At 38.5% G+C, this 144,179-nt stretch overlaps 1 pseudogene; it reads right to left on the bottom strand.

Moving 5' to 3' along the window:
- Positions 1-35,844: 35,844 nt before the first annotated feature.
- LOC149259232 (DNA replication licensing factor MCM4-like) lies at positions 35,845-138,426 on the bottom strand (annotated as a pseudogene).
- Positions 138,427-144,179: the final 5,753 nt, after the last annotated feature.

Raw genomic sequence — 144,179 nt, 5'->3', positions numbered from 1 at the left:
CTCTGTTTTTCCTCAAAACAGAGTTTTGAGGAAAGATACATCTCTGAGCACTTGATGATGAAATTTATTTATGTTGGAACCTCCTCTTGGCTTGCTAGTTGTTATTGGAGACTTTGAAACACTTTTTGATGAAACCCTAGACCTAAATGACAATGAAACCCTAAAACAAAAACCTTTGCAATCTTTAAGACAAAAGATGACTGTATATGCTTTGTGATGAAAAAACATGAATCAACAGGTAAATGACATGAGGGAAACTGTAGGAGAAACCACTACCGTAAGATGATCCACGCGCCTAATGGAATGCTGCTAACTAAGCGGGACACCTAATATGCAATGCAACAAGAGGATTTGATTTCTGATGGAGGGATGAAGATATCGACACTAACATTGGCTCCAATGGGGATGGTAGCTCCTTGGAGGTGCCAAGAATGACAGACTCTGGGAAAGCAGGTAGTGCCTTCGTCCATTGGGCTATGGAGTCAATAACTTCAACAAAAAAAAACTGAACTCTTGACTTAAAGACTCAATTTTCAGGACTGAACGTGACTCAAATTGACTCATTTTCAAGACTGAAATTGACCGAAAGACTTGACTCTAACAAACCAAACCAAAACTGAAATCAAACCTCAGCTTTATAGCCTTCACCTCGGGCCCCAAACTGAAGAATGAAAACAATACACACTTGCAATGGAATTTAAACAAACTGGTATATACAATGATGAATAGGATAGCAGAAAACAGTTCACACATAATACCATTTAAGGAGCTGACCGTTGACCGGTCCACCAGGATAATCTTCACTATTCAGCTCTTGCAAAAGGAAAGCATTCTGGCCCTGATGTGCAGCAATCTTGTACGACCCTTTCCAAATATTTTCAAATTTTCCATGTTTACCTTTCTCTTCATTCCTTGCATCCCCTTTCAGCACTATGTCTCCAATTTCAAACCTGTCCGTCTTTGCTTTTCGGTCACATATCCTCTTAATTATTTCCTGAAGCTTGGAAGTGTTCTGAAATACCTCCTCTCTTGTTTGTTGCAAATGTATCATTTGATTGATCCTCCGCTGCAAACTATCATCTTCGCTGCCAGCTTCTTGCAACAATTTAACCACCGGGACTACCAAAGAGGTTGGGAAGACTATGTCCACACCGTACACAAGCTCAAAAGGATACATGCCGATAGATTTCTTTTGACTTACCCTGTCTGCCCAAAGTGCATTGACCAGCTTTTTATGCCAATTCTTCTTGTTAGTTTCCAGCATCTTTTTGATAATGTTGACAAGAGATTTGTTCGAGGATTCCACCAATCCATTGCCTTATGGGTAATAGGCAGGCAAATGCACCAAAGTGATTTGATACTTATGACAAAAGTCAATCATTCTTTTCGATTTAAAGGCTACTGCATTGTTAGTGATCAACTTATTGGGACAGCCAAAACGAGACAAAATGTTGTTTTCAAGAAATGAGATAATTACCGAATCGGTGGCCTGCCTTGTAGGAATCGCCTCAATCCATTTGGTGAAATAATCTGTCGCTGTGAGGATCCACTTATGCTGTGCTGAAGAAGAAGGATGAATCTCACCAATAAAATCCAAACCCCACTGCTGAAATGGAGCACTTACTTCAATGGGCTTGAGTGGTAAAGGCTGCAACTTCCTCTTACCTTGAAAAATTTGACATTCATGGCAGCTGGCCACTGTTTTGTACACATCAGCAAAAAAGACTTGGCCAATAATACTCCGCTCTCAAGATTTTATTGGCTGTAGTTTTCCAGAAAAGATGGCCTCCGCAATCTCCCTTGTGAAAATCTTCCATAACTTGTTTTGCCTCTTCTTCTACTAAACAATTCAGCAGGACACCATCGGGATCTTTCCAATAAAGTGCACCATTCATGATACAAAACTTTGTAGCCTTTAATTTCAGTGTCCTACTTTTGTTCTTAGCCATTCCGGGTGGTGATGACAAATTTTGGAGTACATAAACAATGTCCGAATACCAAGGAGAAAGAAGGAAAATTTCTGATACCTGAGTGGGAAGATTTTCTTCATCTTCCTCGGACATAGCAGCAATTAGATTAATGTCCAAGGCATGCAGATTTGACTCAGCCATTAGTTTAGCCAGCCCTTGTCCTTTAATGAGCTTTGTCGGTTTGATTTCCACATCATATTCTAGCAAGGCAGCAATCCATTTGCCTCTTCTCCCCTCCGGATCTGTTTGCACTAAGACATCCTTGACAACAACATTAGGGACATAAGCAAGGATGTGAGAATGCAAAATATAAACCCGAAAATCTTTCAATGCTTTTACCAACACAAGGGCCTATTTTTCAATAATATTATACTTCAATGCCGCATCCCTTATGGTTCTGCTGAAGAATGCAATTGGTTTCTCGAGCTGGTCTCTCTTCTGCATCAAGACCGCTGCCATAGTATGATCCGAGGCAAATGAAAACAAAATAAAATCCTGAGTATAGTCTGGGCTGATCAAAACCGGAGCTGAAGAAAGAGCTAATTTCACCAAATTAAAAGACTTAACTACTTCCTCGGTCCACCTTACTGCACTATCTTTTTTTAGCATGTTTGTGATTTCTCTTAAATGTTTTGCAAGATTGGGCACAAAGCGACGTAAGAAATTTATCTTACCATTGAAGGATTGGATTTCTTTCTTACTTCGTGGGAAATCAATCTTTTGAATGGCCTCCACCCAAGCTGGATCAATGTGGATTCCCTCCTTTGAGATAATATGCCCGAGAAGCTTGCCTTCATCCATGGCAAACAAACTTTTCTTTGGATTGAGAGAGATGCCATACTTCCTACACTGCTGAAAAACAATCTTCAAATGATAGAGGTGATCTTCATCTGTATTGGAGAAAACTGTTAAGTCATCAAGATAAACAACTAGAAAGACATCTTTTTCATTAGCAAATGCTATATCCATCGCCCGCTGAAAGGTTGCACCAGCATTTTTCAATCCAAAAGGCATCTTTGCATAATGAAAAGTTCCCCACGGAGTGGTGAATGCTGTTTTGTCACGATCATCCTCATGGACCAGAATTTGGTTATAACCCGAATAACCATCGAGTAGTGACATCCGTGATGCTCCAACTACTCTTTGAAGTATGTGATCCATCTTGGGCAATGGATAGTTGTCCTTCAAGGAAACTTTGTTCAGATTTCTAAAATCAATGCATAACCGAATCTCACTTGTTTTCTTGCGAACAGGCACCAAGTTTGAAATCCAATCTGAAAATCTTATGGGGACTATGATACCAGCTTTATACAACCTATTCACTTCCTTCTCGATTGAGGGCAGCAACTTCAGATTTATTCTTCTTAGCTTTTGACGAAAAGGCTTTTGATTTGGCTTGATCGGGATGACATGCTGAATTATGCTTGTGTCATATGCCTTCAAATCTGAATAATCCCAAGCAAATACATCAGTAAAAGAAGATAACAAACTGATATACTTTGCTTTTACCTGTGGGGGCAATGCCTTTGATAATTTCACCATCTTGGGATTTTCAGCTGATCCAATGTTCACATCCTCAACTCCCTTTTCGGTTGGCAGCAAGCTCGGTTTTCTAGCCACATCGTCCTGATCGAAGAGCTCCTCTAAAGGTATTAGACCTTTAGGAATGATGTTGTCTTTGAGCTGCAAAACTTCCATCTGATTGACTTCCATATCCTCATCACCATCATCATACTCCACATCAATAGAAGTGTCCTTGAATTTACCTTTATTTTGTAGAAATTCATCGATCTCATCATCATCTTGAAACACTTGCCAATACCTTTGATTGTCAGGGACAGCTGGGCGATGCTTCATGTGAATCTCAAACTTGTTGTTTGAATTCATCGGAATTTTCAAATTACTTGCTGCTATTGCAAGCGAATATGCAATGACATTATGAGCATAGGGGACACAGGTTATAGTATAATCAGAAAATACTTTCAAGATATCCAACACCGCATTGCGGTAGGCTCGCATTCAAGGATGCTTAGCTTGGTATTCCCCTTTCACCTGCTTGATAACTAACTCGGAGTCACCATACACTGAAATCCTTTTAGCATTCAATTTTCTAAGAACTTTCAAACCGGAAATTAAAGCTTCATATTCAGCCTCATTGTTTGAACAATCAAAAGCTAGTTTATAAGAGTAGACCCTTACATTGCTTGGCACTTTGTTTGGGGCGAAAACATGGCTGCGTATCCAAATACCAATTCCAGCACCTTCCATTCCTACCGTGCCATCAAATTCCATGCTCCATAGGCCTGTTTCATCCTCTTCCAAATGCTAAAATTCTTTTTCTTTTCCGTGCTATCCATCAATATGTTGTTGTTGTTGGACGGCTGATTGCTCAACAGTACTATCAAGTCTTTGCCTTTCTTGTTTTAAGACTTCTATGAAATTTTCAGTGATCTCGGGAATGTCTTCTACTTCAGCTATTTGGCTATTTACATCATTAAAGCTATTTTAATACAAAACAAATGATTCTAGATCAGTATGTACATAGTTGATTGGATGATTTACCGGTTTCTCCTTGCTAGTGATCATGTACTTCATTTTCTGTTCCCGGTATAGTTTCCTCATTTGACCGAACATGGGAATGGTAGCATAGGAGAAAACAAGCTGTATTGTCCCTTTAATCTTTGTTCCCCAAGATCTGGAAAGCAGCATGCCAAATTTAGGAGGTATATCCGCCACCACCACGTCCATCAAAACATTTTTGGCCGGAATTTGATCCAAACTGACCACCAAATCCTTGATAAGACCAATGCACCTTACTCTACCGGAATCGAAAGAGTAAAGGTCATGATATTTTCTAGTGATATCCAATCCCAATTTCTCGATGATGGCCTTAGGCATGATATTATGAAAGGCTCCGGAATCAAACATAGCATTATGTAACACAAAGTCATGCACCTTGAGACTGATATAGAAAGGCGAAACATCACTATCTTGAGACTGACCTTCCAATGCTGGCCCAAAGATTAGCTCGGGACTGTAATCGTCCACGTTTACCATGTCGGATGATGGATCTAAATTCAAAATTTTAGACACTTGACCTTTATAATTGCTGTTATTCATCAACTCAGTTAAAGGAATGGATATTTTCAACTTAGCAATTTCGTTTTCTAAGTTAAAAACTGAAACTTTTTCTACCTCTTTCGTTGGAACATCCTTATTTTCCGTTTTCTCCTTTGACACATTTGGTTGATTGGGTCTTTCACTTGCTGATGTCGTTTTGCTGGTGTTAGGATCAGCTGTCTCTTTTCCCTTTTTCTGCACATTGGAAAGATCATTCTTTGACGCTGCCGCCTCCTTCCTTTTCTAAATTGGATTTACGGGCACATCTCTGTTTTGGAGTGAATATTGTCGCTGATGAGTTGACAAATCATTCATGTATCCTCTTTGGTATTCATCGGAATCTTCCTCAAGAACTGTCTCATTTGCCAAAATGAATTTTTCATCCCTTTGTTCGGCTGAATTCTCGGAGTACTCCTCATCTTCAGTGATGAAAATTAGCATATCATCGGGTGTAAAAAAATGATTTTCTTCTCCAATCACATTCTCCTCTTCATCTGATTCCGGACCATGTACAAAATTCTACTGTAGAGGTGTTTGCACTTGTTGTTGCGCTACTTGATCTTGGGCTCACTGCTCTCTTTGTTTGATCCTATATTGTGGCTGCTGCTGGCCATGGAAATTAGGATTTCTAACTTGTGGTTCAGACTTGTCAAGTTTCATTCTATCAAGCATCTGCTCCACCTTTCGAAGCACTTGATCTGACGAGGAAGACTCTTCTTTTATTGTGACTTTCTTTTCAGCCTTTGCTCTAGCTCTCTTGGCAAGTAGATTTGCTTCAACGCTGACTGCAATCTTTTGCATGTCTTCCAAAGTAGCCAGATCTCTCTCTCTTAATTGATAAGCCATATCAGTATCAAAACCGTCCAGAAACTTAATCAAGGCTAGCCCCATGGGTGGCTTTATATGATCAGGAATTGCATTGTAAACTGAATTGAATCTAATACAGTAATCTTGAACAGACTCACCAACATTCCGCTTGATGTGCTCATATTCGAAAAGGATTTGAAGAGGATTTTTCTTCACTTCCCAGTGGTCTAAGAATTGTCTCTGTAGATTGGCTAATGTAATGATGCTTGTAGTCGGCAAAGCCCTGAACCATTTCCTTACTTCACCACCAAATGTTTGTACAAACAGTCTCATTGTTACATTTTCTGCATCAATCTCATGAATATTGAAGAAATACATCATTCTGTCCACATGTTGCTGAGCTGTAACACTATGAGGAGTGCCATCAAACAAAGGAATTTTGCTTTGATAATCGGCGGGAATATCATCCAAATTTTGAGGCAGTACAAGAGGTGCAAAATGAGCAGCCATTGCTCTTGGTGGATTTGCAATTGGTCTTGGGGATGTTGGGGGAGTGGGTACAGCTGATGTATGGGGTGTATGAGGAGGTGTGTGTGGAGGCGAAGCAATCTTTGATGTTTGAGGAGTATAAGGAGTAGATGGAGGCGACACTACTGTAGATTTTTGATCAGAGGCAGTAGGCTGCACAGGAATGGTAGGAATGAAAGGAGGTTCGGTGGGAATTCTTGAGCTAGATGCAATTGCAGATGACCCAAGGGTTGCAGAAGCAGTCTCTAAGAAATCAGCAATATTAGAAGCCACAATTGAAGTCTAGAGCTAATTCAAGATATAATCGTCAATGGATTTATTGGCCCTTTTAGTTTCAAGATTTCTAATAAACTCAGGATTTAAGGTAGTTGAAGCAACAACACTTTCAGATTTGGTTTCAAACAAAGACAACTCAAACTGCTCATCAAACTCAAGATCCTCAAGATACTCAAAGCCAACAGGACACGATTGAGCTTTGAACACAGGAATGACAAAACTTCCTTGGTGAAGGATTCTTGGAATAAGATTGGGATTTTCGTACACAGGAGGGGGATCAGGATCCAGATTTGCTCTGGTATGTCTTCTGGAAGCCAGTGTGCTATTATTTCCAGGAAATCAAATGGACATTAACAACTTGTTTAGCCTATCAAATCCTAAACTTATCATCCAAAAGTTTAGAATTATCAGATGTACGGGGGTGGTCTGGAAGTTAGATATTCCGTTTATAAGACTAGACCAGAGATTGACTGAAGTAGCATTTATCTACTTGCGCTAATGCAAAGCAAAAGCGTTTCGAAGGCTACCTGGATAATCTTAAGGCTCTGTCTGTAGTTTATAAAATGAAGAACACTAACAAACAAAAAATCTCTTCCCCAGTATGGTCGCCACTATGTTAGTGCCTAGATTCACCTTAGGCTAAGGAAGGTAGGATCCAAGGCCAACATCAAACCACGCTTAACCTGGTAGCTAGCCCTACCAGGTCAGGAGAGGGATCTCTCCGGGTCAATCTAAGCAAATTATGATCGATGAGGGCTTGAGATGACTGATAGAAATACTGATCTTAGGCTAGGTATATGTGTGAAAAGGTTTGATTGAATAAAATGATGTTTTTGTTGGCTCAGATGGAAAGGTAGATTTTGGGTGCGGGGATTGAGGCTCAGTCTTGCAGAGGTCTCAATGGGGAAAGGTAGGCAATTGATTTTGGCACTTCAAATCGAATGTGATGGAGGGATTAGACAGGTGAGGAGTTGAAGAGGGCAAGAGCAACCATGGATCCTCTCCAAACAGTAGAAAACATCAAGAAACTAAAGCAAACCTCAAGTAGAGCACTGCAATTTCAATGGATTCTACTTACACTCTTGTTTGTTTAGTTAAGAAGAAACAAGATAGAGAATGGCATACATAACACATAAGCAAATTCACAATTACAAAAGAAATCACTGTACCAAGACAAATCGCCACATGGATCCCAAAGAGTGCTGCAAACCCTGGTCTCAATTCCTTAGCCAAAATGTTGATATGAGTGTACAATTAAGCTCCTTGCTTTCTCAAGAGTCCAACCATGCTAATGACTAAAAAACAACATAATATAGACAACCATAGCTCATCCTTGCCTCTAGGGGTTGAGCTCACATGTTTAGGCGCTGTTTCAACCAATTCTAAACTAAGAACTAGAAATTAGGCAACAGAACAACATGCCTCTAGAAACAAGGGAACTGATTCATTCAATTTCAAACAACTTTTAAACTGATGAATCTACCTCTACAAGTGAAAATTTGACATATTTACATCATGATCCATCAATGTACATTAAATTACATCACAAATTTTCCATTAAGAAAGTGAAAAAGTCAAACTGGCCAAAGTTGGGCGAAAAACAGAGCAATACTTGGTCAAACTGGCAATTTTTCCTCTATGCGCCGCGCCTGATTCTCTATGCGTAGCGCCTGTTTGGACCCACTTTTGGAGGCCTTTACGATGTCCAAATTAGTTCCAAGTGTGCTTGCTGGAAAGGTCTACCTGTCTACTTTCCAACCCAAGTGGAATTTTTCAATTTGGTCTCCATTTGCCCCTCCAAAAGCTATTTCTCCCAACACTTCTTCTTGTGTGTCAAAATAGGGGCAGTGAGGTCATTTTTTGAGTGTTTTTGACCTTTTTGAGGGCTCAAAACCTGTCCAAATTTCTTGGCCATTGGTAGGAAAACATATTTTTTCATGAAAAATCCAAAAATTCTGAGTTTTTGTCATTTGGAGGCTCCTAGCAAAAGCGAGCGCCACGTGACGCGACGCATAGGGCAGAAAATCCTATTTTTTGTGCCAAAAATTTAAAAAATGCAAAGTGTCCCAAATTTTTTGAAACTTGGGCCGAGTCTTCTCCATAAAACATTGTGTTGGTCCAAGGAAGCCTCAGCCAATATCTGAAGTCCTTCATGCTCTTTTTTCCTCCTTGATGCTCTCTTCAACTTTGCCTTTAAGCTCCTGATTCTAGCTTGGCACACCATGTTCCTCGACAAGTAATGATATGACAGGTTTCTAAACATATTATTCTCATTGATGGCCTTTTCTAGCTTCCTCTCCAAGTGGATATTGGCTCTTTCAAGCCATGACTCCCGATCGGCATTAGCCTCCTGCTCAAGTGAAGTGAACTCTACCCTCCTCCTTTGGGCAGCTTGGCGATTCTCCCAAATGTTTTGCAACTCTGTAATCACTTGCTGGTCTTCAAGCTGCTTATTCCTTTGCTCCAGGTACTGTATTGTCCATTGGGCTCTATCCAAGTTGATGGACAAGGCATCAATGTCTGCCCGCTGCTCTCGAATGATTTCTTTGAGATTTGTGCTTTGCGGTCCCATATCAGTATCATCACCCTCAATGAGAATGAAATCAGTCTCACCCTCACCTGATGGTCCTTCCTCCTGTAGTGGCCTCTTGCCTTTGTCCTGAACCTGTTGTGCTGATGACGAAAGCGAGGCCCCTTCCACCCCGGGTGGAGATAACACTCGCTTAGCTGTTGCAAACAACTGTCTAGTGCCTGTTAGCGCTGCTATGCAAAAGGCATAAAAAATGAATTTAAACACTCTCGAAGGCTGCAAATACCTTCATAATCATCCCGAAGGAACCATTGATGCTGTCAAAGTCCTCATTGTTGGGCCAAAATGATCCATCGGGAGGCCTGAAACACTACGAGACAAGCAAAAATTTAAAATCGCAGGCCTAGCAGTTCAAATGAGCGACAACTGTTTGATCCGGCCGATCATCGGTCCAGATCGCATCGGCGGGTCGCAATCAGAGGAGGTAGATCGGCGGGTCGCAATCGGAGGAGGTAGATCGGCGGGTCTTATCGCATCGGGGGAGGGCGGCAGCGGCAGTGATGTGGTATCACCGATGAGCGATCGCCGATATCGCATCGGCATATCGCTATCGGCATTTCAATGGAGCATGGCCTGTGCATATATGAGTGACCGCCGATGGGCCGGACCCGGCGACCATACAACGTTGTCTTCTATAGTGTTTTCGGATCCGCAATGTTCGCTGATATCGCATCGGCATTTCGCTGTCGGGATGCCAAAGTGGACAAGGTCTTTACCTTCAGTTATCTGCCGATGCGATGGGCCGGATCCGATGGGTGTACTGAGGTCCTTTTTATAAATTTCAAATCCGCGCTTAAGCCACTTTTAATGATTTTGGGCGCATTTTCTGTGTTTAATGAAATATAAAAATACAAGGGGCGGACCCGATAGAAAAGATATATGTGTGAGGGCCTTTGACATTTAAAAAATAGTAAGGTGGGCAGTATTTATAAATGGCGCGGAAATGATTAATGCAAGCATGCAGCAGTACAGCGCAGTAGGCAGCTGTCTTCAATCGACAGTATGGCCTAGCAGGAAAGAAGATGTGCCCAAAACAGATCAACATTTATCAGTCATGATTGACCCGTGGTTGGGACTTTCAAGTCCAGATGAAGCATGGTGGGCGGGAATGAACAGTGTAGCAGTGTTTCAGTGTCGCCAAGCCAGGCAGTCATATTAGAGCCGTTCAATAATTCAACAGCAGCATTTAATCAGCAGTATGGCCGAGGAGGAAATAGGACGCCACAGATCCAGTCAAAGCATTCAGTGGTTATGGGATTTGCCCATACTTCGTCTCACTTGCCCTAGAAGGATCGCAGAGCACCAGAGAGGGACAAACCTATTCAAAGCACTGCCAGATTTGTACCAGAGGCCCATTCTTGAATGTAATAATGGTTGGTGGGCATTTATAGGCTCCTCCACGCATTGTTCAGCAGAGATATTTTGTATTGTAACAATATATATACCCAGAACAGAGATGTAATGGATTGATGAGTGTTTGATGAATGAGAGCTTATTGTAGCCTTTTAACTTCTGGAGACTGTAAATACTATGAGACCTGCAGCTTCTGGTCTTGATTTCTATTAATACAAGCTTCTTTTGCTATCACCTGCTCACTTTCCACTTCTTCTTCTTGTTCTAGACTGCGCCTGCTTGCATTTATTTGATGTGCTGTGAATTTTTGGCATCGGAGGGGCTGTCATCCCACCTCTATGTTAAAATTTAGTAGTTTATTGAAACTTGTTTGCAGGTTGCTATTGTTCAAATAGCAGAGAGCTGTCATCCTCACTGCCTATTGAATAATAGTCGTGCTGATCCTCTAACTGATTGCAGCTGGCCATCGCAGAGCTCTGTGCATCTGCTGGTGCAATCAGTCTTCTCCATCATCACCTTAACTTTAAGCTGTGAGTAGTTGGTGGTTGAAAGCCTTGTAGTCTGGGGGTCTTCACCCATGTCTGGGGTAAATCATAGTAGGAGTGGTTATCTGGCTTAAAGGTGCTGCACATCTTCCATTTATCCATCATTTTATCCAAAAAAACTGTTGAATTTTTAATGTTCCTGAGCATCACTGATTTACAACCTAGGTGAGTTTCTTGGGGCGATAACATTAATTGGCGCCGTTGCCGGGGAGAGGAGAATCGAAGCTCAACTTCCCTGGGAGATGACACAGCTTCAAACTTTGATGACAGACAAGGTTTGAACACAGATTTTGGTTGTAATCATCTGTCTGGCGACTCCACTGGAGGAAGGCCATCCTTTGGCGACTCCACATTGAAGTTCTGGCGCAGTTTGTGAGGCATACTAGAAGAAATCCACAGAAGTCTTCAGCTGTTCCAGTGCCTGACCCTGAAAAGATAGTTAACTCGAAGAAAACATCGCAGAAAGGAGCATCAGGATCAGGTAAGCCCAAGAAATCTAATTTGTCTCTGTATGAGGAGTTTTTAGTTGAAGATACACAGTTTGAAGATTTAGAGCCTAGTACTGTTAAGGAAGAAATACCTACAGAGACTCATAAAGCTCCTTCTCCATTTAATTCCCCTTTGAAGCTGAGTCCGAAGAAAGTTTCCCATACTGTCCAAAACATCCCAATATCGTTCCTATCCATTACATTATCTCCTACTGTTCCATCTGTTAGTATTCTTCCGCATATTCCAAACATGGCAGGACAACAAGCACCTACTAGGATTGAAAGGATTGTTGCTGCTAGATATGGACCTTTGATATTGCCTACACCTTTAAATGCCATGCCTACAGGAGAATATCAAAAATATATGCCCAAATTTACTGGAACAGAAGGAGTTACAGCAGAAGAACATCTTGAAGCTTTTTATAGTTATGCTGATAATTTAGACATAAGTGAGAACGATGTATGGATGAGAGTTTTTGTCCAAAGTCTCGATGGAGAGGCTAGGAAGTGGTTTAGAGAACTACCCCAGAGATCTATAACAGATATAGAAGCATTAGATGAAGCATTTTTGAAGCAATGGGGAGATAAGAAGGACTTGCTGTATTATCATACAGAGTTTGGAAACTTGAAAAGAGAAAAGAGTGAGTCTTTGCCTGACTTCAATAAAAGATTTAATAGAATGTATAGTAAAATACCAGCTGAGGTAAAGCCTACCCCTACTGCTGCCAAACTCACATATGCCAATGCTTTTGATTTTGACTTTTGCTTATTGTTGAGAGAAAGACGATGTGTTACGCTGGGTGATATGCAAGAGGCAGCCTTGGAGGTGGAATCAAATATTATGGCAGCAGAAAAGTTAAAGAGTCAAGGTGACAGAAGAAGGCATAGAGCTGAGGCTTCTTCTTCCACTGCATCAACTTCCAAGCCTAAGTTAGACAAAATGAACAAAATGATAGAGTCATTGGCTGCTGAAATTTCTAAGTTAAAGGTTGATCAGACCTCAGGCAAAACAAGGCAGCAAAACACATTTGTCCCAAGAAATCCAAACCCCTTCAGAAAAGCAAATGAACAGCTGCAGATTATGCAAAGGGGTGAAGAAGCAAGAGAAGATCATAAAGTAAAAGCTCCCTTTCAGAATGCAGTCATGGAGGGTGAACGATCCGAAGAAGACGAGGATGAAATTCACTGCTTGGAGGATAAAGGGAATGCTGCATTTTTAACATTGGCCGAGTATGAAGAGTCATTGCTGCAAGGGCAAAACAGCCAGAGGTGGGACAGTGGTGCTGTTCTGCAATCTGATGAACAGCAACAAAGATATAATCTAAGATCCAATGCAAAGAATGTCAAAGAAAATACTGCGCAAGAAGCAGCTGCTCGAACAGTGCCACAAAATAGCAGGCAAAGAAGACCAGCAGCTGATCCTGTCACCCTCAGAGCTCCAGTTCCAGAGGTAAAAACTGCTGATAAAGTATCCTCTTCTTTTAGTTTTGAGTCAGAAATTCAGAAATTGAAAATAGCTGTGCCTATTGCTGAGTTGGTGAAGAGTGAATTATTTAGGAAGACGATCTTTAAAGCCCTCGAGCTAGAGCCTAACCAACCCTCCATTGACTCTGTCAATTTGCAAGACGACAAACCTGCTATTGTGCTTAGCCCTATGATTGAACCTGCAGATGATACTTCTCCATCTTTTTATGTTTCATTAACTATCCATGATAAAATCCTCCACAATTGCCTGCTAGACACAGGGGCCAGCCACAATCTATTGCCAAAAACCATCATGGAAGGGTTAGGCCTTGATATCACTAAACCTTATCATGATTTGTTCTCGTTTGATTCAAGGAAGGTAAAATGCCTTGGATTAATTAAGGATCTGGCTATTACCTTAACCCAGCTGCCCATGAAAAGTATGATGATGGATATAGTGGTGGCTGATGTTCCTCCTAAGTTTGGTATGCTGTTGTCTAGAGGGTGGATTAAGAGACTAGGAGGGACATTACAGAATGATCTGTCTTATGCAACTGTCCCAGTGTTTGGAGGAGAAAGCAGGAGGTTATATAGAGAAGCACAGCTGGCATATGTTATTAGTGATGAGAAGAATCCTACAAACCATCCCATATATGCAGTGGACACTAATTTTGGGGCTTGCATCCTCCAAATAGAAGAATCTCAGAAGGCTGCATTGCATATCTGGAAACCGACAGCTCAGGCTGAACATGACATGGGTGTTCAGATTTGGGAAATGTTTTTTGATGGAGCATGTACCAAGGAGACTGCAGGAGCAGGGGTGGTGCTACTGTCTCCACAGCAAGAAATAGTTCAGTTATCTCTAAAGCTGGTTTTTCAGGTGACAAACAACGTAGCAGAATATGAAGCACTGCTGCTGGGCCTTTATGAAGCCAAAGATAGAGGAATAAAAAATCTGAAGGTTTTTGGAGATGCTGATCTGATAATTCAGCAAGTAAACAGAACGTTCCAAGCAAAGCACCCAAGGCTGAAAGCTTATAGAGATGAGGTATGGAGAGTCAAAGAGTTCTTTGATTTTTTCTGCATTTCATATATTCCTAGAGCCCAAAATCAGCTTGCTGATTCCCTTGCTGTCTCTGCTAGTTTGTTCATCCCTCCATCGCCTCCCAAACTAATTTATGAGGTACAAATGAAGTATAGACCCTCTGTGCCTGATAATGTCCACCATTGGAAGGTTTTTGATGATGATAATGAGTTAAGTAGGTTCCTTCAAGTCATTGATGAGTTCTCTGAAATGCAAATTGACCAAAACGATGATGCTTTGTTAGAAGATCCCAAGTCCCAGCTTAGAAATAAAATTGGCAAGAATAGCATAGTCCAGCTTCCTAGTAACCATATTCCTAAGGGTCTAATTCCTCTGGAGAAATTGTTTGACCACAATGATGTGCCTTACAGAGCTGCCCAAAAAGAAGATCAGTCTCAAGTCTGCAAGCATGATATAGGAGGTCCAGGTCCGCCCAAATTCATAAATTTGTCCACTAAGCTATCTGCTGATCAGAATGCTGAATATTGCAAATTAATGAGGCAATTTGCTGATGTGTTCGCTTGGGAGTACAGTGATCTGAAAACCTATGAAAGGAGTATAATACAGCATAAAATTCCGCTTGAAAAAGGCACTATTCCTTTCAAACAGAAGCTGAGGCCAATGAACCCTATGCTCCTTCCTCTGGTCGAGGAAGAAATTAAGAAGTTGTTGGCGGCCAAAATTATAGTGCCTCTCAGATATTCTAAATGGGTGGCCAATTTGGTTGTTGTGAGGAAGAAGAATGGAGAAATCAGACTGTGTGTTGATTTCAGGAATCTAAATAAGTGCTCCAAAAAAGATAATTATCCCTTGCCCAAAATGGAGCATTTGTTGCAGCAGGTCTCAGGTGCCAAAGTGATGTCTTTCATAGATGGGTTTTCAGGCTTCAATCAAATCGCTGTGCATCCAGACGATCAAGAAAAGACAACATTTACCACTCCTTGGGGCACGTTCATGTATGCAAAAATGCCGTTTGGGCTGATGAATGCTGGAGCCACCTTTCAACGCGCTATGGATATTGCTTTTGTGGGTGAAAAGGATAAATTCGTGTTGATTTATCTTGATGACATAACTATTTATTCTGGCAGCCACCATGATCATTTACAGCATTTAAGAAAGGTGTTTTTGAAGTGCAGGAAGTTTGGAATTTCACTCAATCCCAAAAAGTCCCATTTCGCTTTAGAAGAAGGCAAACTGTTGGGGCATGTAGTGTCTGCTGCAGGTGTTCAGATTGACCCAGAAAGGGTAAAAGAAATTCAGGCCTTGACTCTTCCACGATCAAAGAAAGATATACAGTCTTTTCTTGGCAAAATTAACTTTGTACGGAGGTTCATCCCAAATTTTGCAGAGCTGGTCAAGCACATAACCTCTATGTTGAAAAAGGGAGCAGAGGTGAAGTGGACTGATGCGGCCAGAAGATCTTTTGAGTCCATTAAGATGGCTATTGTAGAAGCTCCCACTTTAATAAGCCCTGATTATAGCAAGGAGTTTCATCTATTTTCATTTGCCTCCAAGGATACCATTGCAGCTGTCCTGTTGCAGCAAGATGAAGCAGGGCAAGAGCATCCAGTTGCCTTTTTCAGCAAAAATCTGAGGGATGCTGAACTAAGGTATGATATTATTGAAAAGCAGGCTTATGCGCTTATCAAATCTTTAAAGGCTTTCAGAGTATACATATTGCATTCCAAAATAGTTGCATATGTCCCTTCTGCCGCAATAAAGGATGTTTTAACGCAGCTTGATGCCGATGGAAGAAGAGCGAAGTGGATTGCAAAAATAATAGAATTCAACATAGAGCTGAAACCCACCAAGCTGGTAAGAGGTCAGGGGCTTGCTAAGCTGTTGGCTGAAGAAAATTGCAGGTCTTTGGACATTGATTTCTTGTTCAATATAGCAGAAATTGGCCAAATAGAAGAACATGAAACAGCCGAAACGCAGAAAGGACAGTCAGTGGCCAAGAACCTAGCCTCATGTAGCTGGTATGCTGCAATAATTAATTTCCTGCTAAAGCTAGAAGTTCCTTCAGAATTTTCTCAAAGTCAAGCAAGAACGTTAAAGCTCAAGGCAACGAAATATTGCATCAATGGTAGCTTGCTTTATTGGAGGGATCCATCTGGAGTGCTTTTAAGATGCCTGGATAAACAACAGTCAATAGAAGTTATGCAGCAGTTCCATGACAACATGTGTGGAGGACATCATTATTGGAGGACAACAGCCCAAAAGATTCTCAGAGCCGGGTACTATTGGCCCTCTCTATTTTCTGATGTATTTGCTTTTGTTAAATCTTGTGACAGGTGCCAGAGATTTGAAGGTAAGCAGTAGCTGAAATCCCTGCCCCTAAAGCCAATCATTGCGAAAGGACCTTTTCAGCAGTGGGGCTTGGATTTCATTGGTGAAATCAACCCACATTCCAGTGGCCAGCACAGGTGGATATTAGTCGCCACTGATTATTTTACAAAATGGATTGAAGCAATCCCAACAAGGAAGGCTGATCATAATGTGGTAATGAAATTTTTATCAGAAAACATTTTCAGCAGATTTGGTTGCCCACATAAGCTTATAACAGATAATGCAGCAGCCTTCAAGGCAAAAGAATTGGTGGAAATGTGTGATTCAATGGGCATTAAACTTGTTCATTCCACCCCCTATTACCCCCAAGGGAATGGTCTAGCAGAATCCTCTAATAAAAGTCTGATCAGGATTATAAAGAAGCTGTTAGAGGAAAATAAGAAGAATTGGGATGCCAAGCTCAAATATGCACTTTGGGCAGACAGAGTGACTATCAAAAGATCCACAGGTTGCTCTCCCTTCAAGCTGGTATATGGTACTGATGCCGTTTTTCCCATTCAACTTACCCTCCCTGTGGCAAAGTTGCTCCAAACAGCGCATAATGAGGAAGATAACATGGCCAATAGAATCACTGATTTAACAGAATTATATCAGATCAGAGAGCAGCTGATTGAAAAGGCTACATCACATCAACAAAAGGTCAAGGAAGCCTTTGACAAGAACACAAAAAGTAACAACTTTCAGGTTGGGGATTTGGTCATGAAATGGGATGCTTTTAAAGAAAAGAAAGGCAATCATGGGAAGTTTGATGCTCTCTGGACAGGTCCTTTCATCATTTCACAGATTCAAGGGAACAATACCTTCATACTGAAAAGTATGGGAGAAGACAGAGTCTTTGATGGCCCAGTTAATGGGCGATTTCTGAAGAACTATGTGATTTAAGGTCTTTTGGCCTTAAAAGATGTAAATATTCTGCTTTTATCAGTTTTTAGTGTAGCTGTAATAGACTCCATGCCCAATGGAACACTAGGAATTTTGGCTAATTTGATTGCTGCTGGAAAGGCATTGATCTGCAGGTTCTTGAGACCTCACAGGGAGGATCTCATCCCCAGAAGGAGCCAGTGTTAGCGCTGCTATGCAAAAGGCATAAAAAATGAATTTAAACACTCTCGAAGGCTACAAATACCTTCATAATCATCCCGAAGGAACCATTGATGCTGTCAAAGTCCTCATTGTTGGGCCAAAATGATCTATCGGGAGGCCTGAAACACTCCGAGACAAGCAAAAATTTAAAATCGCAGGCCTAGAAGTTCAAATGAGCGACAGCCGTTTGATCTGGCCGATCATCGGTCCAGATCGCATCGGCGGGTTGCAATCGGAGGAGGTAGATCGGCGGGTCGCAATTGGAGGAGGTAGATCGGCAGGTCTTATCGCATCGGGGGAGGGCGACAGCGGCAGTGATGTGGTATCACCGATGAGAGATCGCCGATATCGCATCGGCATATCGCTATCGGCATTTCAATGGAGCATGGCCTGTGCATATATGAGTGACCGCCGATGGGCCGGACCCGGCGACCATACAGCGTTGTCTTCTATAGTGTTTTCGGATCCGCAATGTTCGCTGATATCGCATCGGCATTTCGCTGTCGGGATGCCAAAGTGGACAAGGTCTTTACCTTCAGTTATCTGCCGATGCGATGGGCCGGATCCGATGGGTGTACTGAGGTCCTTTTTATAAATTTCAAATCTGTGCTTAAGCCACTTTTAATGATTTGGGCGCGTTTTCTGTGTTTAATGAAATATAAAAATACAAGGGGCGGACCCGATAGAAAAGATATATGTGTGAGGGCCTTTGACATTTAAAAAATAGTAAGGTGGGCAGTATTTATAAATGGCGCGGAAATGATTAATGCAAGCATGCAACAATACAGCGCAGTAGGCAGCTGTCTTCAATCGACAGTATGGCCTAGCAGGAAAGAAGATGTGCCCAAAACAGATCAACATTTATCAGTCATGATTGACCCGTGGTTGGGACTTTCAAGTCCAGATGAAGCATGGTGGGCGGGAATGAACAGTGTAGCAGTGTTTCAGTGTCGCCAAGCCAGGCAGTCATATTAGAGCCGTTCAATAATTCAACAGTAGCATTTAATCAGCAGTATGGCCGAGGAGGAAATAGGATGCCACAGATCCAGTCAAAGCATTCAGTGGTTATGGGATTTGCCCATACTTCGTCTCACTTGCCCTAGAAGGATCGCAGAGCACCAGAGAGGGACAAACCTATTCAAAGCACTGCCAGATTTGTACCAGAGGCCCATTCTTGAATGTAAATATGGTTGGTGGGCATTTATAGGCTCCTCCACGCATTGTTCAGCAGAGATATTTTGTATTGTAACAGTATATATACCCAGAACAGAGATGTAATGGATTGATGAGTGTTTGATGAATGAGAGCTTATTGTAGCCTTTTAACTTCTGGAGAATGTAAATACTATGAGACCTGCAGCTTCTGGTCTTGATTTCTATTAATACAAGCTTCTTTTGCTATCACCTGCTCACTTTCCACTTCTTCTTCTTGTTCTAGACTGCGCCTGCTTGCATTTATTTGATGTGCTGTGAATTTTTGGCATCGGAGGGGCTGTCATCCCACCTCTATGTTAAAATTTAGTAGTTTATTGAAACTTGTTTGCAGGTTGCTATTGTTCAAATAGCAGAGAGCTGTCATCCTCACTGCCTATTGAATAATAGTCGTGCTGATCCTCTAACTGATTGCAGCTGGCCATCGCAGAGCTCTGTGCATCTGCTGGTGCAATCAGTCTTCTTATCATCACCTTAACTTTAAGCTGTGAGTAGTTGGTGGTTGAAAGCCTTGTAGTCTGGGGGTCTTCACCCATGTCTGGGGTAAATCATAGTAGGAGTGGTTATCTGGCTTAAAGGTGCTGCACATCTTCCATTTATCCATCATTTTATCCAACAAAACTGTTGAATTTTTAATGTTCCTGAGCATCACTGATTTACAACCTAGGTGAGTTTCTTGGGGCGATAACAGTGCCCTTTTGATAGGTGATAATCACTGGCATACTAGCGGTCTGTGTCTCATGACCCTCATGCTGATAAGAAGGTCCACCTGTCTCATGTAAAACCTCTGAAAGTCCCGGAGGAGCTGTGAAAAACTCATGAGAGATGAAGTCCTCCCAAGTGATGCCCTATAAACCAAGCTGATGAATGACCACAATTTTGATGAGGGCAAAATGGTAAATATTATTGAACTGTTGCTGAGGAGTCTTGTGCTGCACAAGGGTGGTCATCTTCTCAATATTTCGGCACATGAAGTAAGGGATGTTCATCATCCTTACCCTGGTAAAATGCATTAGCAGCCTAATATGATAGGCATATAAACGTGAAAACCGGCCCTCACAGCTGAAATACCTCATTATCAATTTCATCAAAGGAGCATAAGAATCTTTGAGGTACCGGAAAGGAAACACTCTCTTGAGTTGTCTCAAATACCCGGGTTTGATGTACGGTTCATAATGGTGCTGATCAATTTGCTGCCTCTTGTTCCATTGTTCTCCAATGTTAGGAATACCGGTTGCTAGTGAAATAGATTCTGGTGTTAATGTGAAAGTGACACCAGCTAGAGTGGCTTGACCATCATGTAAATGCAACACAAACAAATGAGCCAACTCATGATGAAACTGAATGCTAGCAACCTTCTCACAAAATTCATAACAGGACTGATGTTGGAAACAAGAGATGGCAAGAGGGTAGGCCTGTAATTCAGTAAGAGTGGTTGGTTCTTCTCTAATATGTTTGCCACCTCTATGAGGCCTCCTGGGTCCAAGTAGCTCTGTAGGTGAATCACTGTGGGTCTCCTCTTCATAATCATATGAGGGATCAGATGCCATGTCTGTTAGTGGATGGACTGTTTTGGAGTTGTCTTGATGAGAAATAGGTGAGTTGTGATGTGTTTTGACTTTTGCCACCAAAGGAAACAGTGATATGAGTGACTGTGGAGGGAGAAAATAGTAAGGGATTTAGGGACTGTTGGGGTAGGGTTTAATTAGGGAAATAGGGAATTAGGGAATGATTTAGGAGTTTTTGTATAGGACTAGGGTTTGGGAGTTTGTGGTTGAGATTTTGGGAAATGGGAATTGGGGTATGGGATTAGTGAATTTAGGGATATGTGAATGTAGGGAATAGGGAAATCAAGGGAAAAATGGAATAAGGGAATGTGAGGTAGGAGGAATAACTTGGCAGCCAAACAGTTGATACAAAACCCTAGCACTGTTTTCCTTGGTAGGGTTTAATTTTTTTATCCAACACCATAAGACAACCACCATCAAACAAGCACTAACCTTGGATGAAAAGCAATGATGGAAGCCCAACTTACTTGTACAAGTGATGATCTACAAGTTTTGGGTGATTTGGAGCAAGTTTTTGAAGTTTTCGGGCTTGCCGGCTGTATGCGCCGCACATCAAACCCAATGCATCACGCATCAAACCCAATGTGCCGCGCTTAGTGAGTGTTCCGTGCCCGTGCAATTTTGAATTGGAGGTTGAAGCCCAGTGCACCGTGCCACCTGCCCAGTGCGCTGCGCCTCTGTTTTTTGGCTGATTTTCACCAATTCCTTTCACTTGCTCACCAACATGACTTTACCTTGCTTCCACTTTGTCTTGGAGTGCAAATGAACTTTTGAAATTGAAGGAATGACTTATAAACAAGGAGCTTTTAAATTTTTGGCTCATAAAACCCATTTTACAATGTTATGAAAATGACTTTGTTTTTGACTCTGTTTTGAGCTTTTTCACTTTATTAGAACTTGCGATGGACTGAATGACTTGTACTTTGTTTGTTTTGCAGGTGATTGGAGCTACTGGAGCTAGGGAAAGAGACTAGGGTTACAGGTGGAGTGATTTACATATGAAGAAAATAAAATTACATAAATTTGTACCATAAAAGCAAAAATACTCTGTTTTTCCTCAAAACAGATTTTTGAGGAAAGGCACATCTCTGAGCACTTGATGATGAAATTTGTTGATGCTAGAACCTCCTCATGGCCTGCTGGTTGTTATTGGACACTTTGAAACACTTTTGATGAAACCCTAATGAAACCCTAGACCTAAATGACAATGAAACCCTAAAACAAAAACCTTTGCAATCTTTAAGACAAAAGATGACTATATATGCTTTGTGATGAAAGAACATGAACCAGCAAGTAAATGACATGAGGGAAACTGTAGGAGAAACCACTACAATCAGATGATCCATGCGCCTAATGCAATGCAGCTGACTGAGCGGGACACCTAATATGCAATTCAACAAGAGGATTTGATCTCTCACGAAGGGATGAAGATACCGACACTAATAGAAGGCCATACATATTTTGTGATAGTAGATAAAGAAGAAAGTATTTGTGATTGTTTCCTTTATGAGAATGAAATGCTGCTCGATGATGGTGTCACAGGAAACATGAATTCAAATCTCAGGGTATCAGAGCCAAGGGAAGATCCAACATTTTCCCGAGATTTTGGTACCATTCCTAAAGGAATTTATGTACATGCTGACCTAGAGTCATTCATTGAAGCCACAAGGGTGACGAGCAAAATATGTTAAATTGAATGAAGATGCCAAGCTAGAACTTGAATTGTTGTCACCACGAATAAAAAATTGAATTGTTCTCAACCTTAATTGTGAAGTTGGGCTATTATTTTGATGTGACTAGTGAGGAGGCCGACCCATTACAGGTCAATGTTCTAATGCACCTTGACTACTTTACAACAAAGATGATATCTCTGTGGAAGTATCTATGATATTTCGAGACACAATACCTGATTGCAGAAGAGAAGATGGTTGGTGCTCTTCAGACTCCTACATTAAGAAAAATATCATTGTCATATATCCTTTATCTTTACATGCTAAGGAAATCACTAAAACAATAAGAATGAAAAAAGGAAATGGGTAATAATTTGTCATTGAGATAATTAGATCAAAAAAGAGAGTAGGGAGAAAGGAAGCCTACTCTTCTAGGAGGTCGCCTCTCCTTCTCACTCATCATAGGTCTGTCCACATGAAGGGTCCATGCATATGCCAATCACTATCAGGAAGAGCAAGTTCCAAACCCATTCTCTCTCTCTCTAAGCCTAGCCAATTCTTTAGATCACCAGGAAAATAATCATCTTTCCTTGAGTTATCACTTCCTCTTCCATGATTTTCCAATCTTGGGCTCATATCCTCCCACAAGTATTCTTCTTCCTTAGAATTTCACCAATTTCTAGACACCATTCTACTGTGTATTATATCAATTTCCTGAGGTGGTTGTACAAGTGAAAGTAGTCCACGCAAAGATCTCTAGCCCCTATAATTTCCATAGGCATCAATTAGAGCACCATGCATTGGCTGATGCCTCCAATCATAGCCATTCCTTGAAACATATGCCACACTCGTATTAGTAGTGTCAAGTTGCCTAAGGTGATCTCCATCACCTTTCCAACCCAAGGCCTTTCCCACCCATTATCCTTCTCTGCATTCCTGTCATTCAACCTTCCAACAATCCTTGATGGAGAAGGAGTCCTTCCAACTCCAATTCTTGATGATGCCAGAGGAGAACTCCTTCCAACAACACTTAATAGAGAAGGATCCCTTCCAATTCCAACTCTTGGTGGAGAGGCAACCCTTCCACCTCTTAACCTAGAGAGTGGAGAGGAAGGTTTTCCAACTCCAATCCTTGACAAAGGAGAGAGAGGCCTTCCAAGTCTAATGATTTATGGAGAAACATTGAAATTGTAATCACTATAGCTTGTAGCAGGCTTCTGTCCATATCCAAGTTCAAGACTCATATCCATACTAGAGAAATTCATGTTAGCCTATATAAAGGATTTTCTTCATTTCTTGCAACTTCACTCTTCTTTCAGCTATAATACAGAAAAATGATTGCCTTGTGAAATTAATCTCTTTCATTTCAGTCTATCACAACTTACAACTTGAAGCAAATTATAAAGAATGGCATTGAAATGCATTATCCTGTCAAGCCCACTGGAATTGTCTTCGTAAAAAGATCATTATGGTTGTGGTGAATTTTTTTTATGGATCCCAAAATGATTGGGCACAAGATGGATCATAAACATCCCTTCCCACCAATGGTATTTCTAGCCACAAGGCACTATTAGCTGTTTGGTGGAAGCCATTAGCTATTTGAAAAATATTGGGCCTATGTAAAGAGCTTCATTATCAAGAATCAGATTCGTATCAAACATCAAAATGAGAATTCCACCAATAAATGGAATTTAAACAGAGACACATAGTATAAATTAGAAAGATTCCAAAATTATATTAGCGTAGCTTTGCAATGTAATTGGTTTAGAGTCTAATAAAGTTATTTTCCCAAGGATAATTGTAGTCGAGTGAACATACATTGACTAGCAAACCTTGAAGTAACTAAGAACATAGACACCCTTCACAAGCCCATGGTGTTGCACAAGAATGGCAAATGCAATATGCTAAAATATTTTCTCAAGGTGTGCCTAGTAATAGTAAGATATTGAATGACATCAAATACGATTGTGTGGCATGTAATAGTAATATATTGAATGACATCCAATAAGATTCTACAATGTTATTGTTGATGGCATTGATCTACAAAAGTTATCCATGTAGCCATAATGAATTTCTAAAGCATTTGGCTAGTATGGAAGGCATAAGTACTTTTGTTTGAGCAGAAAAAGTCAATGTTCATTTGTAATTTCATGCTTATCAGGCACCCACATTCTCACCATGGCTTCAATTATCCGCCCATAAACATATCCTAATGGAAGTTAAAACTCAATCAAAAGTAACTATAATGGTCAAATGGGTCTTGGTATGATGATAAAGAGGGTGTGTTTCATACCCTAATTGAGGTACGAAATCTCAGATCCCTTTGCCTCCCATGGGCCATCTCGCCCATCCAAGAAAGTCATCATGCCTGTGTATGCAAGTCTTGTTGGATATGGGACTAGGTGCAAGCCCTTGGCATATATGGCAAAGCAAACTCCCCATCTATGGCTGCTTAACCAAGAGATTCTTTCAAAGGTTGTAAACCAACTATATTTCATCGTAATATTCCCATACTGGAAAAGGACATGCTTGCAGCAAAGTTGAATTACCCAAATAAATAGAAATAATTTAGTCTCTATAGTTGTACAAAAATATCCCAATTAGCTGGAAAAATCCAGATAAATTCCATATGTGTTGTGATACAAAATCAACCCAACTATCTAAAGCCCATGCAGTCTTGATCCACTATGATTTTCCCTGTTTAAAACAAAAAGTAAGAAGGGAACACTAAAATCTCACCATGGAGATTGTTGAAAGGACTGTGAAGAATGACCTTGGGAATAAAGAGAAGGAAGTTGAACTTTTGATTGACTAGGCTTCATGAAATTAGTCTAATGTTGATGGTTTAGTGTTTGAAACTATTGATGTTGAAGGGGTGGTGCAGATGGAGGTAGAGGTGGCAGAGTTTGCATAGAAGGCCATACAAATTGTGTGATAGGAGACAGAGAAGAAAGTCTTTGTGATTGCTGCCTTTGTGAGAATGGAATGTTGCTTGATGATGGTGTCACAGGCAACAGGAATTCAAAGCTCAGGGTATCAGAGCCAAGGGAAGATCCAACATTTTCCCAAGATTTTGGTACCATTCCTAATGGAATTTTTGTACCTGCTAACCTAGAGTCATTCATTGAAGCCACAGGGTGACCAGCAGAATATGTTAAACTGAATGAAGATGCCAAGCTAGAACTTGAATTGTTGTCACCAGGAACAAAAAATTGAAGTGTTCTCAACCTTGATTGTGAAGTTGGGCTATTATTTTGATGTGACTGGTGAGGAGGTTGACCCATTACAGGTCGATGTTCTAATGCACCTTGACTACTTTGCAACAAAGATGATATCTCTGTGGAAGTATCTTTGATATTTCGAGACACAATACCTGATTGTAGAAGAGAATATGGCTGGTGCTCTTCAAACTCCTACATTAAGAAAAATATCATTTTCAGACATCCTTTATCTTTACATGTTAAGGAAATCACTAAAACAACAAGAATGAAAAAAGGAAATGCGTAATAATTTGTCATCGAAATAATTAGATCAAAAAAGAGAGCAGGGAGAAAGGAAGCCTACCCTTCTAGGAGGTTGTCTCTCCTTCTCACTCATCATAGGTCTATCCACATGAGACAAGGGTCCATGCATATGCCAATCACTGTTAGGAAGAGAAGGTTCCAGACCCATTCTTTTCTCTCTCTCTCTCTCTCTCTCTCTCTCTCTCTCTCTCTCTTTAAGCCTAACCACTTCATTAGATCACTATGAAAATAATCATATTTCCTTGAGTTATCACTTCCTCTTCCATGATTTCCAATCTTGGGCTCATATCCTCCCACAAGTATTTTTTATTCTTCAGAATTTCGCCATTTTCCAGACACCATTCTATTGCGTATTATATGAATTTCCTGAGGTGGTTGTACAAGTTAAAGTAGTCCACACAGAGATCTCCATCCCCTGTAATTTCCATAGGTATCAATTAGAAAACCATGCATTGGTTTATGCCTCCAATAATAGCCATTCCTTTTACCATATGGCACACTCATATTAGTAGTGTCAAGTTGCCTAAGGCAATCTCCATCACCTGTCCATCCCAAGGTCTTTTCCAACCATTATCCTTCTCTGCATTCCTGTCATTCAAACTTCCAACAATCCTTGATGGAGAAGGAATCCTTTCAACTCCAATTATTGATGATTCCAGAGGAGCACTCCTGCTAACAACAATTAATACATAATGATCCCTTTCAATTCCAACTCTTGGTGGAGAGGAAACCCTTCCACCTCTTAACCTGGAGAGTGGAGATGAAGTTTTTCCAACTACAATTCTTGGAAAAGGAGAAGGAGGCCTTCTAAGTCTAATGCTTTATGGAGAAATGTTGAAATTGTAATCACTATAGCTTGTAGAAGGCTTCTATCCATATCTAGGTTCAAGACATATATCCATACTAGAGAAATTCATGTTAGCCTGTATAAAGGATTTTCTTCATTTCTTGCAACTTCACTCTTCTTTCACCTATAATATAGAGAAATGACTGCCTTGAGAAATTAATATCTTTCATTTTAGTATATCAAATCTTACAACTTGAAGAAGATTATAAATAATGGCATTGAAATGCATTATCTTGTCAAGCCCATTGGAATTGTCTTCATAAAAAGATCTCTATGGTTGTGGTGAACATTTGTTCTATGGATCCCAGAATGATTAGGCACAAGATGGATCATAAACATCCCTTCCAAACGATGATATTTCAAGCGACAAGGCACTTTTAGCTGTTTGGTGGAAGCCTTTAGCTAATTGAAAAATATTGGGCTTGTGTAAAGGGCTTGTTATGCAACTAGCTCACAAAATAGAAGGAAAGATAGAGTAATGACTTCAAATCAGCCTCTTCGAGGGAGAAACCTCCTTTACATTATACAAATGAACAATTCTTGGATGATACAAATGACAAGACGTACTTTCTATATATAGGAGTCTAAGGGGTCACAATATAGTCAAAACCGACATAAAAATAATAATGTAATGGCACAACAATAACAATAGTGGGATTCTATGGGGCACAATAATAAAAATATGGGGACAACATGGGTACAAAAATAACAATAAGGGGCTACAATGACAATAATAATAAGGGAATACACTATTATTATAGGGACCTAACATGCCCTTCTCCTTTAGAAAAGTGTTGTCCTCAACACTTGAGTAGTTCTTGATACTTCTGTATAAAATTCTCATCCTCCCATGTGGAATCTTTAGCAGGTAAGTTCTTCCACTTGATGAGATACTCTGAAATTGATTGATTTTGTAGTTGTCAAGTTCTTGTTTCTGTGATTGCTTCAGGTTCCAATATGAATTTTCCTTCCTTTTCAAGTTCTAGAAATATTTCTTGAACTAGGAGCTTGTCACCTATAACCTTCTTTAAGCATGAAACATGGAGAACTAGGTGCACTCGGAAAGCTGTAGGAAGCTCCAATTTATATGCCATTGTACCAATGTTTTTCAACACCTTGTACGAACCATAATACTTTGGTGATAATTTATTATCCTTCTTAGCTTTCTTGAGGGAAATTTGTTTGTATGGTTGTAGCCATAAAAATACCCAGTCACCTACATCAAAACTTCTTTTGCTGCGATGTTGATTTGCCTATTGTTTCATTCTATTTTGTGCCAAAGTGAGGTTATCCTTTAAGAGTTGGAGAACTTGTTGTTGATGCTCGATGTGATCTTCCATTGCTTGAACCTTATAATTTTCTATTAAATATGATGTGATGGACGATGGATGATATCCATAAAATGCCATAAATGGGGTCATTTTTGTTGCAGTATGGAAGGAAGTGTTATACCACCATTCATCCAGAGGCAACCATTTGACCCATTATTTCTGTTTATCGGATACAAAGAAATGAAGATATCCTTCCAAACATTTGTTCACTATCTCAATTTTCCCATCAGATTGAGGATGATAAGATGAGCTATGAGCTAACTAAGTACCCAGACAAGAAAATAATTCTATCCAAAAATTTCTAGTGAAAATGGGATCTTTGTCACTTACAATAATCTTTTGGTTTCCATGTAGCTTTTGAATTGTTTCCATTAATGCAGTAGCAACTGTACTGGCTTTAAAGGGATAAGATAATGCACAAAAGTGTGCATACTTAGTAAATCTATCAACTACCATCATGATGACACTCTTTCCTTCGGACTTGGGTAAACCTATGATAAAATCCATTGAAACCTCCTCCCAACATTGACTTGGAATCGATAAAGGTTGTAATAGACCTGGGGTCTAAATTGTTTCAACTTTATTTTGTTGGAAAACCAAACATTCCACCACAAAATTTTCAATATCAGATTTAAGGCCATCCCAAAAAACATTCCTTCTTAACCCTATGGTAAGTTTTTAAAAATCCTGAGTGCCCTCCTAAGGGAGAGGTGTGCAATTCCATAAGAATCTTTTGTTTGAGTTGGGAATTCTTATAGAGGTATAAGAGATCTTTGTATCATAACAAATCATTTTTCTAGCTAAATGTATTTGATGTACTCGGGTCTTATTGTAACTTTTGAATGAGTGCCCACACTTCTTCGTCATTCTTCCATTCATCCCTTGCTTTGTTTATCCAATCTAGTTGGATAATAGAAATGTCGCTAAGAAATGCTTCCACATCCTCATCCTTTCTTGAGAGTGCATCTGCAACAACATTTTTCTTCCCTTTCTTGTAGGTGATTTCAAAGTCATAACCCAACATCTTTGTGACCCATTTTTTTTGCTCTTCTAAATATAATCTTTATTCTAAAAAGTATTTAAGACTATCATGATCTGTTTTTACCTTGAAGTGTCTTCCCATTAGGTAAGGTCATCATTTCTTAAGTGCATGTAGTATTGCCAAAATTTCCTTCTCGTAAATAGCTTTGTGTAAATACTTTCCTTTGATTGGATGACTTTCGAAAGCAATGAGTCTTTCTTCTTGCATTAAAACAACACCAATTCCATTTCCTAAGGCATCATATTCCACAATAAAGGTTTTTGTGAAGTCTGGCGTAGCTAAGACCGGTGCTTGGCACATTGCCTCTTTAAGATGTTCAAAGGATTTCGTTGCTTTTGGAGTCCAAGAAAATGCATATTTCTTTAGTAATGTTGTTAGAGGTGCTGCTATTCTCCCATAATTCTTACAAACTTGCGATAATACCCTGTCAACCCGTGAAATCCTCGCAGATACTTTATGGATGTGGGGATTTTCCATTCCTTAATGGCTTTAATTTTGCTAGGGTCTACCTTAACACCTTCATGAGATACAATATGACCCAAATATTCCACCTCTTGTACTCCAAAGAAACATTTGAAGGTTTTTGCATATAATTGTTTCTCCTCCAATAGTTTTAGCACTCTATCAACATGTTGAAGATGATCCCTTCAAGTCTTACTGTAGATTAGTATATCATCAAAAAATACTAACACAAATTTTCTAAGGAAAGGTTTGAAAATGGAATTCATCAAACCTTGAAATGTAGAAGGTGCATTGGTAAGGCCAAAAGGCATGACCAAAAATTCATAATGACCCTTGTGAGTTCTAAATTATGTTTTCAGAATGTCTTCAGTCTTCATTCTGATTTGATGATATCCTAAATGAAGGTCCAACTTGGTGAAGTAAATTGCTCCATGTAATTCATCCAATAATTCATCAATGACATGAATGGGAAATTTATCTTTAATAGTGAGCTTGTTGAGCTCCCTATAATCTGGACACATGCACCATGATCCATCCTTCTTGTGCACCAATACTACTGGAGTAGAGAAAGAACTTTGACTAGGTTGAATTATACCAGCCTCTAGCATTTTTGCAACCATGTGTTCAATTTCACTTTATTGGGCATAGGGATATCTGTAAAGCCTGATGTTTGGAGGAATTAAATGAATAGCATGATCATGATAATGAATAGGTGGGAGGCCTTTGGGAGTCTCAAATACCTTGGAATGACTGTCCAAGACTTTTTGGAGATCTAGAGAAATAGATGATTTCGACGTGGGAACCTCTAGCGAACATAATTGTGCAATTACGCCACATTGTTATTTCTTTAGAAGATTTTTCATGCCATTAGAGTTGATTATCTTTCCCAGTTTCCCTGTGATACCCCTTAATTCAACTTCCTTTCATTTTGAAAAAAAATTCAAGAAAAAATATTGAAAATTAAAAGCTATCGTACCCAAATATTGTATCCATTGGACTCCTAGTACAACATCAGCACCACCCATTGGAATGGAAAGCATTGGACTATTCAACACATATTCTCCCATGGATAGCTTGATATTATGGCACTTTCTAGAGAAATTTATGGTTCTTCCATTTGAAACCATCACTTGACTCTGGTGCTGGATATAGGAAGCAATTCAATTCCTTCGCTATCTTACAATGAATAAAATTATGGGTATTGCCTGGATTAATCAACACTATTACCTTTTTCTTCTTGATATGTCCTTCTATCTTGATAGTTTGAGGAGTGGTTATTCTGGCCAATGCATTACAAGATATGGTCAAATTCATTTATTCTTTCTCTAGTGCTTTGTTCTTGGTGTTTATCCTCTTCTTTTTATTTTTCTTGTTCCTTTTCTTCTTCCTCTTCACAATCTATGTAAAATAATTTCTTCTCAACACACTTATGAACTTTAGTGTATTTGATATCAAAACTAGAACAAGCCCTTTTGCTCTTTTTTCTTCCAATTATTGTGGTGTCAACCTTGTAGGTTGTGGAAGGATAGGAGCAACAACACTTCCATGTTTATAGTTATGATTGGTAGGATTCCTTTCTTTCAATTTTTCTTGCCAACCTGAATTTCTTCTCCAATGAATCAAGTTCCCAAAGGCGAACATCATGTTGGATGTTATCCTTTAATGTCCCTATGAACACATCAATCATATGCTCCTCTGGAATACCTTTTACCCTTATATTCAATTTTTGGAAGTCTTCAATGTGCTCCACCATTGAACCTTTTTGTTTAAGATTTATCAATTGGCTAAAAAAGGTGTTTCTTTTTGTATCCTCATAATGTGCTATCATTTCTTCCATAAAAATTACCTAAGTGATAATTTTTTTATGAGAGAAAATCCATCAATACCATACAAACGGATTGGGTTCCAAATATAAAGTCACAATGCATGCCTTTTGTGTGTTTCACACATGATGGAGATCGAAATATTGCTCCATCTGTAGTATCCATGTTACGGGATCCTTGCCATCAAAATGCCTCATATTGATCTTTGGAACATGGTGGGTCTTCAATCCAACTTTAGAGTCTATGAAATCATGACTAATATTTCTTTTGTTCTCATCATGAGTTTCCTCTACTACCTTTTCGCATTAGGAAGCATTTCTTGTAGCAACTTTGCCAAACCTCCTTTCAAACCTTCAATGTCTTTCTTCAAATCTTCAATGTTTGCTTCTAAACCATCCATATTAGCTTCCATGTCATTCTTTAAACCATCCATCTTAGCTTCCACACTTTTCTTTAAACCATCCCTCTTAGCTTCTATTACATTTTGTGAGAGTGAAATTTGTTGCACTTGGTCTCGTAATTTTGATATATCATGTTGTATTTCTTCCTCTTCTTCATGAGTCATGCTAGAACTTTCAGGCTACTTACTAGGTGTTTCCATTTTATTTCTTAGGGGCATCAATTAATTATAATTATGCTTCGCTATGTCCTTTGAATTCCTTCAAACTAATTTTTCAAACCAAACTTATGCAAAATTTTAAAAAGACTACACACCTTTTTTGGCTTTGTACAAGCACGATATTGAATCTGTTGTATCTATATAATTTTGGATCTCCAAGGTCTGAAATTTCGTCCTGTGTTATCCCCCTGAGTCCTTGTTCCAACCTTGCATGTTTGATCATGATTGGATTCTCCAAGAAAGAGTTATTCCAAATCTCCCACGATGACTGGATTATAGACTGGTTCAGTAGAGAGAATTTGTACGAAGTTCCAAGTGTCATTTTTTCGACCTTTAGACCTACAACCAATACAAAGAATACTACAGTCAGTCCTCTTTCTATACCTTTTTACGAAATTTGAATCTGATTATGAGAGAGAAAGTTATGATGATTTTCCCTAGGTCACATGTTTTAGATATAATTTGGCAGTCTGTAAAAGCCCTAACTTCCTTGTATCATATCTCCAAACATATAGAGAGAAAATATCTGAAATTTAGATCCGATGTTCAATAAGATTTCAACTCAAATGGGTTTTAGTTTTAGCTTCTGAAACGTCGTAGAACAAAAGTTATAGAGAAAATTCTACGATGATGTGTTTGAAGCGATGAAACCCTAGAATCCAAAGCTTTGATACCAATTGTTATGAAACCAGCTCACAAAATAGAAGAAAAGATAGAGTAATGACTTCAAATCAGCCTCTTTGAGGGGTAAATCTCCTTTACATTACACAAATGAACAATTCTTGGATTATACAAATGACAATACCTCCTTTCTATATATAGGAGTCAAAGGGGTCACAATATAGTCAAAGTCGACATAAAAACAATAATGTAAGGGCACAACAATAACAATAGTGGGCTTCTATGGGGCAGAATAATAACAATATGGAGACAACATGGGCACAAAAATAATAATAAGGGTCTTCAATGACAATAATAATAAGGGAGTACACTAGTATTATAGGGACCTAACAAACCTTCATTATCGAAAATCAGACTCGTATCAAACAACAAAATGAGAATTCCACCAATAAAGGGAATTTAAATAGAGACACGTAGTATAAATTAAAAAGATTCAAAAATTATATTAGCATAGTTGTGAAATTTAATTGGTTTGGAGTCTAATAAAGTTATTTTCCCAAGGACAATTGTAGTCGAGTGAACATACGCTGACTAGCAAACCTTGAAGTAACTAAGAACAAAGACACCCTTCACAAGCCCATGGTGTTGCACAAGAATGGAAAATGCAATATGCTAAAATATTTTCTAAAGGTGTGCCTAGTAATAGTAAGATATTGAATGACATCAAATAAGATTATGTGTGGCATGTAATAGTAATATATTGAACGACATCCAATAAGATTCTACAATGTTATTGTTGATGTCATTGATCTACAAAAGTTATCCATGTAGCCATAATGAATTTCTCAAGCATTTGGCTAGTATGGAAGGCATAAATACTTGTGTTTAAGCAGATAAAGTCAATGTTCATTTGTAATTTCATGCTTATCAGGCACCCACATTCTCACCATGGCTTCAAATATCCACCCATAAATATATCCTAATGCAAGTTAAAACTCAATCAAAAGTAACTATAGTGGTCAACAGGGTCTTGGTATGATGATAAAGAGGGTGTGTTTCATACCCTAACTGAGGTACGAAATCTTACATCCCTTTTCCTCCCATGGGCCATCTTGCCCATCCAAGAAAGTCATCATGCCTGTGTATGCAAGTCTTGTTAGATATGGGACTAGGTGCAAGCCCTTAGCATATATGGCATGTAGTCTCGATCCACTATGATTTTCCCTGTTTAAAACAAAAAGTAAGATGAGAACACTAAAATCTCACCATGGATATTGTTGAAAGGATTGTGAAGAATGACCTTGGGAATAAAGAGATGGAAGTTGAAATTTTGATTGACTAGGCATCATGAAATTAGTCTAATGTTGATGGTTTAGTGTTTGAAACTATTGAATGTTGCTTGATGATGGTGTCACAAGAAACAAGAATTCAAAGATGAGGGTATCAGATCCAAGGGAATATTCACCATTTTCCCAAGATTTTTCTACCATTCCTAATGGAATTTCTGTACATGTTGACCTAGAGTCATTCACTGAAGCCATAGGATAACCAACATAATAGGTTAAATTGAATGAAGATGCCAAGCTAGAACTTGAATTGTTGTCACCACGAACGAAAACTTGAAGTGTTCTCAACCTTGGTTGTGAAGTTGGGCTATTATTTTTATGTGTCTGGTGAGGAGGCTGACCCATTATAGGTCGAATTTCTAATGCACCTTGAATACTTTGCAAAAAAGATGATATATATGTGGAAGTATCTCTGATATTTCGAGACAAAATATCTGATTGCAAAAGAGAAGATGGATGGTGGTCTTCATACTCCTACATTAATAAAAATATCATTGTCAGACATCCTTTATCTTTACATGCTAAGGAAATCACTAAAACAACAAGAATGAAAAAAGGAAATGGGTAATAATTTGTCATCGAAATAATTAGATCAAAAAAGAGAGTAGGGAGAAAGGAAGCCTACCCTTCTAGGAGGTCGTCTCTCCTTCTCACTCATCATAGGTCTATCCACATGAGACAAGGGTCCATGCATATGCCAATCATTGTCAGGAAGAGTAGGTTCCAGACCCATTCTTTTCTCTCTCTCTCTCTCTCTAAGCCTAACCACTTCTTTAGATCACCAAGAAAATAATCATCTTTCCTTGAGTTATCACTTCCTCTTCCATGATTTTCCAATCTTGGGCTAAAATCCTCCCACAAGTTTGCTTCTTCCTCAGGATTTTACCAGTTTCTAGACACCCTTCTATTGTGTATTATATCAATTTCATGAGTTGGTTGTACAAGTGAAAGTAGTCGACATAGAGATCTCTAGCCCCTATAATTTCCATAGACATCAATTAGAGCACCATGCATTGGTTGATGCCTCCAATCATAGCCATTCCTTGAACCATATTCCACACTCATATTAGCAATGTCAAGTTTCCTGAGGCGATCTCCATCACCTTTCCAACCCAAGGCCTTTCCCACCCATTATCCTTCTCTGCATTCCTATCATTCAGCATTCCAACAATCCTTGATGGAGAAGGAGTCCTTCAAACTCCAATCCTTGATGATGCTAGAGGAGCACTCTTGCCAACAACACTTAATAGAGAATGATCCCTTCCAATTACAACTCTTGGTGGAGAGACAACCCTTCCACCTCTTAACCAAGAGAGTGGAGAGGAAGGTTTTCCAACTCCAATCCTTAACAAAGGAGAGAGCGACCTTCCAATTCTAATGCTTTATGGAGAAACAAATGAAATTGTAATCACTATACCTTGTAGCAGGCTTCTGTCCATATCTAGGTTCAAGACTCATATCCATACTAGAGAAATTCATGTTAGCTTGTATAAAGGATTTTCTTCATTTCTTGCAACTTTACTCTTCTTTCAGCTACAATACAGAAAAATGATTTCCTTTTGAAATTAATCTCTTTCATTTTAGTCTATCACAACTTATTGCTTGAAGCAGATAATAAATAATGACATTGAAATGCAATATCCTGTCAATCCGACTAGAATTCTCTTTGTAAAAAAATCATTATGGTTGTGGTGAACATTTTTCTATGGATCCCAGAATGATTGGGCACAAGATGGATCATAAAAATCCCTTCCCACCAATGGTATTTCCAGCCACAAGGAACTGTTAGCTGTTTGGTGGCAGCCATTAGCTATTTGAAAAATATTGGGCCTGTGCAAAGAGCTTCATTATCAAGAATCAGATTCGTATCAGACAAAAAAATGAGAATTCCACCAATAAAAGGAATTTAAACAGAGACACGTAGTAGAAATTAAAAATTCCAAAATTATATTAGCGTAGTTGTGCAATTTAATTGGTTTGGAGTCTAATAAAGTTATTTTCCCAAGGACAATTGTAGTCGAGTGAACATATGTTGACTAACAAACCTTGAAGTAACTAAGAACAGAGACACCCTTCACAAGCCCATGGTGTTGCAGAAGAATAAAGCTGATAGGTAAGATCCTCTAGCGCATTTCAACATAACCATGGGTAAGATCCTCTGTAGCCTCATCAAATATCTTGGGATGTCTGTGTTGTATTGTATGATTGATATATAATGAAGTTAGGGTTGATACATCCAATGTGTCCACTCTTAGGTCCTGTAACGAGAAATGATGTAATTTCAGTCATGTAAACTGGAATAATGCCCTCCAAGTATCATATGAAGCCATCCCAAGTAGTAGACATAATTCCATACCTCAAGCTCTTCATAATGCAATGCAACAAGATGCCTTGCAAAGTGTTGATCAATTTTCTCATCAACTTTATCAAGAACCAAGTAAATCAAATCAAACCTATAGGTGTAAACCATTAATTTTGTGGATTTGAAAAGTAAGAAAACCTCGTAAGGACTCATACCATGCCCACAACAATGACTAAACTTTACCTGGAGAGAAATGTTGGAGGACGTTGGACATTGCCACTGACTAAAAGTCTTTGATTGTAGTGTGAACCACTAGGGTTAACACATGATAACATAGATGTTTCGACATTAAGGGTTTCTATGATCCCAAACTTGGCAACTGACATGGTTTGTTGTTCTATCACCTGCCTCAAATAGCATACCACATTAAGAAATGAAAAAAAAGTGTAAGAAATACAATAGAATGTGGGTAATTTTGATTAAGAGAAAACCACCGAATGCATAATATTTAGTCAACTAATTTGAAGAGGTTAATCCCACCTCATGTAGCATGCTTCGAGAATTATATGAAATCTTGTCAAAATCATTTATGTTGTTAGAAAATTATATATTATGGAGTAATGGAACACATAAAATATTGCAGAAATATAAACACAGAAAGCGCATAAAACAAGAGAGACACAGATATACGTGGTTCACCCAGTTTGGGCTACGTCCACCCCGAACAGCCAGTCCTTCCTTTCTATTATCCAGCAAAATGAAGAAACAAAACCTACAGCAGATCTGCTGTAATATCCTCTGTTTTCTCTCACAGTCTCACCTCTCTATTTCCTACTCACAGAATACACACCTATCACACAGCCTCAAATACAATGCCCTCATACAAAGAGAGGGGTTGCCTTCTAGGGCAAAAAACCCTAAACTAAACATAAGTTCTACCGTTAGATCATCTGCCTAATGAACGACCCAGATTGACTAGAAATTACTATACTTTTACAAGGCAATTTTATAGCTATTTTTAGCTTCGGGGGCACTGCCCCCGAAACCCCCCGCCAGGGGGGGGCTCCCAAAGGTCGCAGCCACCCCCCCCTGGACCCCCCCTGCAGCGAATATTTTACGGGCGGAGTTGCCGCCCCCATTTCGAACTGGGGTCCAATGTGGCAATACCTTTGAATATAGAAGATAATCAGGCTCCACACCCAACATATGTAACAAATGCCTCTGTCACTCAATCCTAGTGCTCCACTTTCCAATACCTATTAAATTCAAAAACTAATCAATATTCCAGAATTTCAATGGATGTGACAGTTCCATTGTTGCATATTAAAAGATTCAATGATGCAACAATAGAGTCATTAAACATATAGTTTCACCAGCTTCAGGATCCTTTGACACATAAATAGTGAAACCAAATGCAAAGCTTCCTCAACCACTTGTATAAATACCTCAAGGAGTCAACTTGTGTACATACTGAAGTAGTTGATACTTACTCGTACCTCGGTCCTCAACAAGAAAAATGTTGATGTCACCACGGAAAGTGACACCTGTCGCTAACTTTACTAGAATCCCCCCAAAAAGTTGTTTCCAACAACAATAGTAACTTCAAGGGTTGGATCACAGTACAGGTACAAGAAATTACTAGAAATGAAAGAGATAAAGAGCAAACAAATTGGTTATTTTCTCGTAGATATCAGGGTGCCATGGTAGCTCTTTCAACTTCTCAACCTAAAAATCAGAAATACATGTTAATGAATTCAGTAAATGTATTAGTACGGTGAAAAGGTGAAGATGAGACTAAATTTATACCTTGGCTTCATACTGAGCAACTGAAATATCACCTTCTTGAAAAGAAGCAAAGCTGTCACTAGTGGCATCACACTCCATTGGATCTTCATCTTACAATCATGTCTAGTCTCCATTCTTTAAGTGAAGGCAATCGATTTAAGTCTGAAAACAAACAACATTTATAACTTTTGTTTATAATGCATAGTAAGAAGAAAAAATATCCAAGCACATGCAAAACAACTTTGGGATAGGATTATACCTTAAAAGGGGATTTCACTGTCCTCTAGTTTGTCCTAATCTAACACTCACGACCTTGAAGATTCCAGTTACCTACAAAATATTCACAAGTCATGATCAAAAATTCTTTCACAACAGTGTTTTTTCTACAAAAAACAATTTCCAGAAATCACTCTCTACCTCAACTCTATCACTAGGTTTGGAAGCATCCACTAGATTTTCATGCATTAACAAGATGACTGTATGTGGGGTTTCTCACTTTGGAATGGCATCGAGCCTTTCTTGTAGCCTTATGATCTGTTTGTCAGCAAACCTGACCCCAAAATAAATGAGAAGGAGAACGTTGTAATAATGCAAATTCAACAACTAGATTACTATTTAACTCAACTATATTGACAATTACCTACATCTATTATGAGCCAAAGTCATGAAGTTCATAGCAACACATTCTGGTCTTCCACATCGAGTAGGTTCGTCAATTCGACCTAGTAGTTAGGTTATGAGTAAAAACATGAGTTTCCAAATACATTTTTGAACCTTTTTTGATACACAACCATGTTCATAGATAATGAACAATATTCACTAAGAGAGGTTGAGAACTGCTTCCAATGGCATGAATAAATCATGAACATTGACGCATCACTCTAAAATTGAATTATTTTCCATATAGTATAAACTCTATTCTATGCAAGCAACTATAAAATAATGAAGAAACACAAGCTTTAGTGAAAAGATATAACTATAGAAAAAAATTATAGTATCACTCAAGTAGATGAATATCTTTATCAACGGGGACTGGTGGTGGAACATAGCCACAAACAAGGCATCTGAAAAATGCCTCTTTTATTTATGAAATTATTAAGCTACAACTTATAATCACCCCTTTCATTGAAATACTTTTCTCAATATCTAGACTTCAAGGCCAACACAACCCAGGCTTATTTTCTATCAAAAAGGGGCATTGAACAAAATGTCTAAAGAGATTAGATAGCATAGATAAAAAATGCACTGGTCACCAAAGCCTATCTAAGGGATTCAAATCTCACATGTTAACTGTATCTTTGAGATTGAATATTCTTGCCTGAATACAAAAGCAGTTATGTAAATAAAATAAATATTTTATACAATTTTATAGGGCAGTCAATTTGAAAGCACCATGCAAATGAAACCATAAGCTGAAAATGAGATATAGACTTGACACATGAAACTTGAGAGGATTGCAATCCACCTACCTATATGTGCTTCTCCCATAAAGGTTTAAGGTGAACACCAACATCCATCAAAATTATATCAAAAATAGCAAGAACTTCAAAGGGGTATATAACCATCTTCCCATAAAGGTCTTCATCATAATCCAAGATGTTCATTGCATCAATGTTCAAAGAATCACCTTCTACTTCCATTGTCTGTAGGGGTTGTCAACTAAATGTAGTCAACACAAAATATAAGACATCCACCCAAAGAATATATAGCAGGTAGAACCTGTTAATAAGTGGAGAACGATTAAAAATAAAAGCACAAACAATTATGACCTGCTTTAAAATCTGCATGTATTTTCCCTCAAGATATGAAGGATCATCTCTATAATTCCTAAGAAAACGTTGAACTGCTTGATTAACATCTTGAACACTGATGTTAGTCCCCCAGACAAGCATAGAAGGGTTCCCATCAAGATCGCTCTTAGAAGATTGATGCATCTACATATACCAACCCAAAATGTTTACTATCTATTTAACATTGTGTCTACCATAGGGAAAAAAATGATCATCTAAATTGACAATAATATACAAAAGATTCTTGCCTATTTGTAATTGTTAGCAAGTTACCTCCCTATTTGTAATGCTAGTTGGCATCAATGTTCAATAAAGTGAATTGTGAATATATAATCTTGTGAATGCATAAAATATTATTGACCAAATATTATCATAAATTTGTTGTTTCATGCCAAAACTTGGGATCATTCATGACTTAGATACCAGGACACCAAACACAACATCAGAAAATTGTTGTTTAATGCAACAAAGTGAATGGAGAAAACTATATCTATTAACACTTCTCCTTAAGATTGACTTCTAGACTCTATAATAAGAAAATGTACTAGAGTAAGGTCATGGCCTTCAACTTCTCTATGACTATTCAAGGCTATGACAACTAGAACTCCAATTAGCCTCAAGTCAAGTTAGTTTTCCAAACAACTTTCTTGCTCCAAACAATGTTTCATCAGACACATCAAACAAAAGAATCCATGGTGTGATGGTGAAGACCTCATCCTCCATTCTTATTGAGAGGGGAAAATCTATTTTTCTCTCACAAAGAGAAATTTTTAGCATATACATGAAATTCTAACATGTCAAAGGATTTTTACCCTAAAAAACAAAAAGTAAGCCTCGATAATAACTAGTGTTATCAGAATTGGGATTGAAACAAACAACATTTCTTAGTTTTTGCATAATTTTTCCATCTTTTCCCATTCTTTTCCTAACTTATTTTTCAAATCCTTGTTGATTTATTGTTGTACACTATTTTTTAAACATCAAAAATAAGTTAATAACCCACTCAATGTCTTTGTCTTCTATAATGGGAAGAAAGGCATAAAGTGTGAGCAAATCATATATGTACAAGGTTAGAAACTTACCACAATATTGACTAATGGTCAAAATGACTCAAAAAACAATCACTCTTTACATATCCTAAGCTTATGATAAGTTGTCATGAATGTGAGACAAATCTAGTAGTAGAGAATGAAATAGTTACAAGCTTACGATCAATATTGCATTGAGCCTTCTCAATGCTGAAAGATTCATGTGGATGTCAGAAAGTTATTTAAACTCCCTTAAATATTGCATAATTTAAGTTATTTAAACTCCCTTAATATTTTTATTTCTATGGTCTTGCATTTGACTCCCTCTACCTAAATGTTAGGAAATGGTTTTTCATTCAACCCATTTGCTCATTTCTGGTTTACCCTTATTCCATGTCAATAAATTTCATGCTGTGAATTTAATGTTGTACCTGTATTTAGAAGGATCAGGTAAATTCTAATGGTGGCAGGGAGAATAAATATATGTATTTTTTATTAAAAGGAAGAGGTCAATGCTTAAAAGCAGCTGACATATTCCAACACTCCTTTGTTCAATGGTAGGCAATCTATGGTAGGGTCTCTCCCCACCTCTGGTTTTACCATCTAATCTTTAAAGATCTTGTCAAAGTTTGACTGGTGGTAAAAAGGCCATCTCTAATCTGGTGAGCTCTAAGACATGTGAAGTTTCTGATACATACAAAGAAACAAAAAAAGGGCGCCTCCAAGAAAAGTCTGAGATTTTTCCACCTAGATACACACAATTTTGTAGAAACTTGAAGAATGCATGAGAAACGAAAAAGAGTCAGTGTTGTACATTATAATATGCACTATTAAGGGCACATGATTTAGCTACTATTGTACAAATAAATATAATGGTTTTAGATCACAATTCATCATGTACCTGCATCTGTATCTTTTGGGCATGCATTTCCCCAATTAATTTTGTCAAAGCCTATACTTACAAGGAGGATGAGAACAACCCTCCATGATCCCTTTTCTAAAATCTGAACCATCAAAATAATGTCATAACCCTTGTTTCAAATTATCATTCCTTCCATTGTTTACAGATAAAAAGTTAAATGGAGGGTGTGTAATTTAATCTTGTGCGCATATATGGGCTGAAGATCAGGTATAATGGAGGTGTAGTAGTAGCTTTCAATCTGTATGACCATAGTGGAACTCTAATCAATCCAGAAGTGGTACAGAAACTTGCAGAATGAAATAGGATCTCCCTTGGCTTGGGTTTTCTTAGTCATCTTTGTTTGATGGAAAATTATGCAGAACTCTAAGAAGCTTTGGATTCAAATAATACTTCTTTCTATGAGCCCATGGCCAATTCCCACTATGAAGGAAAAAATATGACAATTTGAGTGGGAGTTGTAACTGCATCTCTTGGATTTTTAACCAATTTTGAAGATGTGTATAGGATTTGGGCTTTTGTGGAAAATTTTCTCAATGCAAGTTTTGCAGAAGGAAATCGATTTGAGTTAGTTTTGTAATCTAGAAGAAGGTAAGGAAATTGTTAATTTTGGAAACTAGGGCCAAACTTCACATTGGATAGCTCATATGAGGTAGCTCATATTTTTCTTGGATTCCTCTCTCCGATAAGTGTAGGATTGATCTAAATATCATCCCATTATGACATGTATAAATGGAATTATGAATTTATTTTGATTATGGACAAATTGTCAAGGTCGGCCAACAAACTCATGTAGGCTCAAAAGCCCAATAGTCATGTCTCTTTATCCTCAACATTTGCGTATAAATACATGATGTGTTATGAAACCAGCTCAAGAAAAATATAGAAAATATAGACCAACGCCTTAGAATTCAGCCTCTTCGAGGGGGCAACCTCCTTTACATTACATAAATGAACAATTCTTCGATGATTCAAATGAAAAAACCTCTTTTCTATATATAGGAGTCTAAGGAGTCACAATATAACCCATCCAACCTAACAATAATAATATAAAGCCACAAAAATAACAATAGAGGGATTCTATGGGGCACAATAATAACAATATGGGGACAATAGGGGCACAACAATATTAATAAGGGGTACAACAACAATAGTAATGGGGTAATCACTAGTATTATAGGGACCCAACATGCCCCTCTCCTTCAAAAAAGTGTTGTCCTCAACGCTTGAGTAGTTTTGGATGCTTCTGTATAAAATTCTCATCCTCCCATGTGGAATCTTTAGCGGATAAGTTCTTCCACTTGATAAGATACTCCAAAATTTATCGATTTCGTAGCTGTCGAGTTCTTATTTCTGTGATTGCTTCCGGTTCCAATATAATTTTTCCTTCCTTGTCAAGTTCTGGAAATATTGTTTGGACTGGGAGCTTGTCACCTATAACCTTCTTTAAACATGAAACATGGAAAACTGGGTGCAATCGAGAAGCTGCAGGAAGCTCCAATTTGTATGCCATAGTACCAATATTTTGCAACACCTTGTACAGACCATAATACTTTGATGATAATTTATTATCCTTCTTAGCTTTCTTGAGGGACATTTGCTTATATGGTTGTAGCTGTAGGAATACCCAATCACCTACATCAAAACTTCTTTCGCTGCGATGTTGATCTGCCTGTTGTTTCATTCTATTATGTGCCAACACGAGGTTATCCTTTAAGAGCTGGAGGACTTGTTGTTGATGTTCGATGTGATGTTCCACTGCTTGAACCTTAGAATTTTCTCTTAAATATGATGTGATGGATGGTGGCTGATATCCATGAAGTGCCATAAATGGGGTCATTTTTGTTGCTGTATGGAAGGAAGTGTTATACCACCATTCAGCCAGAGGCAACCATTTGACCCATTGTGTCTGTTTATCAGATACAAAGCAACGAAGATATCCTTCCAAACATTTGTTTACTATCTCATTTTGCCCATCAGATTAAGGATGATAAGATGAGCTATGAGCTAATTGAGTACCAAGACAAGAAAATAATTTTGTCCAAAAATTTCCAGTGAAAATGGGATCTCTGTCACTTAAAATAATCTTTGGGTTTCCATGTAGCTTTTGAATTGTTTCCATAAATGCAGTAGAAACTGTACTGGCTTTAAATGGATGTGATAATGCACAAAAGTGTGCATACTTGGTAAGTCTGTCAACTACCACCATGATGACACTCTTTCCCTCAGACTTGGGTAAACCTGTGATAAAATCCATTGAAACCTCCTCCCAACGTTGGCTTGGAATGGATAAAGGTTGTAATAGACCCAGTGTCTTAATTGTTTCAACTTTATTTTGTTGGCAAACCAAACATTTCTCCAGCACCGCGAGCCTGGTATGAAAAACTAACTGAGCATCTTCTGAAACTCAATTTCAAACATTTTGATCTTGATGATGCAACTTTATTTGTCAAGAAAGTTGGCAAAACAGTTGTATATCTTGTGGTATATGTAGATGATATTTTGATGACATGGAACAATTAAAGCTACATTGCATCCATAAAGAAGGAATTGGGGAAAAGTTTTGAAATGACTGATTTGGGCTGTGTTCATTACTATCTTGGCATTGAAGTAACCCAACATCCAAAGTCCATATTTCTTTCTCAAAATAAATACATTGGAGATCTATTGAATAGGTTTGGCATGACAGACTGCAATCCTCTTACTACTCCAATGGAAAAAAACTTAAAGCTCACATCTATTGAAGCAAAAGAATTTGAGGATGCAACACAGTATAGACAACTTGTAGGAAGTCTCAACTACCTAACTACTACCAGACCAGACATTTCGTTTGCTGTTGGAATCCTCTCCAGGTTTATGCAAAAGCCTTGATGAGGGACATTGGTCTGCTGCAAAAAGAGTTCTAAGGTACTTGAAAGGAACTCAAGACTTTGGAATCAAGTATACACAGGTGGATGAATTCAGTTTGATTGGATACTCTGATTCAGACTTCGATGGAGACAAAGAAACTGGGGTATCAACTTCAGGATATGCTATGAGTCTTGGATCAGGAGCTGTCTCCTAGAGATCATGCAAACAATCAGTTCCAGTAGCTTCCACAACAGAAGCAGAATACATGGCAGCAGTTGAAGCAACAAAAGAAATTGTGTGGCTCAGGAAAATTCTTGAAGATTTGCAGGTAAAATAAGTACAATCAAATCCACTCATGATTAACAATACCTCTGCAATAAATTTGGCCAAGAACCCAAAGTTCCATGATCGAACGAAGCACATCAATACTAAATATCATCTGATTCGACATCATGTTCAGGCCAAAACAATCCATCTCCGTCATTGTTCCACAAATGAACAAATTGCAGACATGTTCACCAAAGCGCTTGGAAGAGAAAAGCTTGAACGATTCAGAATGATGCTTGGACTCACCAACATCCCTTCAGATTAAGGGGGGGAAATGTTGACACCTAATCCTTGTGATTGGGTGAATTTATGTAAATAGATAAATAGGAAATATGAAAAGTCACCGGGAGACGAACTGAACAGTCTCTCCCTCATGTATATAATGAAGACCTACCTGATGAAATAGAACAATCGAATCATTTTTGCCTTATGGAGTTACTTCCTGGCCTGACAGATTTAAGGCCATCCCAAAAAAATTCCTTCTTAACCCCGTGGTAAGTTTTTAAAAATCCTGAGTGCCCTCCTAAGGGAGAAGTGTGCAATTCCATAAGAATATTTTGTTTTAGCTGGGAATTCTTACAGAGGTATAAGCGATCTTTGTACCATAACGAATCATTTTGCCAGCTAAATGTATCAGGCGTATTGGAATCTTGTTGTAACTTTCGAATAAGTGCCCACACTTCTTTGTCATTCTTCCATTCCTCCCTTGCTTTGTTTATCTAATCTGGTTGGATAATAGAAATGGCACACAACAATGCTTCCACATCCTCATCCTTTCTTGAGAGTGCATCTGCCACCACATTTTTCTTCCCTTTTTTGTAGATGATTTCAAAGTCATAACCCAACATCTTTGTGACCCACTTTTGTTGCTCTTCAGAGGATAATCTTTGTTCTAAAAAGTATTTAAGGCTATCATGATCCGTTTTTACCTTGAAGTGTCTTCCCATTAGGTAGGGTCACCATTTCTTAAGTGCATGGAGTATTGCCAACATTTCCTTCTCATAAATAGTTTTGTATAAAAACTTTCCCTTGATTGGACGACTTTCAAAAGCAATGGGTCTTTCATTTTGCATTTAAACAACACCAATTCCATTTCCTGAAGCATCACATTCCACAATAAAGGTTTTGTGAAGTCCGGTGTAGCTAAGACCGGTGCTTGGCACATTGCCTCTTTAAGATGTTCGAAGGCCTTTGTTGCTTCTGAAGTTCATAAAAATGCATCTTTCTTCAATAATGTTGTTAGAGGTGCTGCTATTCTCCCATAATTCTTAACAAACTTGCGATAATACCCTGTCAACCCGAGAAATCCTTGCAGATGCTTTATGGATGTGGGGATTTTCCATTCCTTAATGGCTTTAATTTTGCTAGGGTCTACCTTAACTCCTTCATGAGATAAAATATGACCCAGATATTCCACCTCTTGTACTCCAAAGAAACATTTGGATCTTTTTGCATATAATTGTTTCTCCTCCAATAGTTGTAGCACCCTGTCAACATGTTCAACATGATCCTTCCAAGACTTGCTGTAGATTAGTATACCATCAAAAAATACTAACACAAATTTTCTAACGAATGGTTTGAAAATTGAATTCATCAAACCTTGAAATGTTGAATGTGCATTGGTAAGGCCAAAAAGCATGACCAAAAATTCATAATGACCCTCATGAGTTCTAAATGCTGTTTTTGGAATGTCTTTAGTCTTCATTCTAATTTGATGATATCCTAAATGAAGATCCAACTTGGTGAAGTAAATTGATCCATGCAATTCATCTAGTAATTCATCAATGACAGAAATGGGAAACTTATCTTTAATCATGAGCTTGTTGAGCTCCCTATAATCTGGACACATGCGCCATGATCCATCCTTCTTGTGCACCAATACTACTGGAGCAGAGAAAGAACTTTGACTCGGTTGAATTATACTAGCCTCTAGCATTTCTGCAACCATACGTTCAATTTCACTCTTTTTGGCATAGGGATATCTGCACGGCCTAATGTTTGGAGGAACACTTCCTGGAATCAGATGAATAGCATGATCATGATCATAAATAGGTGGGAGACCTATGGGAGTCTCAAATACCTTAGAATGATTGTCCAAGACTTTTTGGAGATTTGGAGAAATAGATGATTCCAATGTGGAAACATCTAGCGAACATAATTGTGCAATTACACCTCTTTGTTCCTTTTTTAGAAGCTTTGTCATACCGTTAGAGCTGATTATCTTTCCCAGTTTCCTTGCAATACCCCTTAATTCAACTTCCTTTCCTTCCACAAAAAATTTCATGAAAAGTTCTTGAAAATTAAAAGCTATTGTACCCAAGGATTGTAGCCATTGGACTCCTAGTACAACATCAGCACCTCCCATTGGAATGGAAAGCATTGGGCTAGTCGATACATATTCTCCCATGGATAGCTTGATATTATGGCACTTTCTAGAGAAATTTATTGTTCCTCCATTTGCAACCATCACTTGACACTCTGGTGCTAGATATAAGAAGCAATTCAATTCTTTTGCTACCTTACAATGAATAAAATTGTGGATACTTCCTGAATCAATCAACACTATTACCTTTTTCTTCTTGATTTGTCCTTCTATCTTGATGGTTTGAAGGGTGGTAATTCTCGCCAATGCATTACAAGATATGGTCGGATTCATTTCTTCTTTATCTAGGCTTTGTTCCTGGAGTATATCCTCTTCTTTTGACCTTTCTTGTTCCTTTTCTTCTTCCTCTTCACAATCTATGTAGAATAATTTATTCTCAGCACACTTATGACCTTTAGTGTATTTTCTATCACAACTATAACAAAGCCCCTTTGATATTTTTTCTTCCAATTTCTGTGGTGTCAACCTTATAGGTTGTGGAAGACTAGGGGCAACAACACTTCCATCTTTATAGTTGTGAGTGGTATGCTTCCTAGTTGCCATAATTTTGCTTTCCATTTTTCTTGCTAACCTAAATGCCTTCTCTAATGAATTAGGTTCCCAAAGGCGAACATCATGTTGAATATTATCCTTTAAAGTCCCTATGAACACATCAATCCTATGCTCCTCTGGAATATTTTTTACCCTTATGTTCAATTTTTGGAACTCCTCAATGTGCTCCATTATTGAACCCTTTTGTTTGAGACTTATCAATTGGCTAAAAAAAGTGTTGCTTTTTGTATCCTCATAATGTGCTGTCAATTCTTCTGTTAAAATTGCCCAAGTGATAATTTGTTTACGAGAGCAAAGCCATTGATACCATACAAACTAATTTGGTTCTAAATATAAAGTTGCAATATGTACCTTTTGTGTGTTTTGCACATTATTGAGATCGAAAAATTGCTCCATCTGTAATATCCATGTTGCGGGATCCTTGCCATCAAACTTCCTCATATCGATTTTTGGAATATGGTGGGTCTTCAATCCCACATTAGAGTCTATGAAATCATGATTAACATTTATTTTGTTCGCATCATGAGTTTCCTTTACTACCTTTTCACCATTAGTAAGTATTTCTTGTAGAAAATTTGTCAAATCTGTCTTCAAATATGCCATGTCTCTCTTCAAATCTGTCTTCAAATCTATTTTCAAATCGTCCATCTTAGCTTCCACGCCCTTTATCTTAGCTTCTATTAGCTTTTGTGAGAGTGACATTTGTTGCACCTGGTCTTGTAATTTTGATATATCATGTAGCATTTCTTCCTCTTCTTCATGAGTCATGCTAGAGCTTTCAGGTTGCTTACTAGGTGTTTTCATTTTCTTTCCTCGGGGCATCAGTTACCGATAATAATGCTCTACTAAGCCTTCTGAATTCCTTCAAAATAAATTTTCAAACCAAGCTTAAGCAAAAATTTAAAAAAATCTACACACCTTTTTTCACTTGGTAGGAGCTCGATATTGCCTCTGATGTATCTTTGTAGTTTCGAATCATCCAGTTCTGAAATTGTGATTTACAATAGCCCCCTGTGTCCTCTTTCCAATGCCACCAGTGTGATCCAAATTGGATTCTCCAAGGAAGAGTTATGCGAAATCTCCCACAGTGCCCTGATTATAGACTAGTTCAGTAGAGCGAACTTGTATGATGTGCCATGAGTCACCGTTTCGACCTTTGGCACTAAAAAAATATATAAAAGAATCTAAAGTTCGTCCTCTTTCTATACCTTCTTACAAAATTTCAATCCAATGCTTAGAGAGAAATTTATGACGATTTTCCCCAGGTCACCTGTTTGCAATGTAATTCAGGAGTCTGCAAAAAGACCAACTTCCTTAGATCATATATCCGCAAATATAGCACAAAAAGCTCTGAAATTTGGACCTGAGATTCAGCGTGGCATCTTCTCAAATGGGTTTTTTTTTAGCTTCTGAAACATCGTAAAAAAAAATTTATAGCGAAAATTCCACGATGACCTGTTTGGAGCGGCGAAACCCTAGAATCCAAAGCTCTGATATCAAATGTTATGAAACCAACTCAAGAAAAAGATAGAAAAGATAGATCAACGCCTTAGAATTCAGCCTCTTCAAGGGGGCAACCTCCTTTACATTACATAAATGAACAATTCTTCGATGATTCAAATGACAAAACCTCCTTTCTATATATAGGAGTCTAAGGAGTCATAATATAACTTAGCTGACCTAACAATAATAATATAAAGCCACAAAAATAACAATAGAGGGATTCTATGGGGCACAGTAATAACAATATGGGGACAATAGGGGCACAACAATATTAATAAGGGGTACAACTACAATAGTAATGGGGTAATCACTAGTATCATAGGGACCCAACATGATGCCTCCTCCTAATTTTGGACACTTCACTCACTCACATATTCTCTCTCCTTCATTGATTGGGTACAACATTCAGAGGTTGCTCTCCATACATGCAAATGAAAGAAAGGGTTTTCTATTTTAGTCATTGACCAGAGCTGACCAGAATTGTAGAGGCTGTTTTGACTTGCGGTGAACAAGCATTGACCTATTTTGGTGTAGTTTTGTGTGGAGGATTTCTGTTTGAGGAGGCCGCAGTTCTGGGCATGAAATCCAAGGAAACTTTGACTCTTGTGTGACCAGCGTTGATTGTGCTAGGTCTGGTTGTAGTGTTGACCTTTGTTGACCAGTTTTGATTAGAATTTTTTGGACTGTTTTTGGGCTGATTATACTTTCTGTTGGAGGCTGAAGTTGACTGGGTTTGACCGAGCTAAATTAAGGAAGAAATATGCCTTGTTGACTAGTGTTGACTTTCTAGTTAGGGCTTTCTGTTTTTGCTGTTTTACTGATCAAATTTTCACTATAATTAGACAAGTGAATGTTATACATTATACTCTCTCTTTGCTGAACTTTTGAAGAATTATAAGAAGAATTGATCAAGGGTTTCCCCACATTGGGGTTTGTCCCTGGTTGGTGCCATATCTTGTGTCCTCTTGTCTTGGCTAGTCTTCTACTATTATTGTTTATGTTCTATCTGCATTTTACTATCATGTTGATGTGATTTCTGAACTGGATATTGATATTGGGATAATAGATAAATTGAAGTAAAAATTCTCTAAGCATAGAACATACCATTGCTATCCTAAAATTAACATGGTATCGGAGTTGAGGTGAAGACAAAGCCCAAGGAAGAGTGAGAATAACAATCACCAAGAGAAGAAATCACTGATCAAAGACAAGATTCAATGGATTTCACATCCTACTTCAAGTCTGATGATAAGCTTCATGATAAGTCTGATTATCATGCATGGAATATGTCTCTTGATTTTCCATTAGAAGAGCAAGATGCGATGGACTATGTGCAGGGAAAGATTTCAGAACCTCCTAATGCACGACTGTTGATAAGACCAAGTACAAGAAGGGTGAAGTCAAAGCCAAGAAGATCATCAAGGATTCTATTCATAAGCATTTAGTTGCTCACATTTCTGATTTGAACACTTAAAGGAGATATATAATAGGTTGGTTGACATGTTCAAATCTAATAATGCAAATCAAATTCTTTTCCTCAAGAACAAGCTGAAGGATATAAAGAAAGGAAGAAATGAAGATATTCAATCCTACTTCATGAGTATTACAGAGATAAAAAATGATCCTCTTTTGATTGGAAGATATTGCTGATAGGGAGCTTGCCCTCATTTCCCTTGGAGGACTCCCTCGTGAATGGCATGTGTTCAACACTACTATTCTTAACAACGATAAGATTCCAAGTTTTGAAGAATTGTTGACTAGATTCTCTGAAGAAGAAACAAGGATTATGGAACTAGATATTCCTTCAAATAGGAATGATCCTACTGCATTCTCCACTCATGCTAAAAAGAAGAACAATGCAGGTTCAAAGAAGAAATGCCAAGAAAGGTTGTGTTTCAAAAATTGAACGAAGGGAAGGGATACACCTCATGATGATGACAACCACAACAACAACAGTTTCAGGGGAAACAACAATCAAAGAAATGGAAGATTCAACAACCAAGGAAAAAGGAATGCTCCTGCTTCTCATCAAGGAAATGGTCGCCCTCCCAAGAGATCAAGAAACACTAGGTATGATGAATCTAATGTTGTTGATAACAAGAAAAAATAATTCTATCTTATATCTGCCCTTTCTACTGCATCTCCTCTAGACACTTTGGGAAATTGGTTGATTGATAGTGGTGCCTCAAGGCACTTCACCTAGTATAAGGAAGCTCTTTCAAATCTGATTGAAAGGGATACAATTTTAGAAATTATCCTTGGAGACAATGCCACCTATCCCATGAAGGTATTTGGGAATGTTACTCTTCCATTGAATCAGGGTAATACCATTCATCTACAAGAAGTACTATATGTACCTGATCTAAAGAAGGACTTGGTATCTATCTCCACAATGCAGGAAAAAGGATTCAAGGTGGCATTCATCAATGGAAAGGTACGTGTGTGGAATAAAAATTTCAAAGATGCATTTACACTTGGCTTCAGGTTTGATAACCTATATCAAGTTGGAGGAAGCCCATTGGGAGCTATGTCTTGCGACACATCACTTCAATCTAAATTATGGCACCAGAGGTTTGCTCATCTACATTATAAGGTTCTATACGATGCGAGGAATATGGTGACAGGTATGCTCGAATTTAAAGTAGAACATGAAGGTGTTTGTTAGGGGTGTGCCAAAGGAAAGCATACAAGGAGACCATTCCCCTCAAGTGATAGTAAGACTACTAACATATTGCAATTGATTCATTCTGATCTATCTGGTGCAAAGCTCGTGAGCTCATTAGGAGGATATTTATATTATGCCATATTTATGGATGATTTATCTCAAAAGACTTGGATATATTTCTTGAAGAATAAGGACAAAGTATTCTCATGGTTCTGTTCTTTCAAAACTTTGGTCGAAAATCAAACCGTGAAGAAGATCAAAATATTGAGGACCGATAATGGAACTGAATACGAATCAAATGAGTTCAAATATTATTGTAGATAAGCTAGCATTAAGAGGGAGACTACTACTACATATACTCCTGAGCAAAATGGTGTCACTGAAAGGAATAACCATTCTATCGTAGAAGGCACTCGTGCCATGCTTCATGATCAAAGCCTTCTGAAGTTCTTATGGGCCGAAGCTACAAATACCAATGTGTATGTTCAAAATAGATTCCCTCATCAAGCATTGGACTCCAAAACTCTTGAAGAAGTTTTCATTGGTAAGAAACCTAATGTTTCTCACTTTAGAATTTTTGGCAACCCCATATATTTTCATGTGCCGAAAGAAAAGAGAAGCAAATTGGATGCTTCTGGGAAGAAAGGAATATTTGTGGGCTATAGTGAAACTTCTAAGGCATATAGAATCTATGTGCCTGGTCAAAGAGAAGTGGAGATAATTCATGACGTCACTTTCGATGAGGATGCTTCCCTTTGGAAGATTAGTAACCTTCCTCTTCCAAGGAAGGGCAAAGAATCAGATTCCATAAAGCAGGGAGAATCGCAGGATGAGCAGATGCCCGATACTGAAGGATCAATGGATCCCATTGATCCACCCCCTCATGAGCCCTCCTCCTTGAAAATTATACCTTCATGGCTTAGGGAGACTCTCGAAGATACTAAGAAACATGTTGCACCTAGGGGGACATTTTGTGAAAAAAAGAGGCCAAATAGGTATTGTTATCACTCCAAAATTTCTTATAAGTTGTTCAGAAAAAGAAATGATAGAGGTAACCACAAACCAACTTTGGAGATCAGGATCTAGCCTTCCTAATCTCAGAGAGGTCTCTCTCTTTATGATTTAACTTTTTTTTAGTTAGCTGATTTTAGGCTAATTATGATTGTGTTGGGGGTTTTGAATTGAATTTGGGTGGTGGTATCACTTACTTAGATGAAAAAATGTTTGCTTTTACCATTGGGATATGGGGTCGAATGTCAGACAAACTGGACTGGATCAAGCTTTAAAAACAGTGTCTACAGGGCAAGATAGGTGAGTTATTACAGATCTCAAAGGCTAGATGGTGAAATGGTTTCTAATCAGATCCAGGGAGAAATTAAGGGTTCCTTAGGCCGGATTATGAAGAGAATGAAAGAGGTCAACCGGGATGGGAGAGCAATTAAGGGTTCTCAAATCTGGATATCAGAGGAAAACATATAAATGACTAACTGTGCAAAACAAAGTGTACTTAAACAAATTCTAAGTTATATTTCTAGTTAATTCATTCAAATTTGAATAAAATTTAAGTTTATGAAACACATACGAAAGTAACAAAATCAGACAAAGAAGATACTTCACTGCAAATAGCTCATCTCATGGATCCTGTAATGTGATCTTTTTATTACTTTCTCCAGTCTATTGACTTGAAAATTGGTACAATCACCCTTAGGTTTAAGATCAAAATAGCTCTACAAATGTATAGTAATCCACACCTCAATACTTCGAATTATGAAGTATTTATACAAAAAGAATTTACAAAATATCTCAAAGTCCATTGAGAACTAATCTAGGAAAAGGAAATATCTTCATGCAAGAAGATAGATACATCTATTGAGAATTGAAGATAATTTTATTACTTGCTCCAGTCTGTTGACTTGAAAATTGGTACAATCACCCTTAGGTTTAAGATCAAAATAACTCTACAAATGTATAGTAATCCACACCTCAATACTTCGAATTATGAAGTATTTATACAAAAAGAATTTACAAAATATCTCAAACTCCATTGAGAACTAATCTAGGAAAGGAAATATCTTCATGCAAGAAGATAGAGACATCTATTGAGCTATTGTTTGCTGTCCCTGTTATTTAGGTTCTAGTGTCTTTTAGTCTTTGGTATTTTTCCCTTTAAGCTGCTTGACTGTTTGGTTTTCACGTTGGATTTCATATTTACTTATGACCTTTCATCTGATACACTTTCATCTGATACTCTTTGACCTTGCTGTCATGTCAATACCCTTTTACTGTGTTTTTTCACTTTTTACTGTACATTTATATTTTTACTGTGTATTTCTTGTAGTAAATCATTAGGTTTTTCCCATGTCTCAGCATCTGGTAATTGGATATTGAGCATATTTCTGTAAATTTCATCTCTGTGCATTTGGAAAAAGTATTCTTATTGACCAAAAGGTGTTTTACCTCATGCTGGAGGTAAAAAAATCTTTCAAAAGTTTGGTATAATGCTTTGCCTGTTGGTATGCCCTTCATGGATGAAGTGTTTACCTGATCTTTGGCCACTTCCCTGATCTTCTTATTGTAATCTTCCTGTGTTATTACGTTATCATTTATAACTAATGGATTTGTTAATCCCTTTTTCCTCAAAAGTTAGAACTTAAACACGAACCTGTCAATGACCAGTTGCATGGTTTGACACTTATCCTCCAAGTTCAACATCAAATTCCTCTTAGTGAGGACTTTTTTAACTTCAAAAATTGTACCTGTCCTATCATGTATCTCTAGTTCCTTGTAGCTCATAATTATTCTTGGAGTTAAGGAAATGAATGATTCTTGTAGCCTCCTCTGGCATATCTCCAAGTTCTTCTTTGACTCTCTGAATGGATTCTGTAGCTTGCTTTATCAAATCAATTTGTTCAAAAATGACCTGGATGGATGGCCAAATATCATTGATAGAGTCAATGATATTGGCCCATAGTTGTTCCTTAGCTTGACCCATGGGTTCATTGAGTGTCAGTTCCTTTTCTAGGATTTTGATTCTTTCAGTCATCCTTGTGGCCTTCTGCTGTTCTTCTCTATGCATGATTTGGGCCAATTTGTAATATGTTTCCAGGCTGGTGACTTTTTCCTTAAGTCTGTTCATCTCAGTGGTCTGAATGGACATTTCTTCCATTGCTTTGACCAACCTGTTTGCTTCATCACATGTGGAGCCTGTTGTTGTCAATCCTGTTGCTGATGTAGTTGGTGTAAATGCAGATAGTACAGTGGCCATTGGAGCAGGAGCAGTGGGCACTAAGGATGCTACCAAAGTAGAAGGTACAAAAATGGTAACTGTTGGAATGATAGTTGCAGGAGCATCATCAAGACTAGCTTGTTTGAGCTACATCAAGTTATCTAGTTCTTTCTCCATCTCCTTCAACTAATCATTCAGTTGCAACACTAGGTCCATCATCTCTTCATGATTGCTCTGACTTTCCAAGACCTCCTTTGTCTGTGGGTGCTGTGAATGAGGCAGCTTAAGCTGTTTCTTGAGGGCTGCTATGTCCTCATTCTTCTTCTTGATTAATTTATCTGTGGCCTTAATATCACTTGGGTCATGGCCCAGTTCAATGACCAAGTCCTCCAAGGATTTTATTCTGTTATATTTGGCCTGTGAGGAGGCCTTCTCCAATTTGTATTGGGCTGTCACATTATCCAATGAATCCTGCAGCTTGTGGGCAGCCATGGCCTTTCCTGTAAGGGTGGAGTAAATCATTTCTCCAACCTGCTTGTGGAACTCTATCTGATCAATGGGATGAACATCCCTAGCCAACACCTCAAAATTTGTCTTTTTATAGTCAGCAGAGGTTTTTGGTTGCTAAACAGTGGGCTGCAAAAATGACACCTGCATCTTGCCTGCTTTGATGTCAAAGGCTGACATCAATCTGCTCTAGTTTGGTGGAGTATGCTTGAAGTATTGGGCATATGTCTCTGCCTTCAACTTCTCATTCCTCATCTTTATCTCTTTGAATCTATCTTTGATATCCTTTTCCTTGTTAGCTGGCCTGACAAAGGAAGAAACCTCAACACTCTGTTGTCTCTCTATCATTTGTGTGTTGGAGGTTGATGGCTGCTGTGTTTCACCTGATGCAGCTACTTCTTTACTTCTCTGCCCCATTGTCTTAGTGTCAATTATTTCCTCTAATGCAATGTTCTCCTCCTATTTAGACACATGATTCAACTTGGGCCTCTTTCTTAGCTCAAACAACTCATCTGTAGTGTCCATGGCAGAGCTGGATGCCTCCTCCCTGTTCCTCTTAGGATTCTTCTCCTCATTGGCTGGGGTCTGTAACACAGGATGAACATTCATTGGTTCTCCTATTTCTGGAACCTACAGGAAAGAGTTATGGTCAAATTTCTTTTCTAAATCAATCAGTGTGTTCTCAACATCCACAACTGTGCTGTCCATATCAATCAATGTATTCTCCACCCACTCAGATTGGTTAGAAAATTGTTCAATGTCAGGTCTCGGGTGGTGGATGTATGGTCCCAACTTGACCTTAAGTCTCAACTTGTTTATGACCCCATGAGGGTCATACTGCCATATGAAGTTGTTTCTGAATTTCATTTGCTGTAGTAATATTTCAGCCTCTGGTCCAGCCTTTCTATTGTTGCAAATGAATGGGCCCTGTTAGTCCTGAGGTGCACTGCTACTATTTTAATGGAAATGTCCCCTGTTTTAGCTCCGATGGTCCATGTATCCTCTTGCTCCGCTTTGGCCATAAGCCAGACTTAAAAAATTATACACCCTCACTCATAAATATTGGCGGGTCCACTCTTGGTTCATCTCATTTCCTCTGTGCTCTCCATTCTCTGATCCTTGCCATCAATCTTCCCACTGATCTGACAGTCAACACTTCATCCGACTAACGATTTACGCTCACCCGCTCTGACCTTTACCAATTACCGCCCAATGACTGTCTGATATAAACCATATTCCACTCTCGCCACGACTTCAAGCATCCGGCGATTAATCTCCTCCACCCATTCCTTCCGATCCAACAGCCCCGTACCCTAATTCCCACCAGTCACCCAGGGAGGAAATTTGTTGGCTTTGTTAGTGTTTTTTATAGTCGGACCGTTGAACTGAAATAACAAAATGGATGGCTAAGAGGGAAGAAAACAACAACACGATGCAGTGGAACCAACATGAATGATCATAGAACATGCTGGCACGAGTGAATAACTTGACAACGTGGAAAAATTACCAGAATTTGATTACTGTGTTTGTTAGAAGTAGAGCTCTTTGAGCTCATGTTTATCTAGTTATGGCATCAAGTAGTTAGAAGACAGAGGGGATAGATTAAGACATCTCGAGCTTCAGTAAGTTCGAGAGTATTGTAAAAAGCCTATAAATGGCTGAAAATTTGAAGGAATAGAGGTTCAACCTTTGGAGACTGTGGATACTTTGTTCCTCCTAGCGGCTCATCTTCATTCCAGTAATACAAGCTTCTTTTGCTGTTACATGTTCAATCGCCATTTTCTTCTCTATTCTAAGCTTACACTTGAATAGGCTATTCATGTTTTCTTCTATGTCGAGTGCCAGATAATTATCATCTTATCTCTGTGTTGATAAATTAGATTTGTAAGCTTCATTTACTTTATGTAGCTAGCCATTCATATGTGTTTATGTATGTATCTACTGGTACAGTCAGGATTCTCCATCTATTCATTCAATCTATAAACTATTGAGCATTAATGGTTGAAAGCCTTGTCAAGCTGAGGGTGTTCATGCATGTCTTGAGTGAAAACATAGTTGAAACAGTCATCTGACTTGATCCAAACCCCAATCCATTCCAATAGTTCAGAGAATGATATTGAAGATTTATATGTTTCCAGGCATCTTCGAGCTACAACCTAGGAGAGTTTCCTAGAGTGCTAACATAATTGGCACCGTTGTCGGGGAGAGGAGACTGAAGCTTAGCTTCCCTGGGGGACGACACAGATCCAACTTTGATGATAGACTAAGTCTAGACATTATTTGGGTTGTAGTCATCTATATGGCGACTCTTCTGGAGGACGAGCCTTTTTGCGACTCCACTCCATATTTCTAGCTTAGTTTGTGAGGCATACTCCGAGAAATCCTAAGAAGCTACGAGCTGACCCAGTACTTGACCTTGAAAAAATCATCAAAGAAAGAAAGGCATTGTAGAAAGGAGCATCAGGTTTAGGTATCTCTAAACAATATTCTATATCTCTTCAATAAAATCCTATAATAAAACAAATACATGTTGAGAGTATAGCATCTAATACTAGTAGTGAAGAAAAAATATCAGAGATTCATAGAGCTCCTTATTCTTTAGGTTCTTCTTTCCTTATAAGCTCAAAGGAAGCCTCTCCTCCTATCCATCATACTCCTTTAGTCCTCTCAGTCACTCCTCAACCCTTTGTCATTCAGACTTCCAGTACCCTTATAACCACCATAGCTATGGCGGCACCTACCAAAATGGAAAGAATCATAACTGCTAGGTATGGACCTCTAGTACTACCCACTCCTTTGAATGCCATGCCTACTGGAGAATATCAGAAGTATATGCCTAAGTTCACTGGGACTGAAGGTGTTATAGCTGAGGAACATCTTGAATCATTCTATAGCTATGATGATAACCTGGACATTAGTGAAGATGATGTATGGATGAGAGTCTTTGTCCAAAGTCTAGATGGAGAGGCTAGAAAATGGTTCAAAGAACTGACCCCAAGGTCTATAGCAGATATTGAGGCTTTAGATGATGCATTCCTAAAGCATTGGGGGGATAAGAAGGATCTACTCTACTACCACACCGAGTTTGGGAACTTAAAGAGGGAAAATGGTGAGTTGTTGTCTGATTTTAATAAGAGGTTTAACCGCATGTACAACAAGATACCAGCTGAAGTAAAACCCACCACCACCTCTGCTAAACTCACCTATGCCAGTGCCTTTGATTCTGAATTTTGTCTACTGTTGAGGGAGAGATGATGTGCTACCTTGGCTGATATGCAGGATGCAGCCTTGGAAGTAGAATCAAACATCATGGCTGCAGAGAAGCTCAAGGGGAATGTTGATAGAAGGAGATAGAGGGGAAAATCTTCATCATCTTCAGATCCCAAGATAGATAAAATGACCAAGATGATAGAGTCATTAGCCTTTGAAATCTCCAAATTAAAGGTTGAGCAGCACCCTGGGAAAGGAAGAGTTCCTAATACCTTTGCTCCTAGAAATCCAAATCCATATAGAAGAGCTAATGAGTAGTTGCAGATTCTGTAAAGAAGCAAAGATGCCAATGAAGACCAAAGGGTGAAGACCCCTTTCCAGAATGTAGTCATGGAAGAAGAGAAGTTTGAAGAAGATGATGAGATCCATTGTCTAGAAGACAAAGGCAGTGCCTCCTTTTTGATCTCAGTTGCCTATGAAAAGTCATTATTTAATGACCGGATCAGCCAAGAATGGGATGGTGGAGCTGTTATGAAAACTGATGATCAACACAGATATGATCTGAGGTTGAAGATGAATAATGCCATGGAAACCCATGTTTAGAGAGCTGCTATCCCTATAATACAACAATCTAATAAGCAGAAACGACCGACAGTTGATCCCATCATCCTCAAAGCTCCAGCTCATGAGGTAAGAGGCCTTGACAAGTCTCCTTCTCCTTTTAGTTTTGAATCAGAAATTCAGAAGCTAAGCATACCTATACCTCTGATTGAACTAGTGAAGAATGAGTCCTTCAAGAGATCTATCCTCGAGGCCCTTAAGCCTAAAGCCATCCAAGCCTCCACTGACTATGTAAATCTGCAAGATGACAAACCAACTGTTGTTCTTAGCCCAATGATTGAAAATTGTGATGATAGCTCCCCATCATTATATGTCTCTTTGACTATTCATGACAAAATCCTTCACAACTACCTTTTGGACATAGGATCCAGCCATAATCTAATGCCCAAGGCTGTCATGGATGAGTTGGGTCTTGACATTAACAAGCCTTATCATGACCTATTTTCTTTTGACTCTACAAAAGTGAAATGTTTGGGATTAATCAAAGACCTAGCCATCACCTTGTCTTAATTGTCCACGAAGAGCATGATGATGGATATTGTGGTAGCAGATGTACCCCCCAAGTTTGGCATGTTGATTTCCAGAGGTTGGATCAAGAGATTTGGTGGAACATTGCAAAATGATCTATCCTATGCTCCTGTCCTAGTTTTTGGAGGTGAGAGTAGGAGATTATATAAAGAAGCTCAGTTGGCTTATATCATCAGTTATGAAAGGAATCCCACTAATCATCCCATCTATGCTGTCGACATTGATTTTGGAGCCTGTATTCTTTAGATTGAAGAATCCCAATTGGCCTCCATGCAGCTTAGAAAACCAGTTTGCCAGATTACAAAGGAAAAAGGCTCACAAATTTGGGACATGTTCTTTGATGGAGCTTGCTCTAAGGAAGCTGCAGGAGCAAGTGTAGGCCTTGTGTCCCCCCACACAAGAATGCATTCATTTATATCTCAAGTTAACTTTTCAGGTCACAAATAACATAACAGAGTACAAAGCCTTGATATTGGGCTTAAACGCTGTTAAAGAAATGGGCATCAAAGGCCTGAAGGTGTTTGGAGATGCAGACCTTATCATTCAGCAAGTGAACAAAACTTTCCAAGTAAAGCATCCAAGGCTGAAAGCATACAAAGATGAGGTATGGAAGCTCAAAGGTTCTTTTAATAGTTTCAGCATTTCTTACATCCCTAGAATGAAGAACCAGCTTGCTGATTCCCTTGCTATGTCTGCTAGCATGTTTATTCCTCCTTTTCCTCTTAAATTGAATTATGAAGTTCAGGTGAAATATAGACCATGTCTGCCTGACAATGTCAAATAATGGAAATTTTTTGAAGATGATGATGAAATTAATAGGTTTTTACAAGTCATTGATGAATTTTCTGAAATGCACATTGACCAAGAAAATGAAACCATTGAAGAATGCAACCAGTCCAAGCTAAAGGACGAGATTGGTCAGGATAGCATTGTTCAGTTGCCTAGTAACCATATACCCAAAGGATTGGTGCCCCTAGAGAAGCTGTTTGATCATAATGATGTACCTTATAATCCTGCCCAAAAAGAAAATGAGTCTGCAGTTCAAAGACATAATGTAGGGAGTCTAGCCCATCCAAAGTACATAAATCTGTCCACTCACTTGTCTTCTGCCCAAAGTTCCGAGTATTACACCTTGATGAAACAATTTGCTGATATTTTTGCTTGGGAGTGCAGTGATATTAAGACCTATGACACCAACATCATCCAGCATAAGATTCCACTTGAGAAGAACACCATCCCTTTTAAGAAAAAATTAAGACCTATCAGCCCTCTCTTATTGCCTTTGATTGAAAAGGAAATCAAGAAGCTGTTGGATGCCAAGATCATAGTTTCCATAAGGTATTCAAAGTGGATAGCTAACCTTGTGGTAGTAAGAAAGAAGAATGGAGAAATTAGGCTTTGTGTTGACTTCAGGAATCTGAACAAATTCTCTAAAAAAGACAACTACCCCCTGCCTAAGATGGAACACTTGCTGCAAAAAGTTTCAGGGGCTAGAGTCATGTCTTTCTTAGATGGATTTTCAGGTTACAATCAGGTTGTTGTACATCCAGAAGATCAGGAAAAGACCGCCTTCACTACTCCTTGGGGCACTTTCATGTACTCCAAGATGCCTTTTGGGCTGATGAATGCTGGGGCTACTTTTCAGAGGGCCATGGACATAGCCTTTGTGGGAGAGAAGGAAAAGTTTGTCCTTATTTACCTTGATGACATAAAAGTCTTTTCCAACAGTCACAAGGACCATGTGCAACATTTAAAGAAGGTGTTTCTAAAGTGCAGACGGTTTGGAATTTCGGTGAATCCAAAGAAGTCATAGTTTTCTCTAGAAGAAGGCAAACTTCTAGGACATATTGTTTTTGCTGAAGGTGTGAAGATCGATCCAACAAGAGTTCAAGCAATTCAGACATTATCCATCCCAAGGTCAAAAAGGGACATTCAATCTTTGCTGGGTAAGATTAACTTTGTCAGGAGGTTTATTCCAAACTTTGCAAAGCTAGTTGTTATCGGGAAATCTAGTGTCTATGCAGAGCTTCTAGTCCCACTAAGACTGGTAGCTATGTTAGAAACAAACAAACTAAAACTACTTTTGTTTTCCTTTATGAGAAGTAAATAGGAGGGGAATAAAGGAGACCAACCTCTATCTTGCGCTTGGTTCCTTGCTTGATTCCTCTCCCTTCTGATAGATCTTCGCCACTCGCTTCCTCGTCTACCCAGCTTCAAAGAGCACCTGTAGAATCAAAGCAGCATAACACTATCCAAGAACAGAGATCTACTATCATAAACAATATAAGACCAGATATATATTGACCACACAAATGCATATATCATCAATCATACAAGAATGTGGAGGAAAACTTGAATAGCTTTATTAATATCAAGAAAAGCCAAGAGGATTACAACCAATTGTTCTGACCTAGTGCCATCCTCTCAGCAAGAAAGCCCTTCTTCACCTCATGAAAAGCTTAGATCACCCAACACTATGATGTTGCACCAAGAAACCAGTAGCACTTCCTTACAAGATACAAAATTCCAGCCTCTGGATCTCTGGGATGAGGGATCCATATGTAGATGTTTGCAAGAGGGGTCAGTCAGCTTCTGAGATTTGATTAGTGTCCTCTCTTTGATAGTTCTTGATTCCACTTGGAGATTGATGATCTCTTACTCATCCCTGGGCGAATGCAGAGAGGCAAGTGTCATAGGAGAAGTTTCTGGAAGATTCCATGATCTTCCACCTCGCAAATTGACTCTGCCATTTGTCCACTCTCACCCATCACACCCCATAGAAGGGCTTTTTAGTATGCATCGCACCTCCCATGTGCATTTAGGTGGGATGCAGTGCACTTTGACCATGGAGCAGGTGAGATGGTCCAGTTTTGACCAGTTCTGAGTAGTTTTTCATGGAGAACTTCTGGGAGATGTTGTAATCAGTTGACCTTGTTCTTTTAGGGGTTGGAACAACACTTTTAGGGACTTAGGAGCCCTTGTTTTATGGACATTTATGATTGGGGTTGCAGTGCCCAAAAATGTCTATAACAGTTGCCCCCTAAAGCATGAGGTCGTTAATCTTTTGATGTCGGGTGAAATGCTTTATCATGAGGATCCGAAGTTTTTTTCAAGCTGGAAGGCGACCTGTAATAATATACAATACAATACATTATCTTCATAATATTTTCATGATCTAGCTGAGGCGGGCATTCCCATGCTTAGCTTTATAAATTCGTTTTCATGTACATAAGATAGAAAATCGTCTGTGTGCAGACTGATGATTCTGGTAGAGCCATCATCCCTTAGATTGGATGATTATCTGTGCAGAAATGATGTACATTTGATGTCTTTATTTTCCTGAATATATATCGCAGCCCGGATGGATGAAACTAGATTCGGGGTCTTCAATCTCGTTCGATCTTCACTCAAAGTACAAGTCGATCCATGTGAGAGATGTTCTGGAGTCGAACATGGAAAGACATCGCCTGATTACCAGCCAATGATGTAAGCTGTTAACAGGCGCGAGAGGAATCACTGATAATGATGATGACCCTCAAGGTACCACAGTACAAATCACGTGGTGTGAATAAGGGACTTGGCGTCGAACACCACGCAAAATCTTTCGGTCGAAATCCATTGATGTAAACCTGTCGCTAGAAGTGAGAAACTTGCCATTGAGGCATGAAAGCTTCAAAGTACTGAAAGGGTTGTTCCTAGATAAACTTCCTGGATAATGAGCTGATGTCTACAAGAAGTGATCCGTCATAGGAGGGCCTTAGTGAATCCCACATCTATGACACGGAACGGAGCAAATGATTTTGGAGGTGAAAACGGTCTGATGATACAAGGTTCAGGGTGGCGGTCATGAAAGAATGGAGCGTAAATGTATTGCAGTGGATGAGACACAGGTGAATTCTCTTAGTGACTTATCTTGAACATATCGGCGACACTGACATGATGGATTGGTAGCGTTAACCCCAAATATGGATGGTGTGATGGACCAATGGTGATATGACCGGTGAATGGAACAACCCAACCCGACTCGGATGCGGAGTGAAAGTGTCATGTTCAAGAGCGACTTGCTACCAATAAAGTTTCCTCAAGTTTTCTTCCCAATTTTTCCCCAGTCATTGCTGACCAGTACCTCTTTATTTTTGTCAAGCTTGAGGAGGATAACATATGCTTGTTCTATAATTTGCCCTTCGGGCAAACCCATCGCTATGTTTTAACGAGCCTAGTGATAGTGAAACTCGTTCTTGTCTATACGGACAAGCTTGTCGCTATTCGGTTTTAACGAGTTTAATGACAAAGATAACTCGGTCCTTTTCAATTTTAGAGAGTCTGAAAGGGACGTAAAGAAAACTCCAACAATCCTTTTTCGTCATATAATCCCTTAAGTCCGAAAAAGTATAAAATAATACAAAAGGGATGAATTTTCGGTAATTTTAACGAGCCGAACAAAACAAGCGCTCAATCTTTCTGTGTAATAATCCCTCAGGTCGAAAAGGATTAAAATCTAAAGGAGGGATAGCAATTCCGGTCACTTTAACGAGCTGGAGAGGCCAATTACTCGGCAATCTTTTCATATTTTACGAGTCAGATGAAAAGAGCTTAAAGGAGACTCGTTTTTCGAGGAACGAGTGATAAATTCAGGTAGCAGCTAATTCCAGGTAAGGTTTGGAATTTTCCAATCACGGCAGTTTCACAAGGATGGCTAACAGGATCACTCTTCGCAGCTGTTCCTCAAAAGGGTAAACAATCAAATGGAGGTGAATGATCGGCCAAAATAGAGTGGAGGTGATGATGAGAACACGACCAAGGCTTCAAAGGCTGATGATAATTCATTCACAATGGTTATTTACTGGAAATTGGTTCATTTTTTAATGAATGAGCTTAAACTCTAGGGGAAACATTTGCTCACTGCTTATGTTTAATTTTTAACGAGCTTGAACTCCACATAAAAACTGCTCGAGGCGGGCTTATTTTTTAACGAGCTTTAACCCTGTGGTAACACTGCTTGTGAGAAGTTTGCATGCCCCCAGCATAATAATGCAAATCGAGGTGCATGCCCCCCAAGCTTCATTGCATTCAACGCGGTGGTTGGAATGAAGGTTTACCTTCGAAATCTTTGAAAGTCTCGACTTGGATTTTGTGAGATCATAATCAAAGACTCGATTTGGAAAGGGATTTGTTTCATTTTTTAATGAGGTTGACACAGTAAAAGAACTATCCTCATTACTGCTTGTTTCATTTTTTAACGAGGTTGACACGAGATAAGAATTGTCCTCAGAATCCACCATATTTACAGTATTTGATAGAAAATAAAAAATTGAAGGATGATTAAGGTTGCTGGAATAATCTTCGTGGTAATCCAGAAGATGGGAGCAATGGTGGTAATCTTCCCATGGTGCCTCTCCTATCATCATTGATTGAATGATTCCTTCGTCTGTAGAATGTACATGTGACCAAGGATCTGAAGAGGTTCCATATTCCTTAGACCTATCTATCCAAACATTCAATGAGCGTTGATTTGGGTTTGCCCCCCAGGCTAAGAAAATTGATTGCTACAATATTTCTAAAATGGCGATGATCCATGCTGACAAAATGTTTAGGAATCTTCCGAATCCATTAGATATAGAAGATTTCATATTGCAGGTTTCCATTGAGGCCACTTCCACTAGATTACTCGAAGGCGGTAGGGCAAAAGTACCCATTAAGGCAGGGTCTTTTAGGAGGCCTACTCCGACATTTTGAAGTGATTGAGAGCTTCCATGGATCATTGGAATGCTTCCTGTAACTTGTGAACTGTTGGGGAGAAATGTTTGTTGGTCGACGATTGTAATTCCTCCTTCGAAGGGAAATGAAATCTTCCTGAAATAGGTTGACACAACGGCGGCCATGGCATATATCCAGGGCCTTCCTAGTAGGATGTTATAATCGAGGTTTCCATCGATAACCTCAACATCAATTTCTACTGTTTTGCCCCCCAGTTCAACTTGCAAGTTACTTAAAATCCCGTATGGAGTGTATGATCGTCCATCAAATGCTTTTAACGTCGTTGACGATTGCGACAGGGGTGGTGAGCCTAAATTTTTCCAGCAACTCATCGACATAATACATGTAGATGACCCCTCATCAATAATTGTTCGATGAACAGTTTTGTTGAGGGCTTTCACTTGAATAAGGAAAGCTAGTTGAGCTGGTAACTGAGGGTCATATCGTTTATGATCAAAGGCCACAAGATTGGAATCCCTTGGGTCAATCCCACCTATTGCTGATAATAAAGCCTGCTTTTGGGAGGGGCAATTTTGCAGTACCTCAAGTGTCGACATAGCGGATGGCGACTGGGCCAGATCCTCCACTATATTATAACGCTGTGCTGCTTTGGCATGAGGATTAAATGTTGATTTGTGTACTACTCCCTTTGGCGGTTTTATCGTTAGCTCAGGAATGATGGGTGGCACAACTTCGGTTAAAGTTGTTGTCGAACTACTCAATTGATCAGTAGCTTTGTTTTTCGACAACTGTGGATTCCCATAATCTTTATTCCTTGTCGATATTAAAGCATCATTTTGCTGTTTTGAAATGGACAACATAAGCACTTGGGATCGGGAAGCATTTTGATTAGCAACCAGTTTGGTTCCCAGGTTTGGAAACGGATCAGTCAATACCGCTGAGGTTTTTGAATTCTTAAAGAGTTTCTTAACTTCAGCTTTATGTGGACAATCTCTCGTCCAATGATCCTCATCGCATATCTGACACCCCGCAGGGGGTTTCCTTTGCCCAGAAGGGTTTGCAGAAGGTTTTTCAGGAGATGACTCATCCTGCTTCTTTTTTCTCCCTTTCTTTTTCTTCTTGCCCCCTGGTTGCTTCAGTTGTTTGCCCTTGTCGGTCAACACGGCATTTACCTCTGAGGCGAGAAGTTCTTCATTTGCATTTTGATCAGAAATCTTACGGGCTTTCTTAGATGTAGCCTTTGTCGATTTCGTGCTTTTTGTACCTATCACGCCATCGCTGGCATGAGAGTCTTTGTTTGATTTAGGAGGGGGAGGAACGGAAAATTCCGGTCTAGGAGCATCAGGTATTTTATCGTAGAGCGTGCTAGACTGAGTATAGATCAAGTCTAGATATTGTGCACGAGCAATAACTTTCTCTTCAGTGATGACTCCTCCCTTTGCCACATCTTCTATAATAGAAGGTAACAATGACTTAATAAACCATTCAGCTAACAACTGATCAGGAACATATGTTTTCACCATTCTACGACGACGTCGCCACTCATGAATATGATCGGATATGTGAGTGGCCGTTGTTTGCTTAAAATTGGTAAGAAGTTCTGTTCCCGTTTCATACCTTATGGGTAACTGAAAATGGGTTAAAAAGGTTGTGGCTAGGGTATTGAAGTTATCAAATGAAGCTCTAGGTAATTCGATATACCATTTTGTTGCTGAACCAATTAACGTTCTCTGAAAAAGGCGAAGCCTAATTGAATCATCGTTTAGGGTGTTTGATGAGCACCAAAGATGAAAGGTCATCACATGATTCGACGGGTCTTCACCCGGATTTCCATTAAATTTAGGAATATCTGACGAAAGTTTATGCGGAATCGCTGGCCACCAAAGGGCGTAAGCAATTGGATCGTTCGTTAGCCGATTTAGATCCGGTAACTCTAAAGTTGCCACGAAGGGTAACTATTGATTCAGGTTTGGTGAAGCATACCTAGGATAAGATGGAATTGCTTGAGCAGTTGGTCTTTGCATACCAGCATAATGCATTTGATGCTGGTAACTTTGGTAAGGTTGATGGGCATAACCATTATAGAATGGTTGATTTTTGCCGTTTTGAATATACAGCTACCCATTATTTGCAAAGATTTGTTGCTCAGACCCTTGGTAAAATTGTTGGAATTGCGGTTGTTGATATTGCACCAGCCATGGTTGTGAAGCCATGTGCTGTTGTCCAATACTGGCTGTTTGACCAAGATGAGGGGTAATTGTACCCGTTTGGGCCTGTGTCATTCCACTAGTTGGCGATTGTGGTTGAGTCGCAGGGATAAGAGGCTGTTGCATTACAACCTGAGAAACCTGAGGTTGGCATACAACAGGCAACGCTTGTACTTGCGACACCGTCACAATAGCTGGTGTAGTTGGTATATTTGACATAGGTAGACATTGTTGCATCGAGTATACAACTCTTGGTTGTTGAGGCAGTATTGGCACCCAACCGCTAGATGTAATTCCAACATAACTTGAATTTTGTTGTGAACTCTCGTATGGTTGTTTTCCCGGAGGAGACAATGAAAGGGTATATTGCCCCCCATACGGCAGTAATCCAGTACTCAAAGGAATGATTTTCCCTTGAGGACTGGATTGCCCAAATTGACACCGTGAAGGATCAATTTGCTGAGACTCAACATAAGAGCTCCCGGATATTACTCCGGACGAACAAACGGGAACGGACCATACTGTCGAAATAGCCCTTGAGCGGGCCCCATCTAGCAATTGAGAGCTAGTCGGGACAGATGGTATGCCGGCGAACATTTTTGGAGTGACAGCAGGAAGTTCTGCCGTCACTGTGTGAGATGACACAGCCCTAGATGTCGACGGTTGTTTAGACATTTCTAGTCTATCTAAAAGATTTCCTAGCGATTCTACAGGAGCTTCCGATAACGACAGACTAATTTCTGATGAAGAAGGATATAGGGTGATCCTGACCCCAAATTGCGATGGAGTACTAGATGGAGGATCCTCTACAATCTCTTCTATAGCAATCAGACCAGGTGGAAGAGGAAGACCGTCAGGTCCGTAAAATATCTCCGGTGTCGAAGAAGGTATAGATTCTGTAGCGACAGATGTTTGGGGAATAACACCTTCTGAATCAGCTGTAGATGGAGCTGGTTCAATACTACAAGTGTTTGCCTTCACACTAGGATTAGCTCTACTATCCTTTGGTGGCTGCGAAACTTCTTATATAGTGGTAGGGATACCAGAAATGTTTGGAGTAACCGGAGTCTCTGATGGTGTCGGAACACTTGTTCCAACTTTACCAGGGGATTTTGAACCGGTTAAACGAGTTTGCTTCATCCGTAATAGTTTTGATTCTGGAGACAAAGACGGTTGACTCCTAAGCCTCCGCGAACGACGGGGTTTCAATTGACTTTCTTCCATGATTGCGGATTACTCGATCAAATAAAAATCAAGGGGAAATATGTTTCCGAATTAAATGAATTTTAGACGCTTTGACACAACTTGTTTTTTCAATTTTTAAGAGTCGAGAAAAAACAAAAGATGACTCTAGTCACCTTCGATTTTTAATGAGATTGAAGTGACATGTGCTCAGATGGAACTTTTCCTTTAAGGATTCTAAAAAGGAACGAAAGAGACTACTCTGGAAATCTAGACAGAGGGATTACCAAACCAATCACAAAACTGCAGAATACTTTTTATGGTATGGCAGTCAATCTTCTCGAATGCCGTGTTCAGTGCATTGCGATCGATAGGGAGGCAGACTTGGCTTCCTATGGATAAAGGATATAGCCTATTGTGGTCTCCCAATATATACTGGATGGTACGTGGGAGCACAAGTCCGTACTGGCACTTTTCGTCTCAAAGTGGAGGAATCATCCAACCAACAATGAAAACAACAGTTACCAGGCTTTACAACGCTGGAATACGTCTCTAGCCTAGACTTCTAAATGTTGTGTGTTAGGTTCCAAAGCGTTTTTAGATTCATTAAATTTATTTTACAGTTGATCTTTTTTAATAAATTTTCCTTTCAGGTTCACCGCGTGATGTAGATATACAATTCCTAAAATACAATCTAAGATGATAAACAATCGTTTAATCTTCTTTTTGCAATGAAAATCCTAGCTACTAAAGAAAGAGAGATGATATTCTTTCAACATAGAGCAGAGAGCACACACTATATGCACTGTCCTAAATCAAACCAACAAACAGTCTAAATGCAAATGCACATGCATGTATTTGTTTTCAGCCTTCTTAATGTGTGAATGATAAAAAGAAAGCTAAGCACAAATCTGAATTATTTTTCAAAGCGACATTACTAACAAGCTTCTTTTCAAGACAAAATGAAGACAATGATGACACTTTGCAATTTGGAATTGAAAACTTGCTTTCGACACTTGAAAAACTACTAATTCAAATCAAATACAAGAGTAACAGTGTAATCGACTATCAAGAACAACCGGATTCTCTTCTATGACTGAAAACGACACTTGCGACACTTCCAAAGCAAGAAACGACAGTTCAATTACGCTACTTCTTTGTAAAAGAGAACTGAAAATGGCTCACAATACATAAAAACATTTACAGTTCTTTGCAAAATGGAGGCAGAATAATGGCAAGGAAGGGGATTTCCAACAGAGGTATACTGACTACAAACAACAAAACTCCTGAATAGAGCTGAAAAGAGTGAAGAAAAACCAAAGTCTAGAGGCAAAAATTAGCCTTTTCTGATCAGCACACCTGTTACACAGGGATTCCAGTATGCATCCCACCTACAGCACACGGGAAGTGCGATGCATACTGATATCCTTGAAGATAGGGTGGATGGTACAGTGCGATACTTTTGATCCAGTTCTTGATCATAGTTTGCAGCACAGTTCAGGGATTTAGGCCGAGAAAGTGATAATCAGTAATTAAATCATAGGGGTAGATCTAAGGAGGGTACTAGAGCCACCACAAGGGCAATTAGAGAGCTTGTAAATCAATTGTTCAATTCATAAACAAAACCCGAAGATAGACTGAAGCAACATTGATCTACTTTTCACTTGCATAGCAAATGCAGTTCGAAGGCTAGCTGGCTTGACTTCAGGCTCCATCTGTAAGTTTATAAATCAAACAAATATAGACAAACAAACAATCTATTCGCTCCCTAGCGGAGTCGCCATTTTGTTATCGGGAAATCTAGTGTCTATGCAGAGCTGCTAGTCCCATTAAGACTGGTAACTATCTTAGAAATAAACAAACTAAAACTACTTTTGTTTTCCTTTATGAGAAGTAAATAGGAGGGGAACAAAGGAGACCAACCTCTGTCTTGCGCTTGGCTCCTTGCTTGATTCCTCTCCCTTCTGATAGACTTCGCCACTCACTTCCTCGTCTACCCAGCTTCAAAGAGCACCTGTAGAATCAAATCAGCATAACACTATCCAAGAACAGAGATCTACTATCATAAACAATATAAGACCAGATATATATTGACCACACAAATGCATATATCATCAATCATACAAGAATGTGGAGGAAAAATTGAATAGCTTTATCAATATCAAGAAAATCCAAGAGGATTACAACCAATTGTTCTGACCCAGCGCCATCCTCTTAGCAAGAAAGCCCTTCTTCACCTCATGAAAAGCTTAGATCACCCAACACTATGATGTTACACCAAGAAACCAGCAGCACTTCCTTACAAGATACAAAATTCCAGCCTCTGGATCTCTGGGATGAGGGATCCATATATAGATGTTTGCAAGGGGGGTGAGTCAGCTTCTGAGATTTGATTAGTGTCCTCTCTCTGATAGTTCTTGATTCCACTTGGAGATTGATGATCTCTTACTCATCCCTGGGCGAATGCAGAGAGGCAAGTGTCATAGGAGAAGTTTATGGAAGATTCCATGATCTTCCACCTCGCAAATTGACTCTGCCATTTGTCCACTCTCGCCCATCGCACCCCATAGAAGGGCTTTTCAGTATGCATCGCACCTCTCGTGTGCATTTAGGTGGGATGCAGTGCACTTTGACCATGGAGCAGGTGAGATGGTCCAGTTTTGACCAGTTCTGAGTAGTTTTTCATGGAGAAATTCTGGGAGATGCTGTAATCAGTTGACCTTGTTCTTTTAGGGGTTGGAACAACACTTTTAGGGACTTAGGAGCCCTTGGTTTATGGACATTTATGATTGGGGTTGCAGTGCCCAAAAATGTCTATAACACTAGTGAAGCACATCACTTCCATGCTGAAGAAAGGATCATTAATAAAATGGACTGATGGTGAAAGAATCTATTTTGAAGCCATCAAACAAGGTATCATGGAAGCTCCCACTCTAATCAGTCCAGTTTATACCAGGGAGTTTTATATCTTCTCTTTTGCCCATTATGGTACACTTGCAGCAGTCCTATTGCAGAGAAATGTTGAAGGTGTAGAGCACCTTGTGGCCTTTTTCAGCAAAACTCTGAGGGACGCTGAACTAAGGTATGACCTTATTGAAAAACAAGCTTATGCTCTCATAAAATATTTAAAGGCATTCGGAATTTATATTTTGAATTCCAAAGTGGTCGCGTATGTACCTTCAGCCTCAGTAAAAGATGTCCTAACGCAGCGAGATATTGATGGAAAGAGAGCTAAATGAATTGAAAAATTCATAGAGTTCAACATAGAGGTGAAGCCCACCAAGCTTGTCAAAGGCCAGGGCTTGGCTAAGTTTATGGCTGAGGAAAATTGTAGTTTATTAGACATCAATTGCATAGGTTCAAATTCAAGTGGTGAGCGGACAGAGGAAGCAGCAGAAGAGCAAGAGCAGAATCAGTCTTTGGCTGAAAATATAGCCACCTGTGAATGGTATTCCAGTGTAGTTCATTTTTTGTAGAAGCTAGAAGTTGCTCCAGGGCATAGCTCAAGTCAAGGCCAGGCCATTAAGCTCAGATCAACCAAATTCTGCATTAATAAAAACTTGATTTATTGGAAAGACCCATCAAGGATCCTCTTGAGATGTCTAGACAAAGGACAATCTGTGGAAGTCATGCACCAGTTCCATTCTAGCATTTGTGGAGGCCATCATTATTGGAAAACTACAACCCACAAGATCCTGAGAGCTCGGTATTATTGGCCTACTCTGTTCTCTAATGTGTTTTCTTTTTTGAAGTCTTGTGACAAATGTCAGAGGTTTGTAGGAAGACAATAGCTAAAATCTCTGCCCTTGAAGCTAGTACACGCTAATGGTTCCTTCTAGCAGTGGGGCTTGGACTTCATAGGTGAGATCAATCCACATTCCAGTGGCCATGACAAATGGATCTTAGTAGCCATTGATTATTTCACCAAATGGATTGAGGCTATACCCACTAAAAATTCTAATCATCAGGTTATCATAAAGTTCATGAATGAGAATATTTTCACTAGATTTGGTTGCCCAACCAAACTAGTCACCGATAATGCAACAGTTTTTAGGGCAGAAGAATTGGTGGACTTATGTGAATACATGGGCATTCAATTGGTGCATTCTACCTCATATTATCCTCAAGGAAATGGCCTGGCAGAATCATCTAACAAGAGTCTTGTAAGGATAATCAAAAAACTGCTGGAGGACAACAAAAAGAACTGGGATTCCAAGTTGAAGTTTGCACTATGGGCTGACAAAGTTACCAACAAGAAGTCCATAGGAAATTCTCCATTTAAGCTGGTTTATGGTGCTGATGCTTATTTTCCTATCCAGCTGATTCTCCTTGTGGCCAAATTCTTGCAAGAAGAACAGGATGAAGAGAACAACATGGCAAGGAGAATGAGTAACTTGGTTGAATTACAATAGATCAGAGAACAACTAGTTGAGAAGTCAAGAATTCATCAGAAGAAGATCAAAGAAACCTTTGATAGAAAGGAAAAAATGGACAGTTTTTAGGTTGGTGACTAGGTTCTCAAATGGGATGCATTGAAGGAAAAGAAGGGCAACCATGGTAAATTTGATGCCTTATGGACGGGACCGTTTGTCATTTCTCAAGTTCAGATGAAAAATACTTTCATTCTGCACAATTTGGAGGGGGAAGGTGTTTTTGATGGCCCAGTCAATGGGCGGTTTTTGAAACTTTACTTCATATGAGGCTTTAAGGCCTTAATATTGTAAAAGTTTTTTCTTTTCAGTTTTTGTTTTCTATGCAAATAAACTCCATGCCCAATGGAACACTAGGAGATAAGTTTGTTTTGGTTGTTACTGGAAAGGCAGTAATCTGCAGTTCTTGAAACCTCACAGGGAGGCTTTCATCCCCAGAAGGAGCCAGTGTTAGCCCTGAGGTGCACTGCTGCTATTTTAATGTAAATGTACCCTGTTTTAGCTCCGATGGTCCACATCTCCTCTAGCTCCGCTTTCACCATAAGTCGGACTTCAAAAATTATACACCCGCGCTCATAAATATCGGCGGGTCCACTCTCGATTCATCTCCTTTCCGTTGCGCTCTCCATTCTTCGATCCCCACCTTCGATCTTCCCACTGATCTGACGGTCCACACTTCATTCGATCAACGATTTATGCTCACCTGCGTCGACCTTTACCACTTACTACCTGATGATTTTCCGATATAAACCATATTCCACTCCCACCATGACTTCAAGCCTCCAGTGATTGATCTCCTCCGCCCATTCCTTCCGATCCAATGGCCCCCATACCCCACTTCCCACCAGTCACCCGGGGAGGAAATTTGTTGGCTTTGTCAGTGTTTTTGACAGTCAAACAGTTGAACTGAAATAACAAAATGCATGGCTGAAAGGGAAAAAAACAATAGCACGATGCAGCCGAACCAACATAAATGATCATGGAATGTGCTGGCACGAGTGAACCACCTGACAGCATGACGAAATTACCAGAATTTGATTACCGTGTTTGTTAGAAATAGAGCTCTCTGAGCTCATGTTTGTCTAGTTATGGCATCAAGTAGTTAGAAGACAGAGGGGACAAATTAAGACATCTCGAGCCTCAGTGAGTTCAAGAGTATTGTAAAAAGCCTATAAATGGCCGAAAGTTCGAAGGAATAGAGGTTCAACTTTTGGAGACTGTGGATACTCTATTCCTCCTAGCGTCTCATCTTCATTCCAGTAATACAAGATTATTTTGTTGTTACATGTTCAATCGCCATCTTCTTCTCTATTCTAAGCTTGCACTTGAATAGGTTATTCATGTTTTCTTCTGTGTCGAATGCCAGATAACTATCATCTTATCTCTGTGTTGATAAATTATATTTGTAAGCTTCATTTACTTTTTGTAGCTAGCCATTCATATGTGTTTATGTATGTATCTGCTGGTATAGTCAGGATTCTCCATCTATTCATTGAATCTATAAACTATTGAGCATTAGTAGTCGAAAGCCTTGTCAAGATAAGGGTGTTCATGCATGTCTTGAGTGAAAACAGAGTTGAATCAATCATCTGAGTTGATCCAAACCCCAATCCATTCCAATATTTCAGAGAACGATATTGAAGATTTATATATTTCTAGGCATCTCCAAACTACAACCTAGGAGAATTTCCTGGAGTGCTAACAGGTCCAATTGGTTTTTCACCTTGAATTGGGTTTTCTTCCTAGCAGATAGGAAGTGGACCTCATCAGAATTGATGATTTGTCTGAAATATTCAAGGGAAAATATCCTCATAGGGAGGTATTTTGGAAATTTATAAGGGGCTAACTGGCAGCCATAAACTCTGATCTTAGTGTGGTTCTGGTAGAGGTACCAGTCTCCCACCTTGCTGTTCTTTGCCAATTGTAGCACTCTCTTGATGTCTTGGCTGATTCTAGGCTAAGTATTAGAAGTCAGCATGTTCATGACTGGGTACACAAAGGAGTCTATGAAGTCTTTGTAGGTGAATTCTATGGAAAACTTCTGGACCAAGGGTGTCTAGTAGACCACTAATCTCTCCTTTCCATTGCTGTCTAATTTCTAGATGCTCATAGGGAACTTATTTGTCTGGTAATATAAAAACATATAAAACAACACTAAAGAGTATTTGAAAACTCTTTCAGTGGGCAGTCTGGTGAATTGTTCATGCATTATGTCTGCAATGAACTGAGCATAATCATACATGATAGCAGGAGGCTTGCCTGGAGTGAAAATGGACAGGAAGGCCAGGATGACCTCATCCACATGCTCATCTGATGTGTATCCTAGGATGCATGAGAGCATGGTGATTATGTGTCTGCCAGTTTCTGAGAAAATGGTGGTAGCATAGGGTGGGGTATTTGTAGGAGTATGGCAGTCTTCAATGATAAAATTCTAGAAAATTTTCTTGATTTTCACCTGGTCTAATGTGATGTATAAGTCCAATAGGTTTCCAATGGATAGAGGGGTCTGATTAGGGCTAGATTGGATTTGTAGCATTTGGTTGATTGACTCAAGTGTAATGGTGAATAACAACTCTTGGTTTGGGGAAACAATAGCCCTTTGGCTAGGGATATAACAGGCATGACAAAAATGTACAATCTCAGGGAATGGGTGAACTTCTGGGAATATGTATTTGGGTAAATTGGATTCCCAAAGGTGGATGTCATCTACATGATTTAAAAATCTATGCTTACTCCAACAGTGGAGCTTCAAAAGGTTGGATGGAGTTGTGGTGTCTTTTATTTGGAAATCCCTGTCTGTTAGGGCCAAATGGTTAATGTCCAGGTGAGGGGTTGACAAAGGTCTGACATCTAGAGAGGTCTGGGCAACCATCTTTAGGATAAAATTGTGGGAATTAAGCTTATATAGGTTGTGGAAGTGAAGCTTTGACAAGTCTGGTGGAGTGAAAGGGTAGTTTACAGGTCGGAAAAGAGGGGTTAGGGTATTTGGGGGAAACACTCTCAATTTAGGGAAAACTATTAAATTCAATCAATTTAACATTTGAATTCACTGTACATTTTTAAATTTGAGAGGGCCATTCTAGTTTCTTGTCCAAAATACCTAGAAATGGTGGTATAGGCTACAAACTGGTTTCAATGGTAGCTGTAGAGGGTACTTTGGCTTCAGCTATGCACTGGATGACTAAATTGGGCATCTGGAGTGTGTTCGAGAGGTAGTTGGCAGTGAAATTCGGTTGCAGAGGCTCAAGGTGGCACAGGAAGGCTTAGGAAGCTTTCATAGAGCGAATGAGTGAAAAGGGTGAAAATGAGCATCTTCGGCCTTTTAACCAGCAACGGTTAGAATTTGGCATGGAATTTCATAATGAACAGTGGGTGGTTTTGGCTTTTGGCGGGGAGGTTGTTTGGGAGGCCATCACACCGCTTTTGGCAGTTGGGCAGTATTTCCCCGAGAGAACGCGAGTTCACCTGGTGCTGCCACATAGCCAAAGAGGGCCCAAGAAAAACTGCGAATCTCACGTGCTCTCGGGTGGGTAAAGGTCGGAAAGGGAGTATACGCGATATGGATGTGCCGTCAAATCTGGGGGTGGAAGATCGGACGACTGTCGCGTGGTGGAGCTGCATGAAGGGAACTCAGGCAGAGATTTGTAGGGCCCGTGGTGTTAATTACAAATAATTTTAATTATTTAATGAATAAAGCGGGGATTAAACATATAATGAACAGGTTTATGGAGTGGGACTAGGTTTAAATGCGTCGGGGTTTGTTAACCACACTAGGGTGGTGGGTTAAATGGGTTTATGTCGAGGAAAACATGAATTGTAGAGAGTTAATCAAATAATGTAGAGGGGGGAATAAAAATTAGGATAAGGGTTGTTTTATGGGGTTTTTTTATAAGAAAAATAGGGAAATTAATAAGGGTAAAATGATTTTTCCAAAAGAGAATGGGGTTCACACTAGGGAAAAGGGGTTTTGGGTTGGGAAATGACTTTTGGAAGGTAATTTGCTAGGGAAATGTGTGAAACCAAGGGGCAAGGGTGAAAATGAAGGGAAAAAGGGTATTTTAACAAGAAATGATGGGATAATGGGGAAATTAGTAAGTATGTAGTGGGGGATGAAATGAAATGAGGGGAAGTTAATTAAATCAGCTTGTGAACATCCTTTCACTTTCATAACTGCTCCTGCACACTGAAACATTGGATTAAGCATGATAAATGTGCTTATGCTTCAATCAACTTTGTACTTCTGCAACCTTTCTTCTACTTACCCTTTACTTACCCTAACATTTTTTCTTCACTTTATTGGGTGCATTTAAGCTAGCAGACCCTTTCTTTCCTTTTTCTTTTGTGAAACAAACTATCTAATTCTAACCTTATATCTTCCAATGGCTCAGATTAAGCTTATGAGCACATTTTATTTCTCTACCTAACTACTGATCTGCCAAGATTAAACAGTTTGGCTATATCTTTATTCTCTATCTATAAACATGAAATTTAAAGCATGAACTAGTTAAGATTAAACAGTTTGACTATCATGGGTTGTGGCATTTATGACAGGCTGTACACAACCATTATTTTGCACAGTAAAGTAAAAAAGTAGTGGCACTTAGACTTGCACACTTACAATATCTGTTTTTGTTTGGGGTTCATGTTTTTTTAGTTTTATGATCTTTTCTTATTCTTTTTGTCCTTTGATATTTCTTTTAGGACATACCCTCTTTACATTTTTTAATTTTTAATATGGAAAACATTTTGTAGAAAGCAAAAGTATGTAAAATATTACAAGATCAACCATAGCCAATTCAAAATTATGAATCCTATTATTATAGGACCCTAACAGTGGCTCCACATGGGGATGGAATTTCTTGGTGAAATGTCAAGAACTCTAAAGATCAATAGCCTTTGAATTGTGACTAAGTTTACCTTGTAAACTGTCCTTCTGTGATTCTGATTTATTGATACTTATGATGGTGAAACCTCCAAAGCTCAGGGCCTTCTCTCCGGGCTTCAACTTTAAAAGATTACCATCCAATCCAATCTACACTCTGCAATGTTATGTACAATGATGTAAAGTGAAGTGAACTATTTTTTAATCCGTGGAAAGATAATGCTTCAACATTCTACCATTGACAGGTCCTCCTGGTAGACCTGATCCATCTATCTCTCTCAAGAAAAATGCATTGTTACCCTTGTAACCATAAATGACATAAGGCCCTTGCCATAAAAATTCAAATTTGCCATGTTTGCCTTTGTCTTATCTTCTTGAATCCCACTTAAGAACTTTATCACCTATGTAAAAATCATCAGCTTTGGTCTTTTTATCAAATATCTTTTTGATTTTTTCCTGGATTACCTGTGATTTTACATATACTTCTTCTCTGGTTTGCTGCAAGTGTATGGTCTGATTTATCCTTCTATGGATATCATTTGGTTCTACCTGCAACTCCTGGATGATCTTCATCACTAGCACTCCCAAAGAGGATGGAAAAACAACATCCATCCCATATACTAACTAATAGGGAGATGTGCCAATGGACTTCTTGGTAGTTAGTCTATCTGCCCATAAGGCATTGACCAACTTTTTGTTCCATGTCTTTTTGTTGTCTTCCAGTAATTTCTTAATGATATTGACTAGGCTTTTGTTAGAGGATTCTGCAAGTCCATTACCTTGAGGGTAATAGGAAGTGGAGTGACCAAGGGTGATGTGGTATTTGTTACAGAAGTCTATCATTCTCTTGGATTTAAATGTAGCTACATTATCAGTAATGAGCTTTGGGGACATCCAAATCTTGACAGGATATTATTTTCTAGGAATGAGATAATGACAATGTTTGTGGCTTGTCTAGAAGGGATGGCTTCTATCCATTTGGTAAAATAATCAGTGGCTGTCAAAATCCACTTATGTTGGGCTAAGGAGGTTGGGTGTATTTCTCCAATGAAGTCTAACCCCCATTGTTGAAATGGAATTTCTGTGGAGATGGGTTTGAGAGGTAAAGGTAAAAGATTTCTTTTTCCCTCAAATATCTGGCACTTATGACAGGAGGCCACATGTTTTTTAACATCTGCAAACAAAGTGGGCCAATAGAAACCAGCCCTCAGGATTTTTTCAGCAGTAGTTTTCCAATACAAGTGTCCTCCACAATCCCCTGCATGAAATTCTTGCATAATTTTATCAGCTTCATCTTTCAGTAAACAGTTCAAAAGAATACCACTATTGTCTTTCCAAAACAAAGCATTATTTATGATACAATATTTTAATGACTTCATTTTCAAAAATCTAGCTTTAGTTCTTGTCAAACCAGGAGGAGCTTGTAAGTTTTAGTAATACAATATGATATTTGCATACCAAGGTGAACCTTTAAAATTTTCACTGATATGTGGAGTCGCCATCTCTTCCTGATCATCAAGGGCACTAATGAAATTTATATATAGGGTCTGAAAATTCGATTCAACCACGAGTTTGGCTAAACCTTGGCCTTTGATGTGTTTAGTAGGATTTATTTCTATGTCATATTCCAATAGAGTGGAAATCCATTTGCCTCTTTTGCCTTTAGGCCCATTTTGTGTCAAAATGACCTTAACTACTGAGTTTGGAACATAAGAAATGATGTGAGAATACATAATATAGACTCTCAAATCTTTGATAGCCTTTACTAAAGCTAATGCTTATTTTTCCATAATATTGTATTTGAGTGTAGCATATCTTAAGGATTTACTAAAAAATGAAATTGGTTGTTCATATCCTTGGTAATTCTTTTGCAACAAGACTATTGCAATGGTGTGTTTTGAAGCAAAAGAAAAAATTATAAAGTCTTTTTGAAAATTAGGACTTGTAAGGATTGGAGTTCTGGTTAAGGCTTCCTTGATGGCTTCAAAGGACTGTTTGGCCTCCACTGTCCATTTAAGTGCTGAGTCCTTTCTTAACATGTTATTTAGTTCTCTAATTAATTCTGCTAAATTTGAAATGAATCTCCTAAGAAAATTTATCTTGCCTAAAAATGACTGTAACTCTTTAATGTTTCTAGGATGGGCAATGGTCAAAATGGCCTCTATTCTAGTAAGATCTATTCTAATTCCATCTTTGGATATTATATGTCCCAACAATTTACCCTCTTCTAAACCAAAGAGTGTCTTTTTGGGATTTAAAGAAATCCCAAATTTCCTACATTTGATGAAAACTCTTCTCAAGTGATCTAGGTGTTCATTATCAGATTTAGAAAAGACAGTGATGTCATCTTGGTATACCACTAGGAATTCATGGATATCCTTGGCAAAAGCTATATCCATAGCTCTTTGAAATGTTGCTCTTGCGTTCATTAATCCAAAAGGCATCTTCAAATACATGAAGGTACCCCAAGGAGTAGTAAATGCAGTTTTGGCTTGGTCCTCTGGTTGAACTAAGATCTGATTATATCCAGAAAATCCATCAAGCAGTGAAATTATGGATGAGCCTACTACCCTATGAAGGATATGGTCCATTTTTGGTAGAGGATAGTTGTCTTTTAATGAGACCTTGTTTAAATTTCTAAAATCAACACAAAGTCTGATTTCTCCAGTCTTTTTCCTAGTAGTGACTAAGTTTGAAATCCAATCTGAATATCTAATGGGAGCTATGATTTGGGCATCATACATTCTTTTAACTTCTTTCTCAATAGATGGCATAAGAACTAGATTAATTCTCCTAAGTTTCTGTTTGAAAGGTTTATGATCTTCTTTGAGAGGTATTTTGTGTTGAATTATGCTAGTGTCATAAGACTTCAAGTCTTCATAACTCCAGGAAAAAACATCTTGGAATTCTTTAAACAAATTTATGTATTTAACCTTTTCCTCTGGAGGTAAGGCTTTTGATATTTTAATGATTTTTGGTTTTTCCTCAGTTCCTATGTTACATTCTTCTATATCTTCTCTTAAAGGTTCCATTTTTGGTTTTCTAGCTACATCGTTTGAGTCAAACAAATCTTCTAATGGGACTAATCCCTTAAGCAAAAAAATATTTTTAAGGTTCGGAATTTCAGGATCATCATTCATTATCTCTTATATCTCTACATTTTCTAATCTATCTACTTGTAATTTAGTGAATTTAGTGGGTTTACCTATATCTAAAATATTTACATCTATGCCACTATCTATGTCACTATCTATGTTATTTTCTATTGTACAGTTTGTATCTATTTTACAATTCTGAAACTCACCTTCAACATTCATGAAGTTATAAATCTAATAATCCTGAGAGAAAATATGCTAATACTTCAAGTTGTCTAGTATAACAGGCCTATGTCTCACTTCTGCAGTGTACTGATGGTTGGGTTGAAAGGGAAATTTGTAGGTACTAGCAAAAGTGGCAAGACTATGGGCTTGCATATTTTGTTTTCTAGGAATGGCAACAAAGTTTGTTTCCAGGAGGTCTTTAATCAAATCTAGGACAGTCTCCCTGTATTGACTAAGTCTGGGATTGTTTACAGAGTATTCACCATTAATTTGTTTAATAATCAGTTCTGAGTCTCCAAGTATAGAAACTCTCTTGGCTCCAAGTTTTCTAACCATTTGTAATCCTAAGATCAGAGCTTCATACTCTGCCATGTTGTTTGTACACTTGAAGTTTAATCTGAATGCATGTCCCTCAGAATGATTATTCTCCATATTATGGATCCACACTCCTGCACCAGCCCCTAACCTATTCACAGATCCATCAAAATCTAGATGCCATAGGGACTCATGAAAAATGTTCTCACTATCAGCTGTTTTGTATTTCAGTTCTTTAGCTGTGATTTGATTATTGTCATGTTCTGAATTGTACAAGATGAAAGAGTCCATATCAGAATGCATGGAGTATATGGGAAAGTTTTGTGGTTTTTCAGCACTACTCACCATGTATTTAATCTAGGTCTCCGTAGATAGTTTCCTTTGTTGGCCAAAACTAGATATGGTGGCATAAGACATATCTAATTGCAAGGATCCTTGAAATTTTGCTCCCCATGAGTGAGATAACAACATTCCATATTTGGGTGGGATGTCTGCAACTACTATGTCCATTACAATACTCTTTGCTAGGCATTGGACTAGAGTTACACATAAATCCTTGATCAAACGAAGGAATTTAACTTGGCTAGAGTCAAAGGAAAAAAAGTCCTTATATGTTCTGGTGATGTCTAAGTTCAGTCTCTCCATGATTGCTTTTGGCATCAAATTATGGGATGCCCCTGAGTCTAACATAGCATTATGTAATATTTTTTCATGAATGTTTAGGCTAATGTAGAAAGGAGGGATTCCCCCTTGCTAATGAGTACCATTCACCTCAAGGCTAAACAATAATTCAGGTTGATCATCATTCAAATTGACAACATCTTATCCCTCTCCTATATTTAAAGTTTCAGTTATCTATGATCTATAAGATTCATTCTTTACTAGTTCAATCAAAGGAATTGATATCTTTAATTTTTCTATTTTAGTTTTGACGTTGAAAGGGAGTTGAGCTTTGTTTGTTTGGATGAGATCTTCCTTAACAAATGCAGTTTGTGTAATTTTGTTTTTCAATACTAGGCATTTTAGTCTGTGTTTTAGCTATTTTGCCTTGATTTCTCTTGTTTGGATTGATTTCAGTAATTGTTTTAGTTTGAGTTTCAATGGAGGTTATATCTACAATTTTTGGGGTAGAAGTCTTCGGTGTTCCCCTAGGGAGGATTTATAAGACTTTGGTAACAGGAGCTTCTGTTATTTTCTTAGTTTGGGTCTGGATTGATCTCTTAATGGGAGCTTCATTATTATTTTTACTTCTTAAGCTATATTGTTTGTGTACCTCATATATAGCTGACTCATATCCTTGTTTAAAGTCAAAGGATTCACCAGATTCTAACTGCAACTGTTGTAGCATGTACAACTCCTGTTCTTCTTGAGTAAGAAAAACAACATCTTCATTTTTTATTCCTAGTAAGTTTATCTGGGTTTCATCCTCTCATTCTTGGCTCTGTGAACCCTAAGTTTCTCATTCTAGATTTCTTGGCTAATAGGTTGGCCTCTACACTAACAACATTGCTTTGCATTTGTTCCAATGTTTCAGGGTTTCTTTCCCTTAATTGGTATGACATGTCAGTGTCAAAACCATCAGGGAATTTAAATAATGCAAGGTCAGGTGGAGGCTTAATATTAGTTGGGATTGCATTGTAGATATTATTGAACCTAGTACAATAATCCTGGACTGACTCATTAAAAGCTCTTCTAATGTTGTCATATTCATAAAGTATTTGCAGAGGTTTTTTCTTTCTCTCCCATCTATCAATGAATAATCTATGAAAATTAGGTAAGTTTGTAATATGATGGGTAGGTAAAGCTTTGAACCATTTCTTATCATCCCCAGTTAATGTTTGGGCAAACAACCTCATTTGGATATCTGTTTCATCTATCTAATTCAACTCAGAATAGTCAGTCATCTTGTTTACTTGTTGTTGGGCAGTGTATTGACCAATAGCATCAAACAAAATATTTTGCTCTGATAATATTGGGGCATGCCATGGAGTTGTGTAGGTAAAACAAGAGGTGCACATTGGTCTACCATGGCTGAGATTCTAAGAAGTGGTGCTTGAGGAAGGGCTTGAACTTGATGGAGATGAACTAGATGATGATGATGATGAGGATGAGGATGGTTGATGAATTACTGGTATAGGATAATGGACTGTGGTGGATACTATTGGTGAGGTTGTGGTAAAAGAAGTTGTATTTACAGTGAGTGAAGATTGTGCAGAAATTTCAATGACAACAACAGTGAGGGCAGCTAGTTCAACATATTGTTGAAGGTAAGCATCATCTATATGGCTTATCAATGTAGAGGTCAAAGCTTCTAACTTGTCAAAAGTCTCCAAAACAAATTTATCTAAATTTGGACGGATAATCACCCTTTTTGATTGAGTGAGTTGAATGAATTCAGGGTCTAACATTGTTTCATGGATGACATTCTCTAATTTAGTTCTAAATAATGAGAGGTCAAATGACAAATCAAAAGGAATTTCCTCTAAAGTTGACAACTCCTCAGGGAGTGAATTTGCTTTGACTAATTGGCTACTACTTTCCTGAGTTTCTACCTTTTTAGGTTTTCTTAAAATTCTGTCTGGGTCATCAACTATGGTAGCAGGGTTTGGATCTGGATTTTCCCTGGTATAGTGAGTCTTCTTGGGAGCCAAAATTTTAACTTTTTAAACTGTTTTTTTATGAAACTTTTCAAGAACAACTTTCGAAAATGACCTTAAGGGGCTTAAGATTAAATTTAAGGTTTCCTTAAAGTTTTATAAGACTGAGGGTCGAAGTCCCTAGTATGGTCGCCAATGATGTTATCACTCCAAAATTTCTTGTAAGTTGTTCAGAAAAAGAAATGATAGAGGTAACCAAAAAACAACTTTGGAGATCAGGAGCTAGCCTTCCTAATCTTAGAGAGGGCTCTCTCTTTATGATTTAACTTTGTTTTAGTTAATTTATTTTAGGCTAGTTATGATTGTGCAGGGGTTTTTGATTTGAATTTCGGTGGTGGGATCACTTAGATGAACAAAGATTTTCTTTTACCATTGGGCTATGGGGTCAAATGTTAGACAAACTGGATTGGATCAAGCTCTAAAAATAGTGTCTATAGGGCAAGATAGGTGAGTTATTACAGATCTCAGAGGCTGGATGGTGAAATGGTTTCTAATCAGATCTAGGGAGAAATTAAGGGTTCCTTAGGCCGGATTATGAAGAGAATGAAAGAGGTCAACCGGGATGGGAGAGCAATTAAGGGTTCTCAACTCCGGATATTAGAGGAAAACATATAAATGACTAACTGTGCAAAACAGTGTACTTAAACAAATTCTGAGTTATATTTCCAGTTAATTCATTCAAATTTGAATAACATTTAATTTTATGAAACACATACGAAAGTAACAAAATCAAAAAAAGAATATACTTCACTGCAAATATCTCATCTCATGAATCCTGTAGTGCAATATTTTTATTACTTGACCCAATTTGTTGACTTGAAAATTGGTACAATCACCCTTAGGTTTAAGATCAAAATAACTCTACAAATGTATAGTAATCCACACCTCAATACTTCAAATTATGAAATTTACAAAATATCTCAAACTGCATTGAGAACTAATCTAGGAAAAGGAAATATCTTCATGCAAGAAGATAGAGACAACTATTGAACTGCTCTTTGCTGTCCCTATTATTTAGGTTCTGCTGCCTTTTAGTTTGATATTTTTCCCTTTAAGCTACTTGGCTGTTTGGTTTTCACGCTAGATCTCATATTTACTTATGACCTTTCATTTGATACACTTTCATCTGATACTCTTTGACCTTGTTGTCAGTCAATACCATTCTACGGTGCTTTTTCACTTTTTACTGTACATTTATATTTCTACTGTGTATTTCCTACAGTAAATTATTAATTTTTTCCTATGTCTCAGCATCTCGTAATTGGATATTGAGCATCTTTCTCTAAATTTCATCTACCTCTGTGTATTTGGCAAAAGTAGGCTTATTGACAAAAAAGTGTTTTACCTCATGTTGGAGGTAAAACAAGTTTTCAAAAGTTTGGTATAATACTTTGCCTATTGGTATGCCCTTCATGGATGAAGTGTTTACCTGATCTTTGGCCACTTCCCTGATCTTCTTATTGTAATATTCATATGTCATTAGCTTATCATTTATAACTAAGGGATTTGGTAATCCCTTTTGCCTCAAAAGTTCGAACTTAACCATGAACCTGTCAATGGCCAGTTGCATGGTTTGACACTTATCCTCCAAGTTCAACATCAAATTCCTCTTAGTGAGGACTCTTTTAACTTCCAAAACTGTACCTGTCCTGTCACATATCTCTAGTTCTTGCAGCTCATACTTGTTCTTGGAGTTGATGAAATGAATGATTCTTGCAGCCTCCTCTGGAATATCTCCAAGTTCTTCTTTGACTCTCTGAATGGCTTCTATAGCTTGCTTTATCAAATCAATTTGTTCAAAAATGACCTAGATGGATAGCCAAATATCATTGACAGAGTTAATGATATTGGCCCACAGTTGTTCCTTAGCCTAACCCAGGGGTTCATTGAGTGTCAATTCCTTTTCTAGGCTTTTGATTCTTTCAGTCATCTTTGTAGCCTTCTGTTGTTCTTCTTTGTGCATGATTTGGGCCAATTGTAATCTGTTTCCACGCTAGTGACTTTTTCCTTAAGTCTTTTCATCTCAGTGGTTTGAATGGACATTTCTTCCATTTCTTTAACTAGCCTATTTGCTTCATCATCTGTGGAGCCTGTTATTGTCAATCCTGTTGCTGATGTAGTTGGTGTAAATGCCGATAGTGCAGTGGCCATTGGAGCAGGAGTAGTGGGAGCTAAGGATGCTGCCAAAGTAGAAGGTACAATAGTGGTAACTATTGGATTCACAGTTGCAGCAGCATCATCAAGCCTAACTTGTTTCAGATGCATCAAGCTATCTAGTTTTGTCTCCATCTCCTTCAAATGATCATTCAATTGTAGCACTAGGTCCATCATCTCTTCATGATTGCTTTGACTTTCCAAGACCTCCTTTGTCTGTGGATGCTGTGAATGACGCAACTTAAGCTGTTTCTTGAGGGCTGCTATGTCCTCATTCTTCTTCTTGATTAATTTCTCTGTGGCCTTAATATCACTTGGGTTATGGACCAGTTCAATGACCAAGTCTTCCAAGGATTTAATTTTTTTATCTTTGGCCTATGAGGAGGCCTTCTCCAATTTGTATTGGGCTATCACATTATCCAATGAATCTTGCAGCTTGTGGGCAGCCATGGCCTTTCCTGTAAGGGTGGAGTAAATCATTTCTCCAGCTTGCTTGTGGAACTCTATCTAATCAATGGGATGAACATCCCTGGAAAACACCTCAAAATTTGTCTTTTTATAGTCAACAGAGGTTTTTGGTTGCTGAACAGTGGGCTGCAAAAATGGCACCTACATCTTGCCTGCTTTGATGTCAAAGGCTGACATCAATCTGCTCTATTTTGGTGGAGTATGCTTACAGTATTGGGTATATGTCTCTGCCTTAAAATTCTCATTCTTGATCTTTATCTCTTTGAACTGTCTTTGATATCCTTTTCCCTATCAGCTGGCCTAACAAAGGAAGAAACCTCAACATTCTGTTGTCTCTCTATCATTTGTGTGTTGGAGGTTGATGGCTGCTGTGTTTCACTTGATGCAGCTGCTTCTTTACTTCTCTGCCCCATTGTCTCAGTGTCAGTTATTTCCTCTGATGCAATGTTCTCCTCCTTTTTAGACACAAGATTCAACTTGGGCCTCTTTCTTAGCTCAAACAGCTCATTTGTAGTGTCAATGGCAGAGCTGGATGCCTCCTCCCTATTCCTCATAGGAATCTTCTCCTCATTAGTTGGGGTTTGTAACACAGGATGAACATTCATTGGTTCTCCTAATTCTAGAACCTGCAGGAAAGAGTTCTGGTCAAATTTCTTTTCTAAATCAATCAGTGTGTTCTCAACATCCACAACTGTGCTATCCATATCAATCAATGTATTCTCCACCCACTCAGATTGGTTAGCAAATTGTTCAATGTCAGGTCTCGGGTGGTGGATGTATGGTCCCAACTTGACCTTAAGTCTCAACTTGTTTATGACCCCATGAGGGTCATACTGCCATATGAAGTTGTTTATAAATTTCATTTGCTGTAGTAATCTGTCGGCCTCTAGTCTAACCTCTCTATTGTTGCAAATGAATGGGCCCAATTGGTTTTTCACCTTGAACTGGGTTTTCTTCCTAGTAGATAGGAAGTGGACCTCATCAGAATTGATGATTTGTCTGAAATATTCAAGGGCAAATATCCTCATAGGGAGGTATTTTGGCAATTTATAAGGGGCTAACTGGTAGCCATAAACTCTGATCTCAGTGTGGTTCTGGTAGAGGTACCAGTCTCCCACCTTGTTGTTCTTTGCCAATTGCAACACTCTCTTGATGTCTTGGCTAATTCTAGGCTGAGTATTAGAAGTCAGCATGTTCATGACTGGGTACACAAAGGAGTCTATGAAGTCTTTGTAGGTGAATGTTGTGGAAAACTTCTGGACCAAGGGTGTCCAGTAGACCACTGATCTCTCCTTTCCCTTGGTGTCCAATTTTTGGATGCTCACAGGGAACTTATCTATCTGGTAATATAAAAACATATAAAACAACACTAAAGAGTATTTGAAAACTCTTTCAGTGGGTAGTCTGGTGAATTTTTCATGCATTTTGTCTGTAATGAACTGAGCATAATCATACATGATAGCAGGGGGTTTGCTTGGAATGAAAATGGACAGGAAGGCTAGGATGACCTCATCTAGATTCTGATTTGATGTGTATCCTAGGATGCATGAGAGCATGGTCATTATGTCTCTGCCAATTTCTGAGAAAATGGTGGCAGCATAGGGTGGGGTATCTGTAGGAGTATGGCGGTCTTAAATGATAAAATTCTGGAAAATTTTCTTGATTTTCATCTAGTCTAATGTGATGTATAAGTCCAATAGGTTTCCAATGGATAGAGGGGTCTGGTTAGGGCTAGATTGGATTTGTAGCATTTGGTTGATTGACTCAGATGTAATGGTGAATATCAACTCTTGGTTTGGGGCAACAATAGCCCTTTGGCTAGGGATATAACAAGCATGACAAAAATGTACAATCTCAGGGAATGGGTGAATTTCTAGGAATATGTATTTGTGTAAATTGGATTCCCAAAAGTGGATGTCATCTGCATGATTTAAAAATCTATCCTGACTCCAATAGTGGAGCTTCAAAAGGTTGGCTGGAGTTGCAGTGTCTTTTATTTGGAAATCCCTATCTGCTAGGGCTAAATGGTCAATGTCCAGGTGAGGGGTTGACAGAGGTCTGGGCAACTATCTTTAGGATAAAATTGTGGGAATTAGGCTTATACAAGTTGTGAAAGTGAAGCTTTGACAAGTATAGTGGAGTGAAAGGGTAGTTTGCAGGTCGAAAAAGAGGGGTTTGGGTATTCAGGGGGGAAACACTCTCAATTTAGGGAAAACTATTAAATTCAATCAATTTAATGTTTAAATTCACTGTACGTTTTTAAATTTGACAGGGCCATTTTGGTTTCTTGTCAAAAATACCTGGAAATGGTGGTATAGGATACGAAATGGTTTCAATGGTAGTTGTAGAGTGTAATCTAGCTTCAGCTATGCACTGGATGGCTGAATTGGGCGTTCGGAGCGTGTTCGGGAGGTAGTTGGCGGTGAAATTTAGTTGTAGAGGCTCAGGGTGGTGCAGGAAGGCTTAGGAAGCTTTCACAGAGCGAATGAGTGAAAAGGGTGAAAATGAGCATCTTTTGCCTTTTAATCGGCAACGGTTAGAATTTGGCATGGAATTTCATAATGAACAGTGCGTGGTTTCAGCTTTTGGTAGGGAGGTGGTTTGAGGGGCCATCACATTGCTTTTGGCAGTTGGGCAGTATTTCCCCGAGAGCACTCGAGTTCACCTGGTGCTGCAACGTAGCCGAAGAGGGCCCGAGCAAAACCTCAAATATCACATGCTCTCGGGTGGGTAAAGGCCAGAAAGGGAGTCTGCGAGATATGGATGCACGCCGTTAGATCTGGGGGTGGAAGATCGGACGGCTATCACGTGGTGGAGCTGCACGGAGGGAACTTGGGCAGAAATTTGCGGGGCTTGGGGTGTTAATTACAAATAATTGTAATTATTTAATGAATAAAGTGGGGATTAAACATATAATAAATAGGTTTATGGAGTGGGACCAAGGTTAAATGCGCCAGGGTTTGTTAACCGCACCAGGGTGGCGGGTTAAATGGGTTTATGTTGGGGAAAATGTGAATTGCGGAGAGTTAATCAAATAATGCAAAGGGGGGAAATGAAACCTAGGACAAGGGGGGTTTTATGGGTTTTTTTTTATGAAAAATAGGGAAATTAATAAGGGAAAATGATTTTTTCAAAAGGGAATGGATTTCACACTAGGGAAAAGGGGTTTTGGGTTGGGAAATGTATTTTGGAATGTAATTTGCTAAGGAAATGTGTGAAACCAAGGGGCAAGGGTGAAAATGAAGGGTAGAAGGGTATTTTAACAAGAAATGATGGGATAATGGGGAAATTAGTAAGTATGTAGTGGGGGATGAAATGAAATGAGGGGAAGTTAATTAAATCAACTTGTGAACATCCTTTCACTTTCATAACTGCTCTTGTACACTGAAACATTGGATTAAGCATGATAAATGTTCTTATGCTTCAATCAACTTTGTACTTCTGCAACCTTTCTTGTATCTACCCTTTACTTTAACATTTTTTCTTCACTTTATTGGGTGCATTTAAGCTAGCAGACCCTTTCTTTCCTTTTTCTTTTGTGAAACAGACTATCTATTTCTAACCTTATATCTTCCAATGGCTCAGATTAAGCTTATGAGCACATTTTATTTCTCTACCTAACTACTGATCTGCCAAGATTAAACAGTTTGGATAGATCTTTATTCTCTACTTATAAACATGAAATTTAAAGCATGAACTAGTCAAGATTAAATAGTTTGACTATCGTGGGTTGTGGCATTTATGACAAGCTGCACACAACCATTATTTCACATAGTAAAGTAAAAAAGTAGTGGCACTTAGACTTGCACACTTTCATGATCTGTTTTTGTTTGGGGTTCATGTTTTTTTCACTTTTCTGATATTTTCTTATTCTTTTTGTCCTTTGATATTTATTTTAGGACATACCCTCTTTACATTTTTTAATTTTTAATATGGAAAACATTTTGCAGAAAGCAAAAGTATGTACAATATTACAAGATCAACCACAGCCAATTCAAAATTATGAATCCTATTATTATAGGACCCTAATAGGTACCAAGGGTACTTAACTGCTATGAGCACCATCGTTCAATCTGAGCCTTGCACATTCAAAGAAGCTACCAAACACCAAGTTTGGAAGGATGTAATGAACGAAGAGTATGAGTCGATTGTGAAGAATGATGTCTGGGATGTGGTTCTGTTGACGGTGCTGGATCCACCAACATGTTAGGGGATCTCCTCGGTAAGAGGTCCCAACTAGACCTCAGACCTTTTGGTGTAGGAGTCCCAACGGTGGGTTGTACGGTATTGCACTGACTGCAATTGCACGCACAGGCAAGTAAGATGTCCTTGTTGGTAGCAAGGGTGTGACATGTGCAACAAGCCAAGAAAGGTGCATGAACGGTTATAACACGCGGAAAGTGAGGTGAGTGTGCCCCTTGGAAACCTATGAAAGCACACAGCTAAGAAGGGAACACATGAGCGAAGATGCATCACAAACTGTAAAGCAAGTAAGCTAACAATCCAAAGTGATGGTTAAACCAATATCACATTTTAGTAAGATTCATACAGACATATACATAAAGATTCTATACACATATGTGTAAGAAAACATATACATATATCATTAGAGTAAACAAGATAGTTGAAATACAATAACAACATATGCATAAAAAATGATGGATCTTTTATATTAAGAAGTGAAAGTTCCAATCATACAGTACAACCATGACCGGCCACTAGTCCCGATAGCGGAACGTGACGGTCACTTCCACCTACTCCACCAAAGAGATGTACTAGCTTTGCACTGTGGAGAAGCCAAGGCTCGTTACAATACTCTCCTAGATTTCTCTAAGATACTCCTATCAGAAGCTTGGCTGACCAAAAGCCTCTACAATGAGTTATGAGGGAATATATATAGCAAAGGGTGGGGTGACCCTTGAAATTCCCCTTTATGACTGTTCACATACCCTCATGACTCTTCAACTACTCTATGACTGTTACATTCAACTATTGATACTTGAACTTCCACTTGAAAAGATGTTACATACAATCTGCACATGTACCATTGTGAGACAAAAAAGGCTTGAGTAAGCCATGCAAGACATCACTATGACTCAGACAATTGTGGGAAGACCAACTCTTCGACATCCTCACGATGGTCGATGGTAGCGAACTGATGCCAAGCTCGGTAGTCCGCGATGGTGTCCGTGTACTCTATGGTGACATATTTCTAGAAATGAACTCTTGCCTTTGTTGCATTCGAGTACATTTTTCTATCTCCTCTGTCCAACTCATCTAATAACATGCACATCATTGTCTTGAGTGTGGCTAGACCAACGATATACTGATGCATGGTGTTTGCACTAATCGCCAAGTCTGCACTGGTGGCTATGCGCATCAACTCGTCAAAGTACGAGTCAAGCTCCAGTCGGACTTGTGACTTTGTCTTTGCCTTGGTGATTGTCCCAATAGATGGGATCTTATGTGCATGCAGAAAAAAAATCCATGTTTGTGAATACCCATGCATGGGAATCTTGCAAACTAGTGATGAGCTACGGGATTTCTTCATAGTTATGGATCTGACTCTAGATACGTTCCTTCAGCTCAACCGCTCTGGGCTTCATCATTTGGGGCAAGTGTAATGGATCTACCTTGTATCTCATTATCCATTTTTTCATCAATTTGCATGTGGTCAACAACAGTATAAAATTTTGACAAGATACGTGCTCTCTTAGCACATCGCTTCTGCCAACCATTGAGATGGATAACTGCCTTATGCACGGTACCAAAACTAGAATACAATGCCTGCATGACTGTGTCAAGGGACGATACTTCATCTCGTATCACATTCTTCAACTCTGCTCGGGTGGATGCTGTAACTAGTTATCCTCCCTTCTTGTCAGGGAAAATTTTAAGAATCCCCCCTAAATTTACATGTATAATAAATGGGCGAATCTCCATGGTATATAGGAAAAATGGAAGGTGATTTTATCAATAATATGATATGTATATATAATTTTTTGGCGAATCTCTCACCAGGCATGGCGAATATTTTACTCAATTATAAAATCTTATGTTTATTGAATACACAAATGAAATCATTGCATTTCTTTAAAATATCTTTTGAAATCAAAATTACTGAAATTACATATCGATAACCTAGTGGGTGTAGGATAAAATTCACCCGTGCCATTCACAGAAAGCATGAGAAAAAACCTAATACTATATATAAAACCAAGAAAAATTTAAATTCATCACTTCTAGGGACCTCGTAACCACCCCGCCAACACACAAGTATATTCATGTTTGCAATTAGAAAAATTACCCACATTACAATCTTTTTACTCTAGCATATGTTGGAAAGTTATAGAAGGATGACTAGTGCAGTCAATCCATTCCTTTTAGCCCTGGATTTGTTTCAGTTTAAGAAGTATACAAATATACTTGTCCAATGTCTATGCTTTAACCATTCACCTTAAGATGTTTTTACAATATAATTTCCTAAGTCTATTTAATATCTTCATTATCATAAAAACCAACCTATATCCATCTTAACTCCACATCTACCACTCTTAGGGGGATGAAATCTATTTATCCCTCTGAGCACTTGGTAGACCCAGAATTAAGATGGATCTAAGATGATAGAATTTCCCCTTTAAATAGTCCATGCTTACATGAATACCATGGGTCAATAGCATGGGTTATCATAAACCTGGAGCTTAAAAATTATTGTTAGTAATTTATAAAAATTAATAAAATTAATAGTTGATTTTTATTTTATTTTTTATTTTAACCAAGCTAAAATGTTTAACATGCATTAAATTACAACATCCATTTTTACTCTTGATCAGATCAAATATTTTTTCACTCCATGCTAGTTTGCATATCACGATATTTGATACCTCTCGGGGTTTAGTAGATCCAGAGTAAAGATGGATCTATGCTGGTTTAAGTCCCCCATTTAAATAGGCTACATTCCAGTTGAATACCATGGGTCAATACCATGTGCCATTTTGGTGAATACCATGGGTCAATACCATGTGCCATTTTTATTTTTATTAATACTAATATTAGGGTTAATAATGTTTTTTTCATGGTATTAATAATAATCTAGTCCATGGTATTTGTCCCATAGTATTTTTTCGATAGGTTTCACCTAAATATAATGCATTTTTTGAGTGTTCGTAAATATGAGGTGACTTATGGAGTAAATATAAAAAAATGTTTTATTTTTTACCATACCTCTCGTTTATTTATATTTTTATTAATTTACCATACCTCTTTTACAAATATGGTATTTGGCCCATAGGATTCACTTAAATAAAACCTCTTTCTTGAGCCTTCATTAATAGAATGAGGGTTATGGACTAAATATAAAAAGAGGTTTTATTTATTTACCATGCGTCTAGTTTATTTATATTTTTATTTATTTACCATACCTTTTGAGTAAGTATAAAAAGACGTTTTATTTATTTACCATACCTCCAATTTACTTATATTTTTATTTGTTTACACCATTGCATGTATATAAGGTGACTTATGGAGTAAATATAAAAAATGTTTTATTTATTTACCATACCTCTCATTTATTTATATTTTTATTAATTTACCATAAATATGGTATTTGGGCCTTTGGCCCATAGGATTCACTTAAATAAAACCTATTCTTGAAAATGGGCGAATGGAAGGTTGTAACTCCTAATTTCAAGGGCTAAATTTACTTTTTTTACCCTCTCCCTTAAAATAAGGTGGGCTATTTGAGGTGATTTGTAAAAATGTACTATGATACAAAATATTCGCCCACTAGAAATTTAAAACCCCTTAATTTCGCCAAAGGGCGAACATTCGCCCCTAAAATTTTCTATGCTTCTTGTCCGTCTGTAACTCCTTAGCCATTCGCTAATTCTATGCTATCAAGAAGCAAACACTCGAGCTAGTGGCTTTGGCATATGCTCTGGTAGCATCGGCTAATGCTACTATATTATTGCGCTCGTCAGATACAATCACTCGTTCCTCAAACTGTGCAGGAGATGTGTGGTCATCCAAAGTAGACAGTCTGCGTGATTGCACAACTCTATGCTGTGACTCATTGAATGATATGTTTTGCATCTCGTCTTTCAGATTGTCTCCAAGGATCTTAGTATCTCCTTGGTCGCTTGGGACTTTCTTTGCTTCCAGATCCAGTGAAGCTGGTGGGTTAACCTCTTGGTGGTAAGGTATGAGGTTGATGTCTTTCTCTAACTTTGGTTGCTCCATCTCTGTATCCATATACTCAAGTGATCGTTCAATCTATTGAGTGAAGTCCTGCTCCTACGACTGCTCACCCTGTCTGCTTTATGCCAGCTACTCGGATGAGTCTACTACCTGTACGGCTACAATTTTATCTATCTGTACATGTTACGCCCCCTACTGTACTTGTCCTTTCTACGCTTCCTTATCCTGTTTGTACAACTCTCGTTCCTCCCGGAGTTGTTGCTTCAACTCATGCAACTCCTTCACTGTTTCCTCCATTCTCTGTTTTCTCTATGCCTTTACACGATCCTCCTATCGCGTTGTTGCCTCTTCCCCTCTATTTCCAAATATGCTTTCTGCACAAGTGGGGTTGCTCTGAACACTAAATATTTTCTCTGCCTCTACGCTTTTAATAATCTTTCTCTTGCCTTTGTCACACATCGGTATGTTTACCTCTGTTGCTACTACTACTGGTTCTCTCTTGGATGTTGCTTCATGCTGCTTTGCTAACCATTCCATGGCGATGCCGACCAGTTCATTGGGCCTCGAGAAGCTATGACAATATCTCCATGGGTCTTCCTTAGCCCAATGACATGCCCCGTGGATCCACAAAAACTGTACTCTAGAGCAGTGATCCTTCACAAAATAATGTGGGTCATACGGATTATAAATTTAGGTGTCGAAAGGATATTTCTTGAACTCTTCTATTTCAGCATCCACATGCTTGAGATTTCGTATCTTGTACAACTCGATCTGTAACATAAGAATAGGCCAAGGTGCTTTCTTCTTCCAGTGTAGCCTAGTTGTCAGTCCTTCCGAGATGTGGTATGATACTTCTTCCATGACGAGCTTGTACATGGCAAACTTCGGCAAAACATGCGGAGGCTTCTCCATGCTATACATCCGTATGAAGGTGCCAAGAGGTGAGGCATACCAATCTACTATGTCGATCAATGCCTCCATTTCTAGCTTCGAAATGCAAGGTGGATCCTTCTCAAATATCATCTTGTACATTGGGGTGACAAAATGGTCTAACAGATGTGTGATGACTCCTCAAAAGCTGCATTCGGAAAACAATTTACAATAAATGTTCACATAGGTTTCCACTTATGTCCATGCCCATTTCAAGCCTGGGAACTCCTGATGGGCATAGATTGCATCCAGGATGTCAGCGAACATGTAGATTTCTACTTTCTGACCTTTGGGTGGCTTCCGATCTCCTGTTACCTATTCCTTCAGCATGTGAGCCAACATGTCGGACCAATTGCATGCTTTTCCTTCACTGGCTAGTTGGTCCAACGTGATCACCCAATTCTGTGGGAAGGTCTCCGTGCTCTCTTGGCCATACCGGCAACATGAAAACATGACCAAGTACTAATATTCCTTCCACAGTATCTTCGTCTTGTAAATCTAGTTGGGTGTCATCTTGAATTTGGCTGGATCCTTCACCATGTTCTTCAAGATATCCCTAGAGTTGGTATTGCTGCTGGGTATGCTGAAGGGTGTCTCCATGGTGATCACTGGCTTCGGCAAGTGGTACATCTGCTGATAGTCCCGTGCCCTAAAGGTAGCAATCTTTGTCCTGGTGACAGTACTCAATGTCATCATCTTGGGATCAGTGTGTGAGATGATCCAATGTATCATGTCTACGCATGGGAACATGGGATACGAACATGCAATTTGGTACAAACAGGACGTGTGAATGTTCACATAGACTTCGAGGTCTTAAATATTTTCCCCAAATGTGCCTCAGAATGCATCATTGACCTCTTGTGATTTCAGCTTGATGTCTTTGTCTACGATCAACTTGGTGTCTGCGTATGTCGGCAAACTCATAGACACTCACTCAATTGTTGTTCCAGTTGCACTTCCATCAGTATCCTTTTCTCCCGCTCTCTTAGAGGCCATTGATCCTAAAATGCTGAGAGACGGATGGACACTTGCTATATTTGGAGACATGGTGACATGCATGGTAAGAATTCTGTTAGTTAAAACCAAAGAAAACTTGAGGGATTACATGCAACATACCTGGGGAACTACTGGCAAGGATTGTGTAATTTTCACTGGGAAGCCGGGAGATTGATTGCCAAAACTGCGTAGAATGCAGCCCTAAATGTCAGGAGGCTGATTGAATGCTGGAATTGTGCAATGCATAATCCAAATTGGCCTACTTGGTGCTGAGATTGCACAATTCACAATTTTAGCTGGTAAGTGATGCAGGCTCAGGGACTACATTGTGCAATTTTCTGGGCCAGCAGTCACTGCCTCTTAGAATTGCCAAAACAATACTAGATGGCACTGACTGGCTAGATTTGTGCATTTTGTGGGAGGAAGGCAAAACCTTCCCTCTCAGAATTGCACAATGTTGTCCGAGCAAGGCAGAGTCTGGGCTAAGGTTGCCCAGACTTGTCGATGAGCAACTGAAAGAAAATGAAGATGTGAATGCATGGCGATACTGAGTGTAAGGAAGAGTGAATGATCATGCATGCAAATAGTGAATGCAAGATTCAGAAAAAAAAAACAGCATGAATGTGTGTGAAACAAGTTTCCAAATCAACGAGCATTCGTGCAAAACAATGTCATGCATGTGACATCAGTGAGATGCTAACAAAAACTAAAATGGTGCTTGTACAGGCTAACATGCATGCAAACGACAACAAGCATTCACTGAAATCGAGTAAAAAACACTCACACATGCCAAAACACAAAAAGTGATAGAAATGTTGCAAAAGACAAGTAAAGCAGACTTACCCAGAAATAGTTGAGCTGGATGTGCTAAAGACTCCTGGATGTACCGTGGGATGTTAGAGATATAAGATCGATGTGAATATTGAGCTTTGAAGCATTGAATAAATAAGTTTGAGACTCATGATACACATGCCACAAATCTAGGAAAAAGTGGCACTTGGAGGAAAATTTCTAAAACGATCTTTGCATGTAACCTCTAGTTGCTGAAAATAGATCCCTAAAATCCAGGGATACTTTTTTCATGTAGCTTTTTTCTATTTTTGGAAAAAGCAAGCCATGCATGCAAGTCAAATTTTCTCGGTCCCAGGTGGAACCGGTCAACTTGAAGGCACATGCAACAACCTACTTGACTGAGAGGCATTTTTGCGCAATTTCTAGGAGGAAGCTAGGTTGGCTGTCTAGAGGGATTGCATGATTTCTGAGAGGAGCAGCTGACTACTACCTAGAATTGTGCAATTTCTGGGCTAATCTGCACTACCAAATTGTGCAATTTTCACTGGGAAGGTTGTTTGACAGGGTTGCGTAGTTTCTGAGCCCAACAGGATGCTAGTCAGATTTGCATAATTTCTAGAGGGAAGGCTAGTTCCCCTCCAGAATTGTGCAATTTTCTGAGGGAGCTTCTTAGCCAGCAGCTGGACCAAGTTTGGAGAGGCAGCCTATGAGGGGAGTGAAACAATCTATCATGCATAGGATGGCTAATTGCTGAAAAGCCAATGAAACTTATGTACTTGACCATGCAAGACATGATGCTACGGATGGTTGGTAAGGAGGATCCAAAATGAAGCTAAGGAAAAATTTTGGAGGGTGGTTGTAGCCTCTACAACACTTGGAGACACACTGGTAGAACTCCAGCTCTCTGAATGGACCTTCTTCATGAAAAGCAAGTCTAACACCTCCAGAAGTATTGTTCAATTCTCTATTCATCTTGGTTTCCACACTTGCTTGATTGTAAGATGTAGCATCTGCCAAGCTCTTGGTCGGTTGACACACATTCCAAGCCAAGTCAACATAGTTGTTTTGATTTGGGTGAGGGGTATTTTGGTGCAAAAGTCTTATGGTCGTCAGAGTTTTAGTTTCATCTCTAGTGTTGCTCTACTACCAGTAGGCCTGGATAGTACCCCGACAAAGTCACACAGGAACACAAGCATCACTCCACTGCGAGCGAGATTTTTCAATACCCCGACAAAGTTACCCACATCACCTCTTTGTGAAGGAAGCCTTTCTCTTCTTTCGCCTTTTTCATTTTTCATTTTTTCGAAAATTTTCACTTTTTCATTTTTCATAACTGTGCATAGCACTTATTCATTTCAAAGGTGAAAGAGGGATCCCGACTTATTGAGTGCAGAAGAGGTTGTTCCTTCAGAGAATTATTTTATATATACCTCTGACGTGCTTGTTAAGGTTTTCCCCCTCACCTTACTCTACTTGACTGAGTTGCCAAGGATTAACCCAAAAACAACTGACTAGAGTAGGTGACACTAGTTAGCATGTAAGCGTTGTGTTTTCACCAAGGTTCATTTTGAAGAGTACATATTTTCCATCGATGTATCATGGAATGAAGATAACAAGTTCTTCATATAGAGGCAAGATGACAGATAAACAAGTATTGATAACTGCACAAGTCCTCTTGTACTTTACCTAGCTTATTTCAAGAGTCGCGTGTGGTTTCATGCAAAACTAACCTACGAATGTAGACAAGAAAACAAACAACAAAAAAAAGCAAAAGAAGAAGTAAAAATGTAAGAAAAGCAAGTAAGAAAATAAGAAAGCAAACACACAAACATGCAAAGTAAGAAGAAAACATGCATGCAAGAAAACAAACCAAAAGCAAACACTACTCCTACTCCTAAGCTAATGGTGCATGGGTATGCTCACGTGAAGTGATACTTCCAATGCAGCCACCGGTGCATTGGTCGACCCATGTTGTTGAAACCATGCTTCACGAACAACAAAAATGTGTGAACCAACAAACATGAAAGATATCACAATGAAGACAAACACACTCCGAGTTTAAATGTGTCCATAGAACATACGTGAATGCAAGTGCATGACATGCAATCCGTGGACTTACCATGGTGCTGTGTGACACTGCATGCAGCTGTTAAGCATACGCATAGTCCTGACTGTGACATGCAAGCAAATGAAGGAAAGAAAGACAACTTGCATCATGCACATGTGCTTACTCTGTAATATTCCTCCAATGCGTGAGTGATGGGATCATGTAGTTCGAGTGGAGGAAGCATAATCTGTGTGTGATATTGATCTTCAGTGCATATAGATGAGTGATGAGGAGCCTTGGGTGTTTAAATAATTTCCGGATTGGAAGTGAAACCAACCTCAGGACAGCGAGGGCCTGACATAACCATAAGCTCGGGTTGAAGTTCCTCGACAGTCTTTGGGGTTTTGACTTTGTCGACAGATAGATCATTATAAATAGGTGGTTTAGAAAAATCAACTACGATAGAATCATCATCGTGATCGGATACGGGGGTAAATAAATCATGACAGCTACGATAAGAAAAATCAATGATTTCATCAACATCCTCATGATCTGATGAATCAAATAGAGGGATAGATGAGAAGCGAAAAAATTCACCCTCTGTGTTTTCGGAAAAAGCAGATGAAAAATCAAGTGGATTTTCAATGAATAACTTGTCCTCTCCATTGTCGGATGATGGACTAAAATCTGGTGCATTCTGTGAATGATCAGCATTGGGTGAATCCGTAGACAGGGATACACATGTGAAATCAGGGATGGAAGAATCGCCAAAGGTATCAGAGAAGAACAAAGGGGGTTTGGACAAAAGGGATTCATCCTTTATCGAGGGTTGATGCTCAAGCTCTTAGTCATACTCTTCATGAATAACAACGCAAGTTGGTTGTGCAACACCAACTCCGTTAATGGCTTGATCCTCGTTCCCAAGAAGTGTAGAGTCTGGAATAGAAGAACACAAGATAGTGCAATCCGAAGGATCAACGAAACACGAAGAAGGAGATTGAGGTAAAAAGGCATGTGAGAAGCCATGGGCTTCACAACCAAATTTGTGTGAAAATTGAGAGAAGTCATGTTGGGAGGATGTGACAGTTGAACACATGTATGTATCTGTTCTCCCACATCACTCTACAGTCACTTGTGACAGCGACCGTGTCCATCTATGATTGCGTAACTCCATCACCAAAGTATGCTGAGTAGGACTTGGGCTTGAACTTTATTTTAGGATTAACAAATTTGGTAAGACAATACTCAAACCTGTCCATGAGATATTGGAATTTCATCTGAATTTTCGGAGCTTGAAACCGAAATACATGGAAGCGGTCCCAAAATTCCATAGACAATTCATGCAAGGCCTTTTGTTGTTGTATCAGTTTATTGTCAAGAGGTTCTGGATCAAAATGATGGAAAATATAGTTAATGAGATCACAAAATTGATCGAATGAGTGCACAGTACTGGGAGGCAGACTCCAGCACCACCGTTGTGGGGATTCGTGAAGTGTGTATGCAAGTAGCAGGTTGACCTCTTTTGAATAGAACTCGGCTGATTCCTCATGGAATGCATAGAAGTCTTGTAAGTACTCAGGCCAAGCTACTTAGCCTTCACCATCATACATGAATTCATACAAGAGATCAAAAAAATCCCTTGTGATGTTGAGAGATTCGGAATACGAGAGACATTGCGGAGGGATGGGTGTGATAGAATCCATGATAGATGTGCAAAGGTTCAAAACAGGATGAGAGGACATAGCTTTTCATCTAGCCCTCCTTCTAGCGCCAGAAATTTTGACGGTGATGGACCGCCAACATGTCAGGGGATCTCCCCGGTAAGAAGTCCCAAATAGACCTCAGACCGTTTGGTGTAGGAGTCCCAACAGTGTGGCATATGATATTGCCTTGACCACGGTTGCGCGCAGAGGCAAGTAAGATGTCCCTGTTGGTAGCAAGGGTGTGACATGTGCAACAAGCCAAGGAAGGTTCATGAATGGTTCTAACACGCAGAAACTGAGTTGAGTGTGCCCCTTGGAAACCTGTGAAAGCACACAGCTAAGAAGAGAACACACGAGCAAAGATGCATCACAAGCTGGAAAGCAAGTAAGTTGACAATCTAAGTGATGGTTAAACCAACAACACATTTTAGTAAGATTCTTACATACATATACAAAAATATTCTATACACACATGCATAAGAAAACATATACATATATCATTAGAGTAAACAAGATAGCTGAAATACAATAACAACATATGCATGAAATGTGCTGGCTCTGTTATATTAAGAAGTGAAAGTTTCAATCATACAGTACAACCATGACTGACCACTAGCCTTGATAGTGGAACGTTACAGTCACTGTCACCTACTCCTCCAAAGAGATGTAATAGCTCTGCACTGTGAAGAAGCCAAGGCTCGTTATAATACTCTCCAAGCTTTCTATAAGATACTCCTATCAGAAGCTTGGATGAAAAAAATCCTCTACAATGAGTTATGAGAGACTATATATAACAAAGGGTGGGGTGACCCTTGACATTCCCCTTTGTGACTGTTCACCTACCCTCATGGCTCTTCAACTAATCTATAATTGTTACATTCAACAATTGACAATTAAACTTCCACTTGACAAGATGTTACATACAATCTGTACATGTACCAATGTGAGACAAAATAGGCTTGATCAAGCCATGCAAGACATCACTATGAATCAGACAACTATGGGAAGACCAAATCTTCAACATCCTCACAATGGTTGATGGTAGCGAACTGATGCCAAGCTCGGTAGTCCGCGATGGTGTCTGTGTACTCTGTGGTGACATCTATCTGGAAATGAACTGTTGCCTCTGTGCATCTAGGTACATTGTTTTGGCTCCTCTATCCAACTCGTCTAATAGCATGTGCATCATTGCCTTGATTGTGATTGGACCAACGACATACTGATCCATGTTGTCTGCACTGATCACCAAATCTGCGCTGGTGGCTATGCGTATCAACTCATCAAAGTACAAGTAAATCTCTAGTTGGACGTGTGCCATTGTATTCGCCTCGGTGAGTGTCGTAATAGATGGGATCGTATGTGTGCGAACAACAACATCCATACTTCTGAATAACCGTGCATGGGAAGCCTGGAAACTAGTGATGAGTTGCGAGAGTTCTTCATAGTTCTGGATCTCACTGCGGATACGTGCCTTTAGCTCCACCGCTCTAGGGTTCATCATCTTGGGAAAGTGTAATAGGGCTCCCTTGTATCTCATTGTCCATGTTTGCATGTGGTCAACAACAATATGCAATCTTGACAAGATACATGCTCTCCTAGCACATCGCTGCTGTCAATTGTTGAGATGGACAACTACCTTATGCATGGTACCAAATCTGGAATACAATGCCCACATGACTGTCTCAAGGGATAGTACTTCATCCAGTATCTCCTTCTACAACTCTACTCAGGTGGATACTGTAACCAGTTCTCCTCCCTACTTGGCCATCTGTAAATTCTTAGCCATTCATTCATTCTCCACTATTAAGAAGCAAACACTCGAGCTAGTGGCTTCGACATATGCTCTAGTAGCACCGACCAATTCCGTTGGATGCTTGCACACGTAAGATATGATCACTCGTTACTCAAATTGCATAGGAGATGTATGGTCATCCAGAGTAGACACTCTGCATGATTGCAAAACTATATGCTGCGACTCTTCGAATGATATATTGTGCATCTCTTGTTTCGGATTATGTCCAAGGATCTCAGTATCTCCTTGGTCTCTTGGGAATTGCTCTGCTTCCAGATCTGGTGAAGCTAGCGGGTCGACCTCTTGGTGGTAAGGCATGAGGTCGATGTCTTTCTCTAACTTTGGTTGCTACATATTCGTATCCATTTGCTCAAGTGCTCATTCAATCTCTTGAGCGAAGTCCTTCTCCTACGACTGCTCACCCATTCTGCTTTGTGCCAGTTGCTCATATGAGTCTACTACCTATACGGGTGTAGTTTCATCTGTCTGTATATGTTGTGCCCCCTACTATACTTGTCCTTACTGCACTTCCTTCTCTTGTCTACACAGCTCCTGTTCCTTCTGGAGTTGCTCCTTCAACTCATGCAACTCCTTCATTATTTCCTCCATTCTCTGTTTTCTCTCTGCCTTTGTGCGGTCCTCCTGTCGCGCTGTTTCCTCTTCTCCTCTATTGCCAAAGTTGCTTTCTGCACAAGTGGCCCTGCTCTGAACTTGCAGCTTTTCTCTGCCTCTGCACTATCGACAATATTTCTCTTCCCTTTGTCGTGTGACGATATGTTTACCTCTGTTGTTGTTGCTACTGGTTCTCTCCTGGATGCTGCTTCACGCTTCTTTGCTAACCATTCCATAGCGTTGCCGACCGGTTCGTTGGGCCTGGAGAAGTTGTGACAATATAACCATGGATCTTCCTCAGCCCAATGACATGCCTCGTGGATCCATGGAAATTGTACTCTCGTGCAGTGATCCTTCACAAAACAATGTGGGTCATACAGATTATAGCTTCGGGTGTCGAAAGGATATTTCTTGAACTCTTCTGTTTTGGCATCCACATGCTTGAGATTTCGTATCTCGTACAACCTAATCCATAACGGAAGAATAAGATAAGGTGCCTTCTTCTTCTAGTGCAGCCTAGCTGATAGTCCTGCCATGGTATGATACTTCTTTTATGATGAGCTTGTCCATCGCAAATGTTGAGAAAACATGTGGAGGCTTCTTCACATTGTACATTCGTATGAAGGTTCCAAGAGGTGAGGCATACCAATCCGCTATGTCGATCAGTGCCTCCATTGCTACCTTCGACATGCAAGGTGGATCTTGCTCAAATATCATCTTGTACATTGGGGTGAAAAAATGATCTGACAACTGTGTGATGACTCCTCGAAAGCTGCATTCAGACAACAATTTACAATAAGTGTTCACAGAGGTTTCTGCTGATGTCCATGCCCATTTCAAGCCTGAGAACTCCTAACGGGCATAGATTGCATCCAAGATGTAAGCGGACATGTAGATTTTTTCTTGCTGACCTTTGGGTGGCTGTCGAGCTCTTGTTACTTGCTCCTTCAGTCCGTGAGCCAACATCTTGGACTAGTTGCATGCTTTTCCTTCACTGTCCAATTCATCCAATGTGATCACCCAACTTTGCAGGAAGGTATTCGTGCTCTCTTGGCTGTACAAGCAACATGTAAAGATGACCAAGTACTGATATGCCTTCCACAGTATCTTCATCTTGTAAATTTGGTTGGGTGTCATCCTGAATTTGGCTAGCTCCTTCACCCAGTTCTTCAAGATATCCCTGGAGTTGGTATTGTTGCTGGGTATGCTGAAGGGTGTCTCCATGGTGATCATTGGCTTTGGCAAGTGGTACATCAGCTGATAGTCTTGTGCCCTGAAGGTATCATTCTCTGTCTCGCTGACATTGCTCAATGTCATCGTCTTTGGATCAGTGTCTGAGACAATCTAATGTATCATGTCCATGCATGGGAGCGCAGGATACCTGCATGTAATCCGGTACAAGCCGAAATTGTGAATGTTCACATAGACTTGATGGTCTTCAAGATTTTCCCCAAATGTGCCTAAGAATGAATCATTGACCTCTTGCCATTTCAGCTTGATGTATTTGTGTACGATCAGCTTGGTGTCTTCATATGTCGGAAAACTCATAGACACTCATTGAACTGCTACTCCAATTGCACTTCCGTCGGTGTCCTTTTCTCTTGCTCTCTTGGAGGCCATTGATCTTGAATTGCTGAGAGATGGACAGACACCTTCTATATCTAGAGACATGATGACATGCATGGCAAGAATTATGTTAGTTAAAACCAAAGCAAACTTAAGGGATGACATGCAACATACCCGGGGAACGACTCGCAAGGATTGTGCAATTTTCACTGGGAGGCCAGGAGACTGAATGTCAAAATTTTTTAAAAGGTAGTCCGTACTGTCGAGAGGCTAGTTTACTGTTGGAATTGCACAATCCGCAATCCAAACTGGCTTGCTTTGTGTTGAGATTGCGCAATGTGCAATTTCAGCTAGCAAGTGATGTAGGCCCAAGGACTGCATTGCACAATTTTCTGGGCCAGTAGTCACTTCCTCTGAGAATTGTGCAAAGAAAGACTGGAGGGAAATGACTATCCAGATTTGCGCATTTCCTGGGAGGAAGGCAAAGCCTCCCCTCTCAGAATTTCACAATGTTGTCCGGGCAAGGTAGAGTCCAGGCCAACGTTGCCCAGACCTGCCGATGGGCAACTAAAAGCAAATGAAGATGTGAATGCATGGAGATACTGAGTGTAAGCATGAGTGAAATATCATGCATGCAAATAGTAAATGCAAGATCCAGAAAATGGAACAAAATGCATATGTGTGAAACGAGTCTTTGAATCGATGACCGTTCGTGCAAAACAATGTCATGCATGTGACAACAATGAGATGATAACAAAAAATAAAACGGTGCTTTTACATGATAACATGCATGCACACGACAACAAGCATTCATAGAAATCAAGCAGACAACACTCACACAAGACAAAACACAAAAATAAACAAACATGCTGCAAAATACAAGTAAAGCGAACTTACCCAAAAATAGCTAAGCTGGAGGTGCTGAAGACTCCTGGATGTACTGTGGGATGTCAAAGCGCCAATATTGATGTGAAGAATGAGCTTTGAAGTGTAAAATAAATAAGATTGCGGCTCATGATGCGCATGCCACAAATCTAGGAAAAAACGACACTTGGAGGAAATTTTCTAAAATGATCTTTGCATGTAACATCCAGCTGCTAAAAAGAGATCCTTAAAATATAGGGATGCTTTTTGCATTTAGATTTTTTCTATTTCATGAAAAAGCAGCCCATGCATGCAAGTCAAGTTTTCTCGGTCTTGGGTGGAATCGGTCAACCTGAAGGCACATGAAACAACCTGCTTGAATGAGAGGAATTTTTGCACACTTTCTGGGAGGAAGTTGGGATGGTTGGTTCCCCTCCAGAATTGCGCAATTTTTTGAGGGAGATGCTTAGCTAGTAGCTGGACCAAGTTTGGAGAGGCAACTTGTGAGGGGAGTGAAATAAGCTATCATGCTCAGGTTGGCTAGCTGCTAAAAAACCAATTAATCTTATGTACTTGACCATGAAAGACATGATGCTAAGGATGGTTGGTAGAGAGGCTCCAAAATGAAGCTAAGGAAAAATTTTGGAGGGTGGTTGTAGCTGCTACAACAGGTCCCTAGATGCAAAGAAAAATCCATTGTCACCTCGAAATGTATCTTCCAGATCAAGCATGGAGTTGATGGAAGTGTTGAAAAGTTCGAAGCCAGATTCTTTGCTCGAGGCTTCTCTCAAAAGGAAGGTGTAGATTATGATGAGATATTTGCATCGATTGCCCACTAGACCACCATTCGTTCGATTATAGCCCTTGTTTCCTCGCAAGGATAGAACCTTTATCAGATGGATGTTAAGACCGCCTTCTTGCATTGTTCACTTAAGGAGGAAGTCTATGTGGAACAACTTGAGGGTTTCGAAGTTCAATTTCGTTAGACACATGTATGCAGGTTAAAGAAAGCCCTCTATGGGTTGAAGCAAGCACCCTGGGCTTGGTATGAGAGGATAGATAGCGATCTAATGAAGATGGTATATACAAGAAGTGAATATGATCTGAACCTTTACTTTAAGGTTGAGAATGATAGACCTCTCATCTTGGTACTCTATGTGTACGATCTCTTTCTGACAGGTGCAAACCCTCTTAAATTTCATCAATGTGAGAGGTAATTGGCTTCCAAATTTGAGATGAAGGACCTAGGACCGATGCATTACTTCCTAGGGTTGGAGGTCTGGAAAAAGCCAATCGAGATTTTCTTTTCTCAAGGAAAATATATTGTGAAGATACTTGAAAGATTTGGGATGGTGGACTACAAGTCCGTGACTACTCCGCTGGAACTTAACTTCAAGAAGTTATGTGGAAGTGCTGCTCGGCCCGATTTGGGAAATCCTTCTGAGTATCGTCAACTGATGGGGGGCCTGATGTTCTTGGTGAAATCCCATCCGGACATATGTTTTGTAGTGAATACATTGATCCAGTTTATGGTCGAGCCTCATCACGTACATTGGATTGCTGCAAAGAATCTCTTGAGATATCTTCGAGGCACAATCACTTATTGACTGAGATATAGTGCCGATAATGTAAGGCTCCATGGTTACAATGATGTAGATAGGGCTGGTAGTGTGGTGGATCATAAAAGAACATCTATATGTTGCTTCTCTCTAGGTTCTGCTTCGGTATCATGGATGAGAAGAAGCAAAAGTCAATTGCCTTGAGCACCGCTGAGGTTAATACATTGCTGCTAGTTTGGCCTCCTTTGAACCTATTTGGTTGAGGAAGCTCTTTAATGAGCTATTTGGACATGTGCTAGATACTACCATGATCTTCTACGATAACTAGAGTGGGATTCATCTTTTGGAGATCCTGTGTTTCATGACTGCTCCAAGGATATTGATATCAGGTACCACTTTATCGTGGATATGGTACAAAGGGGAGCAATAAGGCTCCAACACATTGGGACTGATGATCAGGTCACTGATATTCTTACGAAACCCCTGGGGAAGGTCAAATTCTTAACCTTCTGTGAATGACTTGGAGTCATGGGGAGACCTTCTTATGAGCGTCCTGTATGAGATGGATGTTGAGCTCTGGGAGCTCTGGGGGGCTTGGGGTGCTTCTTGGAGTGAAGAGCAACCATAGGGTGAGTGGTTCACCTTCCCCTTATGGTGCACGATGTACAGGTTGAGTGGTTCACCTTCCCCCATGATACCCCATGGTGGAATATGCATATTATGAGTGGTTCACCTTCTCCTATGGCACATGAGCAGGATGAGTGGTTCACCTTCTCCTGCCGGCACATCCTACCCATGTAGTCCGAGACTCATGGGAAGTACCTCTCATCTGGCCAATGAGTAGGGAAATTAGGATAAGGACCATAGTACTACCGATGGGCGCATCGTGTACTACCATACTCTTAATGCTAGGATGTTGATATTGAACTGGGATCAATGGAAACTAACTTCGGGTCAGTTAAGAGTGGTTTGAAACACTCTATTATTGGAGACTAACTTTGGGTCAGTGGAGAATGGTATGATACATTCTCGATCATTTCTTCTTTCTTCATAGTTCAACAGAGTAGAGCAGAGACAATGATGGTACAAATTGTCAGACAATTTTGCAGGTGTAGTTCTCCCTAGTTGAGAGGGAGTGTTAATTTTGGAAACTAGGGCCAAACTTCACATTGGATAGCTCATATGAGGCAGCTCATATTTTTCTTGGATTCCTCTCTTCGAGAGGTGTAGGATTGATCTAAATATCATCCCATTCTGACATGTACAAATGGAATTATGAATTTATTTTGATTATGGACAAATTGTCAAGGTCGGCCAACAAACTCATGTAGGCTCAGAAGCCCAATAGTCACATCTATTCATCCTCAACGTTTGCATATAAATACATGATGCCTCCTCCTCATTTTGGACACTTCACTCACTCACATCTTCTCTCTCCTTCATTGATTGGGTACGAAATTCAGAGGCTGCTCTCCACACATGCGAAGGAAAGGAAGGGTTTTCTGTTTCAGCTGTTGACTAGAGTTGACCGAAATTGCAGAGGCTATTTTGACTTGTGTTGACTGAGAATTGACCTGTTTTGGTGCGATTTTGGGTGGAGGATTTCTATTTGAGCAGGCCGCGGTTCTAGGTACAAAATCTGAGGCAACTTTGACTCTTGTTTGACCAGCGTTGACTGTGCTAGGGCTGGCTGCAATGTTGACATTTGTTGACCAAGTTTGACTGGACTTTTCCAGATTTTTTTGGCCTGATTAGACTTGTTGTTGGAGGCTGAAGTTGACTGGGTTTGACCAAGATGAATTAAGGAAGAATTCTTCCTTGTTGACTAGTGTTGACTTTTTGGTTAGGGCTTTCTGTTTCTGCTATTTGACTGATCATATTTTCACTGTAATTAGACAAGTGAATATTATACATTGTATTCTCTCTCTCTGCTGAACTTTTGAAGAATTATAAGAAGAATTGATCAAGGGTAACCTAACATTGGGGTTTTTCCCTGGCTGGTGCCATATCTTGTGTCCTCTTGTCTTGGCTAGTCTTCTACTATTATTGTTTATGTTTTATTTGCATTTTACTATCATATTGATGTGATTGGTAAACTGGATATTGATATTGGGCTAATAAAGAAATTGAAGTAAAATTTCTCTAAGCATAGAACATACCATTGTTATCTTAAAATTAACAGAAACAATAATAACTTGATTATAGAACAACAAATTTTATGGCCAAGCTAGATAAGGGAACATGTCACTCTAGTGAAAATCCAATTCTAATGACAATGACCTCCAGACCCTTCCTGGGTTGCAAACGCATCCTCATTCAAAGCATGGGTCATGCTGCAAAATCAAGGTATGGTACCTGTGGACTGGTGTCTGTATTGGAGGGTGTTATCTTCTGCGTCTAACCAAGAATATTTTGATGATGCAGTTTGTACCATATGGAATTGAATTATAGCTCATTCTAGAAAAAAATGCCTTGATATCCTTAATGAGGTGGCTTGCCCTAGATCCTCAATGTGATATGTTTGATAACAATGATTTGGGGAGTGAGAAAGGCCATCAGTACAATAGAATTAAATTGCAGGGAGATGGTAGGAGAACAAATCCATTGAACAATCCAGAATATGGAGATAATAAATATGGTCAGAGTCTCTTTTATGATCAAGGAGTAACGAATCATATGGATGGGAAATATATTGGTTTCTTCTGTCTCAAAATGTGTGATGTGTCTTCGCATCTGACATTGACATCTATATATTGAGGTTATTAGATTGTTAAAGGTTTCTTCTACTTCAATAAAAAGTTCAACATTTTGTCTTGGCCAATGTTTGGTTGAGTAGATTTACTAATTTCATGATGAGTTAGTGAGGTGTTCAATTTTGTCATTTTTAAATATGTCATAGGTGTTAGCGTTTCGTAATTTCAAGGCTGAAGAAAAAAGCCACAGAGGAAACATCAAAACCACTTTCAAGTTTAGGATCTAACCCTCCTAAACTCAGAGAGGGATCTCTCTGTGAGATTTAGCTTTGTTTGCCAGGAATTTCAGGCTAGTTGTTGGGCTCAGAGTTTGTTTTTTGAATTGGTTTGGTTGGAACAACAAGGGAAGGCCATTGGGCAATGGAGTCAGAAGGGCTTGGGGTGATCAATTTGCAGAAGTATCAAGCTTAAGTGAAATAGGGCAAGCTAGGAATACTATTGGATCTTTTAGATTTAAATGGAATGAAGTAGAAGAAGGGAAATTGATTCAATTGAAGCTAAAGAGAAATTAAGAATTCTTTAACTTGATATCAGAGGAAAACATGTAGAATTAATAATAACCAAAATAGGGCACTCTAGGTAACAAATCCTATTTAGCACAACTTCTCTTGATTAATTCAGAATGGAGAATACATAAGCATGATAGATAGAGAAAATAAACAAAGAATAGTAGATGCACCTCACCAATAGATATGACACATGAATCCTGAAACAACTTGTCTTGTATTACTGCAAAAGGTCACTTGAACTCAGTGAACAAATTTGCAATGAATGATATTATTTATCATTACAAGTCCCAACCCTTTCCTACTTCAAATGATGAAGTATTTATACAAATTCTAAACTAAAATATCTTGATAAAAATCTCAAGACCTTCTTACAAATATCCTAAATTGTTTTACACAAATAGAACTGAAATATAGGATATTGAAAACTAATGTATCTACCTGGAACTATCATTATGGATTTATGTTGAAAAAGAATAGAAATTTGAATTTGATTGCAACTCTTAGTTGTGTTGTGGCCAGCAACAACCCCCCTTGTTCATTTAAGTGTTGTCCAAAATACTAAATGAATGGGGACCCTTAGTTAAATTTTAAAGAAAAAAAGCAAGAGTTTCCTTTCTTCAAAATAAGGTTACCATCGTAAGCTTAGAAAAGTCTTTTGAATATTGTTAACCTAAGTCTACGATAAGGGAAATATCTTGAAAACCGCGTTGCAAAAAAGATAGGAAATGCCTCCATTTCTCTATAATATCAGTATGCGCAAGACCCTCGTGTTAAGCATAACATCGCATCGCAATAAAGTAATACTCATAAGGAAAAAACTTAAAGATTTACCGATCTGCAATAACACTGATCGCAAGATCGCATATCGCAGAAATGAGCTGGCAAGATTTGGCAAACATCAAACTTCTGCGACCTGCGATGTTGCGATCGCTGCGACATTACGTTCTCGCGATCTGCGATGGTGCGATTTGCGATGGCGTGATATGCGAGGTTACATAAGCAAATCATAAATCACTTCATCACGAATCCTTCGGGCACGCCATTCAAAGAAAAGCCACTTACCATAATTTGACTCGAAATCATGCGCTTTTAATGATAGTAAATGAATTAGTTGTCAGTTATTAAATGAAGTAAAGACGCGTGCCTTTGTAAAGAATTACTTCACGTAAGGTGGCATATTTGATACATCTGTTGCATTTAAAACTCTCCCATCACCTTTCTGGATCAGTCATTTCCATTTCACTCGTAATCTGCAGGAACGAAGAGCTAAGACGATTCAAAGCCAAACGCAGGAAGAAATGGGAAAGAAAAATAAAGCTCAAGGCTTTGAGGCGAAGGAAAAGATGAAGGAGATGGCGCCTTTGTATACAGACACAGCCTGTAACAGAGACGCAGGGATATCGACATGGGAAAGCATGTACAGGCTGCTTGAAGAGGAAAATCCTAGAATAATGAAGGTTGCTGCTGTCGCGGGCTCACAACGCTCTTCCGAGGCGTCTTTAGAGGAGCTAGCATGTTCATTTCTTCACCGGATAGCAGCAAGGCCCAAAATTCTACCATATACAGATATGATCAAGTGGATACTTGACAATGCAGAGATGAACAACAGACAATTCAAGGTTCAAGGACACGGGCTCATCGGATCATTCGCTGCGCAAGATTTAAAGCTTATGTATCATCTTCCTGAACCGCAGGCGACTTACAATGCACAATTCGTTAAGAAATTTGTGGCAGAGAACCCAAACCTAGCAGAGACCACCAAAGATTGGTCCAGAAAAGAGGAGCCGCTAAAAAAGGACAAAAACGGTATGTACAGCACTAGTTCCCTCACCTCTCCGTATTGTTTTGCTGCGGCCATGCTTTGTAGATTGTTTGGGATGCCGGATATCAATAAGTTTTCGTCTGAATGGCTACCATTAATAGATGCTGCCACAAATTCCGATATTATGGATTGGGCCAAGATCTTTTATGATAATCTATACACGACTGTTATCAATTACCGGTCTAAAAGATCCTTGTCTCAAAGGATCTATCCTCCTTTTTATCTGTCTGCATATGTTATGGATTCTATTTGTTATGTGTCTAAATTTCCCACTATGGGTTGGAAATGGACTACCCAGGACCCATTACCTATCCATGTTTATCATTAGGTGTTATGGGATTCTCAGTTCGTCCCACACTTCTACCAGATTTGCCACGGGCTTATCTTGCCCTTGTATAGAATAATGTATGATGAAGACCCCCCGAGGTGCTCACCCGAGGCACAAATAGACATCATCCCCATCGCAAGATGGTTCGGGGAAGAATGGTTTACCTATATTAGAGTGTTTGGAAGCACTGTACCTCCACATGTCCTACCTCTATATATCCCCGATAAACTTTTGGCTCGGGAAATTGCTTATCAAACCTGTTCAGAAGGCGGCCTGACCAAAGACCTAAAGGAAAAAAAGAAGGCCATATGGCCTCAATTTCCTATAGCTTGTGCGGCCTTCTCATTGTTTGATGTAGGACACGCTTTCACCGAAGTGGAGAATGTGACGTGTCTACAATTATTTAAATTCCCAGCAAGGCCATTTGACCCAAATGATGTTGCCCAAGATTTCACAACGAACGTCAAAATGAAAGTATTCGTTGGAAAGAAAGATTTGTTTGATGATTTGTTTCAGAGTAGAAGCTCACTCCAAGAAATTTTGCGGGAAGCTCGGTCGAGGTTGTCTCTAGATGACCTCCAAAGATTCATGTTATACAGGGAAAGAAGGCTGGCCAGTGTTCCTCTAGAGAAGCTGCGACTGCCTGCCAAAGAACCAACTCCAAGCGTTAGCCTCAGTGGAAACTCTAGCACTTCCAGATATAAATCCAACATTGCGCAAGGAGTACCTGAACATTCTAAAGGGTCTGGAAGCGACCAAGGAAAAAACGAAGAAACAACTAAAGATACAGCTCTGTCAAGTGCAATGTCGCAACAGCAAGTTATCGCCTCCCCGCCAAGAGATGTCCCCCCTCCTGTCATCGAAGCACCACTCGTCACAATAGAACTGGACAAAGAATGGGAAACCTTCAATGAGCTAATCAATCTTGAAGGGCAAGCCCCAAGAACACCTGTGAACAATACACAGGTAGCACAAGAAGTGGTTTCGACCATAGTCAACAGTGTCACAGAAACGGAGCACATTCCTATTGCTCCACCTTCTGAGCTTCTACTTAATGTAGAATAAATTCCCCCACTGGATGTATTCTATAGTCCCCAACATAAAGCAGTTGTAAGGAGACAGAGGAAGAAAAGAAAACTAGAAAATACACAGTCACAGGATGCTGAACATTTGGACGTCTTATGGAAAGACCCCAACAATAACCCGACTGAAAATCTCACTAAGTTGTCTCAGATCGCAGGAGCATATGCTTCTGCAACTATTGACAAGGCATTGGAAGTTCAACAACTATTGAAAGAACAAGAACATCAAATACAGCTACTACAATGACAGTTGCAACAAGCCAATGCTAATATTGAAGCTTCCAAACAGCTCGAGAAGCTGTAGGAAGACTTTCAGCAGATGCAGATAGGCTATCAAAGAAGTCTAGACGAGAAAGGAAAACAATTGCAAACTTTACAGGAAATGCATAAAGATGAGCCTAAGCTGGCGGAATTTATTTCCAAATCTATTGGCTTAAATGAGCAACTACTGCAGCAACAGGAAGAGTTGGGATGTAAAATATCATAGTGGAGTCACTATTGCGAGCTGAGCGATAAAATCACCAACCAAGTGGTAGACTTGCAGAGTGACTCTGATCAGAGTGACAGACGAGTGACGGAATACCTAACTTGGCAGGATGAAGATGAAGGGAAAAGAGCAGGTGCACCCATAATAAACGAGAATCATAAGGAATTGCTCTTTAATAAATGGGACGATCAAATCAGGCAGGCGGAACGAGTAGCAAAGACAGCGGCCACACAAGCAAGCATTCTTATCGACTGTGTAAATGAGAATTTACACAGGGCCAATTTAATCGCAGAGACCACCCCGGGGTACCTACCAAATAAGCTACAACTGGAAGCAGAATGGAAGCAGAAGGCGCAGGCAAAGGGAAAAGCAATCCAAGCATTAAACAGTTTGAATTGGGAATGTTACTGGGCATACTTGGTCAAGCTGCATAGTCAATGGATGACTGTGAAATGCATCACAAACACAGCCGAAAAAGTAGTGCCAGCTCTCATAGATGCTGTTTTCGCAGCCCAGCTCAGCGCAGAAGTCAGTCAGCCGACTCTCCTCAAGCCCATGATGAACACTTGCAGCTTTAAAGACCAAATTCAGAAGTAGCCTTATTTTAGAATGTTGTTTTTTCTTTTAAATTAGATTAGAAAAAGGACGGTCATTTGAAAACCGCATCCTAAATTTTGTAAAAACACTATTATTAGAATTAGGAAGTAGTATTTTAACCCTTCTCATGCATTTAGAGAAGGGTCCAGAAATTTGTCAAAAACTTGTCCTCGGAACATGCACTTCTGCACCCTCAGAGGAGGTTTTGATGAATGGATGGATCGAGATTTATTAATGTTTGCATTTGATGTCTGCTACTGATGTTGCACTTTTGTACTCTTAGTAGATGTTAGAACAAGTAGAGATAAATCATTTTTGCTTGAAGCTTATGAGTAGGATTAGTCATAAATGGTACTTTTATCTCTTGACCATTACTGCTCATATTCTTAAAGTGATATACAGTTTTCAGTTGTTTATATGTTACTGCATAAATGTATGAGTTACCATTTGGCACTTTTGTACGGTGGAGTCATTCATTTATGTTTGATATATGAATAAGTTATTATGCGATATGCTGTTCACAACTGTTTTGCTTAACTTTTTATGCAAAGTAGTTTATCTTAATTGATTTCTATTCTTATGATAGCTGAATGATCTTTATTACCAGTTATTGTTTGAAATCTCTTTAGATCGCATAATAGAAGAAATGCATCCCGGGTTAGCGTAGATTAGATGTGTTGTTCCTCATTATATTACAATAGCATAGAGTTAGTTTAGAAGTTTGAATTAAATTAGCTTTAGGTACTCTTAGATCAGCATCATCCAACTCTACACACACACACACACCCTTAGATTGGGAAATTGGTCCCATTATCCCCAGTCGGACCCGCTATACCAATTGGATAAGGAGCTGCCAACCAAGGTCTGGACTGGGTGGGTATTCCCCTTATTGTCGACCCGATTTTCGGGGCTTCAACATATTTGGCGCTAGAAGGAGGGCCTGAACATAGTGTCTGTTGGAATGATTTTCAATTGTAACATTTGAATCAGGATGGCTGCTCGCAAACTTCCCATTTGGAGTTGCATCCATGTTCCTACCTCTTCCAACACTCCACCTGAAGTGGTAAGACTCTTGTCTCAGGTAAAATTCAATGGTAAGAATAATTCTTCTGCTTTTAATCATGCTCTTCAATTTATTCAAAGAGTTTCAAGTTCTGATATTCAAAGAATTGATGAAGGCGTTTTATGCAGAATTTTTACTCTTACATTCACGGCGGAAGCTAGAAAATGGTGCAGAACCCTCCCAGTTGCATCAATTCACAGCTGGGACCAATTCGTCAAGACTTTCATTTTTGAATTTGATTGTTATGACTATGACCAGGTATATGATGAAATTGATTATCTACGGAAACAAGATGAGTCTGTTAGGGATTTTAATATGCGATTTCATCTTAATTGTCTAAAGTATGATCTTGAAAGTGAACTCATGGATGAAGAATCTTCAGATTATGCTGAGTATTCCCTGCCTCCTATGTCTGATCAAGCAGAAATTAGTTCAAGCTTTGTCTCATTTTCTTCTAATGTGAATGAGAATTCCAATTTGAATATACAAATCAGCCATGATGAAGAAAGTCCCCAAAGCCTAGGAGACATGCATGCTCTAATGCAAGAAGACAAAAGCAAGAATGCTGGAGGAAAGCCTACCTTGGAACCAGGAGATGACTTTGATACAAGGTCAGATAATATCATTGCAAATCAACAAATGCAGATGCCAAGGTTAGAACAGCAAACTATTTCTCTTTCAAAAAGTATCAGTACACAAAGGTATTATCTAAAGCCCGATGTCTATGATGAATCTGATGAACAAAGATTTTTCCATGATGATACTTTCAAATGCATTGTTCCAGAATCACATTTTTCTCTTTATCCTGATGTTTTTAGTGATGATAATTTTTCCCCTCTCCATATTAAAGATATCTCAAAAAGCATAGAGGATTATTCAAATGAGTCATCATTAGGTTTTCAAGATACAAAGACAGCTATAGAACATCCTTTGACCATTTTCGAACAAGAACCACTTGACCTTTCTTGTCTGAAAATATATGACGAAAAAGAGAAATCTAGGGAAACCTGTAAAATCATTTATGATAGTTACTTTGACAACGATGTTGTTGATTTATCCCAAGTAACTCAACAAAGCTCAGATAATGAGAGATATTCTAATTCAGGAATCATATCAGTCAATCCTCATTTCAAAGTAAAAGATCATTTGCATGATTTTACTATCCAAGACAATACCCCGATCTATGATTCATATCATGAGGAAACCCCCATCCCTGTTCACAATCATAACTTGTCTTCTGATTCACAAGACGGAATTCGAAATTGCTCGGATCCCATAATTCTGCCCAGTTCTTGTGAAAAGAAAGATATTCCAAGTCAATCCCAGTTGTGCTGTAACATTATTTGTACAGATAATCATTTCTTTCTTTCTCACTTGCACTCATTTTGTACAAAATCGGATTGTGTTTTAAATTTTCAGACTCTTGATAGATTACTGTGGTATGTTGAGCATCTCATCAAAGAGCATTCGAAAGATGTGCTACCATTCTGGAAAGCTAAACTGTGTCAAGGAAGTATAGAACTTTTTCAATTCCAAGATCAATCAATATCAGACTTCCTTAGAAAACTTATTTGGCATCCAAAACATCATCAACGAAGGAAAGTACCTTTCGAAACTTGTCGGCAATTCGTGCCAATTGATAAATATCTTTCCAGAAATTTCCATCTATTATGGATTGATTCATTTAGTGATTTATATATGGAAACTTTCCTTTTACAAGAAATCGCTAAAAGTTCGACTTTAACGCACAGTAGGTTACAAGCCATTGAAACTGAAAAATCATATTCACAACCTGGCTTGTCATCTTTCCTATTACGAGATCATCAATCCATAACAGAAATCCATCCTAATTTTTATGATCCAATAGGTATCCAGTTGGAAAGAAGTTTTCATGAGAAAGAAATATCAGACAGAATTCCAACTGAAGTTACACATTCTTATTCCACGTCCAACATTAACAGTCTAGGAAAAGTTTTGTTCTTAACGCTAATGTTTGAAAGTTACATATGGGTAGGAATAAAAATGAAAAGATGGTTTCGCTCGAAATATCATTTCACCTAGTTAATTTTCTGTATATAGTTAGAATAGGAGTAGGAGTAACTTAGCTAGGTTATTAGGTTTTATGTTTACTTTTAAATAGTTGGTAGGTAAAATAAGAGAAGAGATTATCCCTATTCTGTACATAATCCTAGGGAATGTCTACCTCTCATTTTGTTAAATATTTTTCCCCATAATAAAATTTGCTATGGTTAACAGCATTTGACATTTACTAAAGACACCTTTTCTCTATCAAGATTTTGAACTTCTGCTTCTATAAATAGCAAATCTTTTGGAAATTTGATCTTTATTATCAATAGAACTTTAACTCAGATATGATACTAGTTTCAACTCCAAGAAATTTGAGAAAAGTAATCTTAGTGAAGAAATTGTTTTATGTCAGTACAATGAAAGGCATCAATAACAAAATAAGGATTCCCTGTAGAAACAGCCATTTCCAAAAAACTCTATTATTGTCGTCCAGAACTTTCTTAAGGAAAAATTGACTTCCTCCCTGCTAAAGGAAATCGCAGCATTCAGAGGAACAATCCGAGAAAACACTATATCTCAAAGAATAAGAGGTCTCATCACGAGCCGGCTTATCATGATCACAGGTATTATAACTTGCTGACTTTGCCAATACTGTCCACCAAAACAGGGCAACGACTCAAGATTGTTGCAATCAAAAGACAAGGGGTCTCATCACGAGCCAGCTTGTTCAGCAAAAGTGTAAATCAAGTGAATGACTGTGTCATAATTTGGCCACCAAACCAAGACATTGTTCTTTAGAGAATAAAAAAAAAAAAAAAAAAAGTGTCAAAATGGGTTTTTCTCTGAAAAGTTGTAAATAGCCTTAAGCAGGATAAAGGATCATTACTGGATAATAGGTAACCCTGTCAAGGCTATGGACGCCTGCTAGCAGCAGAGGCTCTACCTGCGACAAAGGAGCATATTTAAAAGGCTGCTACACAGGGAAGACTTTATTTTGATTTTTACAAGACCAAGTAATGGCTGATGTAAATACAAGGACAAGCTGAGGATACAAGTAATTAAAATAGAAAGAGGTTGAAACAAAATATCATTGACAGTTTGAAGTATAATATGCTTTATCTTTTTATAATAAAGTTTAAGTTTTCTGAGAAATTTTTTTTGTTTCGGAAGTTTGAAAAACGTCAATAGAAGATCAGAGATAACTGGCTCTCCCAAGTGAATCGCCAATTGTTGTGGCCAGCAACAACCCCCCTTGTTCATTTAAGTGTTGTCCAAAATACTAAATGAATGGGGACCCTTAGTTAAATTTTAAAGAAAAAAAGCAAGAGTTTCCTTTCTTCAAAATAAGGTTACCATCGTAAGCTTAGAAAAGTCTTTTGAATATTGTTAACCTAAGGCTACGATAAGGGAAATATCTTGAAAACCGTGTTGCAAAAAAGATAGGAAATGCCTCCATTTCTCTATAATATCAGTATGCACAAGAACCTCGTGTTAAGCATAACATCGCATCGAAATAAAGTAATACTCATAAGGAAAAAACTTAAAGATTTACCGATCTGCGATAACACCAATCGCAAGATCGCATATCGCAGAAATGAGCTGGCAAGATTTGGCAAACATCAAACTTCTGCGACCTGCGATGTTGCGATCGCTGCGATATTACGTTCTCGCGATCTGCGATGGTGCAATTTGCGATGGCGCGATATGCGAGGTTACGTAAGCAAATCATAAATCACTTCATCACGAATCCTTCGGGCACACCATTCAAAGAAAAGCCACTTACCATAATCTGACTCGAAATCATGCACTTTTAATGATAGTAAATGAATTAGTTGTCAGTTATTAAATGAAGTAAATACACGTGGATTTGTAAAGAATTACTTCACGTAAGGTGGCATATTTGATACATCTGTTGCATTTAAAACTCTCCCATCACCTTTCTGGATCAGTCATTTCCATTTCACTCGTAATCTGCAGGAACGAAGAGCTAAGATGATTCAAAGCCAAACGCAAGAAGAAATGGGAAAGAAAAATAAAGCTCAAGGCTCTGAGGCGAAGGAAAAGACGAAGGAGATGGTGCCTTTGTATACAGACACAGCCTGTAACAGAGACGCAGGAATATCGACATGAGAAAGCATGTACAGGCTGCTTGAAGAGGAAAATCCTAGAATAATGAAGGTTGCTGCTGTCGCGGGCTCACAACGCTCTTCCGAGGCGTCTTTAGAGGAGCTAGCATGTTCATTTCTTCACCGGATAGCAGCAAGGCCCAAAATTCTACCATATACGGATATGATCAAGTGGATACTTGACAATGCAGAGATGAACAACAGACAATTCAAGGTTCAAGGACACGGGCTCATCGGATCATTCGTTGCGCAAGATTTAAAGCTTATGTATCATCTTCCTGAACCGCAGGCGACTTACAATGCACAATTCATTAAGAAATTTGTGGCAGAGAACCCAAACCTAGCAGAGACCACCAAAGATTGGTCCAGAAAAGAGGAGCTGCTCAAAAAGGACAAAAACGGTATGTACAACACTGGTTCCCTCACCTCTCCGTATTGTTTTGCTGCGGCCATGCTTTGTAGATTGTTTGGTATGCCGGATATCAATAAGTTTTCGTCTGAATGGCTACCATTAATAGATGCTGCCACAAATGCCGATATTATGGATTGGGCCAAGATCTTTTCTGATAATCTATACACGGCTGTTATCAATTACCGGTCTAAAAGATCCTTGTCTCAAAGGATCTATCCTCCTTTTTATCTGTCTGCATATGTTATGTATTCTATTTGTTATGTGTCTAAATTTCCCACTATGGGTTGGAAATGGACTACCCAGGACCCATTACCTATCCATGTTTATTATAAGGTGTTATGGGATTCTCAGTTCGTCCCACACTTCTACTAGATTTGCCACGGGCTTATCTTGCCCTTGTATAGAATAATGTATGATGAAGACCCCCCGAGGTGCTCACCCGAGGCACAAATAGATATCATCCCCATCGCAAGATGGTTCGGGGAAGAATGGTTTACCTATATTAGAGTGTTTGGAAGCACTGTACCTCCACATGTCCTACCTCCATATATCCCCGATAAACTTTTGGCTCGGGAAATTGCTTATCAAACCTTTTCAGAAGTCGGCCTGATCAAAGACCTAAACGACAAAAAGAAGGCCATATGGCCTCAATTTCCTGTAGCTTGTGGGGCCTTCTCATTGTTTGATGTAGGACATGCTTTCACCGAAGTGGAGAATGTGACGTGTCTACAATTATTTAAATTCCCAGCAAGGCCATTTGACCCAAATGATGTTGCCTAAGATTTCACAACAAACGTCAAAATAAAAGTATTCTTTGGAAAGAAAGATTTGTTTGATGATTTGTTTCAGAGTAGAAGCTCACTCGAAGAAATTTTGTGGGAAGCTCGGTCGAGGTTGTCTCCAGATGACCTCCAAAGATTCATGTTATACAGGGAAAGAAGGCTGGCCAGTGTTCCTCTAGAGAAGCTGCGACTGCTTGCCAGAGAACCAACTCCAAGCGTTAGCCTCAGTGGAAACTCTAGCACTTCCAGATCTAAATCCAACACTGTGCAAGGAGTACCTGAACATTCTAAAGGGTCTGGAAGCGACCAAGGAAAAAATGAAGAAACAGCTAAAGATACAGCTCAGTCAAGTGCAATGTCGCAACAACAAGTTATCACCTCCCCGCCAAGAGATGTCCCCCCTCCTGTCATCGAAGCACCACTCGTCACAACAGAACTGGAAAAAGAATGGGAAACCTTCAATGAGCTAATCAATCTTGAAGGGCAAGCCCCAAGAACACCTGTGAACAATACACAGGTAGCACAAGAAGTGGTTTCGACCATAGTCAGCAGTGTCACAGAAACGGAGCACATTCCTATCGCTCCACCTTCTGAGCTTCTACTTAATGTAGAAGAAATTCCCCCACTGGATGTATTCTATAGTCCCCAACATAAAGCAATTGTAAGGAGACAGAGGAAGAAAAGAAAACTAGAAAATAAACTGTCACAAGATGCTGAACATTTGGACGTCTTATGGAAAGACCCCAACAATAACCCGACTGAAAATCTCACTAAGTTGTCTCAGATCGTAGGAGCATATGCTTCTACAACTATTGACAAGGCATCGGAAGTTCAACAACTGTTGAAAGAACAAGAAGATCAAATACAGCTACTACAACGATAGTTGCAACAAGCCAATGCTAATATTGAAGCTTCCAAACAGCTCGAGAAGCTGCAGGAAGACTTTCAGCAGATGCAGATAGGCTATCAAAGAAGTCTAGACGAGAAAGGAAAACAATTGCAAACTTTACAGGAAATGCATAAAGATGAGCCTAAGCTGGCGGAATTTATTTCCGAATCTATTGGCTTAAATGAGCAACTACTGCAGCAACAGGAAGAGTTGGGACGTAAAATATCACAGTGGAGTCACTATTGCGAGCTGAGCGATAAAATCACCAATCAAGTGGTAGACTTGCGGAGTGACTATGATCAGAGTGACAGACGAGTGACGGAATACCTAACTTGGCAGGATGAAGATGAAGGGAAAAGAGCAGGTGCACCCAGAATAAACGAGAATCATAAAGAATTGCTCTTTAATAAATGGGACGATCAAATCAGGCAGGCGGAACGAGCAGCAGAGACAGCGGCCACACAAGCAAGCATTCTTATCGACTGTGTAAATGAGAATTTACACAGGGCCAATTTAATCGCAGAGACCACCCCGGGGTACCTACCAAATAAGCTACAATTGGAAGAAGAATGGAAGCAGAAGGCGTAGGCAAAGGGAAAAGCGATCCAAGAATTAAACAGTTTGAATTGGGAATGTTACTGGGCATACTTGGTCAAGCTACATAGTCAATGGATGACTGTGAAATGCATCACAAACGCGGCCGAAAAAGTAGTGCCAGCTCTCATAGATGTTGTTTTCGCAGTCCAGCTCAGCGCAGAAGTCAGTCAGCCGACTCTCCTCAAGCCCATGATGAACACTTGCAGCTTTAAAGACCAAATTCAGAAGTAGCCTTATTTTAGAATGTTGTTTTTTCTTTTAAATTAGATTAGAAAAAGGACAGTCATTTGAAAACCGCATCCTAAATTTTGTAAAAACACTATTATTAGAATTAGGAAGTAGTATTTTAACCCTTCTCATGCATTTAGAGAAGGGTCCAGAAATTTGTCAAAAACTTATCCTCGGAACATGCACTTCTGCACCCTCAGAGGAGGTTTTGATGAATGGATGGATCGAGATTTATTAATGTTTGCATTTGATGTCTGCTACTGATGTTGCACTTTTGTACTCTTAGTAGATGTTAGAACAAGTAGAGATAAATCGTTTTTGCTTGAAGCTTATGAGTAGGATTAGTCATAATTGGTACTTTTATCTCTTGACCATTACTGCTCATATTCTTAAAGTGATATACAGTTTTCAGTTGTTTATATGTTACTGCATAAATATATGAGTTACCATTTGGCACTTTTGTACGATGGAGTCATTCATTTATGTTTGATATATGAATAACTTATTATGCGATATGCTGTTCACAACTGTTTTGCTTAACTTTTTATGCAAGGTAGTTTATCTTAATTGATTTCTATTCTTATGATAGCTGAATGATCTTTATTACCAGTTATTGTTTGAAATCTCTTTAGATCGCATAATAGAAGAAATGCATCCCGGGTTAGCGTAGATTAGATGTGTTGTTCCTCATTAGATTACAATAGCATAGAGTTAGTTTAGAAGTTTGAATTAAATTAGCTTTAGGTACTCTTAGATCAGCATCATCCAACTCTACACACACACACACCCCCTTAGATTGGGAAACTAGTCCCATTATCCCCAATCGGACCCGCTATACCAAACGGATAAGGAGCTGCCAACCAAGGTCCAGACCGGGTGGGTATCACCCTTGTTGTCGACCCGATTTTCGGGGCTTCAACAAGTTGATGAGGTGGCTAACTGTATTTGAACATTTTCTTCTCGAAATCATGCAAAATAGGGTCCAATCATCCCTTTGTATATCTCAATCCGAGATATCTTTGTGAACAGTGAGAGAGGTTATTGTATATAAATATTTTATTGAGCTAAACCTCTCTCAATTTCTCAAAATTTAGCTCTAGTTGTTCCCAATATTCTATGCAAAAAGGTGACTGAAACAGGACTTTGCACAGTCTGAAAAATAGGCTGTAAAGATGTAAATGTATCTCTCATTCTGTAATAGATGTGTAAAATATGAAGTAGGTTATTATACTTTGGCATATTAGGAACACAAAACTCCTCCATGTTCTCATGAGTCATCTCTTATTGGCCACAATATGTTTTGTAAAAGTATGGCTAAATAGGAAAATGTGGGAAAATATGTCTGCAAAGCTTCATTTGTATATCCCAAACCATAATAGATGTTAGAAATCTGAGAGAGGTTTTTGTACATGAGGATGTTGGAAGAAAAACCTCTTTCAGTTTCTGAAAATTCATCCTCATTGGTTTGGAAACAATGTTTGAAGTCAATGTGGTGTATAGAAAAACATAGTTTTAACTGATCATGCGACATATGAATGACGTGGATGTGGGAAAGCTAAAACTGTTTAACCCATGTGACAAAATCCCTTCTTTTCATTTTCAAACTTATAATAAAATTAAACTATATTACCAAGGCCTTTATTACAGTTTTATTTAATCACATTTAAATGATGTGATTAATTTAATCTAAACATAATTAATTATCCTCTAATGCTGCATTTCATCTTGCAAGCATATTTTTTTATTTTTCTTAAAGTTTTGACATTTTTTGAAATAATTTACAATATGGAATATTATTTACAAGATCCAAAATATAATAATCATCAGCTATAATCAAGCAATCCTATAAAATTTATAGGACCCCAATAGTGGCTCCAGCTAGGGATGGCACTTCCTATTGAAGTGTCAAGAACACCGTAGACTAGTAGCTTGATCCATTGGGATGATCCTGAAACCTATAACCTGTTCTGCCATAAAATATCTACTACTGAAAAAATCTAAAACTGAAATCAAAACCATTCTTCATACTGAAATTTGAAATATACATTGAACTGAAAGTCATACTACAATCTGAAACTGAAATTCGAAAGAATGCTTTTAAAAACACAAATGCTCAAGGTATTGAGCTTATTTTCACTCTGCTGCCTACTTTAATCTGATAAAATGACTGCCATATCAACTGATAACAAACATCTAGTGCAACCATTCAAGTAAATGGATACTTAACTGAAGTTTTCATTCTACTTCTTTTGGTGGAAAAATAAATTCAGAAAATGATGACTCAACTTTTCCACTGGATTCAATAGCTGCATTAATGAATCTGGAAAATTCTCCCTTCACCAATGAATGCAATAAACTGACCAAAGGATCATGGAAAACATGCAACATAAGATCTTCATCATGTAAATCTGATTTGTCTTTAATCACTGAAGAAAACACTACTTGTTGAAAATGTTCTTGTGGATCAAGAGGATTAAGCTCTGCTGGTTCTTCTTTCGGATCACAAGACTATTGTAAATCAACAAATGAATGTTCAACAATATCCTCAATTACCTTTAATTGCTAAATAGTACAAGGAATTTGTTCTTTAATTTGATCTTTTGCGCTTGAGACAACCACAATGTTAATGTGTTCATCCATGGTATCTGAAATATCCTGCTGATTTTCATTGTTGTCCTCTTCTTGATCAAGTTCAGGCTACTAAATTTCTTCCTTTACCTCTGGCTGATCAGTTTGTCATGGTGCTGCAAGAATTATTTCCTGTGGGGAATCTTCATGAACATATAGACAACATACATCCTTGGTTTCTTCTTGAGGGGAAGAAAATTCAAGCAAGACTTCTACTTTTTGTTCATAATATTGAAAAGGATTTCCATCTAAAGCCTCTAGTATTTCATCATTTGTGAACTGATCATCATCATAGTAATCTTCTAGATATTGAATAAAACTTTCAAAATGATCACAACAGTTTTGAATCAGAAACAAAGATGGATAATCCCCTCTATATTTCTCACAAAAAACAGTATGAAAATGCTTTAATGAACATATACTAGCAGCAGGCAGATTTTCATACCAAGATCTAGCCTTTTCCTCCAAAGTTGCCATAAATTTTTTCATAAGACAATCTTCATGAAATTTGATTTTAAGCTTATGGATGTGCATATGAAACCTCAATAAATGTACAACAACATCATCTCCTTTTTTATCTTTAAACAATGGAAGATATGTTAACCAATCACTATTGGGCATGGGATTTGGAAAACCTAGAATTCTTGATTTGTCCATAGGAGCATACCTGCGTTGTATTCTTGAACTCATTTTTAAAACAATCAACAATGAAATGGAGTCACCATAAGTTCTTTACAATTCTAGATTCTTTGATAAGGGAGTCGCCATGCAAACTTTGAGCTCTGGATTCTTGAAACATGGAGTCGCCAGGTGAATAATTTAGCCTTCTTGTGCCTGATCATTGTTCACCATCAACAATAAAATCTGGAACATGACACACTTTTCCGAGGAAGATAAAATGTCATCCCCTAGTATGGTCACCACTATGTTAGCGTTTCGTAATTTCAAGGCTGAAGAAAAAACCATGGAGGCAACATCAAAACCGCTTTCAAGTTTAGGATCTAGCCCTCCTAAACTCAGAGAGGGATCTCTCTGTGAGATTTAGCTTTGTTTACTGGGAATTTCAGGCTAGTTATTGGGCTCAGAGTTTGGTTTTTGAATTGGTTTGGTTGGAACAAAAAGGGAAGGCCATTGGGAAATGGAGTCAGAAGAGATTGGGGTGATCAATTTGCAGAAGTATCAAGCTTAAGTGAAATAGGGCAAGCTAGGCATACTATTGGATCTTTTAGATTTAAATGAAATGAAGTAGAAGAAGGGAAATAGATTCAATTGAAGCTAAAGAGAAATTAAGAATTATTTAACTTGATATCAAAGGAAAACATGTAGAATTAACAACAACCAAAATAGGGTGCTCTAGGTAACGAATCCTATTTATCACAACTTTTGTTGATTAATTCAGAATAGAGAATACATAAGCATGATAGATAGAGAAAATAAACAAAGAACAGTAGATGCACTTCACCAATAGATATGACACATGAATCCTGAAACAACTTGTCTTGTATTACTGCAAAAGGTCACTTGAACTTAGTGAACAACTTTACAATGAATGGTAGTCTTTCTCATTACAAATCCCAACCCTTTCTTACTTCAAATGATGAAGTATTTATACAAATTCTAAACTAAAATATCTTGATAAAAATCTCAAGATCTTTTTACAAATATCCTAAACTGTTTTACACAAATAGAAATGAAATGTAGGAAATTCAAAACTAATGTATCTACTTGGCACTATCATTATGGATTTCTGTTGACAAAGAAGAGAAATTTGAATTTGATTGCAACTCTTAGTTGATGAGGTGGCTAACTGTCTTTGAACATTTTCCTCCCGAAATCCTGCAAAATAGGGTCCAGTAATCCATTTGTATATCTCAATCCAAGATATATCTATAAAAAGTGAGAGAGGTTATTGCAGATAAATATGTTTTAGAGATAAAACTCTCTCAATTTCCCAAAATACAGCTCCAGCGGATCCCAATATTCTCGGAAAAAAGGTGACTGAAACAAGACTTTACACAGTCTGAAAAATAGGCTGTAAAGATGTAAATGTATCTCTCATTATGTAATATCTGTGTAAAATATGAAGTAGGTTATTGTACTTTGGCATCTTAGGAACACAAACCTCCTCCATTTTCTCACGAGTCATCTTTTATTTGCCACAATATGTTCTGCAAAAGTATGACTAAACAGGAAAATTTGTGAAAATATGTCTGCAAAGATTCATCTGTATATCCCAAACCATAATAGCTATTAGAAAGCTAAGATAAATTTTTGTACATGAGGATGTTAGCAGAAAAAACCTCTTTCAGTTTCTAAAAATTTGTCCTCATTGGCTTGGAAACAATGTTTGAAGTCGATGTGGCGTATAGGAAAAAGCACAGTTTCAACTGATCATGAGACAGATGAATGACGTGGATGTGAGAAAGCTACAACTGTTTAACCCATGTGAAAAAATCCCTTTTTGTTGTTTTCAACCTTATAATAAAATCAAACTATAGTACCAAGGCCTTTATTACAGTTTTATTTAATCACATTTAAATGATGTGATTAATTTAATCTAAACATACTTAATTATCCTTTAATGCTTCATTTCGTCTTGCAAGCATATTTTTTTATTTTTATTAAGGTTTTGACCTTTTTTGGAAATAATTTACAATATGGAATATTATTTACAATATCCAAAATATAATAATCATTAGCTATAATCAAGAAATCCTATAAAAATTATAGGACCCTAACAATAGGTATAACGCTTTTATTGGCAATTGGCAAGGTTCATGGGACTGGGATTGCCCACAATTATCTAGTCACTTATTAGTTGGGTCACTTAGTATCTAGTCATATATTTTATCCCTAGACTAAATTAGTCACTTATGTTAGCCGGTTTTGGTTGGGTCTCTTAATATTTCTAATTTTTGGTAGTATTTCACTTGGAAAAGTTGTCGTGTCTGAATTTTTTAGTCACCTAGTCACTAATTTCACCATTTTCTACTAGTGGTTGTTATATAATTCTCTCTAGAGATAATCCCTCTTCTTTCTCCACAGGTAGCTATAGAGAGAGGAGGACCTAGAGACCCCCACATGATGAAATGGGTCACACTTATGGCACACCATGAAGGTTGCCAAGGACAAACGATTAGATATACTCCTAATGTCTTTGATTTGTTGGAAAACTAAATCATTATGATTGAATATTTTCCATATGTAGGGTTGGATTACATAGGCGATCGGGACATGCCACTGCCACATCGGATGTAGTGGGGGTAATATAGGTAAAACTTTAGACTTTGGTTGCTTTTTGAAAATTTTCAATTTTTTGTTATTTTTTGTCATCCAAAACTAATTGTCCAAAATGATCATGCAGATGTGGCCCTAGTGAGACCAACTATATTGTGCAGATATGATAGACGTGTCGAGTAGGCAGTAGCTCCCATAGAGCGGAATCCAGATGCGACGGAGGCATTGACAGAGATAGAGCACAATCTTGAGAGGTTGACCTTGGGCAACCCAGATGTTGTGATAGATGACTTGCCTCTCTGCTATTAGAGGCACATTGTGGGGGTTACCGGTCCTATTAGCTATTTGCTACGATGAGTAGCATGTGCCATTGTATGATACCATGATCATCACCATGCGTAGTCACTAGTCTGAGGGACAAAGTTTTATTTCTGAGGGCCAAATGTTTATTTTTGATAATGTACTAGCATGTTTGGAAAATAAAGGCCATGAGGCCTCATGTCTTTGGATGGCATTTTTGCAAAAGTCACACTTTTTACAAATACTTATCTAATGAATGATACTACTTCTATTTCAGTCTATATTGTAAAATATATGGATGAATATTGCTTTGATTTCTTTACAAATGTTTTACAAGTTCCAATTTAACACATAATTAGCCAATGCATCAGTTAATGTGTTTAAATTTCTCGTAATATGTTGATGCTCAATATAATCAAATTCTCTTTCCAAGGAATGAACTCGCAAAAACATCCTTACATGGAAGCACTTCTAACTGAATAAACACCATTCAAATGTAATACTACGAGTTGCAAATCTAACCTAATGATCAATAGACGAATGCTAATTAAAAGGCATTAGATAATAGCTCAATCATTGCACTATATTCTACAATATTATTCGTTGTTCGACCAAGGCATATCCCATTAATAGAAACTAACTCATCTGTGTACGAATAAATAACCTAGGCTACAGAGGATAAATTCTGAGTACTATGACTAGTGCCATCAACGAAGCCAATGTAAGATTGAGGGAGCTTCAATATATGCAAATCAAGTGTAACACAAGATAAGTAGGAGAAGTAGTGGAAAATCATAAAAAACTGCTAAAAATTTCCACACGTAAATTATAGTACAAAAATATATAAAATTTTCACCGAACAATCTAAGCATAACATCTCTTTGGGTAAATATTATTTCTAGGCTTTCCTAAAGGAATTTCGCAATAATCAACTAGCTCATAGGTGCCTTTTTCCAGTGCACATTTTACAACATAAGGGCCATGCCACATGGGCTCAAATTTACCAACTCCTAACTTATTGTGCTCTTGATAATAGACCAAGACTAAATCACCTTATGCATATGAACGAGGTTTGACATTTTGATCATATTATTCTTTGACTCGTTTCTTTTGGGCCCTGCTAGCTAATGTAACATCATGACGAGTCTCATCAAGACGTGCTAAGTATAGGAAATGTTCTTCCTATGTAGAAGTGGATGGTAATAATTCAATTTCCAGTTTCAAAGACATTATTTCACATTCAATCAGTAGAACTTCTTCCATGCCTTAGACAAGCTGGAAAGTAGTAAAACTAGTCGAGATTTTTGTTGTGGTATGGTATGCCCACAAGGCCGGATAAAACATTAGATGCAAATCTCATTTATGAGTCCTAATAATCTGTTTAATCATGGTGATTAAAACATTTTTAACAACTTCTACTTGGTCATTTGCGTGCGGGTAATATGGAGTAGAACTGTCATGACACATGCCTAGCTTCATGGTAAGATCGGTCATCATAAAGTTTCGAAAATGGCTACCATGGTTTGTGATGATGGCTTGTGGAACTCCAAACTAAGAAATCACATGATTGAACATGAAAATGGATGTTATTTCATCATCATCCTTGTATGTAGGAATCACCTTGGCCCATTTTGTAAAACAATCTACCACTAGGATAATGTATTGATGCCCCCCAACCGAGTGAGGGTTACAAGTAAGGAAATCAATGCCCCATTTAGTGAAAGGACCAATAGAAATGATTGGGTGAAGAGGAGCTGGATGTGAAGGAATTTTTTGATCATAGATTTGAAAATTATGGCATTTTCAGACTGTAGTTATACAATATTTGGACATAGAAGGCCAGAAATGCCTTGCGCACAGGATCGTTTGAGCAGTGGAAAACCTTGACATATGACTGCCACAAGCTCTAGAATGGCAGTCATTTAATTCCTTTTCGGCTTCCTCGTGATTTAAACATTGTCTAAAGATAGATTCGACACAACGAAGATAAAGTATATCGCCAACAATATTGTATTGCTGGGATTGATACTAGATACGACGGTGATAAGTTTGACACAATTCTAGCTGAAATGTCTGGGTCTGAAGATAAATGATGATATCTCCATACTAGGGATCTAAACTACTGATCAAAAAGAGAGATTCATCTAGAAGGGAATCCTCTACCACATTTTGTGTCTTAGCAAGGGGAAAATCACATAATAATTCAACAAATACTAGCAATTTATTGGATTTGGATTTAATGAATTCCAAATCGAATTCCTATAGGATGACTATCCATTTGGAATACTTTCCCCCTAGTAACTGTCTGGTAATAATGTAAACCATGGGGTTACAATCGTAAATCATAGTAGTTTTGCACAATAGAATATAGTGACAAAAATGTTGGACAACTTGAATGGATGCTAAGACCAATTTATCCACATGTGCATATTTTGCTTTAGTTTTGGTCAAATTTCTACTTAATTAATATATCACATGCTCTTTATTTGATTTGTCTTCCTGAACTAAAACCATGCCAATTGTGACATCAGATGCAGTTAAGTATAAAAAGTATCCTTGATGATAATCAGGAGGATGAAACAATGATGTATGGGTCAATGCATGTTTAAGTGCATCAAAGGCCTTTTGAGCCACTTCATCCCAAATGAATGAGATGCCCTTTTTCAATAGTCGAGTAAAACCTTTAGTCAACTCGACGTAGTTCTAGATGAATCAACGTAGAAATTTTTCTTTCCCTTGCAAACTTTGGAGTTGGCAGAGATTGGAAGGATACAAATTCAGAATAGCCTCAACCTTCAATGGATCGACACAAATGCCTTCCTTTGAAATGACAAATCCTAGCAATCAACTGGATTGCACACAAAAAACACACTTGTGTGGATTCAAGCAAATATTGTAATGACGACATCTGATAAAGATTTCTCTCAAATTCATTGGATGGTCTTCCCGTCTCAGTGAATGAGCTGGAAAGTCATCCAAATAAGGTTGCACAGTATGCTTGATGCCATGAAATGCATAAGACATAGCCCATTGGAAAATTGCACCAATTTTTTTTCAAACCGAATGGGAGTTTTCGATAGGCAAAAGTCCCCCATGGGAAGATGAATGCAGTTTTGTGTTGATAAGCTAGGAGTATGTTGATTTGATTGTAGCCAGAAAAATCGTCCATAAATGAAAACATTTCATTTCTGACACATTCGTCAGTGGTTTGATCAATATAGGGAGTAGGATAGTTTTCCTTCAGAAAAGCATTATTGATATCCCTATAATCGACCCATACTCTAATGGTTCCATGTTTCTTGTTAATAGGTATGATATTGGACACCCAATCAGTCAAGGGAACTGAATAGATGAAACTTGCTTTGAGCAGTTTCTCGACCTTAGCTTTAATTGCAGTAGCTTTTCGCGGATGCACCAGACATAATCATTGTATGATAGGTTTTTCATATGGGTAAGTATTAATGTCATGTACAACAATGCTTGGGTCAATTCTTGGCATTTCCTCATAAGACCAGGTAAAAATGTCATGAAATTCTTGAAATAGGGCCTTATATGTCCGAATTTCTTCGAATGAGCATGAGGAGCCTATGTGAATATTTTCAATAATTCCAATTTTAACTGAGATGTCAATGGTAATTGTCGTAGATATTTTTCCTAAATTTCTTTCGAATTCAACTTAAAAAAACTAAAATGGGCGTTTCTAGACTAACTATCTCAGGCAAAAATATAGTTGAAAAATCATTCTCGATTTTGTCAGGGTTAGGTAGAAAAGATGAACGATGATAGTTATCGTTCCATGGAATTTCATCTGATTTCATGATGTCCATAATACTTTCGTTAGTTGGAAATGTATATTTAAAAGGATCAGGAAGTGAAAGTGGTTCTAACTAAGGTAAAGGAGAATAATCATCATTGATCACATTCATTCGATCAATATTATAAGATGAAGGGTCATAAAATGATTGAACTACCTGATAAGCCAATTGAAATGGGATCAAAGGAATCTCATTTCCATAGGAGGCTAATTCATACTCTAAAGGCACTATCAACAGATCAAAATATTCCATAGTGCTTGATGTAATCATGTTAACCTCAACAAGATTAGAAGGAAAATTCAGTGGAGGGAGCACAAAGGTTCCCATCAATGATGAGTCTTTGAGTATACCAACACAAATATCCTCATAAAAGTATTCATTTTTTGGACAATAGGTATACTACCAGTAGATTTGGGCTTTGAAGTATAGTAAGACAACTGGTCTACTTTGAAAATTTTCCCTTTGTGAGGAAATTGTATCCTTCAAAAAAGCGATGAGACCACTACTGACATATTGCAGGTCCAATTTCGACCAAGAAAAAGGTTGTAATCGAGCCGACCATCGATAAATTCAAATTCGATTGTGACCATTTTACCCTCTAGCTCTATGGGTAGATTTTTCAGGATTCCATAAGGACGAAAACCTCTTCCATCAAAGGCTTTCAAAGTGGTAGGTGATTGATTGATGGTTGAAGAACCTAAAGCTTTCCAACAAGCAATCAAAATAATACATGTAGAAGCTCTTTCATCAACAACTATGTGAAATGCTCATATGGTTTTAACAAAAACTGTAATCTGGAATGCTAGTTGATGAGGGAGTCTTAGGATATGAATCTCAAGATCAAATATAATCAGGTTAGAATCCTGCAGATCAATAGCTCCTATAGTTGACAATAAAATATTTCGTTATGCTGGGCATGTTTGCAACACATCTAGAGTTGAAATTGCAAAACGAGATTTAGTCAAGTCTTCAACAATGTTGTAATTTTGTGCAACTCTAGCATGCGGGGTGAAATCTTATTTCCGAACCACACCTTTGGGAGGTAGTTGAATCATCATGTCAAGATTCGGTTTTTCGATCTGTAATGGTTCAAAAGGAGGAGGAGGAATTGAATTGGAAGGTTGACTAAATGAAATAAACTCATTTCCATTGTCAACAAGACCCTTAGACCCATACTCTTTTGATCTCCTAGCTACCATAACTTGATGCAAAGACATCATCATGATATATTGAGACTTGGAAGAGGAAGATGTGCTATGAGAAACCATTTTGCTATCTTGAGAAGGAAATGGATGCTTTAGGACAATAGGAGTTGGATAACCTTTAATGAATTTTTAAACCTCCACCCTATGTGGGAATTCCTTTGTACAATGATACTCATTGCAAAAAAGGCAAGGATAATGAGGTTTTCGTTTCCTGTCAGTAGGTTCAGTTTTAGGGGGTTTCTCTTTCGAAGAAGTACTTTGTTTTGATTTACCTTTCCCCTTCTTTTTACCTATGATTGGATGACTCTTGCTAGTAGATGATTCCACGGTATTAATCTCAGAAATAACTTTCGAAGAAAAGTTTTCAGATAGTGAATCTTGTATGGAAAAAGTTTGAGTACTTTTAGAATTTTTCTTTCTCCCCTTAGACTATTAGCTAACATAACCTATTATACCATTAGCGGAATTAGATCTTGTAGGATAAGTAACTATTGGATCACTTGTAGGGCACATAAATTCAATATTTTCTTGTACGAGGTGCCAAATTGGGTGCAGACTAAGTCTAAATACTGGGCATGAGAAATTACTTTCTCTTCCATGATGACACCTCCCTTAGCAACATCCTCGGTAATAACAGGAAGAAGTGACTTTGTAAACCATTCAGCTAAAATCTGATCTGGAATAAAAACTTTGACTAACCGATGTCTATGTCTCCATTCATGTATATGATTGGAAATATGAGTCGATTTTCATTATATTAAAGAAGTCAATAGTTCAGTACTAGTATCATATCAAATTAGTAGCTAGAAATGGGTTAAAAACGTTGTTGCTAGAGAGTTAAAGTTATGGAAAGAGGCACAAGGTAGCTCAATGTACCATTTGGCTGCCGAACCAGTTAAAGTTCGTTGGAAAAGGTGAATATGGATGGAATCATTGATTACAGAATTTGTTGCACACCAAAGATGATATGTCATCACATGATTAAATGGTTATTCTCCTGATTTGCCCTCAAATTTGGGTATATCACTTGGTAACTTGGTAGGAATCACTGACCAATAAGGATAATAATAAATGGGATCGTTTGCTAACCAGGATAAATTAGGGAAATCTAGAGTTGCAATAAATGGTAACTATCGGTTAGGGTCTTGTGGTAAAGTTTGATAACCTTACGAGTTAAGACCAACCCCTAGAGGAGGATACCCAGGATATCCTAGAATAGCCTGTGCAGTTGGAATTGGAATTCCACCAGGGTAACCAGGGTGAACCATACCAGGTTGAGGTTGAATAGGGACTTGATAAGTATGACTAGGGTATGGTTGACTCTGGAAAGGTTGAGCTTGAACCATTTGACCTAAGTAATATTGCCCCTATACAGGTTGCTGTAGGATCACTCCACAGAGGTGGTGGTCATGGTGGAGTATGCAAAGGTGTGTTGCCAGTTTCTACATAGCCGCCCATAAAAAACACTAGTCATAGCCGATAACTGATCATAGCTAGCTCATCTTCCCGCTTTCTGGTTTAGTTTCAAGCTCCAGCTTAGGTATCTTATATAGTGTAAGCTGCGTGATTAATCTCATTGCCGAAAAGGTTGAACTTGAAAATTTTGACTTTGAACAAGTTGAATTTGAATAAATTGAACTTGAAAAGGTGGGTTTTCGAAAGTTTGACCTTGGAAAGGTGGACTTTGAAAAAGTTTTCCTTGAAAAGGTCGAACCTAATTAGATTGAACTTGAAAAGGTGTTTGCACTGTTCCTATAATGGGTTGCCTGATAGGAATCTGTGGTATAGACTGGATCGTAGGAACAATTTGATAAGAAGAAACTTGAGGGATTTCCTGAGTAGTTTGAGGAACAAATATTTGAGGGGTAATTGGAATGGTTGTTTGTGATACTCCTAGGATAGGTGTCTGAGGAGAACTTGGAACAGCCTGCGAAACAGGTGCCCATGGTGAACTCTAACATGTCATTGAATCAGTTGTTGAACAAGTGTTTGAGGAATTCCTTGGATAGATTGTTGGCCAACTATTTGCAGAATCCTATGAACAGGCTACTGGATAGGTATGAAAATACTTGGAATAGGTATTTGAGGAATAGGTTGTCTAATAGGCTAAACAAGTTGATAAAGTGGCACTTGTGGAGCAACTGGACCAAACTGTTGAGTAAAAGTATGATTCCAAAGAGTGTTCATCCCTGGGTAAGGAGTACCAAGAAAAAGTTGAGTTACAAGAGGTAGAACTAGATCAAGCTGAGGTATATGACCATAAGTTCTGGTAAAAGGTTGACCCCCAATTGTAGGATAAGATTTGAAAACAGGTTGTCCTCCAGGTGGAGGATAAGGTGGTTACCCCAAGGTGGGTAATAAGCACCAATTGGGGTTACTTGAGAGTTACTTGAGGGTTACTTGAGTTACCAGATACCATGTGAATTGGTTGGTCTGATGACGTAGGTGCTTCAGGCATGGATTTCATGCTCTGAACAGTAGATCAAGATAAACTGGATGACCAAATAGAAGGTTGAGGAGAAGAAGCAACTCCTAAAAGAGTCCTAGTAAGTGATTGGTATCCAGAAGGAACTAATGGACCACCATACAATAGTGATTTTGAGGAGTTGGTAAAATGGATGAATTAATGGGTTGGCTCCCAATAGGAATTTCTGACATAGTTCTTTCTAGTGAATAGAAAGGAATGCATGACGATGACAAATTATGACCTAGGAAGGTTAAAGTGGTATAATACCAAGATTCAGGTCGAAAAGGAGAGAAACGAACTCTTGGGTCAAAAGATTCAATACCAGTAAATGGAGAATGAGACGTTTCTGCCTCTTCATTTCTGGTAATATCTTTAATGCTAATTAATCCAGGAGGTAATCCAATTGTAATTATTAACTTCCTTCGAGGTGAAGGTGGCTCAGGAGTAGGAGCTATAACATCCGAAGGTGATTTAGGTTGAGAAAGTTCAGACTTGGGTTCTTCTACCTCTGGTTCAGTTAATTCAGTATCTGAAACTTCACCAGTACTAGATTCAGTTTGAACTACTTTGGTAATCTCAGGGACAAAATGAATTAAGCCTAATTCTACTTTTTGCATTGGATTCACTTCGGTTTCTACTATCTCAGATTTTAAAACTGTTGATGTTTCAGGTTCTTTTGAGGCTTTAGATCCTGTCGACTTTGACCTTTCTGTTTTTATATTTCCCAATTGATTAGGTGTGTATTCAGGAGGTTTACCTTGCATTCTATGTGACTGCCTTGGTGATTTAGCCAGGATGAAAATTTATCACAAAATCAAACAATATTCACAATCCAATCCTAGGGTCTCTATAAATTAAAAACAAACAATTAACACACACTAAAAGAATTAAGGATTCAAACCATGCAAACAAGATTTTCACAGTGGGATCACTAGTTGATGATGAAATCCAGTGTTGCAGAAATCAAAGTGAAAAGTGGCTATAGATAGAGTGGGTGGAACCAATTACCCTGGCAACCTGCTTAATGTACATGATCTGGTGTAGGTAAAATTCATTTATGGCATCTCAAATGAAGAATACCCTCCAGAAGTTCACAAGTGAGTCTAGCCAACATCAATTCCAGGTACAACAGAGACTTCACCTCCACCGTCACCTTGGGTAAAATCCCTAAGAAAATGGTCACTAAGGTTACCATGTAAGAAAAGTCAACCTGGGGAGAGAATCATAGATTGAACGTACACGCAAGGGAAGAGTAACAAAGCTCAACCCCCTTGAAAGTTCCTCAACATGGTTAATTTCAGGTTTACTTCCAAGTGACTCCCAAGTACCTTTCGACATAGTTTTTAGTACGTGTAAAAAACTCTATCGTAGCCAATGAAGCGGGGTCAATCACTTCATTAGGTCCGATATGATCTCGTGATTAACTCCTTTGTAAGGGGAGCTTCCTAGAGCAAGATTGGAGTAAATGGATTTCCCTCCCTATCACAAGATGCTAATGTTTGTTTGCAACTTTGGAAAGTTAACTCACTTCCCTATTCCAAAGCCCTACTACCTGATCTACTGTAGGTGGAAAAGATCCCTAAAAACAAAACTTTCTAGATTGATTTTATTAGTGTTGATTTTAAGAGCTGTTATATACTCAAAGGTATTGGATGTGAAATTGACGAAATTATGAATTAATGCAAATCCTAATGCAATAAAAAATGGAAATGTTAGCTTTTCATTTAAATGAAAATTTATCTGAAGTAAGAAAAGAGTCTTTCACTTTTTCAACTGAAATGTAAACAAAATCTCTAAATCCCACTATATCCCTTTTCCTAAGATGTAGATATCCAATTTCAAATCAGCCAAATATTGAAAATAATTTCAAACTTTCACTTTGCCCAATAACACAAAAAATCAAGAAATCTCTCTTTTCATACAATCACTTAGAAATTCATAAAATGCAACAAGAAACCAATAATCACTAAAAATGAATTTTCCCTAATTGAATGCTATGAATTCACTTGCAGCAAAAGTACAGTTCATGAACACTTCAACAATAGAAAGAAAAATGATTTTTCATTTCGAAACTAGCACAAGAAGTATTTTTCACAAACAATACCTAACCTTATAAATCATTGATTTTGACACACAAAACAAACTTTTGCAAAAGAGAAAACTAGACTCAAAACCTGATCTAATTGAAAAAAGAAAGATAGATAGTCAACAAGACAAGACCAACATATATCTCTTTTGATAGATTGACCATTCATCATATGAGACTTTATCCTAATTTGGAAAAACAAAACAACCACAAAAAAAATCTTAACATAACCACTACAACAAAACCAGCGATTAGCGTCCCTTTTTACTTCTTTTTTTGCATCTAGAGCCCATTTTTGGTGCTATTTGCATCCATTTATCAAATATTGTGCAAAACTTGACACAAAATTTGCATCAAGTTTTGCACCAAATCTTACACCAAGTTTAGCACCAGGTATTGCAATAGGTTTTGCACCACGTTTTGCACCAAATTTTATGCCAAGTTTTGTGTCATCCTTTGCACCAGGTTTTGTTCCAGGTTTTGCATCAATTTTGGCATCTATTTTTGTTTGACATACTTTTGCATCCTCATTTGCATCCACTTTTTGCACCTACACTTGCATCAACTTTTGCATCCTTTTTTGCATCCTTTTTTAAATCATTTTTTGCATCCATTTTTTCATCCATTTGTGCATCACTTTTGCGCCACGTTTTACATCGCGTTTTGTGTCTAGTTTTGCATATAATTTTGCATCTACTTTTGTTGCATCCACTTTTCCATCTTGTTTGGCATCCATATTTACATCCTCTTTTGCATCTATTATTGTACCCACTATTGCATCTAATATTTTTGTGCCACAATTGTCGCCTAGTTTGGCACCTCCTTTTGCACCCACTTTTGGTTATAATTTTGCATCCACGTTTGCATCCTCATTTGCATCTAGGTTTTCATCAACTACTACATCTATTTTTGCATCCCTTTTTGTATCCAATTTTGGACCAGGATTTGCATCGGGTTTTGTGTCTCGTTTTGCATCTATTTTTGCATCGACTTCTATTGCATCCACTTTTGCATACAATTTTGCATCCACTGTTACACCCATTTTAAATTTCACTTTTTGCATCCCTTTTTACATCTTCATTTGCATCATACTTTGATTCTTTTTTTTCATCTATCATTACATCCACTTTTGTTATGCCATAATTTGCACCATGTTTTGCACTCACTATTGTATCCACGTTTGCTTCCAATTTTGCATCCATGTTCACATCCTCTTTTGCATCAAATATTGCATCTATTTTTGCATCCACTTTTGTGTCAGGTTTATGCATTGGGTTTTGCATCTCGTTTTGTATCTACTTTTGCATCTACTTCCATTGTATCCATTTTTTTCATCCAATTTTGTTTTGCTTGTTGCATCAATGTTTGCTTCCACTTTTACATCCATTTTTGCATCTTATTTTGCATATTTTTTGTCTATTGTTACATCCACTTTTGTTGCACCATATCTTGCACCTACCATTGCAACCACATTTGCTTCCACGTTTGCATCCACATTTGCATCCTCTTTTGTGTTCAAGTTTGCATTAGATATTGTGTATGTTTTTGCATCCCCTATTGTATCCACTTTTGTTTCATCCATTTTTGCATCTACTTTTGTGTCCGTTGTTGCATCCACATTTGTTTCACCACAGTTTGTGCCAAGTTTTACACCTACCATTGGACCCATGTTTGCTTCCACTTTTGCCTTCATGTTTGCATCCAAGTTTGCATTGACAACTGCATCTACTTTTGCATCCACTTTTGTGTTAGGTTTTTCATGTTGTTGTGCATCTACTTATATTGTATCCACTTTTCATCCAATTTTACTTCTATTGTTGCCCCCATTTCTATGTTCGCTTTTGCATCCCTTTTCCAACACTCATCATATTTTCTGCATTGATGATATTCCTTATGGCATTGACAATTATGAACAATTGATGACAATGTCAATAATATTGACAATGATGAAAATGAAGATGATGGAGATGACATGAATTGTGATTATGATGATAAAGACGATAGTGGTTACAATGACATTAATGATGATGATGGCAATGATTATGATGATGACGACGCTAATGACCTTGGCGAATCTTCCCAATTTTAGATGTTGTCATTGTCATAATCATAAGCATTATCTTTGGTGTCATCATCATCATTTTCATCTAGGTCATCATCAAAAACAATAATGGCATGAATGATGATGATGATTACAACAATGTTGATAGAAATTACATTAATGATGATGATGGGGATGATAAAAATGACAATGACGATGATAATGGTGGTGATGATGATGATCATCGATCATCTCTCAAAAATAGAGTTGTTATTTCTCTTACGTATATCAATGTGTCCTAAACAACCCTTTTCTAGCACTGATCACATTTTTTGGGTTGATGATATTTCTTACAACGTCTATAATTATAAACAATTGCAAACAATGTCCATAATGATGATGATGATGGAGCTGATGATGATGGCATGAATGGTGATTATGATGATAATGTAATGATGGCAATAACAATGACAAGGATGATGGTGATGATGATGACAATGATTATGATAATGAGAATGAACAATTACTAGTTTCACTACCATCTTCTGGATACATATTACTATCATACTTTTTAAATTTTTTGTCTCTCTTGAGGTATCTTACTATAATGGTGTTGTCAACACTAGAAAGATATCTTGTTGTAATGGTGGTTCTAATGTTAGCACTAGCAAAGTTTTTGTTAAATTTTGGTTAAAAAAAATCGATTTATGCAATTATTTTGACAATCTATGTAAAAAAGTAAATAACATCCAATTATTTTGACTGTAGTCCCATTGATTATCATGAATTCACTAGTCTGAAAACCATCTTCTACATACATATTATTATTAAACTTTTTGCATTATATCCCTCTTATATCTTGTTGTAATGGCAGTATTAGCACTAAAAAAATATCTTGTTGTAATGGTGATGTTAGTATTAGCACTAAAAAAATCACTAAATTTTGGTAAAAAAAAGTTTATCATTTATTTATTTTTAATTTGGGAAATTTTTGTTTTTAATTCTATTTTTATGCAGTAATATTTTTTTTGGTTGAATTTTGGTAGTAACTAGTTTTTGGTCGAATCATATGTATTAACCATGTTCTTTATGCTACAAGTCTAATTGTTGGGACAAAATTGCTCTTTCAAATAATTTGCAAAAGCTATTTTACATCCATTGTTGCACCCATGTTTACACCCACTTTTACATCCCTTTTTGCATCCTATTTTTCATCTTCATTTGCTTCTTTTTTTGCATCTATCATTACATCTATTTTTGTTGTGACAAAATTTGTTCCATGTTTTGCACATACTGTTGTACCCATGTTTGCTTCCAATTTTGCATCCATATTCACATCCTCTTTTGCATAAAATATTTCATCTATTTTTGCATCCACTTTTGTGTTGGGTTTTGCATCTCATTTTGTATCTTCTTTTGCATGTACTTCCATTTCATCCATATTTTGCATCCAATTTTGTTTCTCATGTTGCACCCGTGTTTGCATCCACTTTTACATCCCTTATAGCATCTTGTCTTGCATCTAAGTTTGCATATTTTTTTGTGTCTATTATTACATCCACCTTTTTTGTGCTATTATTTGTGCCATATCTTATGCCTATCATTGCAACCCACATTTTCTTCCACTAGTGCATCCATATTTGCATCCTCTTTTGTGTCCAAGTTTGCATCAAATATTGTTTATGTTTTTTGCATCCCATTTCGAATTTACTTTTACATCCACTTTTGATTTGTCTAGTTTTGCAACTAATTTTGTGTTCACTATTGCACCCATGTTTGGCCCATGTTTACATCCCTTTTTTCATCCAAGTTTTCCTCCTTTTTGCATTCAAGTTTGTGTCCCTTTTTTTTTACATTCATTGGAGTATCCACTTTTGTTTCACCACAATTCATGCTAAGTTTTATGCCTACTATTGTGCCCATATTTTCTTCCACTTTTTCATCCATGTTTGAGTCCTATTTTGTGTTCAAGTTTGTATGAACTATTGCATCTTCTTTTTCATCTACTTTTGTTCAATTTTTCTGTCTTGTTCTGCATCTACTTATGTTGTGTCCACTCTTCATCCAAATTTACGTCTATTTTTACCCCCATTTTTTTGTTTACTTTTGCATCCATTTTCCAACACACATCATATCTTTTGCATTGATTATATTTCTTATGACATTGAAAATTATGAACAACTGATGACAATGTCAATAATTATAACGATGATGATAATGAAGATGATGACGATGACATGAATTGCGATTGTTATGATAATGACAATGATGATAAAGACGATGGGAGTTACAATGACAATGATGATGATGCTAATGACCTTGGCCATTCCTCCCAATTTTTAAATGTTATCATGGTAAAAATCATAATAATTATCTTTGGCGTCATCTTC

Source organism: Pinus tabuliformis, chromosome 6 (assembly GCF_031772625.1).
Source record: "Pinus tabuliformis cultivar Carrire ecotype Pingquan chromosome 6, CPIR1, whole genome shotgun sequence".
Taxonomy (NCBI): Eukaryota; Viridiplantae; Streptophyta; class Pinopsida; order Pinales; family Pinaceae; genus Pinus; species Pinus tabuliformis.
The sequence above is the reverse complement of the archived record's forward strand: the minus strand, read 5'-3'. Positions and strand labels throughout refer to the sequence as shown.